Genomic DNA, 144,179 nt, shown 5'->3' with positions numbered 1-144,179 from the left:
TCCCACGCATGTTTGAATTCCGTTACCGTTTGTGACTCTGGGCAAGTCACTTAACCCTCCATTGCCCCATGTAAGCCACATTGAGCCTGCCATGAGTGGGAAAGCGCGGGGTACAAATGTAACAAAAAAAAAAAAAATTCCAAGCATCTACACATTGTTTTCATTAATGTTCTTATTATATTGATGTACATTTTGTCATTTTTTACTTTATGGATTGTTTTGCTTAGACCCCTGATGCAGGCGGTTTCACCAAAACATGGACTGTGTCGGGTCTGTGTTTGATAAAGCACTGATTTGACGCCCCCAGTCTTAAAGGCTCCTTCCGCTTCTTTGACCCCTTGTCCTGTTTGGGTTTCAGATTCCCTCTCTTGCATTCACTAGATGGAAACAGTACAACAGTAATGATAACAGTGCATGAATATCATTAAAAATGGTATCAAGAAGAATCCTCAACAACAATGTGAAGGACAGTCAGAAAATACTAATAGTTTTTTTTTTATAAAATTGATAGGGTTATGCCTTTTAAATTAAAAAAATCCATGTATTTTGGGAGTCCGGTTGGTGCTTCAAGAGCTCCGCAATTAGTATTACCATTGATTTTTTAAGTCTTTCCACTTAAATTTGTAAATTATGGGGGGGGGGGGGGGGGGGGGGAGGGGTTCATCTGTTTGACACCAATTCTACCGTCACTGGGAATTGCCACATCTATAAGCCATGGATTTCTTTTTTCTAATATTATTATTAATGCTATTATGGCCAATATTCAAAGACGTTATCCCCCTGATTCCGTAAAGGTTGCCAAATATTGCATGCACAAATTTAGGTGCATTCCTGATTTGCGTGTGCAATTTAATTGATAACAAGCCAATTAGGGCCAATAATTGACTTTTTAACAAGCAATTATTGACATTAATTAGAATTAATTAGGACCAACATACATAAACTTAGGTGTGGGATTTGCAAATAAAATTTACATGTGTTCAAAAAAAGGGGTACGGAAATGAGAGGGTCATGGGCGTTTTGGAGCAGAATGAGGTATGGCTTTGTGTTAAATACAGGCTTATTTTCGAAAGAGAAGGGCGGCCATATTCCGACCCAAATTGGGAGATGGCCACCCTTCTCCCGTGGGCACCCAAATCGGTATAATCGAAAGCCAATTTTGGGCGCCCCCAACTGCAGTCCATCGCGGAGACGAACAAAGTTCCCAGGGGCGTGTCGGAAGGGTAGCGAAGGCGGGACAGGGGTGTGCCGGGGCGTGCTTAAGAGATGGCCGCCCTCAGCCGATAATCGAAAAAAGAAGAGCGGCCATAGCGAAAATTTGGTCCGATTTTTTTGGAGCCTTTTTTTTCACAACCAAGTCCCAAAAAAGTGCCCGAACTGCCCAGATGACCACCGGAGGGAATCGGGGATGACCTCCCCTGACTCCCCCAGTGGTCACCAACCCCCTCCCATCAGAAAACAAACAACTTTAAAAACTTTTTTTGCCAGCCTGTATGCCAGCCTCAAATGTCATACCCAGCTCCATCACAGCAGTATGCAGGTCCCTGGAGCAGTTTTTAGTGGGTGCAGAGCACTTCAAACAGGTGGACCCAGGCCCAACCCCCCCTACCTGTTACACTTGTGGTGGTAAATGGGAGCCCTCCAACCCCCCCCCCCTCAAAACCCACTGTACCCACATCTAGCTGCCCCCCTTCACCCATATGTGCTATGGTAATGGTGTAGAGTTGTGGGGAGTGGGTTTTGGGGAGGATTTGGGGGGCTCAGCACCCAAGGTAAGGGAGCTATGCACCTGGGAGGTATTTTAATGTTTTGTTTTTATTTTTAAAAGTGCCCCCTAGGGTGCCCGGTTGGTATGTCCTGGCATGTGAGGGGGACTAGTGCACTACAAATCCTGGCCCCTCCCACAACCAAATGCCTTGGATGTATTCGTTTTTGAGATGGCCGCCTTCGGTTTCCATTATTGCTGAAAACCGAGGCCAACCATCTCAAATCTGCCCAAATCCTAGGCATTTGGCCAGCCCCAACCATATTATCGAAAGAAAACATGGCCGCCCATCTTTTTCGATAATATGGTTGGGACTGCCCCTTCTCGTAGCCGTTCCCTGAGATGGGCGCCCTTAGAGATGGGCGGCCCCTTTCAATTATGCCCCTCATAGTAACATAGTAGATGATGGCAGAGAAAGACCTGTATGGTCCATCCAGTCTGCCCAACAAGATAAACTCATATGTGCTACTTTATCTGTATACCTGAACTTGATTTGTATCTGCCATTTTCAGGGCACAGACCGTAGAAGTCTGCCCAGCACTAGCCCCACCTTCCAACCACTAGCCCTGCCTCCTAACCACCAGTGCTGCCACCCAATCTCCACTAAGCTTCTGAGGATCCATTCTTTCTGAACAGGATTCCTTTAGCCGAGATTGGGTGGCAGAGCTGGTGGTGGGAGGCGGGACTGGTGGTTTGGAGGCGGGGATAGTGCTGGGCAGACTTATACGATCTGTGCCCTGAAGAGCACAGGTACAAATCAAAGTAGGGTATACACAAAAAGTAGCACACATGAGTTATCTTGTTGGGCAGACTGGATGGACCGTGCAGGTCGTTTTCTGCCGTCATCTACTATGTTACTATGTTTATCCCATGCATTACGCATGTAATTACAGAATAATGGTGCTCCATGCATAAATTTAGCAATGAACATTTGTACCACGTTTTTGTTGGTGCAAATGGCCACACCTAAATTTACATGTGACTCTCCAACTTAAGCGTGTATTCTGTAAACTGCGCCAAACGTTACGCACAGCTCATAGGATACCAGTCCAGCGTATTTTTTCAGTGCTGATTTTTTAGGTAATAAGTGACAGCAAGTGCAATATTTGCTGGTACTGACCACAGGGAGCCACTGAATATTTCCTCTGACCACCTTGGCACTCTCTGGACAGCGCTGCAACGGTCTGAGGATAGAACTGGGGCAGATCCGTAGGCTATCTGGTTCATGGTGATATTCAAACCGCTGACATTAGAATAGCAAAAGAGCTGCCTAGTTAGCGGTCAGAACCAGATGGCACTGCCGGTCAGTGCTGATTCCCAGTTCTTTAGCACAGGGTGGTGACTGGCCAGAATTTCAAAAAACATTTGTCTGCCATGGGAATACGGAAAGAATCAATGTCATCTCTAACAACTGTTAAATGTAAGCCACATTGAAACGAAACTCGTGTGTGGGCTAATGATTTTATTTATTTATTTATCTGTTTATTTATTTATTCATACTTTTATCTCCCAAATAAAATCATTAGCCCACACACACACAAACCCTAACACCACATCATCATCAACATTCACACACATTTCCTTACTTAAGTACATAAGTAATGCCACACTGGGAAAAGACCAAGGGTCCATCGAGCCCAGCATCCTGTCTACGACAGCGGCCAATCCAGGCCAAGGGCACCTGGCAAGCTTCCCAAACGTACAAACATTCTATACATGTTATTCCTGGAATTTTGGAGTTTTCCAAGTCCGTTTAGTAGCGGTTTATGGACTTGTCCTTTAGGAAACCGTCCAACCCCTTTTTAAACTCTGCTAAGCTAACCGCCTTCACCACTTTCTCCGGCAACGAATTCCAGAGTTTAATTACACGTTGGGTGAAGAAAAATTTTCTCCGATTTGTTTTAAATTTACTACACTGCAGTTTCATCGCATGCCCCCTAGTCCTAGTATTTTTGGAAAGCGTGAACAGACGCTTCACATCCACCTGTTCCACTCCACTCATTATTTTATATACCTCTATCATGTCTCCCCTCAGCCGTCTCTTCTCCAAGCTGTATAGCCCTAGCCTCCTTAGTCTTTCTTCATAGGGAAGTTGTCTCATCCCCGCTATCATTTTAGTCGCCCTTCGCTGCACCTTTTCCAATTCTACTATATCTTTCTTGAGATGCGGCGACCAGAATTGAACACAATACTCAAGGTGCGGTCGCACCATGGAGCGATACAACGGCATTATAACATCCTCACACCTGTTTTCCATACCTTTCCTAATAATACCCAACATTCTATTCGCTTTCCTAGCCGCAGCAGCACACTGAGCAGAAGGTTTCAGTGTGTTATCGACGACGACGACACACACACACACACACACACCTTTTTATCAACATACACACACACTCATTCACCAACACACACACCAAATTCATCAATATTCATACATTTCCTTACATCATATCCTTACACACATCCTCATTCGACATCGTCGTCAACATTTGCACACACACATTTCGTTACATCAAACACACTTAGACGGACAATTTCATGAACATACACATGTACATACGCACACAAGCTCACGCTATATCTTCATCAACATTAACACAAATTTCTTCCCATCATATCCTAACACACACACTTCTATTTACATATATAACTATATACATAGCCCCTCTCACATCATATCTCCATCAACATTCACACACACACACACACACGCACACACCACATCTTCATCAACACACACATTTCCTGACATCATATTCTTACACATATATGCACACAGACACACACATAGACAAACACACCCCTCCTCATACCACATTTTACCAACATTCACATTTCCATTCATCATATCCTTATACACATTCAGACACACACAACCTCACACATCATCAACATTCATTTGCAGGTCCCTGGCAGGGGGAGGTATGTGTGTGTCAGCGGAGGCATAACGAAGGCGTGGACATCCTTCTTTCAAACATTTTGGACGTCCTCAACTGCCCCCCCTCCCCCCCACAGGGATGGCCAAATTTCAAGGGAGTGGAGTAGAGTAGAGGAGTGGCCTAGTGGTTAGAGCACTGGTCTTGCAATCTAGAGGTGGCTGGTTCAAATCCCACTGCTGCTACCTGTGATCCAAAATCCAAATAAATAAATAAAAGGGTGTCAGAGGCATAGTAAAAGGCATGGATGTCCTTCTCACAGAAACATCCACATTTTGGACATCCTCAACTGCCGTTGCTTCCCCTCCTTAGGAAGGAAATCATGTGCAAATGAGCTAACAGCGTTTGCGTGCAATTTCCTTCATGCACTACAAATGCTGGCTCCTCCCATGACCAAATGGCTTCTGAGATGGGCGTCTTCGCTTTCCATTATCGCCGAAAACCGGGGATGACCATCTGTAAGGTAGACCTGAATTTCAGGATTTGGGCGTCCCCGACCGTATTATCGAAACAAAAGATGGACGTCCATCTTGTTTCGATAATACGGATTGCCCCGCACATTTACAGGGCTGTCCTTAGAGATGGGTGCCCTTAGAGATTACTACTACTACTACTACTATTTAGCATTTCTATAGCGCTACAAGGCATACGCAGCGCTGCACAAACATAGAAGAAAGACAGTCCCTGCTCAAAGAGCTTACAATCTAATAGACAAAAAATAAAGTAAGCAAATCAAATCAATTAATGTGTACTGGAAGGAAGAGAGGAGGGTAGGTGGAGGCGAGTAGTTACAAGTGGTTACGAGTCAAAAGCAATGTTAAAGAGGTGGGCTTTCAGTCTAGATTTAAAGGTGGCCCCCGTTCGATTATGCCCCTCCATGTGACATAAATGCATAAGATGTGAGTCTCTTTTAATTGAAAGGAAGTTCTGGAATGAGGGGGCATAGGATGAAGGTGAAAGGGCGATAGACTCAAGAAGTAACCTGAGGAAATACTTCTTCACGGAAAAGGTGGTGAATTCATGTTACAGCCTCCTGGTGGAAGTGGTGGAGAGCTTGGAACAAGTACATAGGATCTCTAAGGGAGTGCAGGGAGAGTAGATGGCATGGATGGGCTGACTGGATAGGCCATATGGTCTTTATCTTCCTAGATTTTTCTCTGTTTCTATAGTGCTGTTGTCACTGATGATGTGAATCTCTGGCCCAGGTTACTGAAGATGAGAATCATTGCTGAAACTAATCATTGGGGTTCTTCACTTATCACGAGAGTGTCTTGCTAATGACAATCTCTTTTTGGTGTTCACAACTGATTAGAGTGCCTCACTGCTGACTGTCACTAATGAACTATCTCACTGGTGTTACTATTGATAAAAGATTCTCATCGATGTTAAAGCTGATCATGGTGTCTTACTGGTGCCGCTGTTGTAGAGACTGTCTTGCTGTTAATGAAAAAGAGAGTCTCTTAACTCCTACATCGTGTTCTAGCATTGAGAGTGTCTTGATGATGATACTAATAATGAGAAGTTCCCCTTGGTGTAACTAACCATGAGAGTATTTTGAAGATCTTAATGAAGGTAATACTATCTCACTGGTATCATTAATGATGTCTCACTAGTGTAACTGATGGAGAGCATGTCTTAATCCTTGTGACTCTGGGCAAGTCTCTTAACCCTCCATTGCCCCTGGTACAAAATAAGTACCTGAATATATGTAAACCGCTTTGAATATAGTTGCAAAAACCTCAGAAAGGTGGTATATCAAGTCCCATAACAAGATTCCATGCACAATCTCAAAGAGTAGCAACATTCCATGTAGAACCCCAAAGAACAGCAAGATTCCAGAATCCCTTGTTGATTCTAGATGGAATGTTGCTACTATTGAGATTCTGTTGCTACTATTTGAGATTCTACATGGAATGTTGCTACTATTGGAGGTTCTACATGGAATGCTGCTACTATTTGAGATTCTGTTGCTACTATTTGAGATTCTACATGGAGTGTTGCTACTATTGAGATTCTGTTGCTACTATTTGAGATTCTAGATGGAATGTTGCTATTCCACTAGCAACATTCCATGTAGAAGCCTGCACCAGCAGATCAGCAATGCGGCCGTGCAGGCTTCCGTTTCTGTGAATCTGACGTCCTGCTACTATTTGAGATTCTGTTGCTACTATTTGAGATTCTACATGGAATGTTACTACTATTGAGATTCTGTTGCTACTATTTGAGATTCTAGATGGAATGTTGCTACTATTGGAGGTTCTAGATGGAATGTTGCTACTATTGAGATTCTAGATGGAATGTTCTATTCGACTAGCAACATTCCATGTAGAAGCCTGCCCTAGCAGATCAGCAACGTGGCCGCGTAGGCTTCTGTTTCTGTGAGTCTGATGTCCTGCACGTACGTGCAGGATGTCAGACTCACAGAAACAGAAGCCTGCGCGGCCGCATTGGTGATCTACAAGGGCAGGCTTCTACATGGAATGTTGCTAGTGGAGGAGTAGCCTAGTGGTTAGTGCAGTGGACTTTGATCCTGGGGAACTGTATTGGGCAATCAAGCCATTGTGACATCACTGATGAGGTTGGCTCTTATTGGTGGAATGAGTGTAGCAGCCTAGTGGTTAGTGCAGTGGACTTTGATCCTGGGGAACTGAGTTGGATTCCCACTGCAGCTCCTTGTGACTCTGGGCAAGTCACTTAACCCTCCATTGCCCCTGGTACAAAATAAGTACCTGAATATATGTAAACCGCTTTGAATGTAGTTGCAAAAACCTCAGAAAGGCAATATATCAAGCCCCATTTCCCCTTCCCTTAATGGTGTAATTGATGGTGAGTGTATCTTACTGGCCTTATTGATGATCGAAATGTCTCACTGGTGTAGATGGAGGTAAGAATAACTTATTGGTATTACAGTTGATTAAAATTTTGTTGCTATCAGTGATGATGGGACTGTCTCACTGGTGTAAATTTATTTATTTATTTATGCATTCTTGTATCCCACTAGTATCCAAAACCAAGTTTTGGTTTAAAGTGACTTACAATTTACTTTTTGGTGGAGTTACAGTAATGTTGTATAATGTTGAGAGAGTATCTATAGTTTGTGTGCTTATTCATAGAGTTTTTGAAGAGATAGATTTAGAGAGGAGAAGGTAGTGGTAGCTTTTGTGTTCGGTTTTAGAGTTTTGGTGATGTTTATTCATACAATTATTGAAGTAGATTTGAAAGGAAGGTAATGATATCTTTGTGATTAGCTGTAGGATTTTTTGAAGAGGTAGGTTTTCATTTCTTTTCTGAATTGGAGGAGATTTGTGATGCTTCTTATGGTTTTTGGAACCCTGGTAGCTAAATCCTGCTGTGTAGATGTTTTTTTTTTTTTGTAATTGGGTAGATGGAGGAGTAGGTAGTTTCTGGAATTTCTTGAGGATAGTTCAATCATGTTAAGCATATATTCAGGTGCCATTCCAAGTAGTATCTTGAAGATTAGGGAGCTTGCTTTGAAAATATTCTTGCCTTGACTGGTAGCCAATGTAGTGTTTCAAGCAGTGGGGTTGCTCTTATTTTGATTTCTTGAAAATCAGTCTTGCTGCTGTGTTTTGGACTGTTTGCAGTGATTTTAGTGTGTTCTCCTTGCACCCTACGTATGCTGCATTGCAGTAGTCTAGTTGCGATAGTATCGTTGTTTGGACCAGTATCTGGAAAGATTGTGTAGGGAAATTGTCTCTTATTCTTCTCAGTTTCCATAATGTTGTGAAACATTTTGATGTTACTGCTGATATTTGATTGTCCAGTGTTAGATGTTTGTCGAGAATGATTCCTAGTATTTAAAGTTGTGTTTCAATGTGGTATGTTCGTTGGTTGATTGTGAATTTTTGGTAGGATGTGGGGTTGTGTGGGCTGTATAATGCTAGGAATTTTATTTTGTCTCTGTTCAGTTTGAGTTTGAAAATTGTTGCCCATTCTTCCATGAGGTCGAATCCTTTTTTTATTTTGTCCTGTATGTTTGTGATATTGTTTTGGAAAGGTATGAATATGGTGACATCATCCACATATATAAAATGGGTTGAAACCCATTAATTCCATTTTTTTTCTGAGTGGCGCCATCATTACATTGAACAGTATTGGTGATATTAGTGATCCCTGTGGTACCCCGTACTCAGAGATCCATGAGGCTGATGTTTGGTTGCACATCTTTACAATGTAGGATCTGGTCTTTAGGAAGCCATTGAACCATGTTGCCACTGCACTACTGATTCCTATGTTGCTTAGCAGTGTCAATAGTGTGGTGTGGTCTACTAGGTCAAACGCAGTGACATGTTGAATTGTAGTAGTAATACGTTTTGTCCTTGGCATAGATTCCTAAAGGACAAGTCCATAGACCGCTATTAAATGGACTTGGAAAAATTCCGCATTTTTAGGTATAACTTGTCTGGAATGTTTTTACGTTTGGGGAGCGTGCCAGGTGCCCTTGACCTGGATTAGCCACTGTCGGTGACAGGATGCTGGGCTAGATGGACCTTTGGTCTTTCCCAGTATGGCACTACTTATGTACTTATGTACTTATGCTTCTGAATTTCATTATCAGGGTGGTTATGACCATCTCAGTACTGTGTTGTGATCTGAAACCTGATTGGGATTTGTGAAGAATTGAGAATTTTGTCAAGCATTCCGTTGGTTGCTGTGTTACTAGACCTTCCATCGTTTTGGTCAGTAGTGGTATTGAGGCTACTGGTCTATAATTTGTAACATCACTGATCTTGCTGGTAGTGTTTGTGGGAATAGGTCTGAGTTCTATGTCACCTTTGTCTGTTGGAAATTGACCTCTTTCAAACATATATGTGAGGTACTCGATGAACCAGTCTGGTGGGTTTTTCATCATGTAGTTGGAGCATTTGTCAAGTAGGCAGTATGCATGTGCGTATTTTGTCAATAATGTCTTTACTGTGACTAGTTGGGGTGGTTTGAACATGATCCATATTCTGTCTGTTGTGGTGTGGTTGTTGTGTGTTTTGCAGTCTTGCAGGTAGTCTGTGATGTTTATTTGTGGTTTTGCAAGGTTTGATCTTGTGTTTGTTATTTTGTTTTTGAAGTATTGTGCAAGCTCATCTGCAGTTGGTGGTGTTTCAGTTGTTGCCAATATGTTCTGGGTTTTAAGTAATTTGTTTATGAGTTTGAATATTTTTTTCGTATTGGTCTAGTTGAGTTTGTATATGCACTGAAGTGTTCTGCTTTCACTTTCTTTATGCTGTTTGTGTATGTTCTTATGGCTTTTCTCCATACGGTTTTGCTTGCGTCTGTTTTGTTTTTGGTCTATGCTCTTCGAGTTTCCTACAGAGTTTCTTCATGTGTAGTAGTTTGTCGTTAAACCATGGACGTGGTTGTTTTGTGTTTTTTTGTTTTTGTTTTGAGTGGTGCTAGTTTGTTTAGTATATTTTCACTTGTTTTGTCCCAGTTTCTCATGAAGTGTTTATCCTCGAGTGGTACGTTGTTCAGTTCCTTTATTGCGGTTGTCCACTTTTGCTTTGGTTGTGAATGTGTGTTGGGTTCTTGGCTCTCTTTTCTTGCCACTTTCTTTCCATTGTAGTGTGAAAGTGAGGTTGCTGTGGTCTGACCATGGTACCTCTTCCCATGTGTGGTTGTTACTTACTGAGAATCTGTGAGCTAGTATGTCTAATTGGTGCTGAGACTCCTTGTGCTGTTGTGAAGTTCCATTGGTTTATGAAGTTCATTAGTGTTCTGGTGTTTGTGTCATTTTGTTTTTCTAGGTGCAGGTTTATGTCACCTATTAATAGGAGATTTGGGTGATTGGTGCAGATGTTTGATACGAAGTTCGTGAAATCATCTTGGGCGTTTGTCCAGCTTCCTGGGGGGTGGTAGAATAATGTGATGCATAATTGGTCAGTGTTTATCGGTGATTTTGCGTGCTAGGATTTTGATTGTTGAGGATGTGTGTTTAGCGACAGGTTCTACTGTGAAGGAGAATGTGTATATTATTGCAAAGCCTTCTTCCCTTCTTTTGGTTCTGTTGATATGCATTTTTTTTTGTATCCTGGTGGACATAGGTCTAGTAGTGCAGGGTCATCTTTGAGGTGCAGCCATGTTTCAGTTATGAGCAGTAGGTCTGAGTTGTTCCATTTCTATCTAGTCTCTTAATAGCAATGTCTTATTTACTGTCAATCTCGCGTTTATGTAATCTGTTTGTATCGGGACATACATGTTGTGTTTAATGTTGTTGTTTTTTTTAACAGTTTGTAGTTGTCTGTGTGGTCTGCCTGTTTTGCTCTTGTTGTTTTGTTGAATGTTGTTCATGTTTGGTTTCATGTTGCTTGTTGTTTGTTTGGCCTCTGTGTTGCTCTTTAGGTGGTGATTGGGCTCTTCCAGTTTTTGGATTGGTCGTCTTTTTCCTGTGATGGTATTTTGTTCCATTCGGTTGGAGTTGCTGCTGGTATCCCTATTATCCATATTGTTACTGTACAGTAGAAGATCCATGCCCTTAGGTTGGCCATTTTTGTGGGTTACTTCTGGCTTGGAGGTGTTTGCGTGTGTTTGGACTCTGAGGTGTTTGTGTTTGTGTGTTGCGTGGGGCTGGTTGGTTTTTTTTTTTCTCTCTTGGCTGCAGGTTTGCCTGCATCAGTGAATGATCAGATAGAAAAAGGTAGCTAGTATAGAAAAACAATACCCGCAGCAGTGAAAAATGTCCTTCAGTAACGGTCACGTCGAAAGGATAAATGAGCAGTGGAAGTTTGATGTGTTATACAGTAGTTGCTAATCAATATAGTGCTTGTGGCAATAGAATTACCCTGAGAGAGAACAATCAAGGCTGAAAAATTAATTGTAGTGGTGTTGCCACAATAGGTGGGAGGCAAAAGTGTTCAGCTATGAGTGTCTGCGGCAGTGAGTAATTAGGCAGATGGGAAGATCACGTCAAGAGTGCCTTAGTAGCTGCACAGCATGTGAGCTGTGTGATCACAGGAGTAGATTTTAAGTCGGGCCGTTTGGCACTCCGAGCGTCTTGGGGAAGAACACCTTTTTTTTTTTCAGTAGTTTGGTGCTCCGATCAGCAAACTACTTGCTTGGAGAGTGGAGCGTGCTGCTGTTAATCATGGCAGCTGAGAGGAGTGGTGTAGAGGGCACATACTTGCCACATCAACCCCAGGTGAGAGGTCTTGGTTCTGGGTCATGCTTCTCCGAATAGGGTGCCTACAGTGCGGGTGGTGGGCTGTCCAGAACTGGGCTCTCGCAGGGTGCAGACCCCAACTCCAGTAGCAGCTCACCTTTTGCACTTCATCTGCATCCAGTATTCCCACAACCTCAGTGCACACTGAAGATGTCTCTTTAGTATTACAGTTGATTAAAGTATCTCATTAGTTACTGTCAGTGATGATGAATGTGCCTCACTGGTGTAATTGATGGTGAGCTTGTGTTACTGGTGTTGCTGCTGGTGGAAGTGTCTTGCTGGTGTAAATGAACATAAGACTGTCTCATTAGTATCGCTGTTGATTAAAATATCTGGTTTGTGACTGTCAGTGATGATATGACTGTCTTTCTGATATATAACTGATGCTCAGAGTATCTCGAATGATACTCTTGATGGAAGTGTCTGATTGTTACTGATAATAAAAGTGATCCATTGATGTGTTTAATAAAGTTTTGTTGATGTCAGTGATGATGAGAGGATCTCAATGTGCTGTCGGTGTTAATGATAATGAGAGTGTCTCACTGGTATTACAGATGATAAGAGACTCTTGTCTCTTTCATGTTACCAATGATCAGAGTGCCTTACATTGTGTTACCTTGTTGGTGTCACTGATTATGAGAGTGTTTCACTAGCGTTACTGATGATGAAATTGTGCTGTCAGGGTTACTGATAATCAGAGTGTCCAGCTTGTATTACAGATGATAGGATTCTCTTGATGACATGAAAGAATATTACAGTGTGTCTCTGGTCTTTGTGTTGCTGATTATGAGATACACTCAGTGTTTATTGATGATGAGGATTTCACTGGTTAATACTGATCTTAAGAGTGTCTTATTGGTGTTGTAGATAATGAGATTATCTCACGGTGACACACAAACCCAAAAAAGAAGCCAATCAGGCTCATTTTCGAAAGAGAAGGATGCCCATCTTTCGACACAAATCGGAAGATGGATGTCCTTCTCACAGGATCGCCCAAATTGGTATAATCGAAAGCCGATTTTGGGCATACCCAACTGCTTTGCGTCGCAGGGACGACCAAAGTTCACGGGGGCGTGTCAGAGGTGTAGCGAAGGCAGGACTTGGGCGTGCCTAACACATGGACGTCCTCGACCTATAATGGAAAAAAAGGGCGTCCCTGACGAGCACTTGGACGACTTTACCTGGTCCTGTTTTTCTTACAACCAAGGCACAAAAAGGTCCCCGAACTGACCAGATGACCACCTGAGAGAATCAGGGATCACCTCCCCTTATTCCCCCAGTGGTCACTAACCCCCTCCCACCCTCAAGAAACATCTTTAAAAATCTTTTGTGCCAGCCTCTATGCCAGCCTCAAATGTCATACTCAGGTCCATCACAGCAGTATGCAGGTCCCTGGAGCTGTTTTAGTGGGAGCAGTGCACTTCAAGCAGGCATACCCAGGCCCATCTCTCCCCTTACCTGTTACACTTGTGGTAGTAAATGTGAGCCCTCTAAAACCCACCACAACCCCCTGTACCCACATCTAGATGCCCCCTTCACCTGTAAGGGCTATGGTAGTGGTGTACAGTTCTGGGTAGTGGATTTTGGGGGGCTCAGCACACAAGGTAAGGGAGCTATGTTTCTGGGAGCAATTTCTGAAGTCCACTGCAGTACCCCCTAGGATGCCCAGTTGTTGTCCTGGCATGTCAGGGGGACCAGTTAACTACGAATGCTGGCTCCTCCCATGACCAAAGGGCTTGCATTTGGTCGTTTCTGAGATGGGCGTCCTTGGTTTCTATTATCGCCGAAAATCAGAAACGGCCAAGTCTAGGGACGACCATCTCTAAGGACGACCTAAATGTCAAGATTTGGGCATCATCGACCGTATTATCAAAATGAAAGATGGACATCCATCTTGTTTCGATAATACGGGTTTCCCCGTCCCTCTACCGGGATGTTTTGCGAGGACATCCTCAGCAAAACTTGGGCGTCCCTTTCGATTATGCCCCTCAGTGTGAGGCAGACCAAGGTTTACTGAGCCCAGCATCCTGTCTCCAAACGTTTGCCAGTCCAGGTCACAAGTAACTTGAAGATTCCAAAAAGCCAACTATTTTTATTTATTTATTTATTTATTGAGATTTATTAACCGCCTTTATGAAGAGATTCATCCAAGGTGGTGTACAGTAGGTACAGTTGAACATCAAAGTTACAATTTTGTTAACAGCATAACAATAGTAAAATAACCAAGAATAAACATAAATACAACAAATGAGGGAAACTTGAAAACATTAAATTGAAACCTAATAATAGAACTACTGTGAAACAGTATCAAAAATATACACATTTAACAGCAGTGGGATTCAAATACCAGAGATATAATACAATGTTAGCATAATACTAAAGAAACACCTAATGAGCATTAGAACATCCAATTAACATAGATATGATGCTAAAGATTTTCTATAATACGGCTTACCATATAGCTGACCAAGAGCAGAAATATGATGGGAACAAGATGCATCATACAGAGTCAGTCGGGATAATTTGATGGTTGGCTAAACTTAAGGCAAGTGCTTTGTATAGTTAGTTGCTCATTTCCAAGAATGATCAACAGCTCTCCCAAGTCTACCTAATACCTTTTTATGACATTTCCTTTAGGAACTTGTCCAAATCTCTTTTGAATCCTGCTATTTTAATCACCTTGACCACATCCTCTGCCAACAGATTTCAGCTTAATAATGCTCAACATGAAATATATCTTTCTACGATCTGTTTTCAATCTTTTGGTCATCAGTTGTGTGGCGTGCACTCGGGGGGGGGGGGGGGGTCATTTTGACAGGGGGGGGGGGGCGCTGCACCCGGGGGGGGGGGCACATCGGCGATCTGCCCTGGGTGTCATGCCGGCTAGGATCGCCACTGAAGCAAGGTTCCTCATTAGGAGCCAGCAGTGGCTAAAAGAGCACATTGAATGTCAGAAATGTTTATGTGGGAATGGAAAACAAAAATGAGGATGATGTGAAGGGGCATAATCGAACGGAAACGTCTATCTCCATGGGCGTTTATCTCCGAGAACGGGTCAGTGAAGGGGCGGACCGAACCGTAGTTTCGAAAAACATGGACGTTTATCTTTTTTTGAGCTGGGCGTTTTTGTTTTTCAGCGATAATGGAAACCAAAAGCGCCCAGCTCAAAAACGAATAACTCCAAGACATTTATTCGTGGGAGGGGCCAGGATTCGTAGTGCACTGGTCCCCCTCACATGCCAGGACACCAACCGGGCACCCTAGGGGGCACTTTTACAAAAAAAAAAAAAGGTAAAACAGCTCCCAGGTGCATAGCACCCTTCCCTTGGGTGTTGAGCCCCCCAAATCCCCCTCAAAACCCACTGCCCACAAGTCTACACCATTACTATAGCCCTAAGGGGTGAAGGGGGGCACCTACATGTGGGTACAGTGGGTTTGGGGGGCGGTTTGGAGGGCTCCCATTTACCAGCACAAGTATAACAGGTGGGGGGGAGATGGGCCTGGGTCCACCTGCCTGAAGTCCACTGCACTCTCTAATAACTGCTCCAGTGACCTGCATACTGCTGCCAGGGAGGTGGGTATGACATTTGAGGGTGAAAATAAAAAGTTATGAAACAGCATATTTTGTGTTGGGAGGGTGTTTGTGACCACTGGGAGAGTAAGGGGAGGTCATCCCCGATTCCCTCCAGTGGTCATCTGGTCATTTAGGGCACTTTTTGGGGCCTTATTCGTGGAAAAACAGGGTCCAGGAAAAGTGCCCTAAATTCTCGCTAAAAACGCATATTTTTTTTCCCATTATCGGTGAAAGGCGCCCATCTCTGATCGGCCGATAACCACGCCCCAGTTCCGCCTTCACCACGCCTTCGACACGCCCCCATCAACTTTGTCCACATCCGCGACGGAGTGCAGTTGAAAACGTCCAAATTCGGCTTTCGATTATACCGCTTTATTCATTTTTGTGAGATAAACGTCTATCTCCCGATTTGGGTCACAATATAGGCGTTTTTCTATTTCGATTATAAGCAGGATAATGTACCTTGAATAATGTGTGCAATTGTGGTCACTGCATCTCAAAAAAAGATATAGTGGAATTAGAGAAGGGCGACGAAAATGATACGGGGATGGGTCGACTTCCCTATGAGGAAAGGCTAAAGTGGTTAGGGCTCTTCAGCTTGGAGAAAAGGCGGCTGAGGGGAGATATGATAGAGGTCTATAAAATAATGAGTGGAGTGGAACGAGTAGACTTCAATCGCAATGAAGTTATTAAGTACTAAATTTAGAATAAACTGGATAAAATATTTCTTCACTCAGTGTGTGTAATTAAACTCTGAAATTCATTGCAAGACAATGTGGTAAAAGCAGTTAGCTTAACTTAGTTTAAAAAACATTTGGATACCTTCCTAAAAGAAAAGTCCGTAAGCCATTAATAAGATGGGCCTAGGAGAATCCACTGCTTATTTCTAGGATAAGCAGCATAAACTCTGTTTTACTGTTCTGGGATCTTGCCAGGTACTTGTGACCTGGATTGGCCAGTGCCAGAAACAGAATATTGGGCTCGATGAATCTTCGGTCTGTCCCAGTATGGCAACGCTTATGTTCTTATCCCTAACATTCTATTTGAGATTTTTGCAGGTGCAACACGCTAGACTGAAAATGTCAACATATTATCCACAATGACTCCAAGACCTTTTTCTTGGGTGGTGACTCCTAAGTGAAAATCCTGCATTTTGCACCTATAATTGGGATTAATGTTTGCTGTGTGCATCACTTTGTATCTGTCCATGTAAAATTTCATCTGCTACTTAGATGCCCAATCTTGTAGTTTCACAAGATCCTTCTGCCAATCCTTGCAATCCTCTGCCATTTGAATGACTCTGAATAATGTGGATCATCTGCTCATTTGTTCACCTCATCACTTCTATGTCCAGTTCGTTCCTGAATATATTTAACAGGACACAATACTGGGCTTCTCCTCTAGAGACTCTTTTCCATTTAGTCCAAATCTCAGATTACAGTCTTTTAGTTAGTAATCCACAATCTGACTTAATAGACTTACCACCAGAAACGCTAAAAGATCATCCCGAACTTTCCTTAACCTCCACTTCCCAAATTGCAAAGGCATAAAATACAAAGTGCTACACGCATCAACCTTCTCTTATACGAGCACGCAATTCTGGAATAAACTGCCACGCAACCTGAAGACGACTTATGAGCTGACCGACTTCTGCAAATCGTTGAAGACTTATCTCTTCGAAGAAATCTATTGAAAGGATTAAAACACATGAAGCCCACGCATACTGTTAATAATGCATCAATACACACTCATTTATATTCTTATCCCCCGAAATTCTAACACACTCAAACCTTAATCTACAGGTAATAATGTTATAACCAAACGTTCTCTAGCTATTGTTCTGTAATCCTATCAGTATCCGTTGTTCTTCCACTATTCCATTGTTCTGTTCCATTGTTCTATTCCCCTTGCGATACGTAGTCTTTGTTTTCACTTTATTCCTCACAATGTAACCATAATCAAGTTGTAACAAATTGTACTTCCATCAATACAATGTATTGTAAACCACACTGAACCCGCAAATAGGTGGGAAAATGTGGGATACAAATGCAATAAATAAATAAATAAAAAGGGCATTGCGTCCTTTCCCATGACTTTTTAAGTTCCTGAGGAATCTCTCAGGAGAGACTTTGTTCAAACACCTTTTGAAAATCCACATATACTATGATAACTGGCTCAGCATTATCCATTTGTTTATTTAAACCTTCCAAAAAAAACTGCAATATTGCCATTGCTAAATCCATTCTAATTCATTTCCATTAAGCCATGTCTATCTATATAGTCAGAAATTTAATTTTTTTTAAAGAATAGTTTCAACCATTTGTCTCTGCACCAATGTCAGCCTCACCAGTCTATAGTTTTCCAGATCACTGATGGCGTCCTTCTTAAAAAGGGGCCTTACGTCAGCCTCCCTCCAGTTGTCAGGTTTTGTGCCTTTATCACTGATAGGTTAAAGATTACTAATAACAGGCTAGCTGTTTCCTGTTTGAGCTCTTTCAGGATTCTGGTGTGCCTATCATCTGGTTCAGGTGATTTCTTGCTCTTTAGATTGTCAGTTTGATCTATTACATCTTCTGGATTTGTCACGATTTGCTTTACTTGCTCCGAGTCATAACTACTACTACTACTACTACTACTATTTAACATTTCTAGAGCGCTACAAAGTGTTTCTAGTGTGGGTATGTCCCCAACATTCTCCTCAGTAAAGCTAGAGGACAATAAATCATTTAGTTTGTCTGCTATTAAATTATCCTCTGTGAGAACTCCTTTTACCCTTGGTCGTCCAGTGATCCAGCTAACTACCTCATGGGCTTTTTGCTTCGAATGTACTTGAAAAAGTTTCTCATATTAGTTCTCAGCTCTTCAGCAAACTTCTTTTCAAAGGCTCCTTTGGCCCACTTTATTAGGAATTTATATTTAACTCACTAATATATGTGCATATCTCTGTTTTCTTCTTTAGGGTCTGCTTTCCATTTTATGAAAGATGTGCTTTTGCTGTGCTTATATTCTCACCATTAAACTATGCTTGCGATCTTTTGCAACCTTCTGCCAACTTTTTTTTAGTGTGTGGAATATACTTGATCTGGGCTTCATCTTTTTAAATTACGTCATAATTATGGATTATGAGAGTGTCTGGTTGATGTAATGAGGAGGGGAATGTTCTGATATCGAGATTATCTCAGTGTCACTGATGATGAGGGTATTTCATATGATGGCAGTGTTTTGTTGACTGTCACTGATGATGAGAATTTCTAATTGGTGTCAGAAAATAAGAGTTTCTAATTAGTGGCCATCACCAACAAAAACAGTGTCTTGCTGGTGTTACTAAACATGAGTCTCCTTCACTAGTGATACCTGCAGTAAGAGACTCTCATTGTGTTATTGTTGAATATAGTATTTTGTTGACAGCTGTCATGAAGCGTCTTCCTCTTGCTGCTGCTAATGAGAGTCTCATGTTACTTAAAAAAGTGACTTACTGATGTCACTGATAATGAGGTTGTCTTACTGCTGCACAGGTGAAGAGGGGATCTTATTAGGTCAGATAGCGAGGTTGTCTTACTGCTGCACAGGTGAAGGGGGGGGGGTCTTATTAGGTCAGATAACAAGGTTGTCTTACTGCTGTATAGGTGAAGGGGGGTCTTATTAGGTCAGATAACGAGGTTGTCTTACTGCTGCATAGGTGAAGGGGGGGTCTTATTAGGTCAGATAGCGAGGTTGTCTTACTATCTTCCGAAGACTACTGAAAACTGATTTGTTCAAGAAGGCATACCAATAACATTCATCCTCAATACTAAATAACAATGACTGCAAATAAATTAGAAAAACCGAACTTCGATCAATTGACTGATCAACCTCTTTACTATCAATGATCAAGCTCTAATACTTTAATTATTATGTCGAAGATAAGTTATCTATAGTCGATAAATGTCACAATCCAATCTTTCACTTAAGAACCAATATGCATTACCATAACGTATTCTTCTCTTACATGTATGTATGTACTTTAATGCAACAACTTTTGTATCCCTGCTACCCGGAAATGGCAATCGCCATGACGGCAAATGTAAGCCACATTGAGCCTGCGAATTGGTGGGAAAATGTGGGATACAAATGCTACAAATAAATAAATAAAAAAAAATCAGATAACTAGGTTGTCGTACTGCTGCACAGGTGAAGACAGGGTCTTATTAGGTGAGATAACGAGGTTGTCTTACTGCTGCACAGGTGAAGAGGGGGGGGTCTTATTAGATCAGATAACGAGGCTGTCTTACTGCTGCACAGGTGAAGGGGGGTCTTATTAGGTCATTGTCAATGATGATAGAAGTTCCTCACTGATGTCATTGCTGATGAGAATTTCTCACTGGTGTAATTTGATGGTTGTGTAATTAATATAAAAGATAATGAAAATGTGTTATTGATGATTATGACCGATGATGAGAATGTAACACTGATATTGTTGATGAAGAGAGTGTTTTGGACGAGGGTATCTCATTGTCACTGATGGTAGGAATGTTTCATTGATATTATTGATAATAAATACATCAGTTATATTGAAGGATATCAATGATGATGAGAGAGACTCACTTATTTTTACTGATAATGTGAGGGTTCTGTTGCTTTTACTGATGTCCTTGGTGGCCTTCACAAATGATGAATGTAGCCAAGATGGCAGATAAAGACCTGTGCTGTCCATCTAGTCTACTCGAGTAGATAAACTATTTACTTAAAGGTATGAAGTGATATATGTATCCCTGATCTTGATTTGTCATGCTGTTTTCAGGACATAGACTGTAGAGGTCTGCTTGGCACTGTCCTTGTTCGAAAACTTCTGAAGATATCATCGAAGCCCTTAAAAAGCTCCAGTCCAGCCCATCCATATCTATCTAGGCCACCATCAGGACACAGACTGTAGAAGTCCGCCTAGCACTGGCTTTACTTCCCAATTACCAGTTTTATCACCTAGTTTCTGCTAAACTTCTTTGGATCGACGATTGATTCTAAACAGGATTCTTGTGTGTTTATTTCACGCGTTTTTGAATTCCGTTACGGTTTTCATCTCTACCACCTGCCATGGGAAAGCATTCCAAGTATCTACCACCCTCTTGGTGAAAAAATACTGTCTGACATTATTCCTGAGTGACATTATTCCTGAGTTGTCCCTCCTTCAGCCTCAATTTATGTCCTGTAGTTCTACCACCTTCCTGTTTCTGGAAGAGGTTTGACTGCAGATTAATACCTTTAAAATATTTGAATGACTGTATCATATCATCTCTCGTTCTCCTTTCCTCCATGGTATACATGTTCAGGACATCAAGTCTCTCCTAGTATATCTTGCTACGCAAACTGCATACCATTTTTGTTGTTTTTCTTTGAACCGCTTCCAGCCTTTTTACATCTTTAGCAAGACATGGCCTCCAAAACTGAACACAATACTCCAAGTAAGGCCTCACCAATGACTTGTACAGGGGCATCAACACCTCCTTTCTTCTGCTGGTTATACCTCCTCTCTATGCAGCCTAGCATCCTTCTGGCCGTGGCCAGTGCCTTGTTGCATTGTTTTGCCACTTTGAGGTCCTCAGACACTATCACTCCAAGGTCCCTTTACTGAGTCGAGCATATCAATCTCTTCCCTCCTATTTGGTACATCACTTTTGGATTTTTGCACCCCAAGTGCTTCACTCTGCAATTCTTAGCATTAAATTTTAACTGACAGATGCTTGACCATTCTTCCAACGTTTGGAGATCCCTTCTCATGGTTTCTACACCCTCCAGGGTATCCATTCTATTGGCTATCTTCGTGCCATCCACAAAAAAGGCAAACTTTTCCGTCTAACCCACCAGCAATGTCTCTCATAAATATATTAAACAGAATTGGCCCCAGCACTGACCCCTGAGGCACTCCACTGCTCACTTTCCTTACTTCTGGGCAGATTCCACTTACCACCACTTTCTGTCTCCTGTTGGACAACCAATTTCCAATCCATTTCACCACTTTAGATCCTAAGTTCAGCCCTCTAAGTTTATTCATGAGTCTTTTGTGAGGGACCGTATCAAAGGCTTTGCTGAAATTCAAGTAAGTACATAAGTATTGCCATACTGGGAAAGACCAAAGGTCCATCGAGCCCAGCATGCTGTTTCCAACAGTGGCCAATCCAGGTCACAAATACCCGGCAAGATCCCAAAAATGTACAAAATACTACTTATCCCAGAAGTAGATTATATCTAGCGCATGTCCTTTATCCAGTTCTTTGTTCACTCAGTCAAAGAAGTCAATCAGATTCGTTTGTCAGGATATTTATTTGGTAAAGCCATGCTGCCTCAGATCCTGCGATCCATTGGCTTCTAGAAAGTTAAGTATCCATTCCTTCAGCAGCAACTCCATTATTTTTCCTATCACTGAAGTGAGGCTTACTGGACTGTAATGTCCCCAATTTTGTGAAGACGGAGCACATCAGCTTGTCTCCAAACTCATGGAACCTCTCCAGTCTCTAAAGATCTATTAAATAAATCCTTAAGGGGTCCCGCCAGGACTTCTATGAACTCCCTCAGTATCCTGGGATGTATCCCATCCGGTCCCATAGGTTTGTCCACTGCCAGCTTTTCAAGCTGCTTATAAGTGCTTTCTTCTGTGAATGGTGCAATATCCACTCCATTCTCAGATATACCTTCGGCAGCCAACCACAGTCCTTCTCCAGGATTCTCTTCTGTGGACATAGAAGTATTTGTTCAGCATGTTTGTTTTATCCTCATCACTCTCTACAAAACCATTCTCAGCATCTTTCAGTCTTGCAATTCCATTCCTATCTTTTCTCCTTTCCCCAATATATCTGAAAAAAGATCTTGTCACTTCTCTTTACGTCTTTAGACATTTTTTTTCTTCTGCCTGTGCTTTCGCTAACTGTATTTTCCTCTTGGCTTCTTTGAGTTCAAGCTGATATTTAAATGTGTAGTTCCATTCCTACTTTTATTTAATGACTGTAAACTGCTTAGATGGTTTTAATTGATGGGTGGTATATCAAATATTGAATAAACTTGGTGATACATAAAATAAGTCTCTTGACTATATTACAGATATTGAGAGTATCTCATTGGTGACTGTCACTGATGATGAAAATCTCTCATTGGTATTTCTGATGGTAAAAGTGCTTCACCTCTTGACGCCACTGAAAAGACTCTCTCAGTTGTATTCCCATGGTGAATGTCTCTCATGGGTATTACTGGTGATGATATGTTTTCATATCAACGATGACGAAAGTGTCTTGCAGGTGTCGCTGATAAGAACACAATCTAATTAAGATTATTGACAATAAGAATGTCTCATAGGTGACTGCCATTAATTTATTTCATTACTTTATATTCTGTCTAAACAGTAAGCGGATTACGGTACAACATATATAAAATGAATACGCACACTTCAAAAAATTTTATAAATAAATAAGGAGTGCTGAAAAGTTTCACATCAATGTGCCTGGACTTCATTTCACCACAGGATATCCGAAAAGAAAAAGATGATGACAGGGTCTCAGTGATGTTAGCTTTGATGAACATTTCTCATCGGTGTCAATGAGAGAGTCTTTGCTGCTATTACTGATGATAACAGTATTTAATTTCTATCACTGATAACAATTGTTGCTTGTTGGGGTTAATGTTGATTAGTGTTTCATTTGTGACTGTTACTGATAATGATTGTTGCTTATTGGTATTACCATTGATTAAAGTGTTTCGTCAGTGACTGTCACTGATGAAGGTAGCATCTCACAAGCTCTTATTGATGATTTGGGTATCTCACTGGAAGGTTTTTGTAATCACTGATACTCAGGGGCGTAGCCAGACACACAATTTTGGGTGGGCCTGGGTCCAAGATGGGTGGGCAGAACTCCGCCTTGTCCCACAAGTGATTTGGTCTCTCCCTCTCTCACTTGCATGCCATATGGTCTCTCAAACATTCCCCCCCCCCCAGCATACCTTTTAAATAGCAGATTTTCACCAGCAGCAAGCAGTAACCTATACACACTGCTTATGTTGGCCCCACAGCCTTCCCTCTGATGCAACTTCCTGCTTCTGCATAGGCGGGAATACATCCAAGGGAAGGCTGTAGGGCCAGTGCGAGCAGTAAGTATCAGTTGCTACTCACTGCAGGCGAAGATCTGCTATTTACAAGGTAAGCAGGAGGGACAGTTGGGAATTTTCGGCTGGTGGGGCTTGGGGATCCCTGCCAGCCACATCATAGGTGTGCTGCTACTGGGTGGGCCTGTGCCCACCCAGGCCCACCCTTGGCTACGCCACTGCTGATACTGACTGGATTTCATTTCTAACTGTATCTGGATACTGGTGATGATGATGAGAGTGGTTTCTTGTGATAGGAAAATATAGGGGAAATAGATCAGTGGGAAAAATGAAAGGAGATATTGTAAGGGTAAAGCAACTCTCTGATAGGAAACTAAATAATGAGAAGACGAAAAAGAGGCCACTATGGCTTTCTAAAGTATTAGAAAATATAAGGAAAAAAAGTAGGGATGAATGGAAAAATGCAATGAACTAGTCATTTTCAGTTTGGTTCTGCCTTTGATGAACCAAATGAAGGAAACCATCATTTTTAACAATTTTTTACTTGTTAGATTCATTTTGGCAAAGGTAGAGCCATGACCACACACACTGGAGCCACTCTGGGAAGACCAGAATGAGAAAGAGACAAGCCAGAAGCATAAGACACTTCAGCCAATGAAGCTGAAACTCTTTGACAAGCAGCCAAACAAGCTTATCCTTGTTTGTCTTATCAAAATCCCATGGGTAATGATGTCAGCAGCTTGACAGGAAGAGAGATTATGGGCTTCACATAGGCAGAGGATTGAGGTGGGTCACTGAGGCTATAGCCCAACCAATATTTTGTCTAACTTAGCATTGGTGAATGGGAGAACTTGGGGGTGAGGCCAAAGATTGTTTGTTTGGCCTTTACAAACAAAAATGTGTTTCACTGCCCTGGTGCTTCTGCAATAAAATTCTTTTGTTGAAGTAGAGAAGGTTTCAAAAATAAAAAGAAAAATTATCTGAAGAACACACAGGTCTTTGTCTGTGTTAGAAACAGAGAAAAGTGTGTTTTTAAATATTTCCAGGGGTTTATTTTTTGCCTGGTGGCTATAAGGCAACAGTGGTCTTAGACATCAATGCCAGTAATTGGGAAGTAAGGCCTATGCTGGGCAGACCTTCTATGGTTTGTGATGCAAATATGGCAAGGCAGAGCTTGATGGATGGGAGTGGGCTTTGACAGCAACTCCAGTAGTAGCTGGAGCCAGTGCCAGGCAGACATAAGGCAGATCATGATCAAGTATGTGTAGTTAATAGGGTTGGGCTGTCATTAGAAATCACATGAGAAATGTCAATGACGTAACCCATGTTTCATGTCATTAAAACCCCAAATAGCTGGAAGAAATCTGAAAATTCATACCATGCCATCTTCTGAAAGTAGTATACCATTTTGAGCCTGAGGAATATTAAGAACATAAATGTTGCGCTTATGTACTCCCTGAATATATATGGATGGGCTTGAGTGTAAATTTTAAGGGGCTTCAACGTTAGCTTCAGAACTTTTAGTACAAGAAGAATGCTGGGCAGACTTCTACGGTCTGTGCCCTGAGAAAGGCAAGGACAAATCAAACTCAGGTATAAAGAATCACATACCATGTAAATGAGTTTATCTTGTTGGGCAAACTGGATGGACCATACAGGTGTTTATCTGCCGTCATTAACTATGTTACTATATTACTGGGACAGACTGAAGGTCCATCATGCCCAGTATCCTGTTTCCAACAGTGGCCAATCCAAGTCACAAGTACCTGGCAAGATTCCAGAGTAAAATAGATTTAATTGTAAGCGAGTTCTGAATATACAGAAATGTTAGATATATATATAAAAATGAAAAAAATATATATATAAAAACCCCAAAGAGCATAAAACTAGGAGTTTTTAGATTTATGAATGAAATTGGAATCAAACAGGGCGGCATTTACAGTTAGCCACTATACCAGGGGTTCTCAATCCAGTTTTAAATCAAAACAGAGAAACCATGGATGCAATTCAACAATAGTCCACAAAATCCACTAATGCCAAAATCAATAGTAAGACATGAAAAACACCTAAAAATATGTATAGCAAACTTAAACAACCATTTCATTGAGCCTGGAATGAAGAAACATACACATCATACCATTCAAACAACATTATCTGAATAAGTGTTGTAAACTTAATTGGCAAATGAAAAAAAGAGAGAGAGGAAAATCCTCAGGACTCAACCCAGAACCCACTTGTCCTCACAGGTCCAAACAAGTCACCTCATAGGCATAAAAACCTCCAACACTACCGACTTGACTCTCTAAGGGAGTGGTAGGGAGAGTAGATGGCATGGATGGTTAGACTGGATAGGCCATGTAGAGTTACTGTTTCATTGTGGATATCCTGAGGCCTGGGTTGAGAAGCTCTGCATTATACTATGATGTCAGTAGTTCCCAAACCTGGTCCTGGAGACCCCCAGCCAGTTAGGTTGTCAGGATACCCACAATGAATATTCATGAGAGAGATTTACATGTACTGCCTCCACTACATACAAATCTCTCTCATGAATATTCATTGTGGGTATCCTGACAACCTGACTGGCTGGGGGGCCTCCAGGACCAGGTTTGGGAACCACTGGATTATGTGGCTATAGAAGTTTGTTGCCATCGACTTCTGAAGTCTTTTCTCCCTGTTAACAAGTTAAGAACAGCTTTTTTTTTTGGTTGTTGTTTGACATATTTTTTGAAGAAGGCCATTTATCCTCTGTTTTTTTTGGGAGGGGGCACTATTATTATTATTATTACATTACATTTGTACCCCGCGCTTTCCCACACATAGCAGGTTCAATGCGGCTTACATAGTAAATAGAATTACAGAGTCTTATAAGGAGAATTTTACAACTATAATAAACATATTCATAGAAAAGCCTTAAGAATATGTGATTGAGCATGGAAAGGAGTAACAAAGATAGGATAAGCTGAAGGAAAAAAGATAGGGAGGGGTATGATGTAGGGAAGATGGGGAAGAAAGATTAGGGGAGAAGCATGAAGGAGATTGGGAGACATGGTTTAAGATATAATCTTCGTAGGCGCAGGAGACGTGGGTGGGCTTATAAGGTTAAGTTGGGTCGTTATAAGCTTGCTTGAAGAAATGGGTTTTCAACATTTTTCAGAAGGGTAGTCATTAATTGTTCGAATGGATCTTGGTACAGCATTCCAAAGCTGGCTGCCTAAGGAGAAGCTGGATGCATAGAAGGTTTTGTATTTAATTCCTTTGCAGTTGGGAAGGTGTAAATTGAGGTAAGTACTTGATGACATATATCTGTTTCTGATAGGGAGGTCGATCGTGTTATTCATGTAACTAGGGGATTCTCCGTGTATAATCCTATGAATCAGTGTATGGACTTTGAAGTTTATTCTTTCTCTGATGGGGAGCCAATGCAGCTTCTCTCGGAGAGGTGTTGCGCTTTCAAATTTTGACTTGCCAAAGATAAGTTTGGCTGCTGTGTTTTGGGCAGTCTGAAGTTTTTTCAGGATTTGGGTCTTACATCCTATGAAAACACTGTTACAGTAGTCTGCGTGGGTAAGCACTGTGGATTGTACCAGGTTCCGGAAAGTGTTCAAAGGAAGATATGATTTCACTCGTTTCAATATCCACATCGTGTTAAACATTTTCTTCGTTACGGATTTAGCGTGGTTTTCGAATGATAAATGGTTGTCTATCGTTAGTCCAAGAATTTTTAGGTTGTCAGATATGGAGAGTTTAACGTCTGGGGTGCTAAGAGTAGTCTGGAGGAATGGAGAGTATTGTGATGAAAGGACTAGGCACTGTGTTTTCTCTTTGTTTAATTTCATCTTAAAAGCGTTAGACCAAGAGGTTAGGGTGGTCATGCCAGTAATTATTATGTGATAATAATTATTCACTATGTGATAAGACCACACATTCTGGGCAAATTCTATTTATGGCGCTGAAAATTTGGCATTAAAAAAAGAGTGCTAAGCATTATTCTATAAATGGTGCTCCCTACCGAACTTTTAGGTGTGAAGAATTATACTTACTGAAACCTGGTATAATTCTTTGCGCCTAAATGAGGAACGGATCTATCGTATTCTGTAACACTGCATGCAAATTCTTGGAATGCCCCTGACCCATTCATGCCCCTCCCATGGCCACAATCCCTTTTCAGATCTTACCCACGTATCTTTATAGAATAGCGGCTGTCTCAATTGTAATTATTGCCAATTAGCACCAATAATCGATTGTCAGCATCCAATTATTGGCACTAATTGGCTCGCTACTAATTAAATTGGCCACCATATATAGAATCCGAGGGTCTGTGAGTCGTGCACACTTCTGTCAGTGTCACTACCTGAACTGTAGGAATATGTAATGTCACATACCTCAAGGCTTATACTATGAGTTTATCATGTTGGGCAGACTGAATGGACCGGACAGGTTTTTATTTGCCGTCATCTTTACTATGTTATGTAGTAGAATCATCGCTAGGGCACTTTCCTTCCTTTCACCTTCACTGTTTGCATAATTGACAATTTGACACCTGTAGGATTATTCCCAAGACACCTTGCTACCTCTGTATGTTGATTGGTCCCTTGCACCTGAGTGTTTGTTTAAGTTAATATGACTCTTTTTCTGTTACATTGTCTCAAGAACTGGGGGGGGGGGGGGGGGGGGGAGAGAGAGAGAGAACATTATGTTTTTGACCATCCTGTTTTGTGTAAGGGGTTAATTATTTAATTATTTTGTAAGGGAATGAGGTTGGCCATGCATTGTTTGCTGATCCTGCAAATCCTGTTCTCTGAGGTTTTTGTTTCTAAGGGTAGTTTAGCATCGCAATGCATGGTTCAATCCAAAATCAACCTGCCTATCAGTGTGTATGCTTTTTTTTTGTTTTTGTAAGCTGACATTCAAAGCAGGGACCTCAGGAGGCTCTTGTTGCTGGGGGAATTAACCTATTTTTATTTACTTTCCTTGCCCTTAAAATAGCTCCTTTCAGTTTTGCCCACTACTTCTTCCAGATGTTCCTACCCAACTAACAACTGCTTGAAGTAATCCTCCCTTCTCAACAAAGTTAGTTTTCTTGACGTCTAGAATCTTAATTTTTGAATGACCCTCTCCACACCTGTCTTTATATTGGTCCAAACAATCCAGATGCCAGATGATTTTTATTTGAAGCATTTGTATCCCACATTTTCCCACCAATTTGCAGGCTCAATGTGGCTTACATTTGCCGTAATGGCGGTTGCCATTTCCGGGTAACAGAATACAAGTGGTGGTGCGTTAAGGTGCATACATACATGGTAACGTACATGGAACATCATATATATGGAACAGATCATGTGCATACATACATTGTAGAGAAGAATACATTATGGTATTGCAAGAAGGTTCTTGATCATTAATAGTAAAGAGGTTAAGCAGTCATTATAACATCAGAAACACGCTCCCCTTTCCTACACACTGTCCACTATAACCCCATCCCACATGGGTTCCATTTCCAACTGCTGGAGCAGTTCTTCCTGTAGAGAATCCAGGATCTCACTAATTCTTGAAGGGCTCACAAAATGGATGCCCCAATCAACATCTGGCATATTACAATCATATTTCTTCTGTCTGTGAAGGAGGCCTGTATATCACACCAATGTAAACAACTTTGCCATTTCTTCTTTCCAGATTGATCCACAGCATCTCTTCCTTACCCAGTAGGTCCTGAAAATGTGTGGCTTTAATATTATCTTTAACATATAAGAACATAAGAACAGCCATACTGTGTCAGATCAATGGTCCATCTAGTCCAGTATCCTGCTTCTAACAGTGTTTCCCAGCGAATCTAACACCATTTCCTCTCGTACCATGCCCTGCACTTGTTGAGTGAAGAAATATTTTCTCCAATTCATTTTAAATTTACTACTTAGTAGCTTCTTTTCGTGTCCCCTAGTCCTAATATTTTTGGAAAGAGTAAACAAGCTATTCACACCTCAGTGTTCCACTCCACTCAGTATTTTATAAACCTCTATCATATCTCCCCTCGGCCGTTTCTTCTCCGAGCTGAAGAGCCCTAGCCGCTTTAGCCGTTCCTCATAGGGAAGATGTCCCATCCCCTCTATCATTTTCATCACCCTTCTCTGTACCTTTTCTAATTCCACTATTTTATTTTATTTAAAGGTTCCAAATAGGAGGTCCTATTCACTTCCCAGGTAGAGAAGAAAGTAACATAAGCTAGTCCTTAGATGTGTATGCAATACTGTCTCTCAGCAAGGGAAAACTTTGGTCTGGGTTCCCAGAGTTACCAGTACAATCTTTAGCAAATAACATAGGCTGACCGGCATCTGGCCTGGGTCAAAGATGCAAGTCTGCAAGATCCCAAGTTGAACTTGGCCTACCTAACTGTTGCAGTGGCAGTTCACATATATGTGGTTGAGGCATATGCATTGGGTCATTGCTGTTTCCCTCTGGGCCTCCTTAACCCAGAACAGGACTGTGAGCTGCAATATGGTTCTGCTACTGTGAGGGAGTGTCATTAAGGGGAAGTAGTAGCATTCTACAGACTCCCCGTAGGCTCAGATGCTTTTGTCATGGTTTGAAGTATCTGGCTATAATGCCTGGAAAAGGATGACCAGTCCATTCCACTAACAATATCTTCAGTATTCTGGAAAGATCTACTGCCAGAAAAAGTAAGGTGCTGAGTAACTTCACCAGCTCAGTTATGGCATACCCATGAGTTGTGATTGGATCACGATCACTCTAAAATCTGTCAGATGTGGAAGAAATTGCCCTTGATCACAAATGATTCATGTGTTCCACATCTGTCTTCAGTAGTTATAGCTGTTGTTTCCTTGGCCTGTGGGTCCTCCTGATGATGGCTTGAGCCAGGGCTGCCCAAATCTGTCCACTCCTTCACTGCTTCTCAACCAGGACAGCTTTCAGAATTCCTAAAATGAATATGTATGAGATGAATTTGCTTACATAAGAGACCAACTGTATGCAAATTGCTCATGCATATTCATTGTGGTAATCCTGGTTAGGCATGCCTCCAGAAGAGGGTTGAGAAACACAGTTCTACTTCATTGCCCTGGTCCCTGTTGTCTATAATTTTTCTCTGTCTCTTCTTCTAACCCTCAGCTGGCAGGAATTGGCACAAACCTTCACCAATGCCAAGCATAAAAAATGAGCTAAAGGCCCAGCATTAGCCACCTATGTGCTAAAATGTGTGAAACTCTTCTGTGCTCATGTTCCCCTAGAACAATGTGTGGTGAACCCATGCCAAGTTGTTCACTAAGGCTCCTGCAATTTATTACATTAATCTCTGTGTCTTTTAGTCTCTCTGGGTATTTGCCTGCTTGTCTCTCTCCTTGTATATAAACGTGTTGACTTATTTCTCCCCCTCTCTCACTGTATGTACAATATGTCTAACACATGGACCAACAGTGCATGTTCCGTTTTTGGCTGAAAATGAAAACACAGCTTTTTAGCAAAATGAAAATTAAATGTGTCTGAGTGTTTTCAGCCAAAAAGCAAATGAGCTTAGAAAACTGTCCCCCCCTCCCCCCAAGTCATAGGTCCTTTTGCAAAAACTCTCCTGTCCCATCCAGGTCCCCCTCACTTTTTACTAAAATTCTGTGGTTCCCTCAACCTCTTTTATGAAACTTCTGTGCTCCCTCTGTACCCCCCCTATCCCTGGCCTATTTTACTGAAAAGCAGAGTTGAATATCTAACGGGGTTCTCCATCAGCAGGCACGGGGCATGCAGGGACACAAGACAGGGTGTCCTTAGATGCTGGGCTTGTTTGGGTTAAACATAAACAGTTGAGAACTCTTCCATATATCTGTGGCTCCTTGCTGGCAATACTGGAGTGTACAGTGAAAATCAAGGGAGCGTAGAACTGTGACTAGTGTGAGGCTTTGGGAAAATGGTTGGCAGGACTATAGACTGCTCAAGATGAAACCCTGAAACTACCTTTGGTAGGAATTCAAGATGGCTGCAAAAGCTTATCCTGGTATGAAAGAATTGCATGTAGGGAGAATAATGCACTAGGTCCTGCAGCTCACTGACTCTTTATACTGAGCTAATAGCAACCAAAACTTTGGGAGGCTTCCCCCAGGGGTTCAAAGGGGGACCCTAGAAACTGTGCCAGAATGACATTAAAGTCCCATCACTGTGATGAATCTTTCAATGGTGGCTTCATGTTTTTGAGCCACTTCATCAATTGGGACAGTATTGGATTCTGTATCACTGGTTTGCCTTCTGTCTTGTCATGGTAGGTTTCTAGCATTGAGACTGAGTTTCACTGAGGTAGTCTTGAGACCTGACTTAGAAAGATGCAGGAGGCAACTCAGCACATTTGTAACTGGACAGCTGAAAGGATCAAGTTGATTTTCCAAACTCCACTGAGATAATCTTTTCTACTTAAGATGATATGATTCTTGGCAGATTCCTCCCTACAACTAAGATGATGTCTTGCACTTCCTTGGAGACCAGGATGTGGATGATTACTTGACTCAATATCCAAGCTCTCAGGGCCAAGGACTGAAAGGCCAAGGTGTAGTAAAGTGAGTCAAAAGAGAACTTTTTCAGGTACAACAGAAGCAGAAAGCTTGCAAGGGAATCCATGGGATTGTTAGATCACGAAGGAGCAAAAAGGGTGCTCAGGGGGGAGGACAAGGCCATATCGGAGAAACTGAATTAATTCTTTGCTTCAGTCTTTATGGAAGAAGATGTAAAAGATCTACCTGTACCAGAAATGGTTTTCAATGGTGATGATGCGGAGGAAGTGAATGAAATCTCGGTGAACCTAGCAGATGTACTGAGCCACATTGACAAATTAAACCTGGACTGGATGGCATACATCCAAGGGTACTCAAAGAACTCAAGCATGAAACTGCTGATCTGCTGTTAGTAATACGTACCCTCGTTAAAATTGTCCATATTACCTGAAGATTGGAGGGTGACCAATGTCACACAGATGTTTAAAAAGGGTTCCAGGGGGTGATTTGGGAAATTACAGACCGGTAAGCCTGATATCAGTGCCAGGTAAAATAGTGGAAACTATTATAAAGAATAAAATTACAGAACACATAAATAAACATGGTTAATGGGACAGAGTCAGCAAGGGTTCAGCCAAGGGAAGTCTTGCCTCACCAAGTTGCTTAATTTCTTTGAAGGCGAGAATAAACATGTGGATAAAGGTGAGCTAGTTGATGTAGTGTATCTAGATTTGTAGACAGCTTTTGACAAAGTTCCTCATGAAAGACTCCTGAGAAGAATCATGGGATAGAAGGCAATGTTCTGTTACATTAGGAATTGGTTATTGGACAGAAAACAGGGGGTAGAGTTAAATGGTAATTTCTCTCAATGAAGGAAGTTGAACAGTGGAGTGCTGCAGGGCGCAGTACTGGGGCTGGTGCTATTTAACATATTTATAAATGACATGGAAATCAGATGAGTGAGGTGATTAAATTTGCAGATGACACAAAACTATTCAAGGTTGTCAAAACGCATGCAGACTGTGAAAAATTGCAGGAAGATCTTAGGAAATTGGAAGGCCGGGCATCCAAATGGCAGATCAAACTTTACACGGACAAATGCAAAGTGATGCAGATTGGGAAGAATAATCCGAATCATAGTTACCTGATGCTAGGGTCCACCTTGGGGCTCAGCACCCAAGAAAAAGATGTAGGTGGCGTTGTAGATAATATGCTGAAGTCTGCTCAGTGTGCATCAGAGGCCAAAAAAGCAAATAGGATGCTAGAATTATTAGGAAAAGAATGATAAATAAAACTGAAAATACTATAATGTCTCTGTATCGCTCCATGGTTTGACCGAACCTTGAGTATTGCATCCAGTTCTGGTTGCCCTATCTCAAAAAAGATATAGTGGAATTAGAAAAGGTTCACAGATGATCGACCAAAATGATAAAGGGGATGGAACTCCTCTTGTATGAGGAAAGGCTAAAGAGGTTAGGGCTCTTCAGCTTGGAAAAGAGACGGATGAGGGGAGATATGATTGAGGTCTACAAAATCCTGAGTGGTGTAGAATGAGTAGAAGTAAATCGATGTTTTACTCTTTCCAAAAGTACAAAGACTAGGGGACACTCAAGGAAGTTACATGGAAATACTTTTAAAACAAATGGGAGGAAATATTTTTTTCACCTGGGGCCTTTTTACAAAGGCCCACAACTCCTGGATGATTTATTTCCTCCCACGCATGGCGTTTCCAGTGGTAATCAGCACTTGGCAGATGTCGACTGGTCACCGCGTGTGTAGCATGTGAGCCCTTACCGCTAGATCAATGGGTGGCGTTCAGGGCTCATGCCGGTTTTAGGTGCACACTAGTTTCAGTTTTACCGCATGCCCTTTTCCCGTCCCATTACAAAAAGCCCTTTTTTGCAGATGCGGTAAAAACTGGCCTGGCATGTGCCCAAAACACGTGCCTACACTACCGCAGGCCACATTTGACCATGGTTTAGTAAAAGAACCCCCCAAAGAATGGTTAAGCTCTGGAACTTGCTGCCAGAGGATGTGGTAATGGTGGTTAGCGTATCTTAGTTTATAAAAAGATTTGGACAAGTTCCTGGAGGAAAAGTCCATAATCTGTTATTGAGATGGACATAGGGGAGGCCACTGCTTGCCCTGGGATTGGTAGCATGGAATGTTGCTACTAATTGGGTTTATGACAGGTACTTGTGACCTGGATTGGCCACCGCTGGGCAGATACTGGGCTGGATGGACCATTGGTCTAACCCAGTATGGCTATTCTTATGCTCTTAATGCTAGAGGTTGGTCTGCTGCAAGGAAGAGTAGGAGAAAAATACAGAATTGGAGCTACAAGAATTACTTCTGCCTTGGTCCTGAATATTTCCTGCAATGCATGAGACAAGAGGATATAGTGCAAAAGTGGCTCCATGACAAACAGAATGCATCATGCCTGAGCATGCGTTTCACCGGTATCATTGAGCATAAGATGGGGCACTTTTGCTTTCTGCTATGCTAGGAGATCTATTATTGATATTACCCAGCTGTCTAAAAGAGCCTAAGCTATTGAATGGTCCAGAAACCAGAACCACAGAGAAGGGGGGGGGGGGGGGGAGCTTCCCTAGGCCTGGCCTCCAAGGGAGGGCCCAGCGATGCTGCTGCCATGTTGGCAAGACTTCGGGTGCTGAAGAGGCCACAACTTAGTAGAGGGCTTTGGGATCCCCTCCAAACTTTCTGCCCTGGGCCCCACCCATGTCTAACACCATCTCTGGCAGATATGCATTCCAAAATTTGACATATTCTAATTACAAAATAGAAAATAAAATTATTTTTTTCTACCTTTTGTCTGGTCCTTTTAGTTTTCTAATCATGTTGGTCTGTCTCTGGTTTCTGTTTTCCTCTGTCTTAGGTCTCGTGCAAGGGTCTCTTGTCCATTTCACATTTCTTCTTTTTCTTTGTTCACTAATATCTCCCCTCTCTGTCCAGCATCTCCACTGTTCGTATCCCGCATCACCCCTGTGTCCCTATGCCCCCACCCATGTCCAGCATCTCCCTTCTGTGTCTCTATATTGCTCCCATGTCCAGTATTATTTTTCTTTGCCCATATTCACCCCACCAATGTCCAGTATTACTTCTCTGTGTCCATATGCCTCCACCCACTTCCAGCATTGCTGCTCCGTATCACTATACCATTCTCACCCAGGAAAATGCAGAAATGCAGGACCAGTGGGAGAAGAGAGAGATGGGTACCAGACTTCAAGTCGCTGGGATGTGACACGTGGAGGGGCATAATCGAACGCGAATGCCCATCTCCATGGGCGTCTATGTCTGAGAACGGGTACGTAAAGGGGCAGGACAGACCATATTTTTAAAAAAATGGGCGCCCATCTTTTTTTTTCGATAATACGGTTTGTGCCGGGCAAATGCATTGGATATGTGTGGATTTGAGCTGGGCGGTTTCGTTTTTCAGCAATAATGGAAAACAAAGGCGCCCAGCTCAAAAACGAACAAATCCAAGGCATTGGGTCGTGGGAGGGGCCAGGATTCGTAGTGCACTGGTCCCGGTCACATGCCAGGACACCAACCGGGCACCCTAGGGGGCACTTGTAACAATTAAAAAAAAAAGTAAAATACCTCCCAAGTCCATAGCTCCCTTCCTTTGGGTGCTGAGCCCCTAAAATCCCCCCCAAAACCCACTGCCCACAACTCTACACCATTACCATAACCCTTATGGCTGAAGGGGGGTACCTAGATGTGGGTACAGTGGGTTTTGGAGGGCTCCCATTTACCACCACAAGTGTAACAGGTAGGGGGGGGTGGGCCTAGGTTCACCTGGCTGATATCCATTGCACCCACTAACAACTGCTCCAGGGACCTGCATACTGCTGTGATGCAGCTGGGTATGGCATTTGACGGTGGCATACAGGCTGGAAAAAAAGTTGTTAAAGTTGGTTTTTTTTTGGTGGGAGGGGGTTTGTGACCACTGGGGGAGTCAGGGGTGGTCATCCCCGATTCCCTCTGGTGGACTTGTTCGTGAAAAAAAAGGGTCAAAAAAATGACCTAAATTCAAACTAAAAACGCCTTTGTTTTTTCGATTATCGGCCGAAGGCGCCCATCTCTCCTTGGCTGATAAACACACCCCAGTCCCGCCTTCACTACACCTCCGACATGCCCCCGTCAACTTTGTTCGTTCCCGTGACGGAGTGCAGTTGAAGACGCCCAAAATCGGCTTTCGATTATACCGATTTGGGCGCCTTTGCGAGATGGGTCGAAATCTGGGCGCCCATCACTTTCGAAAATAAGGCTGAAAGGCATCAGTGGCATGCAGCTTTCCAGCACTAATCGGCTTGGTGCCAAGATTGCCACTGTTCCAGGTAAAGCCAGGATGGCTGCTGGTGCCATGTCATCGGGAGGACTGCCCGACCTCAGGACCCAGCCTGAGGGCAATTGAATTCTGTAACTGGGCACTAGCTTTTGCGGACACCTTGTGTGCATTAGGCACTGAGACAATTGACACTTATATACATGACTGTGCAGTATTGTAGACGTGCCTTATTACATAACTGCAATGGGGTGTCCAGATGAGCAGAACATGGGAGGGGTATGGACATGTCCCCAAGTTCTGTGTGGTTCATTGCTTGCCATTTATCTGGCATAAATAGTTGCACTTAAATGTAGGTGCATTGATGCTGATTTATGCTGCACAGATGTTGTTATAGAATTGGCTTTCAGGGCAGCACTGGCGCACCCAGCTTGAGGTGCCAAGCTGTCGATCACAGCCCCGGCATAAGCTGGGCAATACGAGCAGGCAGCACTGCTCAGTTGCTGGATTCTCCATGACCCGCAGAGTCAGACCTGCAGCATGTGGACCCTGAAGCTTGGAGGTACACCTCTCCCCCTAACTGCATCCCACTCCTTGCTTCTGTGCTGGGTTCCCAATGAAGCCTCACTGCCCAATTTTTATTTTTTTGAAACAACTTTATTTCCCTAGAAATCTAGAGGGATACAGCAAGCCCAAACAAATATAAACCAAATCATTTTTTCCTGTATTGGCCCTGAAAATAGGGGGACCCCCTCCCCCCCATTGGCAGTGGCCCTGCAGGAACCAGTGCCAGTCCACCTGGTGGGCTATAACCCTTGAGCTGAAGCTCAGGGCAAGGGGACTTGCAGAATTCCTGTCTCAACTGGGGCAAGGATCTTGGTCTGAGTCCCATGACCTTCAGGCCTACATATCCAAAGTCCTGCTGCACCAGCCCAACCTATCGGCTGGAGGTAGAAAAATACTGGAGGATTCTAGCCTGCACCAGCTCTTGTATCTGTGATGTCCCTGGAAAAGTTCAGAAACTCTACCTCCATCTGCTGGTTGGGAAGGGACACAACCTGAAGTTGTAGACTGATCTATGTCGTAAGATAAGCACTGCAATTGAAACAAACCGCAGCAGCAAGGCTGGTTACTGGTGTACCTAGGGTGAGTAATATCACCCCCATTTTGAAACAAGTGCATTGGTTACCAGTCTATTTTCATATACAGGACTGGTGAGGAGAGGGGTTCTCCTGGTCAGGCCCAATAACCTAAGGCTGGTTAAAAAGGAGGTTTTTACCAACTTAAGCATTAACTATGGAGTGTGAGGAATGCTCTGGGTGGGAAGGGTTAACCCAGCCCGGGAGCAGAACAGGAAAGAGCTTGTTCAGTACCAGAGGCAGCAGCTAAAAAAAGTGTACTTTTGGAGGGAGATCTGATCTTGAGTGGGGACAGCTTGTTGCAAAAGAGCTGCAAACAAAGCTTTGGATTATTCAGTCCGAAAGGATGGGTACTGAACTGGTGGAGCTGTAAATATGTAAATACCTTAGGGAAAGGGAATTGGGACTTGATATACTGCCTTTCTGAGGTTTTTGCAACTACATTCAAAGCGGTTTACATATATTCAGGTACTTATTTTGTACCAGGGGCAATGGAGGGTTAAGTGACTTGCCCAGAGTCACAAGGAACTGCAGTGGGAATAGAACTCAGTCCCCCAGGATCAAAGTCCACTGCATTAATCACTAGGCCATTCCTCCACTCCTTAGGATTTATAACTGGACTCTTAAATTACACCAAAAGTCTTGAACTGGCACTTAACCTTCTTTAGAGCAAGTTACCTGATTTGGATATAAATTGAGCTGTTTGTTTCCAGAGAATATGAAGTTTGGTTAAACTGCCTGTTGCAGTATTCAAATAAAGTTCATGTTTGTTTCATAAAACCTGGACTATTTCTTTAAGTGAGAGTGAAGTTTACTTACTCCCAGACTAATAAAGAAAATGTAAAGATAAAAGTATGGCTACTGGAGTAAATCCAGCCCTGGCCTGCGGCCAACTCAGAAAGAACGAAAACTTTTGCTGTGATCCCAGTTTGGGTGCTGATCCAAAGAGCTAGCTGGCGCCCAGAACTGTGTGATGAGATGGGGATTGGGGTTACAGTTACTACAGCAATCTTTTTCTTATCAGGCAGCATCGATTTGGAATTCTCTCCCTGAGACTACTAGATATAACAAATCTAATTTTGTGTTTAGAAGTTTAAAAAAACTTTAAGGAAATATGCTGTGATATATAATTAAATAACAAAAGTAAAAACTAAACTTTTTTCCTTTCTTTCCTTTTTAATTTTGATTAAATTCTCTAATTCTTTATTTTTCTAAGTGAAGAATGTGGTATATAAGAATGAGAAATGGAATAGAATAATTCACACTCAAAAAAGAAAAATGCAGAGGGGGATATCCTGCAGATACACCCTAAGGATTAAGGGGGCACGGGGGGTTAATCTGCACAGAATGGCAGTCACAACCCTGGCCAGCTTTCTGGGCTTAGACCCTGCTGGTGTTTATCTGCTGTTCTTTTAGGTGCGACCGCACCTGGAGTATTGTGTTCAGTTCTGGTCGCCTCATCTCAAAAAAGATATAAAGGAATTGGAGAAGGTGCAGAGAAGGGCAACGAAAATGATAAAAGGGATGGGACGACTACCTTATGAGGAGAGGTTAAGAAGGCTAGGACTCTTTAGCCTGGAGAAAAGGCGGCTGAGGGGTGATATGATAGAGGTGTACAAAATAATGAGTGGGGTAGAGCGGACAGATGTGAAGCGATTGTTTACGCTTTCTAACAATAATAGAACTAGGGGACACAAGATGAATTTAGAATGTAGTAGGTTTAAAACAAATTGGAGAAAGTTTTTCTTTACTCAGCGCGTGGTTAGACTCTGGAACTCATTGCTGGAAAAGGTAGTGACGGCAGCTGGCGTTGCTGAGTTTAAAGGGGGTCTGAATAGATTCCTGAAGGAAAAGTCCATTGATCGTTATTAAATTTGGGGATTTTGCCAGGTTCTTGGGGCCTGGATTGGCCGCTGTCGGAGACGGAGTGCTGGGCTTGATGGACCTTTGGTCTTTTCCCAGCGTGGCAGTGCTTATGTACTAAACATAACCCATTAAGCTAGTATTCCATATAGGAAAAACAGATGCATTCGTTCTTTTGGGATTATACCCCAATCAGGCACCCTTTTGGTGCCTATATTTAGGTGTGCTGTTACAGAATTACTCCTTAAAGGAGCCGATATAGTTGGAGCTTCTGGGGGATCTGGCTTTTACTCATCTTAAGGCAGCTCCTTTAACATGGAACGCATCAGATCCAGCTTTAAAACCACTAGTACTGTGCAAATGTCTTTACTAACAAGTCGATTCTCAAAACCTACTGCCGGATGTGAGGCCAATTAGCACGGGAATAGCATGCACATAAATCTGCATGGAATGCTCAGAGAGCTTTAGCACAGGAAACATATGCAGCAGAGTTGGCTGCAAATTGTATTTAAATGTATGTTAATGATGTTTGCTATGCCTTCCCAATGCTCAGAGAACCGCACACACACACAAACCCTGCTCTTACTGCTGGAAAAATAATGCCAGATTAGAGCTGGTGGTGGATGGTTTGAAGAGAGGATTTTGTTTTGATTTCCAGTTTAAAATCTGCTGGAAGAAAGCCGTGGAAGCCTATAAGCGCCAGTACTAAGAAACAAATGTGCACAGGTCCGAGTATATCTGAAAGTGAAAGTGCACGTTGGTACCTGTGTTCTATGCTTAAATAGAAGCTTTCCAAATAAGAAAAAAAATTGAAACGCTTATATTTAAAGGCACAGAAGAGCAATGCCAATGTGTGCTTCACGGTTGGGTTTGCCTGGAGCATGCGCACAAGAGCTATGCTTACCATGAAATTTTTCTGCACATGCACCAAGTATGTTCCTCCCTCTTGCTTTCGCTTTTATAGTGCGCATATAATTTGAATATCATTTTCTCTAAGCAACAGAGAGCTATTTTTATGTGCTGTTCCGGCAGTACGAGCCGTGCGCTGTTGGCTCTATTGTGAGACTTCTGAGAATTGGCCTATAAGGTAGGTAAAAGCTAGATCTGCAGGTCTGACAACTCCTTTAACAAAGAATGCATTGGATCTGGAAGTTGCAGACAGTTCTGGCAGCTCTTTTATAGCTAAAAGAGCTGCCAGAAAAAGCTACCATTTTTCCTTCAAAAAGGCGGTGAAAAATTCCTAATAAAATGCACCAGATCTGACTTTCACCAATCTCTACCAAATATAAAATGAAAATATGGAGCTCTGGTGCTCCAGTCACATGCTGTGTACAGGAAAACCCTTTCCTGCACTACTATTGGAACTCTTGCAGAGATATTTAACTTATTAAACCAGAAAAAAAACCCAGAGAGGGTGGTAACATATCACACAGTGACTGATTTATTGAGTGCAGAACTTCCGAGGACACAAGTGCACTTGGTGGGAAGCATAAGTGGAGGGGAAGGAGATATGCAATGTGGAATACCTGAAGTGAGATATCTGAGTACACAATTGCCAAAAATAAAATCCAAAACGTCCTACACAACTCTGTGTAATCATGGTGGAAAGAAAAGAAAGAAGCAGCTATAGCAGCAAAATATGTTGTACCCAGTCATCAGGCAAGGAATGACTGGTCACAGAACAATATAGTAACATAGTAACATAGTAGATGACGGCAGAAAAAGACCTGCACGGTCCATCCAGTCTGCCCAACAAGATAAACTGAGAAAGTAGGATTTTATCCTGTGCAGAAGGAATTCATCCTCAGAAGCTTAGCTGAAATTGGGTGGCGGAGCAGGTGGGGGGAAGAGGGGGTGGTGGTTGGGAGGCGAGGATAGGGGAGGGCAGACTTATACGGTCTGTACCAGAGCCAGTGATGGGAGGCGGGACTGGTGGTTGGGAGGCGGGAAATACTGCTGGGCAGACTTATATGGTCTGTGCCCTGAAAAAGACAGGTACAAATTCAAGGTAAGGTATACACATATGAGTTTGTCTTGAGCAGACTGGATGGACCATGCAGGTCTTTTTCTGCCGTCATCTACTATGTTACTATGTTATTTATATAGCCTATTAAACTAAATGGTTTACAGTGAAACATATATCTGCTTAAACTCCTAAATCAACACAGACGACCAAGATGCCACCAACTCAACAATTTCATTCAGATGAGTAACTATTACTCTTGACCTGGCGATTTCACCTCTTCCACCACTTTTCCTTTTTAATTTTACCAGTAAATGTACCACTTTGATCAAATCCGTCAAAGCGTCATATCAATAAATGCACAGCAGGATTGACGTTCGCCTCCGCGCTGTGATCCCGATAAAGGATTCCTCCCTCCTCAACAACAACAACAACAACAGCAGCAGCGCCATAACTACCACCGCTCCTCTCCTTCCGCTTCCGGCGCTGTCAGGCGGAAGTGACGCCACCGCGACGACCGCGTAAGTCCTCCGTCCTTCGACTGCGCCGCTCTCAGCCCGCCCCCCCACTACTACTACTCTATGGCGCCTCCTTTGTGACGTAGGGACGGCCAGATTTTCAAGGCAGCCAATTGAGTCGCGTGGCGCTTTTCCGTCTGACGGTTGAAGAGGGCGCGAGCTTTGCAGCTGCTGCTACAGATGACGGTAAGAGGCGCCGCGGGCTCGTGGGGGTGGGGGTGGGGATTCGGGGAAGCAGATGATGGACGACCTGGGCTGCGGGAACTGGGGGAAGGGGAGCGAGCGGGAAGAAGGCAGGAAACGTAGGCTGCTGCTGTCGTTGAGCGGGGGGAGGGGGGTGAAAACGGAGCAAATGCAGGTTGCTTAATGTGGCCTGGGGGGTGGGGGGGTGGAAGAAGGTGGTCAGCGTCGGCTGTTGGGGTGGGGGGGGTGGGGGCGGTGTAAAAGCCAGATCTGCGGGATCTAAGTAGGACCTTAAGACCTGGAGCGTGTCTTTGTTTTCACGGCCGCTGCTGATGTTTCCAGCCATAACCCAGCGCTGCGATTCTCTAGTCCCCCCTTTCCCTGGCGAATCTTCAAGGAGGTTTAATAGACAGGAGTGGAAGTGACCTATCCAGTACACTGTAAGCATGGAAGCCAATGTGGTTAATCTCTGTTTCTACTACCCCTAAGCAGCCGTCATCCAGTACACCCAAAACAAAGCATGCAAACCTATGAGCTGCTGCAAAGAGGTTTAATAGACAGGAGTGGAAGTGACCTATCTAGTCCACTGTAAGCATGGAAGCCAATGTGGTTAATCTCTGTTTCTACTACCCCTAAGCAGCCGTCATCCAGTACACCCAAAACAAAGCATGCAAACCTATGAGCTGCTGCAAAGAGGTTTAATAGACAGGAGTGGAAGTGACCTATCTAGTCCACTGTAAGCATGGAAGCCAATGTGGTTAATCTCTGTTTCTACTACCCCTAAGCAGCCGTCATCCAGTACACCCAAAACAAAGCATGCAAACCTATGAGCTGCTGCAAAGAGGTTTAATAGGAGTGGAAGTGACCTATCTAGTCCACTGTAAGCAGGGAAGCCAATGTGCTTAATCTCTGTTTCCACTCCTCCGCACAACCGTCATCCAGTACACCCAAAACAAAGCATGCAAACCTATGAGCTGCTGCAAAGAGGTTTAATAGACAGGAGTGGAAGTGACCTATCTAGTCCACTGTAAGCATGGAAGCCAATGTGGTTAATCTCTGTTTCTACTACCCCTAAGCAGCCGTCATCCAGTACACCCAAAACAAAGCATGCAAACCTATGAGCTGCTGCAAAGAGGTTTAATAGACAGGAGTGGAAGTGACCTATCTAGTCCACTGTAAGCATGGAAGCCAATGTGGTTAATCTCTGTTTCTACTACCCCTAAGCAGCCGTCATCCAGTACACCCAAAACAAAGCATGCAAACCTATGAGCTGCTGCAAAGAGGTTTAATAGGAGTGGAAGTGACCTATCTAGTCCACTGTAAGCAGGGAAGCCAATGTGCTTAATCTCTGTTTCCACTCCTCCGCACAACCGTCATCCAGTACACCCAAAACAAAGCATGCAAACCTATGAGCTGCTGCAAAGAGGTTTAATAGACAGGAGTGGAAGTGACCTATCTAGTCCACTGTAAGCATGGAAGCCAATGTGGTTAATCTCTGTTTCTACTACCCCTAAGCAGCCGTCATCCAGTACACCCAAAACAAAGCATGCAAACCTATGAGCTGCTGCAAAGAGGTTTAATAGGAGTGGAAGTGACCTATCTAGTCCACTGTAAGCAGGGAAGCCAATGTGCTTAATCTCTGTTTCCACTCCTCCGCACAACCGTCATCCAGTACACCCAAAACAAAGCATGCAAACCTATGAGCTGCTGCAAAGAGGTTTAATAGACAGGAGTGGAAGTGACCTATCTAGTCCACTGTAAGCATGGAAGCCAATGTGGTTAATCTCTGTTTCTACTACCCCTAAGCAGCCGTCATCCAGTACACCCAAAACAAAGCATGCAAACCTATGAGCTGCTGCAAAGAGGTTTAATAGGAGTGGAAGTGACCTATCTAGTCCACTGTAAGCAGGGAAGCCAATGTGCTTAATCTCTGTTTCCACTCCTCCGCACAACCGTCATCCAGTACACCCAAAACAAAGCATGCAAACCTATGAGCTGCTGCAAAGAGGTTTAATAGACAGGAGTGGAAGTGACCTATCTAGTCCACTGTAAGCATGGAAGCCAATGTGGTTAATCTCTGTTTCTACTACCCCTAAGCAGCCGTCATCCAGTACACCCAAAACAAAGCATGCAAACCTATGAGCTGCTGCAAAGAGGTTTAATAGGAGTGGAAGTGACCTATCTAGTCCACTGTAAGCAGGGAAGCCAATGTGCTTAATCTCTGTTTCCACTCCTCCGCACAACCGTCATCCAGTACACCCAAAACAAAGCATGCAAACCTATGAGCTGCTGCAAAGAGGTTTAATAGACAGGAGTGGAAGTGACCTATCTAGTCCACTGTAAGCAGGGAAGCCAATGTGCTTAATCTCTGTTTCTACTACCCCTAAGCAGCCGTCATCCAGTACACTCAAAACAAAGCAAGCAAACCTATGAGCTGCTCCAAGGAGGTTTAATAGACAGGAGTGGAAGTGAGCCTATCTAGTCCACTGTACGCAAGGAAGCCAATTTGGTTAATCTCTGTTTCCACTCCTCCGCACAGCCGTCATCCAATACACTCAAAACAAAGCAAGCAACCTATGAGCTGCTCCAAGGAGGTTAAATAGACAGGAGTGGAAGTGACCTATCTAGTCCACTGTAAGCAGGGAAGCCAATGTGCTTAATCTCTGTTTCCACTCCTCCGCACAACCGTCATCCAGTACACCCAAAACAAAGCATGCAAACCTATGAGCTGCTGCAAAGAGGTTTAATAGACAGGAGTGGAAGTGACCTATCTAGTCCACTGTAAGCATGGAAGCCAATGTGGTTAATCTCTGTTTCTACTACCCCTAAGCAGCCGTCATTTAGTACACCCAAAACAAAGCATGCAAACCTATGAGCTGCTGCAAAGAGGTTTAATAGACAGGAGTGGAAGTGACCTATCTAGTCCACTGTAAGCAGGGAAGCCAATGTGCTTAATCTCTGTTTCCACTCCTCCGCACAACCGTCATCCAGTACACCCAAAACAAAGCATGCAAACCTATGAGCTGCTGCAAAGAGGTTTAATAGACAGGAGTGGAAGTGACCTATCTAGTCCACTGTAAGCAGGGAAGCCAATGTGCTTAATCTCTGTTTCTACTACCCCTAAGCAGCCGTCATTTAGTACACCCAAAACAAAGCATGCAAACCTATGAGCTGCTGCAAAGAGGTTTAATAGACAGGAGTGGAAGTGACCTATCTAGTCCACTGTAAGCAGGGAAGCCAATGTGCTTAATCTCTGTTTCCACTCCTCCGCACAACCGTCATCCAGTACACCCAAAACAAAGCATGCAAACCTATGAGCTGCTGCAAAGAGGTTTAATAGACAGGAGTGGAAGTGACCTATCTAGTCCACTGTAAGCAGGGAAGCCAATGTGCTTAATCTCTGTTTCTACTACCCCTAAGCAGCCGTCATCCAGTACACTCAAAACAAAGCAAGCAAACCTATGAGCTGCTCCAAGGAGGTTTAATAGACAGGAGTGGAAGTGAGCCTATCTAGTCCACTGTACGCAAGGAAGCCAATTTGGTTAATCTCTGTTTCCACTCCTCCGCACAGCCGTCATCCAATACACTCAAAACAAAGCAAGCAACCTATGAGCTGCTCCAAGGAGGTTTAATAGACGAGTGGAAGTGAGCCTAGTCCACTGTAAGCATGGAAGCCAATGTGGTTAATCTCTGTTTCTACTACCCCTAAGCAGCCGTCATCCAGTACACTCAAAACAATGCATGCAAACCTATGAGCTGCTCCAAGGAGGTTTAATAGACAGGAGTGGAAGTGAGCCTATCTAGTCCACTGTAACAAAGGAAGCCAATGTGCTTAATCTCTGTTTCCACTCCTCCGCGTTGTCGTCATCCAGTTCACTCAAATCATCCAAACCTATGAGCTGCTTCAAGGAAGTTAGTAGACAGGAGTGGAAGTGAGCCTATCTAGTCCACTGTAAGCATGGAAGCCAATGTGCTTAATCTCTGTTTCCACTCCTCCGCACAGCCGTCATCCAATACACTCAAAACAAAGCAAGCAACCTATGAGCTGCTGCAAGGAGGTTTAATAGACAAGAGTGGAAGTGAGCCAAAGTTGCAATGCCTCTGTTCCATTATCACATCCCTTAACGACACCTCAATTGTTTCGCTTAACCCTGCATAATATAATCCCTAACTATCTGTAATAAATTGTATTTCCAACATTCAACTCATATTGTAAGCCACACTGAACCCGCAAAAAGGTGGGAAAATGTGGGATACAAATGCAATAAATAAAATAAATAAATAAAATCTAGTCAACTGTAAGCACGGAATCCAATGTGCTTAATCTCGGTTTCCACTCCTCCGCGCAGCCGTCATTACCGTTCACTCAAAACAAAGCAAGCAACCTATGAGCTGTTGCAAGGAGGTTTAATAGACAGGAGTGGAAGTGAGCCTATCTAGTCCACTGTAAGCATGGAAGCCAATGTGGTTAATCTCTGTTTCCACTCCCCCACACCGTCGTTATTGCAATACACTCAAACAAAACAAGCAAACCTATGGAGCTGCTGCAAGGAGGTTTAATAGACAAGAGTGGAAGTGATCCAGTCTAGTCCAATGTAAGCTAGGAAGCCAATTGGCTAATCTCTGTTTTCACTCCTCCGTGCAACCATCATCCAGTACACCCAAAACAAAGCAAGCAAACCTATGAGCTGCTACAAGGAGGTTTAATAGACAGGACAGGAGTGGAAGTGAGCCTATCCAGTACACTGTAAGCACGGAAGCCAATGTGGTTAATCTCTGTTTCCACTCCCCCATGCCGTCGTTATTGCAATACACTCAAAGCAAGCAAACCTATGAGCTGCTCCAAGGAGGTTAAATAGACCGGAGTGGAAGTGAGCCTATCTAGTCCACTGTAAGAAAGGAAGCCAATGTGCTTAATCTCCGTTTCCACTCCCCTGCACAGCCATCATTACCGTTCACTCAAAACAAAGCAAGCAACCTATGAGCTGCTGCAAGGAGGACGCCAATTTCGTTAATCTCTGTTTTTACTCCTCCATGCAGCCGTCATCCAGTACACTCAAAACAATGAATGCAAACCTATGAGCTGCTGCAAGGAGGTTTAATAGACAGGAGTGAAAGTGAGCCAATCTAGTCCACTGTAAGCACGGAATCCAATGTGGTTAATCTCTGTTTTCACTCCTCCACGCCGTCGTTATTGCAATACACTCAAACAAAGCAAGCAAACCTATGAGCTGCTCCAAGGAGGTTAAATAGACAGGAGTGGAAGTGAGCCTATCTAGTCCACTATAAGTAAAGAAGCCAATGTGGTTAATCTCAGTTTCCACTCCCCCACACCGCCGTCATTGCAATACACTCAAACAAAGCAAGCAAACCTATGAGCTGCTCCAAGGAGGTTTAATAGACGAGTGGAAGTGAGCCTAGTCCACTGTAAGCATGGAAGCCAATGTGGTTAATCTCTGTTTCTACTACCCCTAAGCAGCCGTCATCCAGTACACTCAAAACAAAGCAAGCAAACCTATGAGCTGCTCCAAGGAGGTTAAATAGACAGGAGTGGAAGTGAGCCTTTCTAGTCCACTGTAAGTAAGGAAGACGTTTGATTAATCTCTGTTTCCACTCCTCCACGCCGACATTGCAGTACACTCAAAACAAAGCTAGCAAACCTATGAGCTGTTGCAAGGAGGTTAAATAGACAGGAGTGGAAGTGAGCCTATCTTGTCCACTGTAAGCAAGGAAGCCAATTTGGTTAATCTTTGTTTCCACTCCCCCTGTGCAGCCGTCATCTCTAGTACACTCAAAACAAACAAGCAAGGCCATGAGTTGCTGCATCCACGTTGTCATTCTTTCTTTCTTTAGATTTTACTCACACCTTTTTCAGTAGTAGCTCAAGGTGAGTTACATTCAGGTACACTTGATATTTCTCTGTCCCAGGAGGGCTCACAATCTAAGTTTGTACCTGAGGCAATGGAGGGTTAAGTGACTTGCCCAAGATCACAAGGAGCAGCAGCGGAATTTGAACCCGCCACCTCTGGATGTCAAGACCAGTGCTCTAACCACTAGGCCACTCCTCTCTTATTGTCGGTCCATCTGTAACAAATACTGTCTAACACTGTTTTTGTTGGATAGGCAGTGCCTTACAAGGTGGAGAAGAAAAGAAATAATTGAATATCACTAAAACAACTTCAAAAATTATACACTTGGATTCAGCTCTGTTTCTCATCAGAAGGGCCGCATACACCAGGATCCTGGTGTATTTTCATTCAGAAGGGATGAATGCGGCCCTTCTGATCCCAATTACACCAGGATCCTGCCCATCAGACAATGAATACAGCTGGATCTAGGTGTAAGCAGCCCTTCCAGAAAGAGTTGGACATATGCAAAGAGAGTTTCTGCTGTGTCTAGCAGGTACAATAATTTTTAATGTTTGTTTTGCTGATAGGCATTAAAACTTTTGCAAATATTTTTTATAGAGGACTATCTTTAGTGTCATCATGAAGAAAAAAGCAGGCATCTAGCGCTCCATTGAAAACCACAATACAGCACTGGAAATAACAAAGCAGCTTCTGCAGTACTGACAAATATATTTAGAAACTAATCCTCCCCCGCTTCACATACCCTTGAAAATTCCACCAGCCCAGCCCCCACAACTCTCTTGGATCTTCTCCCTCCCCCCATCCCCTAACAAGAGAGAATGCAAATCTACTTTGTTATTGTGGAGATGGCTGCTGTAGGGGGACCGACTTCAACTTTATAGTCATACTGTCTGCTGTGGACCAGATAAGTTTATCCCATGTCCCCTCATTTAACCTCAAGGAGATAAGAGTTTTCAGTTTTGGCACAGTATAAGTAAGACATCACAGGAACAAAATATAAGAAAACCACTCGACTGCATTAGGGGCTATTAGCCCTTTTAGTTATGTTTAAACAAAAGAGATCTGCATGAAACAAAATATTTATTTTTATTTGGACTTACAAAACCACTTGCCCAGTTCGTGCGCTTAATAGTGCAACTGGCAGAGGCTTTGGGCTCGGTCCCCTGGGACCTTGCCTGAGGGGGGGTTCCCATACCTCAACACCCCCCAACTCCGCCTTGTCCAGCACCCCTATGGGGTGGACTTCCCTCAGGCTCCTCTGCAACCCCAGGTTCCTTTTTTATTTGTGGAGCCTGTCAGCTCTTCCCTGTAGAAGGCTTTCTTGAGAGACCCATCCATCCTTCTTTCGGCCTGGCTCTTGAGATGTCGAAATTCAAGAAAAAGGTTATTCTGAAGATATTATTATAATGTTACTTCAGGCCAAAAATGGCTTTACTTCAGCTTCCTATGCTCGAGTTTGTCGAGTTTTTGAATCATGGTGCTCCGAAGGAGCTTTGTGTCCCTTTCACGCCTCTCTTCCTCAAATTTCAAACTTTCTGCAAGATGGCCTTCAATTCTCTGAGTGCAGATGGCAGCTCTAGCCTGTTATCAAGGCTGAATTCTGAATTGTTTTTTGCATCTCATCTGGATGTGGTTGGCTTCTTGAGAGAAGTGAATCAGCTACAGCCTTCTATTCAACAACTTGCCATTAGTGGATTCTTAATGTGGTACTACGATTGCTGCAGAAGGCGTCTTTTGAGCCTTTGAAAAAGACTACTCTAAAAGACCTTACCCTTAAATCAGTTTTCCTTGTTGCAGTCTCCTATGTGGGCAGGATTTCTGATCTTCAGGCCTTATCATGCTACCCCACTGATCATTGAATTGCATTGGCTGCCTGTAAAGGCTAGGATACATTGCCACGAAAATGGCAAGGATAAATCAAGACAGTAAAACAACCACACAGGATGGAGGAACACCAATCCCCGTGACAGTAGTACAGCAAACCAAGGAGTAGGGTGAAGAATTGGCACTCCCAAAAACCTCAAGGGAAACGTGTCAGTCCAATTTAATGGTGTTTATTGAAAGCACATCAAAAGACTTGAGACAGCAGCTGTGTTTTGGTGCTCAAGGTGTCTGCCTCAGGAGTCTGAAAAGTAGATGTGTAAGAATATGATATTACATGCATAGGTACTTGAAATAAGAACATAAGTAATGCCACACTGGGAAAAGACCAAGGGTCCATCGAGCCCAGCATCCTGTCCACGACAGCAGCCAATCAAGGCCAAGGACACCTGGCAAGCTTCCCAAACGTACAAACATTCTCTACATGTTATTCCCGGAATTGTGGATTTTTCCCAAGTCCATTTAGTAGCGGTTTATGGACTTGTCCTTTAGGAAACCGTCTAACCCCCTTTTAAACTCTGCCAAGCTAACCGCCTTCACCATGTTTTCCGGTAACGAATTCCAGAGTTTAATTACGCGTTGGGCGAAGAAACATTTTCTCCGATTTGTTTTAAATTTACTACACTGTAGTCTCATCGCATGCCCCCTAGTCCTAGTATTTTTGGAAAGCGTGAACAGAAGCTTCACATCCACCTGTTCCACTCCACTCATTATTTTATATACCTCTATCATGTCTCCCCTCAGCCGTCTCTTCTCCAAGCTGAAAAGCTCTAGCCTCCTTAGTCTTTCTTCATAGGGAAGTCGTCCCATCCCCTCCATCATTTTAGTCGCCCTTCGCTGCACCTTTTCCAATTCCACTATATCTTTCTTGAGATGCGGCGACCAGAACTGAACACAATACTCAAGGTGCGGTCGCACCATGGAGCGATATAACGGCATTCTAACATCCTCACACCTGTTTTCCATACCTTTCCTAATAATACCCAACATTCTATTCGCTCTCCGAGCCGCAGCAGCACACTGAGCAGAAGGTTTCAGTGTATTTTGGTTAGAGAACCTTCTCAATTCACATGCAGTCTCGAAAAAGCATCTGGCAAAGCCAAAATGTCAAGATCAAGTTATACGTATATCACATCATACCTTATATAGTATATGAGTTCATTTTGTTGGGCAGACTGTATGGACCATACAGATCTATCTGCTGTCATCCATATGTTAGTTTCACTATCAAATCTGAATGTTACAATTCAGAAAATACTTTCCACATGTCTACCACTGTATACACTTTCCGACTGCCCCAAGCTGTCTTTAGTGCAGATTAGCATGCTGCATATCTCGTTACCTCTCATTTCCCTGTGCTTTTGCAAGGTTGCTTTTGCTTTCGCTAAATCCTGAAAAATCCCAAACAACCTCTGCAAGAGCTCTGACTTTTCTCCAAATTTCTTCCTTCATATTAAAATCAAGGAAGCAGGCTATATGATGTGGCATCTAGTCCTGACTGGGGCTCAAGCTCCGATGCACCTGATTTAGCTCTAGTGACTGCTGTCTCCCAACTCCGGGGCTGTATTGCCCAGTAGTTGTTGCAAATACTTGGTTTGACTTGAACACGTTTGTAAAATTTTTCCATCTCTGGGATCCCTTTAAACTGCAGGTCCTCTAGCACTGCATGAATCTCTTGCCTCACTTTGTATGCTTGTTTGCACTTGCCTCCTAGAATGGGCATGGTCTGCTCTGCATTATCCAGCCTCTCCTCTTATGAAGCTCTGACCTGAGATCTGCCACTTCTAAGTAAATGTCCTTACAGACCGCCGAGATCTCCTCTTTTGAGTGCCTGCAACCAGCATGCCATGTCATTTTTCATAACTTCTCCATTGCTGCCCGCAAGCACCTCATGTTCATCTGACTAATATCGCCGGTTCCATTTTACTTTGCTCTGTGCTATCATTGAGTGTTGTGGTGCATTGGCAGTTGCCACCAACTAATGCATATTTGAACTTTTCAAGTTTCTTGCAAGAGGACATCGATCTAAGATGGACTTGGGAAAAATCCACAATTCCAGGAATAACACGTATAGAATGTTTGTACATTTGGGAAGCTCACCAGGTGCCCTTGGCCTGGATTACTGCATTATCCATGTAAATATATGATTTCTTTAAACAATGTGAAATATGTATTTTTCAAGCTATTCCAATTACAGTTTTTACCTGGGTTCCATCATTATACGGCTCCTTTAGTTATAGTGCTTGGATCACATCTGCTCTTTTGTTCTTTTTTTATTAGGTATCTATCTTCTTTTAGATTTTCTTTTTCTGGACTCCCCTATATGTGGACTTTGATTATAGAATATTTAATGGAAAGGTTAGGTTTTCCTTTTTCTTGGTAATGATGTGATATTCTGTATTTATCCTTTTCAAAGTTTTTCTTGTGTAATATATTGGAAATGGAATAAAAAACAAAAAAATGCCTGCATCTTCATCATATCCAACAGAGCCTGGAAATTCTTTAGAATTGCCCAAATGGTATCTAAGCTAGAATATATATACTAGTAAAAAGGCCTGTTTCTGTCTGAAATGAAACGGGCGCTAGCAAGATTATCCCCCCCCCCTCGCTGTCTTCCTCTGTCCCCTCCGAGTCCCACGGCCCCCTTTCCTCTCTTCTGATTTACAGGCTGTCCTCCCTCCCCTCTCCCACTCCCCTGTAACTCACCGCTTTGTGCACAGGTTTCCAGGTGTTCTCCACGGCCCTGTGGTCGGCCACCGCCTGCTTGTGCCCCACCGCCTTCAGGTCGTGTTGTGGGTTGTTGTCATTAGTGAAGTGTTTTTGTGTGTGTGATAGATATTGTGTTTTTGTTTTCAGAATGTTGTTTGAGGTTTGGAAAAGGGAAGGGTGGGTGGGGTTGGCTAGTTGGGAGGGTGTGATGGTGTGTGTGAGTGAGAATATTAGGGGGAGTGGGGGTGGGGATGGTGAACTGTGAGGGAGTGGCGGGAAGGCTTAGAAGGAGGAGGTCTGCGTTCCTGTGGTGATGGGTTGAAAGTGAGTAGGTGCTTGGAAGGGGGGGGGGGGGGTCTGCGTTCCTGTGGTGATGGGTTGAATGTGGGGGATCCTTCAGGTCGTGTTTGTGCTGGCTGTCAGTGTAGGTTTTTGGTGTGGTAGAGATTGTTTGTGTGTGTGTATGTGTGAATGTTTGAGGGGGGCGGGGTTTCTGATGTGTGAGGGAGTGGCGGGGTGCTTGGAGGGGGGTGTGCGTAGATGGGTTGATGATGTGAAAGTGAGGAATCGTTCATGCCATATTTGTGTTGGCTGTCGTGGTTTTTTTTGTTGTTGTGCTAGAGAGTGTGTGTGTGTGTGTGTGAATGGTTGGGGTGGCGGGTCGGATGGTGAACTGTGAGGGAGTGGCGGGGGTTTTTGGAAGTGGGGGTCTGCGTTCCTGTGGTGATGGGTTGAAAGTGAGGGATCCTTCAGGTCGTGTTTTTGGTGGCTGTCAGTTTTGGGTTTTTTGTGTGTGTGTGTGTGTGTGTGTGTGTGTGTGTGTGTGAATGTTTGGGGGGTGGGCGGATGGCGAACTGTGAGGGAATGGCTGTTGGCTTGGAGGGTGGTGAGGGGCTTGGAGGGGTCCAAATGAAACAGCTTTAGAGTTGTTACAGATGGGCCAATAATAAAGAATGACAACCTGGATGCAGCAGCTCTTAAGTTTGCTTGATGTATTTTGAGTGTATAGCAATGACAGCTGCGTGGGAGAGTGGAAACAGAGATCAACTAAATTGGCTTCCTTGCTTACATGGAACTAAATAGGCTCACCTTTTTTTTCTGGTTGGAGGTGCTCTTTTCTTTGTGTAGTAATTGGGAGGACTGGGAGGGGAGGGGGCGGGGTGGGAGGTGTGTTGCAGCGGCGGTGGGGGTTGGAGGAGATTCAGGGGCTTTGAGGGGGGGGTGAGCGTTGCTTTGGGGGGGGGGGGGGTTGGCGGCGCCTCTCAACTCCGTGAAGGCACCTGGCATTTGCTGTTGTCTCTGCAACCGCTCCTCTCCCCTCAGATGTCACTGTGCTCCTCTGGGGTTTCCTCCAGGGGCAGTGACGTGCAGGGGAGAGGAGGAGTGGCTGCAGAGATGACAGCCAATGGCAGATGTCTTTCTGGAGCCCTGTTTCAGTTTTGTTCTGTTTTTTTGTTTGTGTACCGGCTGCTGCGTCTGCGTGTGGAGAGGGGGTTGATGTGGCCGAAGGGGGGGGGGGGGGTTGGAGTTTGGGTGCTGGGGGGGGGGGGTTGGTGCTGCGCCGTGGGGTGTGGGGGTAGGTGCTTGTGTGATGCGCCGTTGCGGAGGGACTTGGGTGTTGCGCCGGGAGGGGGGGCTATGTGGGTTGTTTCTTAGGCAGGGGGAGGAGTAGAGAAACACGCTCCGCGTGTTTCCCTACTCCTCCCCCTGCCTGGGTCGCGGTTTGTTGCTGTGCGTCGGCCTGCTGACGCAATCCGAGTCGCAGCCAATCAGTGGGATGATCTACTCCATTTTTCCACGGTTCCAGGCACCCTCACAACCATGGCGGTGAGAATTATTATATAGGATATATATATATATAGTAATTTAAAGAATGAAAGACCATATTTTATCTGCATGTAAAATAGTCTCCGTACACATGGACCTCAACTAATGAAAACTGACACTAAAAGCCACAGTTCTTTTACAATGGCTGCTTTTGCACCACATTTGGAGTGACAGCTGATATCATTCTCCACAGAGAAGCTAATTCCTAAGGAGCTTATCCCGAATTTAAAGACTTAGGCCCCCTTTTACTAAGGCACGCTAAACATTAGAGACACCCATAGGAATGCATTGGCGTCTCTAATATTTAGCGAGCCCACAATTTTAGCACACGCTAAAAACATGAGCTTGCCTTAGTAAAAGGGGGTCTTACATTCCTGCTGAACTTTTGTATCAAAAGCATCTATTTGGAGCACTCTGTTTACTATATAAACTGTTATGCAAGATCATATCTGCATTACTTTCAGTTGCATTACACACACAAAAAAAATACAAAGAATTACACCCCCAGACTATTTTACAATCCCTAGTCACCCTTGCCCATGTCAGCCCTACTCTCAAAATGGTGGTTGTGACTCTTGCGGCAATCTCATGAGATGGCAGCCATTTTGAGAGCAGAGCAACTTGGGAGCCACCTACAAGTGGGCCGAGGGTAGATGCAATTCCTGTTCTGAGGGGAGGGGGGGGGGAAGCAAACAAACAGGACAAAGCACAAACTTTTGCTTCCACTGAAACTGGGAAGAAAAATAATTTTGGGCCTGTTTCGGTACCGTAACTGAAACCGATATTCGGTTATCCTCTAAACAGTATGAACCAGTATGGAACTTAAGGTCCCCTCAGCAGTTGCAGTGCTATGGCTCAGCGGGTTTTTATGATTGAGTCCCCATTTTTTGAATGATGCTTGATGTTTGGGGGGGGAGGGGGGAGTGAAAGTATAGGGTGATGGGAGACTAATAATTTGAATGGGGGAAAGGAGTCATTTGGGAGAGGTAGGGAGGAGTTGTATTACAGGGTTGGTGGTAGTTTGGAGTATATGTGGCTGGTGGGATTCTTGGTTGGTTTTATTGTCGTGCTGTTTTGGATTTTGGCACATGATGGGTGTGATGATTTGTGGGAATTGGATGATAGAAATAAATGTATGCACAGTTAGATTACCTCAAATGTTTTGTGTTGAGATATATTTTAGAGCAGCTTTATATAGGTTGTAAAGGGAATTTCTCTATAATGCAATGATGACAAGACTGCCATGTCAGATGCATGCCTGCAAATACTTGCTGCTTACAATACACTTGACCAAATGCTAGCTGGTTATTATCTCTGTTCTTTCTACCTAGATGACTGGGTCCAATGAATTTAAGTTAATGCAGCCTCCAGACGATGGAATCTCAGCAGTCAAGTTCAGCCCCAATACTTCTCAGTTTCTGCTAGTTTCTTCTTGGGACACATCTGTGCGCCTCTATGATGTACCCACTAACTCCATGCGACTCAAGTACCAGCATGCAGGGCCTGTGCTGGACTGTGCTTTTTATGTAAGTGTACTCAAATAAGATTCCTGGCTTAATCTCTTTTTTTTGTTGTTGTTTTATTTTTAATTTATAAAGACCTTAACTGTGTTTGATGTGCAAATTGGTGCACAAAATTCATTTGCCCTTGGTCTCTGACTTGGTAGATAGTTGGAATGAGGCAATTTTTATTTATTTACTCAAATACAATGGAGAGAGTTCAAAGTACATAGCAAAGCAATCCAAAAAAGAAGCACAAAGGGCTCTCAAGAAATGGTACAAATGTGCTTTATTTATGATATGACATGGACCGAGCTTCAACGTAAAACGATACCTGCCTCAGGGATCAGTTCATCAGGACAGCACAAATTAATGAAAAAGTGAAGCTCGGTGTATTGTCAGTCCACTCTGGGAACGGAGAAACAGAGTTGATGCTGTAGAAACCGCCATGGTAGTTTGTACCTCATCAAGTCTGTGTTTCTCTGTTCCCACAGCGGATTGACAATACACTGAGGCTCACATTTTCATTAACAGCTCATGTTGTTATGTGCTGTCCTGTTGAATTGACCCCTGAGGCAGGTGTTGTTTTATACTGAAACACGGTCTGTGTCGGGTAATAAATAAAGCCCTTTGTGCTTCTTTTTTGGATTATTTATTTACTCACGTTTATGTACCATTTTCCTAATCAAAATAGGTCTTTCAAAATGGTTCACAGGTATATCATGTGTATTATCACCAGTAGGATTATAGACCAATCACAAATTTCTTTTTCCTTAAAAAAAAATCTTGGACTAAGTTGTTTAACTTCAAGGTTTTTGGAATGTCACAATTTCTTAAATATGTATTAATACAGATTTTGAAAGAATCATTCCACTGAAATATTAATTGTGTCCATGTCGGATACATTGCAGTATACTTTGGATAGCACAAAATGCCCTTCTTTGATAGTTTGTTACTGGCTTTTGATACTTAAAATTGGCATTGGCTAGCCAATTGTTAATTAGTTTATTTCATATCTTAGTGATCACTCCCAGGAAGTAAAGGAATAAGTCATTTAAATGCTGTTGTCAGTTAAGGATTTGCCTTAGTGCTAAATAGATGTTGTTAACACTGCTGTCATCAGGACTCGTGGGTAGCCTGTCGGGGCTATGCCAGTGATACAGTTCCTATTAAGATCATTGCCAGTTGTGCCCTTGATGCTTCAGATGGTTGGTTATAAATTGCCTTAGTTGAATTTGAGGCTTTTGTTTGCAAGGTTGACTTCTGACCTAGTACCCGAGGGCCTGATATTCAGTGTTTGGCAGTCCATAGTTTTTCAAACCGTTGACAGCTGTAGTCTGAATTCAATGCTGGGCTATATCCAGGTAAGTGCAGTCACCAAGAAATTAACTGGGTACCAGCCATTATTCAGACCAGTGCCTGGTTAGCTCAGTACAATCAAAACTGGCAAAAAAAAATCCACCAAAAACCATTAAGAAAAAAAAAATTGGTTGGGGTGGGGGGAGGAGGGCAGTGGTGTTTCCTCAGGGTTATTCATAGAATCAAACAAAATCCACCCAAAGCGATTTGAGTTGGCAAAAGAGGCGTCAGCCTGTTTAAATCGCTTCTGGCCGTCCAACTGCCAAAATTCAATGGCACTTTACCGGCCAGTGCTGCTGAATATCAGCTCTGACCGCTCGTTTAAAAAAACAAAACAAGGGGGGGCGGGGCGGCCTTGAGGAGGAGCCAGCAGTTATGCGGATGCTGGCACTCGCGTAGCTAAGCAGGTGAATTTAGGACCACTGAAAAGCTGCCGTAATTCAGTCTGTCTGCTTAGCTGTTCAAGTGCTGGCACTGAGTATGAGCTGGCAGCCATATAACCTTTTTGTTTGTTTCGTTCTACCTCTGCGATTTCCCGCTGGCCGCATCCCGTGACAATCGTAACCCCCTCCCCCCCCCGGGTCTAGATTGGCCCCACCTTTGCTGTCCTACTTCATATCCATGATGGTGCAGGAGTGAAGCCCACTCCATCTTGCCCCTTGTGACTGCCTGAAGAAAATTACTGCTGCGACCTCTTGTGGCAGCTCACAGTAGTTGTGTATTTATTTTTTATTTTTGTTACATTTGTACCCCGCGTTTTCCCACTCATGGCAGGCTCAATGCGTCAGGCAATGGAGGGTTAAGTGACTTGCCCAGGGTCACAAGGAGCTGCCTGTGCCGGGAATCAAACTCAGTTCCCCAGGACCAAAGTCCACCACCCTAACCACTAGGTCACTCCTCCTAGTACTACAAGCTGCCATGAGATTTTATTCAGGCAGCCACAAGGGGCAAGAGTGAGTGGGCTTCACTCCTGTCCCCAGTAGACCATCATGGATATGAGGTAGGACCAGGTGGGGGTTGACACTGTGATGGGCTGGGGGGAGGGGGATTCCAGGGGTAAAACAACAACAAATATAAAGTTCTCTGAGAACAAGCAGGCCAGACAATTCTCGCATGTGGGTGACGTTTGGGGGTTATCACTCTTTCTCTACCTCTCTGCTCCCTCTTCCTTTTGTAACCCTTATCCTTTTTGGCCTTACTTGTTTACTTCTTTTATGCTACTCTTATACAGAATGATTGTTCTCTGTGCTCATATGGAATGAATGTTGAGTATCTCTCCTATTTTACAATGGCGTTCCTTTCCGTCCTTTTGGTTTTATGCCATTATTGTACACCGCTCATATCTGTCAGTTAGTATGAGCGGTATATTAAATTTTAATTAAAATAACCATCATCCACGTCGCCTGGTGTGGAACACTTTTATACTGAAATATATCTTGACGAGCACACGACAGCATCCCCGCCTTGCAAGCATAAGTGCCTTCCCGCCTGCTGCAAGAGCCTGGGACCATCAGTCTCTCTTCATCTGCAGTGAGGAGAGAACAAGCTGCTTCACAGTGTCTGGTGCGTGACTTCTTTTTGTGCCTTTCCTGTGGGTTTTGTGGGTTTCCCATTTTGAGATTCTTTTCTCCTTACCCTTTAAAGGTTAGTCAGTTTCCCCCACTTTTAAGCCCTCTTAGTTAGGCCTAAGCTTCAGTCGAGATTTTTCCCTTCTTTCCTTAACGTCCCTCCGGACCAGCCCAGGATTGGGCTGATGGGTTATGTACTCCTTCCAGCAGGTGGAGACTGAAAACCTCTTACTCTAGAGAGCCAATAAGAGCCCTGGCCATGTGACCCTAGATTCAGTATTCTCAGTCTCCAGCAGTTGGAAGAAGGTGAGTCCTTTAGTCTCCTCTCTTTATTTCTGTCTTTCCTCTTTGTAGATTTAAAAAAAAAAGTGTTTCTTTAGCTTTCCTTTCTCTTTCTGTGCACCAGGGAGAGCTGTGTGTTGGGGGCTGAGGTCCGCGGTGATCTTCTTGAGCCTCAGGGGTGCTACACTCGAGGAGGGGGGGTTCCAGGTCTCTCTTCCTCTTTTTCTCCTGTTACCTCCTGCTAGCTGTTGCTGCTTGTGCCTGCAGGGAAGAGCTCAACCCCTTCGGCAGAAGGGTGTTAAAGCTTTGGGAGAGCCAGCCACAATAAACAAAAAAGTTATTCCCTTGGCGCGAATGAGCAGGGCAGCTTCATCTTCGCCTCTGTTAGCGGCACTTTGGTCTCCCCACGTCTTTGCTGTGGTACTGCGGTTAAAAAAAAATGTTGAAACCCTCTGCTCAGTGTGCGGCGGCAGCTAAGAAAGCAAATAGAATGTTAGGTATTATTAGGAAAGGAATGGAAAACAAAAATGAGGATGTTGTAATGCCTTTGTATTGCTCCATGGTGCGACCACAGCTTGAATATTATGTTCAATTCTGGTCACCGCATCTCAAAAAAAGATATAGTGGAATTAGAAAAGGTTCAGAGAAGAGCTACAAAAATGATAAAGGGAAGGGAATAGGAAGACTTCCCTATGAGGAAAGGCTAAAGCAGCTAGGACTCTTCAGCTTAGTGGAAAGACGACTGAGGGGAGATATGATAGATGTCTATAAAATAATGAGTGGAGTGGAATGGGTAGATGTGAATCACTTGTTTACTCTTTCCAAAAATACTAGGACTAGGGGGCACACAATGAAGCTACAAAATTTAAAACGAATCGGAGAAAATATTTCTTCACTCAACGTGTAATTAAACTCTGGAATTCGTTGCCAGAGAATATAGTAAAAGTGGTTAGCTTAGCGGGGTTTAAAAAAAGGTTTGGCTGGCTGCCTAAAGGAAAAGACCATAGACCATTATTAAAATGCACTTGGGGAGAATCTACTGCTTATTTCTAGAATAAGCAGCATAAAATATATTGTACTGTTTTGGGATCTTGCCAGGTACTTGTGACCTTGATTGGCTACTGTTGGAAACAGGATGCTGGGCTTGATGGACTTTCGGTGTATCCCAGTATGGCAATACTTACGTAATTATGCCATTCTTCCGGTGGGCCGAAAGAGTCTTGGACAGAGCCTCGAATGATTTGTCTTCTATAGATGCTGAAGTGGTTAAGATTGAGATGGGTTTTGCCTTTTTGGTGGATGTCTTGTACGATTTGTCGAGAGCCTCTTCTTAGTCCATGGCCTTGGGTGTTGCAGCCCGCCATTCTCTTTGGTTGGGAGGTTGGTCTGCAGATGCGGCTTCCAAGTCTAAGCTGAGTAAGTTTCCTTTTAAAGGATCTTCTTGTTTGGGGACAAATTGGATAAGTTAGTCCGTAGTCTGGGGGATATGAAGGTCCCTCGACTTCCGGAAGATAGGCCTAGGACGTCTGGCTGAGGCTCTCTGCTTGGCCGAGGACGGGGTGTGATTTTCGCCATTTGCGGTTTGAAACAGGAGCTCAGACCAGAGATCTAGGTTTTTCCAAAGGAATCAGTCCTTTTGACGTTCCCGCCATGGTGGTAGGAAGCCTCTTTCCAGTCCCCAACCCATCCAGCCCAATGAAGGTGTGCGAGTCCCTGATCCCTTTGAGAGAGAGAGGCTATCACAGTTTCATTGGAGATGGGCCTAGATTACCACCAATCAATGGGTGTTAAAGGTTATTTGAGACAGGTACACCTTAGAGTTTGCTCGGACTCTTTCAGACGCCGTTCTGGAGTCTCCCTGCCTACCTCTCCTCAAGGCGGGCATGGTTTGGGACACTATTGAGGCTTTTGGATCTTCAGGCTATTTGTCCAGTACCTCTCTCAGAAGTCAGACAAGACCATTATTCCATTTAATTTGTAGTTCCAAAGAAAGAGGGTTCCTTTCGTCTGATGTTAGATCTCAAGGCGGTCAGTGTGGTCCTCAAAGCCACCAGTTTTCGGATGGAGACCCTTCGTTCTGTGTTAGTCGCCTTCAGGTCGGGAGAATTTCTAACAGCATTAGATCTGATAGAGGCTTACCTGCACATTCCAATCCTGCCCATACACCAGAGGTTCCTTCACTTTGCGATTCTGGGTCAGCACTTTACGTTTTGGGTCTGTGTTGGGACCGCTGCTTTTTAACATATTTATAAATGATCTAGATATGGGAATAACTAGTGAGGTAATTATATTTGCCGATGACACAAATTTGTTAAATTGCAAGAAGATTGTGAAAAATTACAAGAGGACCTTATGAGACTGGAAGACTGGGCATATAAATGCCTGATGATGTGTAATGCGATTAAGCTCAAAGTGATGCATGTACATAAGCCATACTGGGAAAAGACCAAGGGTCCATCAAGCCCAGCATCCTGTCTCTGACAGCGGCCAATCCAGGCTTCAAGAACCCGGCAACCCCCCCCCCTCCCCTCCAAAAAAAAAAAGAAAAAAAAAATTTAATAATGTTCAGTGGACTTTTCCCTCAGGAATCTGTCCAAACGCCCTTTAAATTCCGTAAGTCCAGCTGCTGTCACTACATTCTCCGGCAACGAGTTCCAGAGTCTAACTACACGCTGATTAAAGAAAAACTTTCTCCTATTTGTTTTAAATCTACCATATTCTAGCTTCATCTTGTGTCCCCTGGTTTTGTTGTTGCTTGAAAGTGTTAACAAACGCTTCACATCTATCCGCACTAATCCGCTCATTATCTTGTAGACTTCTATCATATCACCCCTCAGCCGCCTTTTCTCCAGGCTAAAGAGTCCTAGCCTTCTTAACCTCTCCTCAAGGTAGTCGTCCCATCCCTTTTATCATTTTCGTTGCCCTTCTCTGCACCTTCTCCAATTCCTTTATATCTTTTTTGAGATGAGGCGACCAGAACTGAACACAGTAATCCAGGTGCGGTGGCACCTAAAAGAACAGCAGATAAACACCAGCAGGGTCTAAGCCCAGAAAGCTGGCCAGGGTTGTGACTGCCATTCTGTGCAGATTAACCCCCCCCCCCCCCCCCCGTGCCCCCTTAATCCTTAGGGTGTAACTGCAGGATATCCCCCTCTGCATTTTTCTTTTTTGAGTGTGAAAGTAACATACTTTGCTTTGAGTGGAATTATTCTATTCCTCCAAGCTGAAGAGCCCTAACCTTCTCAGCCTTTCCTCATTGGGAATTCGTTCCATTCCCTGTATCATTTTTGTCGCCCTTCTCTGCACCTTTTTAATTCCTTTATATCTTTTTTGAGATGCGGCGACCAGAATTGGACACAGTACTCGAGGTGCGGTCGCACCATGGAGCGATACAACGGCATTATAACATCCTCGTGTTTGTTTTCCATCCCTTTCCTAATAATACTCAACATTCTGTGCACTCTCTTAGCTGCCGCAGCACACTGAGCAGAAGTTTTTAACGTCTTATCAACGGTGACTCCCAGATCCCTTTCTAGGTCCGTGACTCCTAACGCGGAACCTTGCATGACATAGCTGTAATTCGGGTTCCTCTTACCCACATGCATCACTTTGCACTTGTCAACATTGAACTTCATCTGCCACTTGGACGCCCAGTCCCCCAGTCTCGCGAGGTCCTCCTGTAATCTTTCACACTCCTCCTGCGACTTGACGACCCTGAATAACTTTGTGTCATCTGCGAATTTAATTACCTCACTAGTTACTCCCATCACTAGGTCATTTATAAATATGTTAAAAAGCAGCGGTCCCAGCACAGACCCCTGCGGGACCTCACTAACTAGCCTTCTCCACTGAGAATACTGACCATTTAACCCTACTCTTTGCTTCCTATCTTTCAACCAGTTCTTAATCCACAGTAATACCCTACCTCCGATCCCATGACTCTCCAGTTTCCTCAGGAGTCTTTCATGAGGCACTTTGTCAAACGCCTTTTGAAAATCCAGATACACAATATCCACCAGGGGAAAGAGGAACCTTAATTATAGTTATGTAATGCAAGGTTCGACATTAGGAGTCACCGACCAGGATAGGCATCTAGATGTCATCGTTGATACGTTGAAACCCTCTGCTTAGTGTGCGGCGGTGGCTAAGAAAGCAAATAGAATGTGGATGTTATAATGCCTTTGCATCGGTCCATGGTGCAACCGCACCTCGAATGTTGTGTTCAATTCTGTTCACTGCATCTTAAAAAAGGTATAGTGGAATTAGAAAAGGTACAGAGAAGGGTGACGAAAATGATAAAGAGGATGGGACGATTTCCCTATGAGGAAAGACTAAAGTGGCTTGGGCTCTTGAGCTTGGAGAAAAGTTGGCCGAGGGGAGATATGATAGAGCTCTATAAAATGAGTGGAGTGGAATGGGTAGACTTGAATCGCTTCGTTACTCCTTTCAAAAATACTAAGACTAGGGGGCATGCGATGAAGCTAAAAAGTAGTAAATTTAAAGCTAATCTGAGAAAATATTTCTTCACTTCATGTGTAATTAAACTCTGGAATTTGTTAGTACATAAGTACGTAAGTAATGCCACACTGGGAAAAGACCAAGGATCCATCGAGCCCAGCATCCTGTCCACGACAGCGGCCAATCCAGGCCAAGGGTATCTGACAGTACAAACATTCTATACATGTTATTCCTGGAATTGTGGGTTTTTCCCAAGTCCATTTAGTAGTGGTTTATGAACTTGTCCTTTAGGAAACTGTCTAACCCCTTTTTAAACTCTGCCAAGCTAACCGCCTTCACCACGTTCTCCGGCAACGAATTCCAGAGTTTAATTATGCGTTGGATGAAAAATATTTTCTCCGATTTGTTTTAAATATACTACACTGTAGCTTCATTGCATGACCCCTAGTCCTAGTATTTTTGGAAAGCGTGAACAGACGCTTCATATCCACCTGTTCCACTCCACTCGTTATTTTATATACCTACATAGTAACATAGTAGATGACGGCAGAAAAAGACCTGAACAGTCCATCCAGTCTGCCTAATAGGATAAACTCATATGTGCTACTTTTTGTGTATACCTTACCTTGATTTGTACCTGTTCTTTTCAGGGCGCAGACCGTATAAGTCTGCCCAGCACTATCCCCGCCTCCCACCACCGGCTCTGGCACAGACCGTATAAGTCTGCCCAGCACTATCCCCGCCTCCCAACCACCATCCCCGCCTCCCACCACCGGTTCTGGCACAGACCGTATAAGTTTGCCCAGCACTATCCCCACCTCCCAACCACCAGTCCCGCCTCCCACCACTGGCTCTGGCACAAACCGTATAAGTCTGCCCAGCACCATCCCCGCCTCCCGCCACTGGCTTTGCCACCCAATCTCCTTAGGATCCATTTCTTCTGAACAGGATTCCTTTATGTTTATCACACGCATGTTTGAATTCAGTTACCGTTTTCATTTCCACCACCTCCCGCGGGAGGGCATTCCAAGCATCCACTACTCTCTCTGTGAAAACCTCTATCATGTCTCCCCTCAGCCATCTCTTATCCAAGCTGAAAAGCCCTAGCCTCCTTAGTCTTTCTTCATAGGGAAGTCTTCCCAACCCCGCTATCTTTTTAGTTGCCCTTCGCTGCACCTTTTCCAGAGAATGTAGTAAACGCAGTTAGCATAACAGGGTTTAAAAAAGGTTTGGCTGGCTTCCTAAAGGAAAAGTTTATAGACCATTATTAAAATGGACTTGGGGAAAAATCCACTACTTATTTCTAGGATAAACAGCATAAAATGTATTGTACTGTTCTGGGATCTTGCCAGATACATGTGACCTGGATTGGCCACTGTTGGAAGCAGGATTCTGGGCTCGATGTACCTACGGTCTGTCCCAGTATGGCAGTACTTATGTAAAACAGAACAAGTGGAACAGATATTTATTAATTTATTGCATTTGTATCCCACAATTTCCCCACCTATTTGCAGGCTCAATGTGGCTTACAAAGACCTGTAATTGTATCACCATTTCAGGGTACAAAGATACAATTGGTGTTACAGAAATATAAAGAGTAACAAGGCTAACAAGTCAGTCTAATCAGCAATTATAGAAAAAAAAAAAGATTGTCATAGTAAAGAAGGAGTGATGCTGTGTTGTAGTTAGTTATGGATTCTCGTGGTAGGCTTTGGTGAAGAGAGAGGTTTTCAACGATTTGCCAAAGTTGGTTAGTTCGTGAATTGATCTCAAGTGATTGCGTGCTCATGTAGCAAAAGCTGGATGCATGTGTTAGTTTGTATTTTATGCCTTTGCAGCTGGGGAAGTGTAGATTAAGAAAGGTGTGGGCAGATCTATTGGCATTTCTGGGTGGGAGGTCAATGAGGTCAAGCATGAACAATCGTGCAAATTTTGAATATAGTCCGTTCTTTAAGTGGGAGCCAGTGTAATTTCTCTCTTAGGGGTTTTGCGCTTTCATATTTCATATTTAGAACACCTTACCTCAACTGCACGCAAAACACAGACACTCACCAAATACAGAATGGAATCACAAATTAGTAATAGAGATATAAAGACAAAAATTGAACTAGGAACTCCAAGAAGTCAAACTAGGCATGTACCACAAGAAATAAAAACAGCAATACATTTCCTCTTGTACTGAACATACACGATGTACATTTCCTAAACTGACATAGTTAATAAATAAAACACTTTTTTTTTTTTTTTGTTACATTTGTACCCCGCGCTTTCCCACTCATGGCAGGCTCAATGCGGCAGGCAATGGAGGGTTAAGTGACTTGCCCAGAGTCACAAGGAGCTGCCTGTGCCGGGAATCAAACTCAGTTCCTCAGTTCCCCAGGACCAAAGTCCACCACCCTAACCACTAGGCCACTCCTCCACTTCTACCTTTGTTATCTGGTCATTTTTCACATCATATTGATCCTAATTCTTTTTTTCTACTTTTTTGTTTGGCTTCTTCTCTTTTTTTTCAGTGGCTGCTTTCCATTTCTAATTTCTCTCCTCTCCTGTCTTGTTCCATTCCCTTATTACATAAGAACATAAGAGTAGCCATAATGGGTCAGACCAATGGTCCGTCTAGCCCAGTATCCTGTTTTCCAATCAGTGGCCAAGCCAGGTCACAAGTACCTGGCAGAAACCCAAATCTTGGCAACACTCCATACTATACATCCCAGGGTAAGCAGTTGCTTCCCGTGTCTGAATAGCAGACTCTGGACTTTTCCTCCAGGAATTTGTCCAAACTCTTTTTTTTAAACCCAGATACAATAACTGCTGTTACCACATCCTCTGGCAAATAGTTCCAGAGCTTAACTATTTGTTGAGTGAAAAAATATTTTCTCCTGTTTGTTTTAAAAGTATTTCCATGTAACTTCCTCGAGTGTCCCCTAGTCTTTGTACTTCTGCAACGAGTAAAGAATCAATTTACTTCTTCTCGTTCTACACCACTAAGGATTTTGTAGACCTCAATCATATCTCCCCTCATCCATCTCTTTTCCAAGCTGAAGAGCCCTAACCTCTTTAGCCTTTCCTCATACGAGAGGAATTCCATCCCCTGTATCATTTTGGTTGCTCTTCTTTCAACCTTTTCTAATTCCGCTATATCTTTTTTGAGATACGGCGACCAGAACCGAATTCAGTACTGAAGGTGCAGATGCACCATAGAGCGATAACAAAGGCACTAAAATATTTTCGGTTTTATTCACCATCCTTTTCCTAATAATTCCTAGCATCCTGTTTTCTTTTTTGGTCGCCGCCACACACTGAGCAGAAGATTTCAGCGTATTATCTATACCGAAATCCAGATCTTTTTCTTTATTGCTGACCCCCATGGTGGGACCCTAGCATCAGCTAACTATGATTTGGATTATTCTTTCTAATGTGCATCACCTTTCATTTGTCCACATTAAATTTCATCTGCTATTTGGTTGCCCAGTCTTCCTGCAATATTTCACAGTCCACACGCGTTTTAAAACCTTGAATAGCTTTGTATAATCTGCAGATTTAATCACCTCACTCGTCGTTCCGATTCCCATATCATTTATAAATGGTAAATAGCACCGGTCCCAGTACAGATCCCTGCAGCTCTTCACTGTTCACCCTACATCAACTGGCTCACCTTTATCCACTTGTTTATTTACACCTTCAAAGAAATGAAGCAAATTGGTGAGGCAAGACTTCCCTCGGATGAACCCGTGCTGACTCTATTCCATTAAGCCATGTTTGTCTACGTTTTCTGTAATTTTATTCTATATAATAGTTTCCACTATTTTGCCCTTCACCGGTGTCAGGCTTACCAGTCTATAATTTCCTGGATCACCCTTAGAACTCTTTTTAAAAATTGGCGAACATTGGCCACCCTCTAATCTTTAGGTACTACGGACAATTTTAACGACAGGTTACATATTACTGATATATTTTATCTTTCTCTTTTAATTCTTTCCTCCCTTTCTTTTTTTGCCTCTCTATCAACTCAGATTTCAACTGCTTTTTCACTCTGCAGTCCTTCCATCTACTTCCTTTTACTTTTCAACTATCTATCAACTGTCCCATCTCCTTCTCTCACCCCCTAGCTCTCCCAGTTCCCATCTCATTCCCCTGCCTCCTAATCCCTCCTATCTTTTCCCTCCCCCTGTGGTCCAGTATCTCTCCCTCTCTTTTCCCTCCCTACCCCTGTGGTCCAGTATCTCGCCCTCTCTTTTCCCTCCCTGCCCCTGTGGTCCAGTATCTCTCCCTCCATGCCCCTCTTGTCCATTATCTTTTCCCTCCCTCCCTCCTTCCCTCCCTGCCCCTGTGGTCCAATATCTCTTCTTCCCCTCCCTCCCTGGCCTTGTGGTCCAATTTCTCTTCCTCCCTCCCTCTCCCTGTGGTCCAGTATCTCTCCCTCTCTTTTCCCTCCCTACCCCTGTGGTCCAGTATCTCACCCTCTCTTTTCCCTCCCTGCCCCTGTGGTCCAGTATCTCTCCCTCCATGCCCCTCTTGTCCATTATCTTTTCCCTCCCTCCTTCCCTCCCTGCCCCTGTGGTCCAATATCTCTTCTTCCCCTCCCTCCCTGGCCTTGTGGTCCAATATCTCTCTTCTCTCCCTGCCCCTGTGGTCCAGAATCTTGCCCTCTCTTCCCTCCATGCCCCTCTTGTCCATTATCTTTTCCCTTTCTCCCTGGTCCTGTGGTCCAGTATCTCTCCCTCTTCCCTCCCTGCCCCTGTGGTCCAATATCTCTTCCTGGCTCTTCCCTCCCTCTGACCCTGTGGTCCAAAAATCTGTTCCTGGCTCTTCCCTCCCTCTGACCCTGTAGTTCAATATCTCTTCCTCTCTCTTCCCTCCACTTTCAGGTCCATCATTTCTCTCTTTCTGATCCTTCAACCCTTTGAATCCATCATTTCTTCCCTCCTTCCCCTCATGTCCATCACTTTTCGCCCCTCCAGTCCATGGCTTCTCCCCCTCTGCATCTTCAGTTCATGGCTTCTCCCTCCCCCCCCCCCCCCAACTCCCCTTCACTCTCGAGGTCCAGTATTTTTCTCTTTCTTCCCTACCCCTCTCACATGTCCAGCATTTTTCTTTTTCCCTCCACCTCCTCACAGCTCCAGGATTTTTCTCTTTCTTCCCATCTGCCGCGACCTGCCTCCTCCTGACACAACTTCCTGTTTAAGCAGGGTGGATCGGGGCAGAAGAGACTCCAAGCAGGCTGCAAGCAGCGGCAGTGAATTATCCAAGGACAAGCAAGCTTACCATTCTCAGAAGTGGGTTGTCGACCCATGTCGCCAGGGAATCGGAAGATATCCAGCAAAGTAAAAAAAATTTCCAGAGCCTTCTGAGGCGCGTGAAGCGTCTTCCCACCCGCAGCGTCTCTGCGTCTCATCGGTTTATTTCTTTATGCGTGAGGAAGTGGCTGCGTTTTACATCACTGCTCACAGCCCGGGAAGAGCCTTACCGCGTTTTTGGAACTTTTTTCTTTTTTTTTTTTCTCTCTCATTTTTTCTCATTATTAAAAAAAAAAAAAGCTTCCTTATTTTCTTAAGTTTAGCCCACATTTAAGTTTTCTTTTTTTTTTTTCTTCGCGGGCCCCCATTTAGACCTGCTCTGTCGGGGTTATCCTCTTTTTGTGCCTTTCCAACTTTTTTAGGCACAATTGTGACTTTTGATTTTGCCAGAACCATTTTCCCTTCCGTGTTATCGAAGACTCCCAGTGGCTTCAAGTGTTGCTCCCAGTGCAACCGGACCATCTTGGGTACTGATGCACATTCTTGGTGTATTCAGTGCCTCGGGCCTGACCATAGCCCGGCAAGTTGTGTACTTTGCCTTTGTATGAAGGGGACAAATTTCCCGAGAGGCTCAACGAGAGAAACTTTTTGGAGCTCAGTCCGGTTCTTCAACGTCGACATTGAGGTCAGCAGTGTCTGGAGTTGAGGTAGGGATGGCCGCTGCAAGACATAAGTACATAAGTAGTGCCATACTGGGAAAGACCAAAGGTCCATCTAGCCCAGCATCCTGTCACCGACAGTGGCCAATCCAGGTCAAGGGCACCTGGCACGCTCCCCAAACGTAAAAACATTCCAGACAAGTTATACCTAAAAATGAGGAATTTTTCCAGTCCATTTAATAGCGGTCTATGGACTTGTCCTTTAGGAATCTATCTAACCCCTTTTTAAACTCCGTCAAGCTAACCGCCCGTACCACGTTCTCCGGCAATGAATTCCAGAGTCTAATTACACGTTGGGTGAAGAAAAATTTTCTCCGATTCGTTTTAAATTTACCACACTGTAGCTTCAACTCATGCCCTCTAGTCCTAGTATTTTTGGATAGCGTGAACAGTCGCTTCACATCCACCCGATCCATTCCACTCATTATTTTATACACTTCTATCATATCTCCCCTCAGCCGTCTCTTCTCCAAGCTGAAAAGCCCTAGCCTTCTCAGCCTCTCTTCATAGGAAAGTCGTCCCATCCCCACTATCATTTTCGTCGCCCTTCGCTGTACCTTTTCCAATTCTACTATATCTTTTTTGAGATACGGAGACCAGTACTGAACACAATACTCCAGGTGCGGTCGCACCATGGAGCGATACAACGGCATTATAACATCCGCACACCTGGACTCCATACCCTTCTTAATAACACCCAACATTCTATTCGCTTTCCTAGCCGCAGCAGCACACTGAGCAGAAGGTTTCAGCGTATCATCGACGACGACACCCAGATCCCTTTCTTGATCCGTAACTCCTAACGCGGAACCTTGCAAGACGTAGCTATAATTCGGGTTCCTCTTACCCACATGCATCACTTTGCACTTGTCAACATTGAACTTCATCTGCCACTTGCACGCCCATTCTCCCAGTCTCGCAAGGTCCTCCTGTAATCGTTCACATTCCTCCTGCGACTTGACGACCCTGAATAATTTTGTGTCATCGGCGAATTTAATTACCTCACTAGTTATTCCCATCTCTAGGTCATTTATAAATACATTAAAAAGCAACGGACCCAGCACAGACCCCTGCGGGACCCCACTAACTACCCTCCTCCACTGAGAATACTGGCCACGCAATCCTACTCTCTGCTTCCTATCTTTCAACCAGTTCTTAATCCATAATAATACCCTACCTCCGATTCCATGACTCTGCAATTTCTTCAGGAGTCTTTCGTGCGGCACTTTGTCAAACGCCTTCTGAAAATCCAGATATACAATATCAACCGGCTCCCCATTGTCCACATGTTTGCTTACCCCCTCAAAAAAATGCATTAGATTGGTGAGGCAAGACTTCCCTTCACTAAATCCGTGCTGACTTTGTCTCATCAGTCCATGTTTTTGTATATGCTCTGCAATTTTATTCTTAATAATAAGACCCCAAGACACTGGGAGCAGTGAGGTGTCGAGTGGGTCTCCACCTGTCTTGAGGCTTCCTGCTATCAGGCCCCCCGGAACCGACCATCGTCGGACCCGACACCGAGGCGACGGGAAGATTTGACGTCGTCCTCATTGGCACCGAGGAGTTTGGATGAGGTGCATCGGGTGACGGCCAAGAAGCATAGACATTGATCTTCTTTCCACTGTGCCGGGAGCTCTGGGGGGCCGAGGGAATTGGCACCCGAAAAGCGTTGACGCCGGGAGGTCCGCTCTCCCTCCATCCAGGAGGTTCCGAGGCGTATTTCTCCCAGTAGCCAAGAACCTGCTCCCGCACCACAGGTGATTTGACATCCTGACCCTGCACCGGTCCCTCAGCCTTTACTGACAGTGGCTCTTGATGAGTGTATCTGGGCCTTGCTCCTAGAGCTCTTGGAGGGATTGATGCAGCGATGTGCATCAGCATGAGGTGTGCCTGCATCTGCCATGCCTCTCGCTGCGGCCCCGCCTATCCCTCAGCCCACGGTGCAGTCTCTGGCGCCGCTTTTGACTCCAGTCCATTGCCACCCAGGCCTGTCCTTCGACGTCGATGGAGGAAGCTTCACCGGAGCCGAGGCAGGAGCTATCTCCTCAACACCGTTCTAGAGGACATAGGTCCTCCACATCGAGGCGGGCTCAGTCTCTGACATCCCTGAGGGAAGTGCTGCCCAATACTGAAGAGGATCCCAGGTACTTCTCCTTCGATTAGTCCTATGGGATCCCTTCTGAGCCTTCTCCTCCACTGTGGCCACCTGAGAGTCTCTCCGTTACTTCCATTCCCTGTAGAAGTGGAAGACGAGCCCAGGGCCAAGATGCTCGAGGTCCTGGACTACACCTCTCCACCTAAGGAGGCAGTGACGGCTCCTCTCCACGAGGTACCCAAGGCAGTCCTCGTACGGAACTGGGTGTCCCCCTCTCTCTGTCCCTGTGATCCCCAAGAAGATTGATACCCAGTATTGGATCCACGGGGAATCTGGGTTACATAAGTACATAAGTAATGCCATACTGGGAAAAGACCAAGGGTCCATCGAGCCCAGCATCTTGTCCACGACAGCGGCCAATCCAGGCCAAGGGCACCTGGCAAACTTCCCAAACGTACAAACATTCTATACATGTTATTCCTGGGATTTTGGATTTTTCCATGTCCATTTAGTAGCGGTTTATGGACTTGTCCTTTAGGAAACCGTCCAACCCCTTTTTAAACTCTGCTAAGCTAACCGCCTTCACCACATTTTCCGGCAATGATTTCCAGAGTTTAATTACACGTTGGGTGAAGAAAAATTTTCTCCGATTTGTTTTAAATTTACTACACTGTAGTTTAATCGCATGCCCCCTAGTCCTAGTATTTTTGGAAAGCGTGAACAGACGCTTCACATCCACCTGTTCCACTCCACTCATTATTTTATATACCTCTATCATGTCTCCCCTGAGCCGTCTCTTCTCCAAGCTGAATAGCCCTAGCCTCCTTAGTCTTTCTTCATAGGGAAGTCGTCCCATCCCTGCTATCATTTTAGTTGCCCTTCGCTGCACCTTTTCCAATTCTACTATATCTTTCTTGAGATGCGGCGACCAGAATTGATCACAATACTCAAGGTGCGGTCGCACCATGGAGCGATACAACGGCATTATAACATCCTCACACCTGTTTTCCATAGCTTTCCTAATAATACCCAACATTCTATTCGCTTTCCTAGCCGCAGCAGCACACTGAGCAGAAGGTTTCAGCGTGTTATCGACGACGACACCCAGATCCCTTTCTTGGTCCGTAACTCCTAACGTGGAACCTTGCATGACGTAGCTATAATTCGGGTTCTTTTTTCCCACATGCATCACCTTGCACTTGCTCACATTAAACGTCATCTGCCATTTAGCCGCCCAGTCTCCCAGTCTCGTAAGGTCGTCTTGTAATTTTTCGCAATCCTGTCGCGAGTTAACGACTTTGAATAACTTTGTGTCATCAGCAAATTTAATTACCTCGCTAGTTACTCCCATCTCTAAATCATTTATAAATATATTAAAAAGCAGCGGTCCTAGCACAGATTCCTGAGGAACCCCACTAACTACCCTTCTCCATTGTGAATACTGTCCATTTAACCCCACTCTCTGTTTCCTATCCTTCAACCAGTTTTTAATCCACAATAGGACATTTCCTCCTATCCCATGACCCTCCAATTTCCTCTGTAGCTTTTCATGAGGTACCTTGTCAAACGCCTTTTGAAAATCCAGATACACAATATCAACCGGCTCCCCTTTGTCCACATGTTTGTTTACTCCTTCAAAGAATTGAAGTAAATTGGTCAGGCAAGATTTCCCCACACAAAAGCCGTGCTGACTCGGTCTCAGTAATCCATGTCCTCGGATGTGCTCTGTAATTTTGTTTTTAATAATAGCCTCTACGATTTTCCCCGGCACCGACGTCAGACTCACCGGTCTATAATTTCCTGCATCTCCCCTGGAGCCTTTTTTAAAAATGGGCGTTACATTGGCCACCCTCCAATCTTCCGGTACCACGCTCGATTTTAAGGATAAGGTGCATATCACTAGCAGTAGCTCTGCAAGCTCATTTTTCAGTTCTATCAGTACTTTAGGATGAATACCATCCGGTCCAGGAGATTTGCTACTCTTCAGTTTGCCGAACTGCCCCATTATGTCCTCCAGGTTTACCGTGAAGTCAGTAAGTTTCTCCGACTCGTCCGCTTGAAATACCATTTCCGACACCGGTATCCCACCCAAATCTTCCTCGGTGAAGACCGAAGCAAAGAATTCATTCAGTCTCTCTGCTATGTCTTTGTCTTCCTTGATCGCCCCTTTTACCCCTCGGTCATCTAGCGGCCCAACCGATTCTTTTGCCGGCTTCCTGCTTTTAATATACCGAAAAATTTTTTTACTATGTTTTTTTGCCTCTAATGCTATCTTTTTTTCGTAATCCCTCTTGGCTTTCTTTATCTGTGCCTTGCATTTGCTTTGACACTCCTTATGCTGTTTCTTGTTATTTTCAGACGGTTCCTTCTTCCATTTTCTGAAGGCGTTTCTTTTAGCCCTAATAGCTTCCTTCACCTCACTTTTCAACCAGGCCGGCTGTCTTTTGGAGTTCCGTCTTTCTTTTCTAATTCGCGGAATATGTATGGCTTGGGCCTCCAGGATGGTATTTTTGAACAGCGTCCACGCCTGTTGTACAGTTTTTACTCTCTCAGTTGCCCCCCTAAGTTTTTTTTTTTACCGTTCTTCTCGTTTTATCATAGTCTCCTTTTTTAAAGTTAAACGCTAACGTATTTGACTTTCTGTGTACAGTTACTTCAAGGTCGATATCAAAACTGATCACTGTTATCAAGCGGCCCCAGTACCATAACATCCCTCACCAGATCATGCGCTCCACTAAGGACCAAGTCTAGAATTTTTCCTTCTCTCGTCGGCTCCTGCACCAGTTGCTCCATAAAGCTGTCCTTGATTTCATCAAGGAATTGTATCTCTGTAGCGTGTCCCATTGTATCTCTGTAGCGGGTTGATGAGGTTTCAGTTATCCCACAACTCCATGGTGGTGGATGCTGCTCTCAAAAAAGCCAGGAGTACTAGGGACTATGCCTCGGCTTCCAAGGCGTGTCGCAAGTTCTTGACTAGGAGCACTTGCAACACTTTTGACGTGGCATCCAGAATCTCTGCCCAAGGTATAGCAATTCGCAGACTCTCGTGGCTGCGTGTTTCTGACCTGGACCATTCGGTCCAGCAGAGAATGGCGGATGCCCCTTGCCGGGGGGATAATCTTTTTGGAGAGGAGGTCACTGACAAAATCAAAAAGCATACAGAGGCTTTGTCTTCTGCAACCACCTCATCCAGGAGGTATTTTGGTGGATTTCAGAGTGCTTCCTATTCCTACTCTAGGCGTAGGTAATGCTCCTGCGGCTTGCCAGCCTGCTCAGACTCAGCCCGAGCGCGCTTGTTCTCGTCAACAGCGTGCTCCCAAGGCCCCTGCTGCTCCCCAGCAAAAGCAAGGGACGGTTGGTTAAACTTTTTTCACCAAAGGTGGCCTCTTATAACCTCCGATCGGTTGGTTCTTTAAATAGTCTGGTTAGGATACACCCTCAATTTGTTATCGAAATGTCCAAATTGCCCACCGAGAATTCATTCAGTTCTCATCACAAGCAGGTACTTGCAGAGGAACTCTCTGCCCTTCTAAAGGCCCATGCGGTCGAACCAGTTCCACCAGGGGAAGAAGGGCTGGGATTCTATTCTAGCTACTTCCTTGTGCAGAAAAAGACGGGGGATGCATCCCATCCTAGACCTAAGGGCCCTAAACAAATTCCTAGTTCGAGAAAAGTTCAGGATGGTTTCCCTGGGCACCCTTCTTCCCATGATTCAGGAAAACGATTGGCTATGCTCTCTGAACTTGAAGGATGCATATACACACATCCCGATAATTCCAGCTCACACACAGGAAGTATCTTCAGATGGGAACACATCACTTTCAGTACCGCATGTTGCCCTTTGGCCTTGCTTCAGCTCCTAGGGTTTTTACGAAATGCCTAGTGGTAGTCGCAGTGTCGCTATGCAGGCTGGGAGTGCATGTGTTCCCTTATCTCAACGATTGGCTGGTGAAGAGCACCTCGAAGGAAGGTGCTCGGGAGTCAATGCGGATGACTATTCGGGTGCTGGAAGTACTAGGGTTCGTTACAAGATCTTCCGAAGTCCCATCTCCATCCACAGGAGTTTTCCATATTTTCCGACAACGGGTCGGTCCCGTTTACATCTGATAATGGAACCTGTACTGTACAAACATAAACGTAATCTATTAAATATTATCCAGTTAATGGTCTGTGTGAATAGCCACGTCTTTATTTGTTTTCAGAAAGTACAGATATTGGGTAAAGATGAGGTTTGAGAATGACGTACAAAAATTATGTACACGTGTATGGAAGTGCTTATAATTTGCTGGCCTACTTCTAGGAGCTTTGTACTAGTATACTTTACTGTTATCCTGTAGAATTCACTGCTGTTCATTAGTGAGATCCCTGCCTTTGCCCTCACTTCTGTCCTCCTGCTGCATCCTTTGTTAACCACTGAAACTCACAAGCTGTTCTGTTTTTTCTTTCCTTTGCTGCTTCACATAGTCATGAATGTATGTTGGTCTTGTGTTGCAGGACCCAACCCATGCATGGAGTGGAGGATTAGATCTCCAACTGAAGATGCATGATCTGAATACAGATGCAGGTAATTTTAGTAGAACAGACTGCTTTTGTACATACACACCTCTTGTTTCTTGCTACTGGGAATGAATGAAGGATGTAGTTCAGGGATCTGTTCTTTCCAACACTTTTGTAAGTGACAAATATTTCTTACTAACTACAGACAAATATTTTAAGCGACCTTCAGAAAGAACTCACTCCATTATTTTATTTTGTAAAGTGAAGCTAATCTCCTACGTTTCAGTAAATAGTCCTATAATCATTTTTTTAAAATTATTTCTCATATATCAAAATAAATAAATTAAACCACTTGTGACAGAAAAGTGGAAAGAAACAAGTTGCAAAATTAGAAATCAACTTAATTATACAAGAAAAAAGTACATTCCTTCTTAGACCACCATAACTAGGGGGAGTGAAAGGAAAACAAGGAGATCAAATAAAAGCAAAATATAAGTAAGGCTATAAACATGAGAAACTCCAGTGATAAAAACTATGTTACTTGCTAAGTCTGTCCATTGGTGATCTTCTCAATGACCAGGACGGCCTTCAACTGGTCTGGTTGGACAAAAGTATACTTCATTCTCCGAGGACAAGCAGGCTGCTTGTTCTCACTGATGGGTGACGTCCACGGCAGCCCCTCCAATCGGAAACTTCACTAGCAAAGTCCTTTGCTAGCCCTCGCGCGCCCGCGCGCACCGCGCATGCGCGGCCGTCTTCCCGCCCGAAACCGGCTCGAGCCGGCCAGTCTTCTTTTGTCCGCACTCGGTACGGTCGTGTTTTCGCCGTGTCGAGCCCCGAAAAGTCGACCTCGCGCGTCCAATTTGTTTTGAACGTGTTTTTTTCCTTCGGGAAAGCTTTGTCCTAGTCGGGAAGTGCTCCGGAAACCCCTCGCCGGGTTTCGTGTAAATCCTCCCCGTACTTCTAGCTTTTTTGCCCCGGTAAGTTTTCTTTCGTCGTCGGGGTAGGCCTCTTTTCGGCCTCGGTCGAGATTTTTTTCTCCCTCTAAATTTTGGTGCTCCAAATTTCGCCATTTCGGCTTTTGATTTCGCCGGCGTGATTTTTCCGCCCATGACATCGAAGCCTTCCAGCGGCTTCAAGAAGTGCACCCAGTGCGCCCGGGTTATCTCGCTCACTGATCGACACTCGTCGTGTCTTCAGTGTCTGGGGGCCGAGCACCGCCCTCAGAACTGTAGTCTGTGTTCCCTGCTTCAAAGGCGGACTCAGGTAGCGAGACTAGCCCAGTGGAACGTGTTGTTCTCGGGCTCTTCGTCGGCATCGGCACCGGGATCTTCGAGTGCATCGACGTCGTCAGCGTCCAGACCATCTTCCTCGGCCGCCCCTGCATCGAGTGCATCGAGGCATCGGGCCTCTGCATCGGCGCCGAGACATCGGATAGCTGCATCGACGTCGGTGGTACCAGGACCTCGTCTGCTGATGTCGTCGGACGGTGGTGCATCGGGTGGAGTGCAGGTGAGGGCTGTCCATTCCCCTGCTGGTGGCGGTGAGCCCTCGGGTGGGTCTCCTCCTACCCTGAGGGCTCCTGCGGTACAGCCCCCCCGAGATCGACCTTCTTCAGTCTCGGCCCCGAGGAAGCGACGGGTGGATTCGACGTCCTCCTCGTCGGTGCCGGGGAGCTCCGGTGACATGCTTCGGAAGAAATCGAAGAAGCATCGACACCGGTCTCCTCCCCGTGTCGGCACCGAGAGCTCTGGGTCGCCGAGGGATTCGGCACCCAGCAGGCATCGGCACCGAGAGGACCGCTCACCCTCTGTTCAGGAGGTGTCGATGCGCTCCGCTCTGGACAGCCCGGAACAGCCTCCACGCCCGGAACAGGTTCTGACGTCGACGCCTGCATCGACCTCTCAGCCTTTCTCCGCAGCCACTCTAAACGAGAGCCTCCGGGCCGTTCTCCCAGAGATTCTGGGAGAGCTGTTGCGCCCTACCCCTCCGGTACCGGCGGTGCTTGCGCCTCCGGTACCGTCGAGCGTGGCGCCGGCTGGCCCATCGCCCAGGTTGAGGTCCCCGACGTCGGTACCCCGCGTGCGGTGCCGACCGCGGCCACCTCCCAGGAAGGCTCCCCGACTACGTCGGCGGAGGGAGCTTCGCCGATGCGGGCCAGGGAGTCTACCTCTCGACGCCCCCATCGTGGACGTGGCTCCACAGAGTCGAGCAGGGCGAGGTTGCAGACACAGGTCCGTGAACTTGTGTCTGACACCGAGGGTGAGGCCTCATGGGAGGAAGAGGAAGATCCCAGATATTTCTCTGACGAGGAGTCTGAGGGTCTTCCGTCTGATCCCACTCCCTCTCCTGAGAGACAGCTTTCTCCTCCCGAGAGTCTGTCTTTTGCCTCCTTTGTCCGGGAGATGTCTACGGCCATCCCCTTCCCGGTGGTTGTGGAGGACGAGCCCAGGGCTGAAATGTTTGAGCTCCTGGACTATCCTTCTCCACCTAAGGAAGCGTCCACTGTTCCCTTGCACCATGTCCTGAAAAAGACATTGCTTGCGAACTGGACCAAGCCATTAAGTAATCCCCACATCCCCAAGAAGATCGAGTCCCAGTACCGGATCCATGGGGACCCAGAGCTGATGCGCACGCAGTTGCCTCATGATTCTGGAGTTGTGGATCTGGCCCTAAAGAAGGCTAAGAGTTCTAGGGAACATGCTTCGGCGCCCCCGGGCAAAGACGCTAGAACCTTAGACTCCTTTGGGAGGAAGGCCTACCATTCCTCTATGCTCGTGTCCAAGATCCAGTCTTACCAGCTCTACACGAGCATCCACATGCGGAACAATGTGCGGCAGTTGGCGGGCTTGGTTGATGCTCTTCCCCCCGAGCAAGCCAAGCCTTTTCAGGAGGTGGTCAGGCAGCTGAAGGCGTGCAGAAAATTCCTGGCCAGAGGAGTTTATGACACTTTTGATGTTGCGTCCAGGGCCGCTGCTCAAGGTGTGGTGATGCGCAGGCTCTCATGGCTGCGTGCCGCCGACATGGAGAATAGACTCCAGCAGCGGATTGCGGACTCGCCTTGCCGTGCGGACAACATTTTTGGCGAAAAAGTCGAACAGGTGGTAGAGTCTCTCCACCAGCGGGACACCGCATTCGACAAGTTCGCCCGCCGGCAGCCTTCAGCTTCTACCTCTACAGGTAGACGATTTTTCGGGGGAAGGAAGACTGTTCCCTATACTTCTGGCAAGCGTAGGTACAATCCTCCTTCCCGACAGCCTGTGGCCCAGGCTAAGCCCCAGCGCGCTCGCTCTCGTCAGCAGCGTGCGCCTCAGCAAGGCCCCGCGGCTCCCCAGCAAAAGCAAGGGGCGAGCTTTTGACTGGCTCCAGCAGAGCATAGCCGACATCCAAGTGTCCGTGCCGGGCGACCTGCCAGTCGGGGGGAGGTTGAAAGCTTTTCACCAAAGGTGGCCTCTCATAACCTCCGATCAGTGGGTTCTGCAAATAGTCCGGCAGGGATACACCCTCAATTTGGCCTTAAAACCTCCAAATTGTCCACCGGGAGCTCAGTCTTACAGCTTCCAGCACAAGAAGGTACTTGCAGAGGAACTCTCCGCCCTTCTCAGCGCCAATGCGGTCGAGCCCGTGCCATCCGGGCAAGAAGGGCTGGGATTCTATTCCAGGTACTTCCTTGTGGAAAAGAAAACAGGGGGGATGCGTCCCATCCTAGACCTAAGGGCCCTGAACAAATATCTCGTAAAAGAAAAGTTCAGGATGCTTTCCCTGGGCACCCTTCTCCCCATGATTCAGCAAAACGATTGGCTATGCTCTCTGGACTTGAAGGATGCCTACACACACATCCCGATACTGCCAGCTCACAGACAGTATCTGCGATTTCAGCTGGGCACACGCCACTTCCAGTACTGTGTGCTACCCTTTGGGCTCGCCTCTGCGCCCAGGGTGTTCACAAAGTGCCTAGCTGTGGTAGCAGCGGCGCTTCGCAGGCTGGGGGTGCACGTGTTCCCATATCTCGACGATTGGCTGGTGAAGAACACATCCGAGGCAGGAGCCCTGCAGTCCATGCAGATGACTATTCGCCTCCTGGAGCTACTGGGGTTTGTGATAAATTACCCAAAGTCCCATCTTCTCCCAGTGCAGAAACTCGAATTCATCGGAGCCCTGCTGGATTCTCGGACGGCTCGCGCCTATCTCCCAGAGGCGAGAGCCAACAACTTGTTGTCCCTCGTCTCGCGGGTGCGAGCGTCCCAGCAGATCACAGCTCGGCAGATGTTGAGATTGCTGGGCCACATGGCCTCCACAGTTCATGTGACTCCCATGGCCCGCCTTCACATGAGATCTGCTCAATGGACCCTAGCCTCCCAGTGGTATCAGGCCGCTGGGGGTCTAGAGGACGTGATCCACCTGTCCACGAGTTTCCTCGAATCCCTGTATTGGTGGACGATTTGCTCCAATTTGACTCTGGGACGCCCCTTCCAAATTCCTCAGCCACAAAAAGTGCTGACCACGGATGCGTCTCTCCTGGGATGGGGAGCTCATGTCGATGGGCTTCACACCCAAGGAAGGTGGTCCCTCCAAGAAAGCGATCTACAGATCAATCTTCTGGAGTTGCGAGCGATCTGGAACGCTCTGAAGGCTTTCAGAGATCGGCTGTCCCACCAAATTATCCAAATTCAGACAGACAATCAGGTTGCCATGTACTATGTCAACAAGCAGGGGGGCACCGGATCTCGCCCCCTGTGTCAGGAAGCCGTCAGCATGTGGCTCTGGGCTCGCCGTCAAGGCATGGTGCTCCAAGCCACATATCTGGCAGGCGTAAACAACAGTCTGGCCGACAGGTTGAGCAGGATTATGCAACCTCACGAGTGGTCGCTCAATTCCCGTGTGGTGCGACAGATCTTCCAGGCGTGGGGCACCCCCCTGGTGGATCTCTTCGCATCTCAAGTGAACCACAAGGTCCCTCAGTTCTGTTCCAGGCTTCAGGCCCACGGCAGACTGGCGTCGGATGCCTTCCTCCTGGATTGGGGGGAAGGTCTGCTGTATGCTTATCCTCCCATACCTCTGGTGGGGAAGACTTTGTTGAAACTCAAGCAAGACCGAGGCACCATGATTCTGATTGCTCCCTTTTGGCCGCGTCAGATCTGGTTCCCTCTTCTTCTGGAATTATCCTCCGAAGAACCGTGGAGATTGGAGTGTTTTCCGACCCTCATCACGCAGGACGAAGGGGCTCTTCTGCATCCCAACCTCCAGTCCCTGGCTCTCACGGCCTGGATGTTGAGGGCGTAGACTTTGCCTCTTTGGGTCTGCCAGAGGGTGTCTCCCGCATCTTGCTTGCTTCCAGGAAAGACTCCACTAAGAGAAGTTACTTCTTTCATTGGAGGAGGTTTGCCGTCTGGTGTGACAGCAAGGCCCTAGATCCTCGCTCTTGTCCTACACAGACCCTGCTTGAATACCTTCTGCACTTGTCTGAGTCTGGTCTGAAGACCAACTCCGTAAGGGTTCACCTTAGTGCAATCAGTGCATACCATTACCAAGTGGAAGGTAAGCCGATCTCAGGACAGCCTTTAGTTGTTCGCTTCATGAGAGGTTTGCTTTTGTCAAAGCCCCCTGTCAAGCCTCCTACAGTGTCATGGGATCTCAATGTCGTTCTCACCCAGCTGATGAAACCTCCTTTCGAGCCACTGAATTCCTGCCATCCGAAGTACTTGACCTGGAAGGTCATTTTCTTGGTGGCAGTTACTTCGGCTCGTAGAGTCAGTGAGCTGCAGGCCCTGGTAGCCCAGGCCCCTTACACTAAATTTCATCACAACAGAGTAGTCCTCCGCACTCACCCTAAGTTCCTGCCAAAGGTGGTGTCGGAGTTCCATCTGAACCAGTCAATTGTCTTGCCAACATTCTTTCCCCGTCCTCATTCCTGCCCTGCTGAACGTCAGCTGCACACATTGGACTGCAAGAGAGCATTGGCCTTCTACCTGGAGCGGACACAGCCCCACAGACAGTCCGCCCAATTGTTTGTTTCTTTTGACCCCAATAGGAGGGGAGTGGCTGTAGGGAAACGCACCATATCCAATTGGCTAGCAGATTGCATTTCCTTCACTTACGCCCAGGCGGGGCTGGCTCTTGAGGGTCATGTCACGGCTCATAATGTTAGAGCCATGGCTGCGTCGGTAGCCCACTTGAAGTCAGCCTCCATTGAAGAAATTTGCAAAGCTGCGACGTGGGCTTCTGTCCACACATTCACATCCCATTACTGCCTGCAGCAGGATACCCGACGCGACAGTCGGTTCGGGCAGTCAGTTCTTCAGAACCTGTTTGGGCTTTAGGATCCAACTCCACCCCCCGAGGGCCCTGTTTGTTCTGTTCCAGGCTACACTCCCAGTTAGTTGGTAAATTTTTTAGGTCAATCTCTGTTATGTCCTCGCCGTTGCGAGGCCCAATTGACCATGGTTGTTGTTTTGAGTGAGCCTGGGGGCTAGGGATACCCCATCAGTGAGAACAAGCAGCCTGCTTGTCCTCGGAGAAAGCGAATGCTACATACCTGTAGAAGGTATTCTCCGAGGACAGCAGGCTGATTGTTCTCACCAACCCGCCCGCCTCCCCTTTGGAGTTGTGTCTTCCCTTGAAGTGTATTGTCTTGCTACATACTGGACTGGCCGGCTCGAGCCGGTTTCGGGCGGGAAGACGGCCGCGCATGCGCGGTGCGCGCGGGCGCGCGAGGGCTAGCAAAGGACTTTGCTAGTGAAGTTTCCGATTGGAGGGGCTGCCGTGGACGTCACCCATCAGTGAGAACAATCAGCCTGCTGTCCTCGGAGAATACCTTCTACAGGTATGTAGCATTCGCTTTCCCAGATAAATTACTAAACACAGGGGTAAGCCAACAAAAAAGATGCCCCTAAAGATAATACATCTTGATGCAAAGCCAAAAAAGTTTTTTGATGATCTTGAGTCTGTTTTGTAACATCTGGGTAAAACCAGATTTTCTTTCCACAAAAAAGGTGTCTGAGAATTTCTAGTATATATCCTCATTTCAGCATTTAGATCTTGCTCAAATACAAATAAGGCAACCCAAGTCATATGTTCATAGGTTTCACTCAAATGATGTGCTGACCCATCTAAATTTTCCCATCGCCCCTCACATACCACGGCCTCATTTGATTTACCCACAGATTTAGAAGGTATATAATATGTTGCTATGTTATGTTACGTTATTCAATGGAGCTATAGTTTCAGAGGTAAATTTTAGTATTTCAAGCAAATATCTTTTGAAGCAATTAGCAGGTGAAACCCCAGGAACCTTAGGAAAGTTCAAAAAAGCCAAGGTTCAGTCTTCTGTTGTAGTTTTCAATTTGCTCAAGTTTCCTATGGATTGACTGTATACTTAAACTAGAGGAGACATCCTGCAATACTTTTACTTCAGACTTAATAGAATCAATCTGCTCTATAAATTCATTTTTCATATTTACCAAAGTCTCAGATTATTAACTTTACTCACAAGAACAGTTAACTTCTTTGTGGATTTATCAACGGACACATCCAATTTCTGAAGAACTCTTCAAATGTTCTCCAGCTAAGGCGCCGCGGGGGTTCCAACCAGCTCCTGAACTGGCATCCGGTCCTGACCTGATATAACCAGCAGCACAGATGCCCTCAACGCGAAACTGCCTGCTTGCAATGTCTGTAGGGGAGTCCTACAACGATGTTGCAAGGTCTGGATGATCTGGAGGCGAGAGTATCACATTCATAAGAACAAGTTCCTGAAGGAAAATTCCATAGTCTGTTATCGAGATGGACATGGAAGGAGACACTGCTTACCCCGGGATTGGTAGCATGGAATGTTGCTACTAATTAGGTTTCTGCCAGGTACTTGTGACCTGGATTGGTCACTGTTGGAAGAAGGATATTGAGCTAGATGGACCCTTGGTCTGACCCAGTATGGATATTCTTATGTTACATAAGTACATAAGTATTGCCATACTTGGAAAGACCAAAGGCCCATCGAGCCCGGCATCCTGTTTCCAACAGTGGCCAATCCAGGTCACAAATACCTGGCAAGATCCCAAAAATGTACAAAACATTTTATACTGCTTATCCCAGAAATAGTGGATTTTCCCCAAGTTCATTTAATAACAGTCTATGGAGTTTTCCTTTTGGAAGCCGTCCAAACCTTTTTGTAAACTCTGCTAAGCTAACCGCCTTTACCACATTCTCTGGCAACGAATTCCAGCGTTTAATTACACGTTGAGTGAAGTTAAACTCTGCAATTGGTCGCTCTTCTTTGAACCTTTTCTAATTCTGCTATATCTTTTTTTGTGATATGGGTACCAGAATTGAACACAGTACTCAAAAGTGAGGTCACTCCATGGAGCGATACAGAAGCAGTATAATATTCTTGGTCTTATTTTGCATCCCTTCCCTAATAATTCTTAGCATTCTGTTTGGTTTTTTGGCCGCCGCCGCACACAACCCAAGAGCAGAGGGCTGTCCTTCACCTTCCGCTTCAGTCCTATAACAATTTTGATTAATTTTTTTTTAATGCAAGTAAAAACATTTGCCTATTAAAAACAAATGTGTAAAATTGACAATTGCTTATTAGTAAGGTGCTTATCTGACTTGTACTGAAAAATTGCTGATTAATTGCAAACAGTTATATCTGAGTCGGCATCAGGCTTCAAATATTCTACCTAACGGACCAGTGTGAACAAATTGCCAACTTAAGGAAAAATTCCAGCTGATCTGGTTTTTATGGTTTAACAATTTTTATTGATCAAATAAAGACAGTACAGTGGTAATATCAAACATCGTGTCTTTTGTTTTGTGTTACATATTGAATCGACCCATCCCCTGTTTCTTCCTTCATTGTGGTGTACAGGGAGGGAGATAAGCATAGCTAAGAACAATTATTGTATAATATCACCATGATAGTAGTCATTAAGTCAAAATGAGAGGAAATTTGCCAACCCCCCCTATTCTTATGTGCTCTCCCCCCCCCCCCCCCGCCCCCCTTTCCCAATAGAGAAAATTCAAACAATAAAACTCCCAGGATATGCCTATGTGGGCCTGGGTTGTTATGACCCCTTCAGGCGTTCACCTGTCCCACAATTAACAACAACGCCCCCCCCCCCCCCCCATACCATGAATATAGGGCTGCAATACAGTGGAATTATCAAGGCCATTAACCTATAGATTATTAAGGAGTAGTCTTCGACCTCGAGGATGGAGAATATTTAAGGAAGGATTCCAAGTCGACATGAAACGTTGTTTGCGTTTAAAAGATCCCTTTGCCTCTTTAGCTTCCCATGTTGCCAGCATATGCAGCTGATTCTTCCAATGCCAGTAAGCAGGAGGCTCTGCAGTGGTCCAGTGTTGTAAAATGCATTTGCGTGCCAGCAAAGTCAGCTTACGAAATAGCGTAACATATTACCCTTCTTTAGTTCTCTAGTAGCCCCGGGAATGTCCAGTAAGAAGTGTTCCACTGTGCCAGATATCCCCACTCTCAGTAAAAATGCCATGAATCTTCGAAAGTGGCCCCAAAAAGACTGTACTTTGGGACATGACCAAAAAGAGTGCTAAAAGGAGTATGGTGATAGCCACACTTGGGACACCGAGAGTCCTGCACCTCCCCCCCCCCCCCTCCCCATGTGAAATAGTTGTGACGAGCCCAAGTAGGCCCTGTGTATGACTCAGTAATGACATTCCCTTAAGCGTGCATCATATGTGAGAGCTGGAAGTTTCCTCAAAGTGCACATGATGTCCCAAGCAGGCAACGGTGTACCCAGGTCTTGTTCCCATTAAGTTCAGTGTAATCTCTTGGGGGTTCCAATTTAGTAAGGGCCCTGTAGAGGCCTGAGACTGAGACCCCTTCAGAAGAGAGCTCCTGAAAAAACTCCCTAATGCGGTCTCCCACATGTTGGACCAGGGTATGAATGTCTAAGGAAGTTATGTAGTGCTTAATCTGACAATAAGCAAACCTGTTACCCCAAGTAGGACCCACCTGACCATGGAGCTCCTCAAAAGTAAGGAGTGTACCCTCATCACTCAGCAGTGGAGGAGTGGCCTAGTGGTTAGGGTGGTGGACTTTGGTCCTGGGGAACTGAGGAACTGAGTTCGATTCCCGGCACAGGCAGCTCCTTGTGACTCTGGGCAAGTCACTTAACCCTCCATTGCCTGCCGCATTGAGCCTGCCATGAGTGGGAAAGTGCGGGGTACAAATGTAACAAAACAAACAAAACAAAACAGATGCTTCAAGAAAAATATACCTTTACGTTTCCATAAGGCAAAAGCGGTGTTTTCCAAGCCCCGGGCAAAGGCCAAATTACCTTGTATCAAGATCAGATCCGTAGTCTGAGGATCCCCCAGTCCCTTCACGAGCACACTCCACAGCGGGGAAAGTAAAATGCTATGGCTAAGGGCCGAAGGCAGCTGGGACTGTTTGAGATACAGTAAGGAGTGAAAGTTATGGGGAACATAACTGCTGCTGCTTTTTAGCTCCCATTACTTCCCTCACCCATAACTGTCTTGTCTGTATTGCTGTATTGTTTAGATTGTAAGCTCTTTTGAGCAGGGACTGTCTCTTTGTATCAGGTGTTCAGCGCTGCATGCGTCTGGTAGCGCTATACAAATGCTAATAATCCTATATAATAAAACCCACCTCCAACGTTCTGAAGCTGACTGCGTGGACATAAGCCTTGAGACATTTGTGCTTCTGTTGATGCCTCCCACTTCCGGGTGCGTCAGCAGTAAAAGTGCCCAATCAAAACACAGCAGCGTTCAGAACGTTGGAGGCGCAGTTTCAGCCTTTCGCCATGCCCCCCCTCCACCCAACCCCCGATGTCGCTGCAGCCACTGCTCCACTCTCCACCCCCCCAGGTCGCCGCCGCTCTCCCCCTCCATCAAACTTCAGCTCAGCTGCCATTTCCGGCCACTGCTGCTTCTGTTGAGCAGCAGCGGCCAATACAAAAACAAAAAAAACCCAACTTAAACCTGCAAGAATGCTTTCAAAAAGGAAGCAGGGCACCACAGGCAGCCATTGGCTGTCAGCTCTGCATCAGCTCCTCCTCTTACGTCGCTGCGCTCCTCCGGGGTTCTCCTCCAGGGCCAGTGACGTGAGAGGAGGAGCGGATGCAGAGCTGATAGCCGATGGCTGCCTGCGGTGCCCTGCTTCCTTTTTAAAAGCATTTTTGCAGGTTCAATTTGGTTTTTTTTTTGTTTTTGTACCGGCCACTGCTGCTCGACAAGAGAAGCAGCAGTGGCCGGAAATGGCAGCTGAGCTGACGTCGGACGGAGGGGGGGAGCGGCGGCAACCTTGGGGGGGGGGGGGGGGGAGGAGCGGTGGCACCCTGGGGGGGAGGGTGAAGGGGTGAGCGGCTGCGACCTCGTGGGGGGGGGGGGTGGCGAGGGCGGCAGGGGTGGGGCCTGAGACAACGGAGGGGGAAGGGGTCCTGAGGCCAGAGGGGAGGGGGGTCCAGAGACCTGGGAGGGGGGAGGGGTCCTGAGACCAGATATGGAGGGGGGGGCCTGAGACCTGAAAGCAGGGGGGGAGGGAGACCAGATAGGGATGGGGAGGGGGTCCTTCTACCACACAGAGGGAGGGGGGAGGTATCTCTGGCACACACAGTGTCTCTCTCACTCTGTATTGAGACAGACATAGGAAGCAATTGCTTGCCCTTGGATTTGTAGTATGGAGTGTTGCCACAATTTGGGTTTCTGCCAGGTACTTGTGACCTGGCTTGGCCACTGTTTGGAAAACAGAATACTGGGTTAGATGGACCATTGGTCTGACCCAATATAGCTACTCTTATGTTCTTATGTCAGGTATGTATCTTTTTGGGATCATAGTCTGTCGTGTTGAACTGCCAATCCTGGCTTTGGGCAGGTGGCACTGCCATCCCGTCTTTGGATTCACATCCCATTTTTCTGTTGGACACCCTGGCACTCTTGCCTGTGGTCTCTCATTGGGCCATCCTGTTGCCTTTTTACTAGCTTGTCCTTTGTCCTTTTCTAGGATTCTTGGTTATCTTGGACAGTGCCAGCCTTTGGTTCCTTTACTGGATTGTGATCAAGTTTCTTTCCATGTTTGCCAACTTCTCGTTGCCAATGCTGCAGGCTTCTCTAGTGTTCTGATAGGCAACCAGCTGTCCATGGGGTCCCGGTGCTGTTGTCACACGGCTATTTTGTGGGGTTGTTGCCTGCCTCCCTAGGTAGTTTTACCTTGTCTTTGAAGCCCGGTCTTGGGTGGCACTGCCTTCCAGTTGTTTCCATGGCTGGTGTCCTGTTTCTTCCAGGACTACCTTCAGTACATTTTGTGGTATATGCTGCCTCTGTCAGTCGGTCCATAGCTGGATGCCAGACTTTCTTCTGACTCCGGAACTCAAGCTTGGTTCCATCTCTGGAGTTCGAGCCTTACTTCTTCTTGGGCGATAGGTCTTTCTCGTTGGTCGTTGACTCTGGCACCTCTTTTTCTGGTTACAGAGTCTTCTTAGCTGGTTGTTGGGTATTGTTTTCTTATGGATCTGGATAGATCCATTTTCTCCATCTCAGGAGGGTGTCTCTTGCACCGTCTCAGGGTGGCTGGTTCTCTCGTGATCTCGGTCCCTGTCCTGCCTTTGCATCTGGGGTCTGGCTACAGGTCGAAGTTTGTCATGTCTTTGTGGTCCGTTCTGTGGGACTTCTGTGACCCCACCCTACTTGGGGCCATCTCTGAAAACAAATTGCGCTATCCAACTTCAGGGATGTGGATTTAGGTCTATTTCCAGTGATTAAATGCCCAGGTGCTGCAATGGAAGTTGCTTTTATTGCTGGAGAGTTTGCGTTACTTGAAGCACATAGTCCTCCATTAAGGTTCTTTTTTAAAATTGTTAGAATTTTCATAATTACACATAAATCAGGTAACAAAGAAATAGACTAATGCCAATTTCACTAATCATAAGGAAACAAATTATAAATCCTAGTCCATGTCTAGGGGGAGAGAACTTGGGGGCCTTCTCTACTATAAATATATTTGATTCTCCAACAGCAATCTTCCCCCCACCCCACCCCCCAAAAAAAGAAAGAAATTACAAGTCCCCAGAACCAAATCAATTAGCTGTGCCTCTTTTGAAGAAAGATTCCAATTGAAGTGATTCCACAAAAAACAAATTTAGTACCATAAATAGTGATCAAGTACTTGCTTAGAATTTTAAGGGAAGTGGTCATCCCCACATCTAATGCCTTAAGGCAAAACTGCAGTAATGCTCTTTTGTTGGGTTGCATAATGATGTCTGTGGGGCGGTGGTGGGGGTGGGACTTGCTCACCACAAAAGCCCTTTTTCTATAAATACCCTTTCATAACATTTTATTGCAGTTTTTATAAAGAAAACACGAAGCATAGCTCTATTTTTAGTACTATCAATGGTTCTTGAGAAGGAGAAGCTTGGAAGAAGGGGGATATTCTGATCAGGTGATAGCAACTGTTGCAGTCTAGGAAGAAATCCACCCCTCTGCTTATGTTCAGGTATGGAGGATATTTGAGGCATGGAGTCACAATTGAGATGTTTACCCTTTTAGGACTCCCTGACAAATATTTTGGCCATTTTGCAGGAACTCCTTAATATTACGTATTATAGGGGACGTGTTCTGGATCATTGATTGTTTCTCTTCCAGACATTAAATATTTTTTGAGAGGTGTGAAACACTTGTGGCCCCCATGGCATCCACTTTTGCCTCCTTTGATATTTATTCTGGTCCTCTTGGCTTTGAGGGTATCTTTTGAACCAATTGGAGAGGCTTAAGGACCTGATACTGAAAGCAGTTCTTCTGGTGGCAATATGTTCTGCCACGAGAATCTTGGAGTTGCAGGCCCTCTTTTTTTTGGGGGGGGGGGGGGGGGGGGGTCAGGAACCTTTCCTGGTGATGTCAGAGGACAGAGTGGTGAATGACAATATTAACAAATCTATGTAAGCCACATTGAGCCTGCAAATAGGTGGGGGAATGTGGGGTACAAATGCAATAAATAAATGCTTAAAAAATATATATTAAAAAAAAAGTGTAGAGCCATATCTGGGTTGCAGAAACCCAAGGAAATGGTACAGTTTAGGGGCTGAAGACTTTTGTATGTGAAAGAGGCACGGGACTTGGGTGTGATTGTATATAATGATCTTAAGGTAGCCAAACAGGTAGAAACGTTGACCATGAAATCTAGAAGGATGCTTGGGTGCGTAATAAGAGGAGTGGCCAGTAGGAAAAAGGATGTGATAATGCCCCTGTATAAGGCTCCGAGACCTCCTTTAGAATATTGTGTACAATTCTGGAGACTGCACCTTCAAAAAGATATAAATAGGATGGAATCAGTCTAGAGGGCGGCTACTAAAATGGTCCATTGTCGTCGTCATAAAGTGTATGGGGATGGACTTAAAGATCTCAATATGTATACTTTGGAAGAAAGGTGGGAGAGGGGAGATACAATACAGACATTTAAATACCTACTTGGCATAAATGCACAGGAAGTGTTCCTTTCAAATGGAAGGAAGCTGTGGAATGAGGGGGCACAGGGTGAAGTGAAAGGGGTCATAAGTAACTTGAGGAAATACTTCTTCATGGAAAGGGTGGTGAATTCATGGAATGGCCTCCCTGTGGAGATGAAAACTGTATCTGAATTCAAGAAGGATTGGATAAGTATATAGGATTTCTAAGGGAGAGGAGTGGATTGTAGATGACATGTATGGGCAGACTGGATAGGCCATATGGTTTTTACCTGCGTTCATTTTTCTTTGTTGTCTGGTTCCCTCCTTTTTGCCCAAGGTCATATTTTCCTTTGTTACTTCAGTCAGGAAGGATAGTTGAAAGAGACTGCATAGGTGAAGATTTTAAGCATGCCCAAGTGTGTCTACTAGTCTGATCTTTATTTTTGTTGGAAGGATCCAGAAAGGTTGAAACTACCTCAAAAGTGATGTGGTGCCCCTACATCTTTGGACCCATACCACCAGGTCTCAGGTGGGTTCCTGGGCAGAACATATTGTGGGTTCTCTACTGGAAACTTGTGGTTGTCTTTGAAATCCTTTGTGTATCGTTATAGATTATTTGTTAGAGCAAGACAGTACATGGTCTATGGAGCAGACTTGAACTCCCTCCTTATTGCTTACTTTGGTACTTCCCACACATGGCTGGACTGGAGGGAGAAAGTTTGCTTGCTAATTTTCTTTCCTAGAGTCCATCCAGTCCAGAACCCACTCTTAGCAATTTGGGCAACTGGCAGTTAATGGGTGTTTTGATGGAGGTTTTCGGGTGGAGAATTTAGCAGGCTGATGGTTCTTTGCTTCTTGTTGTATTGACACATTAACTGTAGGGTTGAGTCTCATTCTGACTTGGTTAGCAGTTATTGCAGTGCCTTCTTTATTTGTATTCTGGGGTTTAGTTTTAGGTTTGTTTTAACAGAAATACTGGTTAGCTGTGGACTGCCCAGGACCCTGTATAGGATTTTTATTTATTTATTTATAGCATTTATACCCCACTCGATAGCAGGTTCAGTGCGACTTACAAGGTATGGTACAAAGTCATCGGTCTCCATCTATTGGCAGGAAAGCAGATGCACCACAAGGAGGGGTGGCCTAGTGGTTGCCTCACTGGTCTTGACATCCAGAGGTGCCCAGTTCAATTCCCACTGTTGCTGCTTGTAATCTTGGGCAAGACACTTAACCCTCCATTGCCTCAGGTACAAACTTAGATTGTGAGCCCTCCAGGGACAGGGAAATACCCAATGTACCTGAATGTAACTCACCTTGAGCTACTACTGAAAAAGGTGTAACAAAATCCAAATAAATATATAAAACATGTCTTGACTGGAGGAACTCGAGGAAAGAAGATTAGCAGGTAAGTCCTGATTGCTCCCAATGTATTTTTCTTTCCCTGGGAAGTTGATGTACAAAATGCTTTTAGTAAAACCGGGTGCTGGATATGAAACACATGTTGGTGTTCCTTCTTATATGCTCTTGTGTGCACAATACTGTTTTCCTCATGCTGTAACAGTAGACACATAGGCTGTTTTAAAATGCTACCCAGTAGAAATGATGTATGTGAGCTGCAGGGAATCCTGACCTGAGCTGCTTTTTGCAGAATCTGTTGTTGGAAGTCATGAGGCTCCCATCAGGTGTGTGGAATTCTGCCCGGAGGTGAACGTGATGGTAACTGGAAGCTGGGACCAGATGGTTAAGTTATGGGATCCCCGAAGCCCATGCAACGCAGGGACCTTCTCTCAACCAGATAAGGTGTGTGCTCTTCTGCCGGATATCAAACCTCACGGTTAGTCTAGCTGTAGGAGCATTTGACCTGTGCTTGAAGACAGATATTAATTGCCTGGAAGATTTGGCAAGCACTAGCTTCATCACTTCAAAGCTCCCTGAACAGATTACATGTTCCTGGTTTTGAGGGACATTCAGGAGATAACGGCTTGTGATGCAGTAGCTCATCCTTCTATGGTGTGCCATTGGAAGGTGTTTGTGATTAAAATTTAAACTATGAGGTGAATTGCTTTGCAACCAGTGCATGGAATCTGTGTAAATGTAAAATCTAAGTGTAAGGAATGAATCACTTACACTCCAGTTATTCAGCACAATGCAGCCTATTAGTTATTTTATATGTTTATTTCTAGGTGTCATCTTGTTTATATCAGTAGATAGAATCTGCGTCTGTCTTTTTAGTGTATTTCCTTTATTATAAATATCCAGTCCAGTGTGGTAGCATAGTCATGCCTTGTACTGCGGCTAACTAGCCATCATTTTCCTCCATCACAGCTGAATCTACTTCTGGCAAGCCCTTTGTGCAGAATGAAAGAATTGCATTCTTTGGGGCAGTGATTTATGGCTGTGTGCTGCTGTTTAGGGCAATGATAAATGGCTGACAGAGCAGCAGCCACTGGCCAGCCGTTGGGATACAAGCAGCTGATTGGTTGAGCAGTTCTTCTTCTGGCCTAATTTTTAATGCTCTGTCTGATAAATGAGTGCATGACATGCTGTTGCAGGTGACTGATGATGCATGTGGGAGAAGGAATACTTAAAATACAGGTGTGACACCAGTTTGGAAATGATTTAAGGTGGTTTTCTAGCGTTAGATATTTTTGCGGTACACATGGTCTGTGTATACAACATGCATCATTAGTGTCACCTTCTGTACAATGACATTTGATTCTTCTTGTATCTTCACCCCTGACACCTGGCACCATTAATCGTGAGAATTGGAGCTCTTCTGTGTGGTATTTCGCATGAGTTTTTTGCTTGCTTTTTTTCAGGTTTTTGTCTGCTTTAAGCAGAACACATGAAATGGATTAGGCTTTTACCTTTGGACTGTACATGACCACTGTGCAATCTGTCATCTCCTGGTCCTCATACTTAGTGTGGAGTTGGAAGCTTTGGATAATGCTGATAGGTGCAAAATATGAGAGTGGGACATTAAGTTGTGATATAGAAATATGTGCATTGAAAAGAATACATGTAAACTAAATAGCATACATTTAGAATTATTTTATCTCTGCTTGGTTTGCAGATTTACAATCTGGTCATTTTCTACAACAGGCAAAGAATGTCGAAGCTTATGTTTGATGGGTCTGTGTGATCTGATTATGAATATTGGTCTGCTTGTCTGTCATTTCCTTGGCATCTGCAGCAGATGAATCCAGAGACTTGTGGGTTATGACCATCTACCAGCAGGTGGAGATACAGAGCATTGAGCTGAGCTCTGTTTTATAGGACAATATGCCCTTTGGTCAGTCAGTATAGCTTTATATCCGGCAGTCAGTGGATGGCCTCTCACGAGCTCCTGGTCTCATCTTTACCACAGCTTCTGTTCTGGGTTTCCTGTCCAGTTGAGCTTGGGATGGTGTGGCTGAGCGGTGCCAGCTTAAGGGCTACACTTGGTGATGCCAGGTCCTTCTCCCACCCGTGTGCCCCTATTCAGCCTGGTACTAAGTGCAGGTTTCCTGCTCAGTGGCATTTTGGAAAAGGTGTTGATAAGCTGGCTGTTGGCATTTGCTCTCAGAGAGGAGTGACAACATTGCTACAAAGGGGTGAATGTTGCTTTAAATTTTTGTTGAGTATCTGGGCTAACTCGTGGCTTTTTCTTTCTCTTTGCTCTGATGGCAGCAGAAGCGGTTAAATGCTCTCGCTGTGGGAAGCAAAGAGCAGCGTTGGGGCTGTGTCTGGTGGGGTGTTCTGCTTCAGTTTCGTCCAAGCTGGCATCTATCCCTGCTGAACCGTTGCTTTCCAGCACAGGTAGATCTCGGCTTCGTTTCCCTCAAGTTGTTGGTTCTGACATTAGTTCCTGCGCATGATTCTGCTTCCAGTTCTGTAGCATTGTCGATGTCGGCTCAGGCTCCCAGTTTTTCCTTACCACTTCAGTTGCTGCCAATTCGGGGGAACCTTTTTCTCTAGAATTTGTATTTTTATTACACCAAGCTTACTTGCTTAAACAATCTCATCAGACTTCTGATTCTTCTGATCTGTAGCAGCACTCAGCTCACTGTACAACTGACTGCAGGTGGATCCTTCAGGAAAAAGGAAATGTGTGGAAGGGGTTTCTGAGGTGTATTCAGTGACCACACCATCCCATCCTCACTCTGAATGAGGCTTTTCAGCAGCGTCTCTTATCTTGTCATGTTACTGAGCTTCTGGAAGAAGTTGGGATTGTTAATGAGGAGGCAGATGATCCCACTGCTGCTAGTGCTCTGGAAGTTATAAACATTTCTAGCCCTGAAGCTCCTGCTCCATCTGTTTCTAATTCTAAATTGGTTAGTAAATAAAAATAAAATCATAAGCCATAATACCACAAAGTGTTCTGGTATACGAGGCTGTGAGGGAACTCGTATCTGCATAATGGTCCACTCCAGATGCCAGCCTTAGAGTGGTCAGAGCCATGGCTTACCTCCATCCTGTTTCCGAGGAAGAATTAGAGAAGTTCACGGTGCCCAAAGTGGACTCTTCAGTGGTGGCAGTTACCAAGAAACCACCTTACCTGCGAAAGATGACATTGCCTTGAAAGATGTGCAGGATAGGAAGCTGAGGTCTTGAAACTGTCCTTGGTTTCCACCTGCAGGCGGCTATATGCAGTCCTTATGCTGCTCGGGCTTGGTTCAGCAGGTAGCAGATGCAGTGGTGGGCTCAGAGTCTCCTATTCCCTGTGAGTTTCCTAACATGGAGACTCGCTTATTTAGAGGATTATCTGTATGATCTTATTCAAGCTTTGGCCAAGCAGATGGCGCTGGCACTCACCTCCCTCTGCTTATTGTGGCTGTGTCACTGGTCCACGGATGCTGCCTTCAGCTAGTGCCTTACAAAATTACCTTTCAGAGGTAAGCGGCTTTTTTGGGGAGGACTTGGCGCTTGCCAGAGGACAAACCAAATTCCTCCTTCAGGTCTGCTCAGTTTTGCCATTGGATGAAAGACAAAGAGGAAAGTGGGAATAAAAACCAGGATTTCCAAAGACAGGACCACAGTAGTACTGAAGTGAAGCAGTATTTATTGAAAATAAAAATAACTCAACACAACGCTGTGTTTCGTTCACTAGACTGCTTATCTCATGATTCAGCTGTAATTCTACACCAACGGTCTTTCTAAAGACCACCATTACCTATCGCCGCTATTCCTGGATTCTCATTTGTTGAAACAAGTATTCAGATTCCTGATGCAGGCCTTCTGGCCAAAACACAGCGTTGTGTTGAGTTATTTTTATTTTCAATAAATACTGCTTCACTTCAGTACTACTTGTTGTCCTGTCTTTGGAAATCCTGGTTTTTATTTCTACTTTCCTTTCTCCGTGGGATCTCTTGAGTTCTCCACGCATGTGGATTCTCTATAGTATGAAAGACACCAAGCGCTATTTCCCGGGCCGCTCCTCTTCCTTTCAGAAATTTCTCTGTCGGCATAAATAGTTCTTTTCCACTAACAAACAATCTTCCTGTCTGAATTCAGGATCTTCTTACGCCACTAGACCCTCACAATGATGGGGTCTCGGTCCACTCTTCAGCTGAAGCAGTAAGGGGACAGCTGTCTCACTTATGGAGAGTGAACCAATATTACTAGGGACCAAAGGGTCCTCAAAAGTAGCAGGGAAGGATACAGGTTATAATTCTCCTCTCCCATGCAGGGCTTTTTTAAAACGGGTGGTGGTCCTTTCCACTCTATGCTCCTTGAGAGTTAGGAGCTGTGTTACCGGTTCTGGTTCCCGAGAGGAGTCAAGGACGCTATTCCATTTATTTCGTAGTGCTGAAAAAAGGGCGACTCCACTGCCCTGTTCCAGACAAGTTTCTGAAAGTCAAACATTTTTGGTCCCTGGCCCAGTGATGTAATGATTATTGCTTCTTTTCCTGGTCTACAAACTCCTAGCATTGCTTGGATGTAGGGACCAGTGATGTGATTGTTTCTTTTTAACTATAGCTAGGTATTGTTTCTTTATTAGGCATAAAGCTTAATCATTGTATATCTCAGACAATAATGACTTATACACTCTCCACTTTGAGGTGAATCCATCTCTAACAATCTCATTTACCCAATACGAATCCAAAAGAATCTGCAGTTATTCTCTGAGCAGTCTGTAGTGATAAAGTAAGCAGGCTGTACTTTTAGAGCAATACAGGCAAGTCTCAGCATGTTGTGGTGGCTTCAAATGTCCAGTCTCCTTTGGGCAGTGTCCTTGGCATTATCCCTTCGGATAGTGGTGGTGACAGATGCCAGCCTGGAGGTTTGGGGGAGCCATTGCCTTCATCTCAATGCCCAGGGTTTATGGGACAGCACAGAATCGCAGAGGAAAATCAGTCACCTGGAGCTGAGAGCAGTTTGCCTCGCTCTTGGCATTTCAGTCAATTCTGGAGGGCAAACTCATGTGTTTTCTTCCAGACAACATGACAGCGGTGGCTTATGTGAACAGATAAGGCGGTACTGAGCACATTCAAAAGCATGGATTAATGAGATAAATCCAACATAGATTTAGTGAAGGGTAAATTTGCCTCACCAATCTATTACATTTCTTTGAAGGGGTGAACAAACATGCGGATAAAGGTGAGCCAGTTGATATTGTGTATGTGGATTTTCAAAAGGCGTTTGACAAAGTACCTCATGAAAGACTCCAGAGGAAATTGGAGAGTCATGGGATAGGAGGTAGTGTTCTATTGTGGATTAAAAACTGATTAAAAGATAGACAACAGAGAGTAGGGTTAAATGGTCAGTATTCTCAATGGAGAAGGGTAGTTAGTGGGGTTCCCCAGGGGTCTGTGCTGGGCCCGCTGCTTTTAAACATATTTATAAATGATCTAAAGATTGGAGTAACTAGTGAGGTAATTAAATTTGCTGACGACACAAGTTATTCAGAGTTGTTAAATTGCAAGAGGATTGTGAGAAATTATAAGAGGATGTTACGAGACTGGGATAATGGGCATCTAAATGACAAATGATGTTTAATGATCAAGTGCAAAGTGATGCATGTGGGAAAGAGGAACCCGAATTATAGTTATGTAATGCAAGGTTCCACAGTAGGATTCACCGACCAGGAAAGGGATCTCAGCGTCATTGTTGATACGTTGAAACCCTGTGCTCAGTGTGCTGCTGCGGCTAAGAAAGCAAATAGAATGTTAGGTATTATTAGGAAAGGAATGGAAAACAAAAATGAGGATGTTGTAATGCCTTTGTATCACTCCATGGTGCGACCACACCTTGAATATTGTGTTCATTTCTTGTCACCGCGGCTCAAAAATATAGTGGAATTAGAAAAGGTGCAGAGAAGGGCAATGAAAATGATTGGGGTTGGAACGACTTCCCTATGAGGAAAGGCTAAAGCAGCTAGGGCTCTTCAGCTTGGAGAAAAGACGGCTGAGGGGAGAAATGATAGAGGTATATAAAATAATGAATGGAGTGGAATGGGTAGACGTGAATTGCTTGTTTGCTCTTTCCAGAAATGCTAGGACTAGGCACACAGTGAAGCTACAAATTAGTAAATTTAAAACGAATCGGAGAAAATATTTCTGCACTCAACTTGTAATTAAACTCTGGAATTCCTTGCCAGAGAATGTAGTTAAAGCAGTTAACTTAGTGGGGCTTAAAAAAGGTTTTGTGACTTCCTAAAGGAAAAGTCCATAGACCGTTATTAAAATGGACTTTGGGAAAATCCACTTCTTATTTCTAGAATAGGCAACATAAAAAGTACTGTACTGTTTTGGGATCTTGCCAGGTACTTGTGACCTGGATTGGCCACTGTTGGAAGTGATTTGTTGGACTTGATGGAACTTCGGTCTGTCCCAGTATGGCAGTACTTATGTAGAGGAGTCTCCTCTTTCTTTGGGCAGAGTGTCATTTACAGCAGATTTCAGCCAGGCACATAGCAGGTATTCTTGATGTTCAAGCCAGCTATCTTAGTAGGATCTCCATGGACCTGGCGGAGTGGAAACTGCCATCAGATGTCTTCCAGATGGTAACTCAGAAATGGGGCACTCCGTTCCTGGGTTTCATGGCAACTCAACACAATGCCAGAGTATCCAGGTTTTTCAGGTGAAGAAGAGTCTGGTTCAGAAGGGCTGAATGCTCTTTTGTAGCTGTGGCCAGAATTGGCTCATCTTTGTCTTTCTCTGTGGTGGCTGGTAGGCTGAGTTCTTCACATGATCATTCATCATTGAGGTTGGTCATTCTGATTGCTTCGGACTGGTCCAGGAGGCTGTGGTATGTGGATATGATTCAGCTTCTGGCAAACAAGCCATTCAATCTTCCTTCGATTCGAGGGTTTCTCAGTCAGGGGTCCATTCAGGTGGAAGATCCCTCCTGCTTTGGTCTTATGGCCTTGAGAGGCCGAAATTGAGAAAGAAAGGTTATTCTGAGGCGGTCATTGCTACATTGCTTCAGGCACGAAAGTGCTCAACATCTGCCACTTATGCTAGAGCCTGGCAGACATTTGAAGCCTGGTGCTCGGAGAGAGCGTTGTCTCTGTTCAAGGTTTCACTGCCTCATCTTGCGGCTTTCTTGCAAAATGTCCTTGGTCTCGCCTATAATTCATGTATAGCTCTTGCCTATTATTGAGGTTGAATTTCAAATTCTTCCCTGGCTTCTCATCCAGACGTAGTGTGTTTCTTGAAGGGGGTTACTCAGGCCTCCCCTTTGCAGTCTTTTCCCTGAGTGGAACCTTAATCTGGTGCTCAGGGCTCTGCAGCATGAGCCTTTGAGGAAAAACACCTTTAAGGATCTTACTCTCAAGTCTTCCTTTCTTGTGATCTCGTTGGCGCGTAGGGTTTCTGAGCTACAGGTTTTGTCTTGCAGAGATCCATTCCTCAGTTTTTCAGAATTGGGTGACTGTTCATACAGTTCCTTCCTTTCTTCTTAAGTGGTGTCTGCATTTAAATTAAACCACCCTCTTTTACTTTCTTCTTTTAAGGAGGAGGATTACAAAACAAGTTATTCTCTGCATTACCTTTACATTTGTCTTCTTCAATATTTATAGGCTACCAGTAAGTTCCAACGCTTGGATCATCTTTGTTCTCTTCAGGTCCGAATCGTGGTACTGCAGCTTCGGAATCAATCATTTCTCATTGGATTATAGAGGCTATTGCCTCCTGGTGGGTCACAGCTTCCCAGCTCATTGAGTGCACGCTGAACTCAGGACATGGCGACATCTGGGTGGAATCTCAGATTTTCTGTCTAGAGGAAATACGTAGGACAACGACTTGGTCCTCTTTGCATATCTTTTCTAGGCTTTATCACTCGGATGTCGCAGTTCATACGGAGTCTTCCTTTGATGCATTGGTTCTTTCTGCGGCTGTGTTGGCACCCCATCCTACTTTGTGGGATGATCAATCCCTAATCTCTGGATTCATCTGCTGCAGATGCCAAGGAAAAATTGTCTTACCTGATCATTTTCATTCCTTTAATAGCAGCGGATTAATCCAGTGTCCCACCCTTTTTCAGTCCTATTTGTTCATGTACAGTTTTCCATTTAGGATTTTTGCTGTTATACCAATTATCAAGAGTTCTATTGGTGTGTTTACCCCTGTGAGGAAGGGGAAGTGTGCCTAATTGTTCTTTCTGCTTTGTTAGGAGAAATACTAACTGACCAAGGAGCATACTGTCCTATAAGACTAAGTTCAGTTCAGTGCTCTCCATCTACATGTGCTGGTAGATGGCCATAACTCACAAGTCTCTGGATTCATCTGCTGTGATTAAAGGAAAGACAATTATTGGGTAAGACATATGTTTTCCATATTAATATGCCTGGTCTGTTTTGTTTTCTGGAAAGGTTTACACACTGTCTGTGTCTGGAGATCGGCTGATTGTGGGAACAGCTGGCCGCAGAGTCTTAGTGTGGGACTTGCGGAACATGGGTTATGTACAGCAAAGAAGAGAATCCAGCCTAAAATACCAGACCCGCTGTATTCGGGCATTTCCAAATAAGCAGGTAAATATTTCACTGCGAGTCCACACAAGCTAGTCTCCGCTGTTGCTGCACTTTAATTTTTAAACACATGCGGGGCTTTTCTTTATTTGTTTCCTAATTAAAATTTGCTATCCATCTTTAAGAAAGAAATGCACCCAAGTCTGTGTACAGCATATTAGGATATCTTTAAGGTACTAATAAACGAGTTTAAGGATGAGCTGGTCAACTGTAGTGTATCTGGATTTTCAGAAGCCTCTAGCGAGTCTCCTCAGGAAATTTAAAGAGTCCCAGGATAGGAGGCAGTTCCCTATTGTTGATTAGTTCTATTCTGTTCCTATCTTATTTACCAAAGTGGTCAGTGTTCCAAGTGGATAAAGTTATCCGAGGCATGTCCCAAGAAGCTTTACTGTGATCAGTGCTTTTTGACATTTAGAAATTATCTGAAAACTGGAGATGTGACTGAATAATTTTGTATACAACAAAACAAAACTCTCTCATGTAATGGCAAAAAATAGTAATTTCAACAATAGACTAAAGATTCTGTGGAGTGCATCTGTTTTAAAAGAAATTAAGGGAAAATCCTCTGAATTTAACCCAACCTCCAACCCAAGTAGTCATTTAGTAATAACAAGGGTTGAGAAAGCGTCTGCTGGGAATTATATCATCATAGGCAAAAACCCTTTTAGTTCCAAAATGAATGAAAAGATGCTAAAAGCTCAACAGAAGTACATAAGTACATAAGTAGTGCCATACTGGGAAAGACCAAAGGTCCATCTAGCCCAGCATCCTGTCACCGACAGTGGCCAATCCAGGTCAAGGGCACCTGGCACGCTCCCCAAACGTAAAAACATTCCAGACAAGTTATACCTAAAAATGAGGAATTTTTCCAGTCCATTTAATAGCGGTCTATGGACTTGTCCTTTAGGAATCTATCTAACCCCTTTTTAAACTCCGTCAAGCTAACCGCCCGTACCACGTTCTCCGGCAATGAATTCCAGAGTCTAATTACACGTTGGGTGAAGAAAAATTTTCTCCGATTCGTTTTAAATTTACCACACTGTAGCTTCAACTCATGCCCTCTAGTCCTAGTATTTTTGGATAGCGTGAACAGTCGCTTCACATCCAATCAGCTCGGGATCCATATAGCATGTGAAAGTCAAAAGAGTAACTTAGCTTTCAAGTGCAGATACAAAGCAACAAGTGGGTCATCGGTCAAACACACCGACTTCGGCCAAGGTTTCGCTAGTAACGCTGTGTCAAGGCGTGAGTAACCTTCAAAGACAAAAAACCGTGTGATAAAAAATATATATATAAAAGTGAAACAAACTGTGAAAGTAACATAAAAACAAAAAACGTGTAAACAGGATCCATAAACTTAAACATTAAAGCTTAAAATGTTCATAGTTCAAATATGAATACTTGCCATAAAGGTTCACAATATGAGCATGCTTCCTGGTTGCTTCCTGCTTGCTCGTCCCTAATAAAATGTACAGGTCGGCATACTCTCCCACATACTCCTCGTGAGTAATACTTTGCAGAGTCCAGAAGAGGTGCTGTGAGGACTTCCAGGGCATTACTCCAGTGCTAGAAAGAAGGACTGTCAATTTGTGTCCAATACTGCAAGAGGCACTTTTTCACTACCATTCCTGCTTTACATAATAATGATCTCTTTCCCTTTCCCAAATAAAAGCCCCAAGTTGATTTCCACAACAAATTTGCAAAATACCCTGAATGTCCGTCCCAAAATTTGAACCTTAAGGCAAGACCATAAAGGATCCCTCAGCAAGGCCACATTTAAGGCTAAGTGAAGATGGAGCACATCCCGCTTTGTGGGCCTGAAACTGAGAGAAATATGTTCTCTGAGAGTCTGAATCATTCTATAATGGCATTCTCTCAAGGAAGCACTACAGATCAATGTGGGGGTATATGATAAAGTTCAATATCTCAAGTGGTGACTCTAATGTTCAGATCCCGTAACCACAACTCTGCTACAGTATGAAACTCCTGTAGTGGCATAAGCTTATTTAAAGTTTGATGGAAATGAGCCTTCGAGATAACATTGGATGAGTCTGTAGCAAAAAACATACAACCTACTAGATGTCCCTAATAAAAGACCTGCCCACTCTAGTGTCTACATGTAATGGCAGAATTGACAGTAAGCAAATCTATCCTTGGGCAGATACTAATAACGCTGTTGCAAGAGTTAAAAAGACAAAATAGTCCCAGCATCCCGTAGCATCTTACTAAGATAGCGAAAGTCATTATCTGCCCATCTACAGAAAATCCACTCTCAGTTCTGGAAACAAAATCCAAGTTCCCTAAGATAGAGAGTGGGCCCCTTTCTACAGAGATAACAGTGCCTTCCAAGCCAATTGCAACGGGCGCAACAGAACATTATGTTTACAAAAGTATGACAAGACACTAGGCTATGCTTGGAGCACAAAATGAGGATGAAATGGGGCAAACAGCTCTCTTTCCATATGCAATGGGGTATAATCATCACAATCCATTATTCCTTCATATGGCACAGGAGACAAGCATGATTGTAAAGATGGAGATTCCGAGAGACCGCCTCTAGCCCAAATCCCGTTTGACTCAGTTTAGGCTTCTTTCCTCCCGAGATAAACTTGATAATAATTCTTTGTAAGCAGATGAGATATTTCCTTAAGATCCAGAGAGGGGAGGACAATTTGGGAAAAATTGTCATTTTGTGTAGATTAATTCTTCCAACCAAAGACAACGGCAGAGTATGTCATGCTTCCAACTTCTGCTTAGTAAACTTTAACAACTTAGGGATGTTGTCTTTATCTGCCGTCATTTACTATGTTACTATGTTAACATATACAGTTGACTTAAGTCACTCGATAACTGTATTCTTAAATATCTAAAACTACCTCTAGCCCATTTAAGTGGGAAGGTGTCCCCCCAGCCCTACCTAACAGAAGGCATAGTTGCCAGGGCCTCTGACTTGGAGGTATTTAATTTAAACCCAGAAGTGCCTCCATATTCTGCAATACTCTCCGTGTCAACGTGGGCAGTAAGGAATGTGGGTTGGTCACATGGACAAATCATCTGCAAATGCTGACCAATTACAGCATGATTTCCCATATCAAAGGATGTAAAATCAAGACAAACAAAAGTAGTGGCAAAGGACAGCCTTGCCTGGTGCCCCTTTGAATAGAGAAGTGCTCCTCTCTAATCTCATTCACCCATACAGAAGCCACTGGATGTTTATATACCATATGGCTAAACCTCGGTAGAGAAAAATCCCAGTCCTCCCAATTGAATGCCTTATCTACATCAAAGCTAATAGAGAAGGTGTCCGTTGCATTCTGGTGGCCTCCAGCGCGGCCAAAATCATGTGCATGTTGTGCACCACATACTGATTTTTAGCAAAACCTACTTGCGGCTCTGCTATTAATTGAGGTAATAGTTTCGCAAGTCCGTTTGCAGAGATCTTGGCCATTAACTTTTTCTTAATGCAACAGTGACACAGGCCTGAATGTCTCTGGGATGCTGAGATCTATACCGGGCTTCGGAACTACTATTATATTAGCCATTGATAATACTCCAGGTAAGGATTGTGTTGCAATAACTTTGTTAAACATGACTGCTGTGTGTGTAGACACCTAATCCTTTAATAACTTTATAAAACTCGGTTCTGAGGCCATTGGAGCCAGGTGCTTCCCCCAACACGCATTGTTGTATAACCCAGGCCACTTCATCCACCCAGTCGGGCTATTAAGTACCGTCCTATCTGCATCACTAATAGAGGAAAGATCTAAGTTAGACAATTACTACTTTCCAGGAAGTTAGTAGTGTCCTTCAAATGCAAATTGGCAAAAAGATCTCACAAGATTTTCCCAGTATCTTTATCCAAGGTTGCCATTTGACCATAACAATCCTTTTAAGTATAACTCTTTTCTGGAATCCCGTAATTGTCGCACTAATTTTTCCTTTAACTTTCCATTTTTGTTCCATACTTGTATAATTGAAAGTGATAATACTGGGCCGATTTAATCACCCTTTGATGTAAAAGCTCATTAAGAGCTGTTTGGGTAGGAAGATGATTGAATTCAAGCAGCATCAATAGGGGAACACCTGCACCTCCTCCTTTCCTGTTTCTTTACATCAGTACTTCATGATTTCTAACTTCCTTAACATGGCTTGAGTAGGCAGTGAGGTCCCCCTTAACACCACTTTAGCGGCTTCCCAATATAAAATTTGAAGTGCGCAGAGTTCAAAATGGCCGCCGAGTGAAGTAGATGTGTGTTTGAGCTCTCGCAAATTTTCCTGGAATCTATAGCTATGCCTAAGAGAAGGGGAAAAGCCGCTGCCCCAGCCTCCCAGCGGCCAAATCCCCCTACTCTTATTGGCCCGATTGATACCTTCTTGCAGAGGACTTCCAATCCTAGAGAGTCAGTGAGCGGCCCGCTGATGGTCTCCACGGCAGTTAAAGGCCTGCAGGAGAGTGCTGGGCTGGAAGTTTCTCTGAGCCCTGACAATAGAGCACCTCCTCTTCCTCCTCAGCCATGTGGAGCTAGCTCTCCAAAGATGGTGTCTCCGAACCTGAGTTCCGAAGTGGTCATTGGAATCGGAAGGCAAGAGGCGAGACAAGAACGAGTGGAAGCAGTATTAGCCATGGTGGTTGAAGCAACGACGGAGGAAGAAAATGCCTCAATTTTGGCAGGCATCGATCCACAATAAACAGAGGTAGAAACTATTTCATTTCCATTGTTACAAACAGTTAAACCCTCTGAAGTTACATTAGATAATCTTTGGACATTGATTCTTGATCTAGGGAAGGCGTTAGTCCCCCAGATGCATAAGATAAAACAAGATCTTGAACAAACTCAGGAGAAAGTGAAATTATTAACTTTGCAAGTCCAAAAACAAGAGACTGAGATTCAACAAGTCCGAGAGATACAAAATACTATGCTTAAAGATTTAACTAATTTAAGACGAAAGACAGAGAATCTGGAGAACTATTCTAGAAGTAATAATCTTAAACTTTCCTTACTCATCTTTAGTGTCTCCACGAGAGATGCTAAAATCTTACTTCAAAGATATTATCCAGATTGGGGAGGAAAGCATCCCCCACTTTGCTCAAATTTATTACTTACCATCTAGGAATCTACAAATGCAAGAGAACCAACCTTTGGACATTACGACATTACTAGAAATATCAGATACTGATTTGATAACACCAGCTACTTTGGTAGCGACAGTAGCATTATCGCCGGATAAGATGTGGGTATTAAAAATGTATTATAAAAATCGAGACAAACTATTTAAAGGATTAAAGATCTGTGTTCACCCTGATATCTCTAGGGAGACACAAATACGCCGTAAAAGATTTCTTCAAAAGAAACAAGAAACGATTCATATGGGAGCAAATTTCCCTGTAAATGTTTAGTTAGCTACCATTCTGAGAAATATGTATTTTTTGATCCCTCCCAACTTGAGACATTTATTACGACAAGAAGGGCTGCTGGAGTGGAATCTCCAGCAGTAATTAGCTCTTGAATTAATATTAATAGGAGTGGAGGAGTGGCCTAGTGATTAGGGTGGTGGACTTTGGTCCTGGGGAACTGAGGAACTGAGTTGGATTCCCACTTCAGGCACAGGCAGTTCCTTGTGACTCTGGGCAAGTCACTTAACCCTCCATTGGCCCATGTAAGCCGCATTGAGCCTGCCATGAGTGGGAAAGCGCGGGGTACAAATGTAACAAAAATAAAAAAATAAAATTTTATTTAGGATCAAGCACATGTCTGTTAACTCTCCTTAAATATATATTGTTTATTCTTCAACATATGACATTTTTGAACTCCACTTGTGGACTTATGTTTGGTTAATAGAGCATAGATATGTGTATTATAATATTTTTTCTTGAAATAATGTAATTTTGGTTAACCAACTTTCTGATCAAGTTTATGCTTGTAAAAATTTTAAAACTTAATAAATAAAATAAAAATTAAAAAAGTGCGCAGAATCCTGTAACCCAGGCCTCCGTCTGCTCACATGGGGACTTTGAGAACCACTCCAAATCAAGAGGCGACAACAGTTAGACACAATTGACGCCCCCCCCCCCCCCTCATATATATATATATATATATACACACACACACATATATGTGTGTGTATAGCTATATAAAGGTGGTCTTTTAGATCCAGCAGGAGACGAATGACGAGAACCTCCCTGCATGCAGAACACTCCAGTGTCCCTGAAACATGCACCAAAGTATGGCAGTATACTTAGCTGAAAGAAACCATCCAGTTCCCTGAGTCATCCCGGGTTTACCAGGTATCAAGACATGGGGATGACGCTCCGTCTCTGTTCCATATGTACTAATGTCTGAATAAGCAATTTGTAACCCACACATGTAAACGCTGCACAGTCCTCAGGAACAACAGTTCCCTCAGCCACTAGACGCCCCAAAATCTACTGTGACACGTCCTAAAACCTTGCTTTCGCAAAAACACCCGGGCATCAGAAACCAAAGAGTAGTATCTTGATTCTCCTTTATGCATATTTTCTGCTTTGCTGGGTACATTGGCACAAATCTAATATTAGCCTTCACCAGCTGAATGCATACTGGGGCAAACATAGCATAACATTCGATGTTGTATCTCGCTAACACCTTGCAGTTCATAGTGGGTAACAGAGCAAAAGAGCCTGAACAATCATCTGTGAAAAATCAGTTTACATTTTAAAAAACTATCTGCGCTGCGCAGAGATGTGAATAGTCCCAGAAACGTAGAATTCTCTGATCTTGATTAATTGGTTCTCTCAGAGCGCTCAGAGAATTTCTTCCTTATGTGCATAATTCAAGAGCCAAAAGATGATAACTCTGGGCTTTTAGTTGGCTTCACATTTAGGCCCAAGCCAATGAGCCCGCTCGATATTCAGTGGCCCCGCAGAACTTTGACTCTGTAGGCTCTTAACCAACCACGACAGCAAAAAAAAACAAAACAAAAAAACACGACTGCATAAGTCCCCTTCTGGTATTGATTCTGGGAGGCCCACCAGTCTTAAAATTGTTTCTCTGGGCCCTGTTTTCCAAGTCATTGAATTTATTATTGAGAGTTTTTGTAACCAGGTTTTTAAGCTGAGTATTTTCCTACGTCATACAGTCTACATATGTCTCCAACACATTAATCCGATTCAACACTGAATGTAAGTCCTGGCTCACACCTTCCATCCTCTTGTCTATACCAGTTAATTTGTCTAATATTTGCTCGAGTTGACCCTGCAAGGAAGCTTCTGTCACCGTCGAGACTTGATATTCCTTGATACACTGTCCTCACTTGGATTTCAGGGCTCTGTTCTTTCCTGATTTTCTTCTTATTTCTCCCAGCGTACCTTTAGTGTATACTCTAGTGGATCCTCCTCTACTTCTATCCCACTATCAGTTGGTGTACCTCAGGGATCTGTCCTGGGACCTCTTCTTTTCTCCATCTATACTTCTTCCCTTGGTACTCTGATCTCATCCCATGGTTTTCAGTATCATCTTTACGCTGATGACTCCCAGATCTACCTCTCCACACCAGAAATCTCAGCCGAAATCCAGGCCAAAGTATCAGCCTGCCTGTCTGACATTGCTGCCTGGATGTCTCACCGCCATCTGAAACTAAACATGACCAAGACTGAGCTCTCATCTTTCCCCCTAAACCAACCTCTCCTCCTCCCTCATTCTCTATTTCTGTGGATAACACTCTCATCCTTCCTGTCACATCAGCTTATAACCTTGGGGTCATCTTCGACTCCTCCCTCTGCTTCTCTGCACATATTCAACAGACTGCTAAAGCCTGTCGTTTCTTTCTCTATAATATCAGCAAAATTCGCTCTTTCTGAGCACACTACCAGAACCCTCATCCACACTTTTATCACCTCTCGCTTAGACTGTTGCAGCTTTCTTCTCACAGGTCTCCTACTTAGCCATCTCTCTCCTCTTCAATCTGTTCAAAATTCTGCTGCACGACTAATATTCCGCCAGTGTCGTTATGCTCATATTAGCCTGTCGTTATGCTCATATTAGCCCTCTCCTCAAGTCACTTCACTGGTTTCCTATCTGTTTCCGCATACAGTTCAAACTCCTCTTATTGACTTATAAGTGCATTCACTCTGCAGCTCCTCAGTATCTCTCCACTCTCATCTCTCCCTACATTCCTCCCCAGGAACTCCGTTCACTGGGTAAATCTCTCTTATCTGCACCCTTCTCCTCCACCGCTAACTCCAGACTCCGTTCCTTTTATCTTGCTGCACCATATGCCTGGAATAGACTTCCTGAGCCGGTACGTCAAGCTCCATTTCTGGCCGTCTTCAAATCTAAGCTAAAAGCCCACCTTTTTGATGCTGCTTTTAACTCCTAACCCTTATTCACTTGTTCAGAACCCTTATTTTATCATCCTCACTTTAATATTCCCTTCTCTTGTTTGTCCTGTTTGTCTGTCCTAATTAGATTGTAAGCCCTGTCGAGCAGGGACTGTCTTTTCATGTTCAAGTGTACAGCGCTGCATACGTCTAGTAGCGCTTTAGAAATGATAAGTAGTAGTAGACTTCTGCAGTCCAAGCAGCCCAAGCTGTAGGAGAAGATGAACCTGCCGTATCTGCCATCATGGTGTCACCATCTTGTGCTCACCCTTTGTCTTTTCACTGTGGTTTGGTCAACATTTCACACCTGTAACCAATTCAACCAACTGGAAAAAAAAACCCCGAGGGTGACTTCCCACACTAGCTCAGAGAGTGATCAAGGAAAAGAGAATCTGTAAAGGTGGATAAGAGAGCGGGCGCGGGAGCTAAGAGCCTACCTGATCTCTCAGCCCCGCTGCATCAGATGACCCCTGTTCATTTTATTTAAAACTAGTAAAACAGGCCCGTTTCTGGAGCAAATGAGACGGGCGCTAGCAAGGTTTTCCTCCCCAACACCCCCCCTTTCTCCCTCCCTCTCTCCCTACCTACCGACCCCTTCGTCGTTCTGACACCATTGCTCCGCACCTCCTGAACGCACCGTACGCCATTGCTCCGCCCTCAGTGTGTGACGCCATTGCTCCGCCCTCGACGTCATCACGTTTGACGTGAGGGCGGGGCCCCGAGATTTGGCGATTTCGGTGGCTTCACCACCACGAACCCTTCGAACCCATCTTGAAGGAAGTGACGGAAGTGACGTCAGTGTCTTCAGAACGTTGAGGGTGAGTTTTATTATATAAGAAAGATATGGAGGTCCTTTTACTAAGGTGCGCTAACGGATAGTGCATGCTAACTGATAAGACATCAATAGAAATATAATAGGCGTCTTATTTAGCATTCGCTAATAGCATGCCTTCGTAAAAGGACCCCTTATAGTCCATCAGTACAAATTGACTTCTTCTTGGCATTAAATAAGCAAGTCCCCTTTCCTTGGAGCAGGGCCCAACATCCAGTTGGGAACTATATATATTTTTGAATATGTATGAAAATTTACATAAACTGGTGACCTATTTTATAATCATTGTAGAGATCCTGACACCCTGGTTAGCAGTGGAAGTTACCAGAATATCTTTAGGAAAGCCCAAATAGCAGTGTGTTTATAAAGTTGTGTATTGAAAGTTATATTGATAGATGATGCTGTTTATATGTGTGTTTGTAGGGTTATGTGTTGAGCTCCATAGAGGGTCGTGTTGCTGTGGAATACTTGGACCCAAGTCTTGAGATTCAAAAGAAGAAGTATGCTTTCAAATGCCACCGTCTTAAGGAGAATAACATTGAGCAGATATATCCAGTCAATGCCGTGTCCTTCCACAACCTTCACAACACATTTGCCACAGGTTGGTATTCGTCTCTGCCATTTCTGACCATATTCCAGTAAGGATTAGAAGTATTAAGTCATGATTGGAGGATCCAGTCCCTGCTTCTGATAAAACTATCACCAGCTCTACTTACTGTACCAGGCTTCTTAAAATGTTCCCTGCTTTAGAGATGACTGATGGAATACTGTTTGTGTTCTTTGATAGTCATGAATAGACTGAAAAGCAAGCTACTGCTGTTGGGTTAATAATGGTTTTTTCCTAGAAGTGAAGCTGTATTTTCAAAATTGAAAATCTGGACTGTTCGGGGGGGTTAGGGGGAAGGTGAACCTAGTCAGTTATACATTTGTGAAAAAATTGTTGTCCAAGGACAAGCAGGTCGTTGTATTCTCACATTGGTTCCACGTCCACGTTGGCCCAGGAATCGGACAGCAATTTTGCAAGCAAAATATAAAAAAAATCTTTCCAGAGTCTTCCCGCCCGTCGCGTGAGAGTTCCCGCTCAGTTATTTTTTTCTCCGCGGTGAGGTGCGGTCGCGTTTTTTCCCGCTCCTCGCAGGCCCAGGAAAGAGTTTTCTGACCTACTTTTTTCTTTTTCTATCTTATTTGTAGTAGAATTTATAGTTAAAAAAAAAAACTCCCATAATTTTCTTTACTTTTTTGCCCCTTTTTAAGTTTCCTTTGTTTTTCGACGTGACCGGGTTGCTCCCTTCTTTTCGTGCCCTTTTTCCTTTTAACAGGCATGATCGCATCTTTTGATTTTGCCGAAGCTGTTTTTTCTTCCATGTCATCGAAGACACCCAGCGGCTTCAAACGTTGTACTCGTTGCAACCGGACTATCTCAGGTACCGATACCCACGCTTGGTGTATCCAGTGCCATGGGCCCGAACACAGCCCAGCCGCTTGTAGTCTGTGTCTTCACATGAAGAAACAGACGCAAGCATCTCGAGAAGCCCAACGAGAGAAGCTTTTTGGGGCTCACTCTGGTCCATCGACATCGGTACTGAGGTCGGTGGCGTCAACATCAAGGGACACATCGACGTCGGGAGCTAAGGTAATGGCTGCGGAACGACCAACTCATGCTGGGAGCAGTGAGGCATTGAGTGGGTCTTCACTTGTCTCGAGGCCTCCTGTTATGCAGGCCCCCTAGGATTGATCTTTATTGGACCCGGCCCCGAGGAGAAGTGAGGATTCCACGTCTTCCTCGTCGGTACCGAGGAGTCTTGATGATGGGCGTCGAGCAAAGGTGGAGAAGCACCGTCATTTTTCTCCTTCAGCACACGGTGCCAGGAGCTCCGGGACGTCGAGGGATTCAGCACCCGAGAAGCGTCGGTGCAGAGAGGATCGCTCTCCCTCTTTTCAGGAGGTGCCAATGCATCGGTCTAGCAGCCCCGTACCTGCTCCCGAGCCTCTACAGATTCTGCCACCAGCTCCTGTACCGACCCCGCAGCTTTGTACGATGGCGGCTCTCGACGAGCGCATCAGGGCCCTGCTTCCAGAGCTTCTGGGAGGGTTACTGCGCCAGTCTGCTTCGGTGTCGGGGGTGCTTGCGCCTTCCATACTGTGTGCTGCAGCAGTATCTGGCCCTTCGCCTGTGGTGAGGTCCCTGACCTCTGTGCCATCTGTGGCATCTGTTTCGGCTGCCACCCAGGTCGACTGTCCCTCGACGTCGGTGGAGGAAGCTTCACTGGAGTCCAGGTGGGCGTCGACTTCTCGGCACCGCCATCAAGGACGTCGTTCCTCGGCGTCGAGGCGGGCTCAGTTTTGGACTACTCTGAGAGATGTCTTGTCCGATACTGAAGATGAGCGTTCGTGGGAGGAAGAGGAGGATCCCAGGTACTTTTCTTCTGACGAGTCCTATGGGATTCCTTCTGAACATTCCTCTCCACCAGAAAGGAGACTGTCTCCGTCTATCCTTTACCTCCTTTGTCTGGGAAATGGCTGTGGCTATTCCCTTCCCTATGGAGGTTGAGGATGAGCCCAGGGCTGAGATGCTCGAGTTCCTGGATTATCCTTCTTCACCTAGAGAGGCTGCGATGGCTCCTTTGCATAATGTACTCAAAGAAGTCCTTATGTGAAACTGGTCGTTCCCTCTTTCTAACCCCGTGATCCCGAAGAGAACTGAATCCCAATATCTGATCCACGGGGAACCTGGATTGATGAAGTCTCAGCTACCTCACAATTCCATGGTGGTGGACTCCGCTCTCAAAAGAGCTAAGAGTACTAGGGACTATGCCTCGGCTCCCCCAGGCAGAGAATCTAGAACCTTGGACTCTTTTGGGAGGAAGGCGTATCAGGCCGCTATGCTCGCTGCCAAAATCCAGACATACCAGCTGTTCACGAGCATCCACTTGCGGAACTCGGTGAGGCAACTGTCTAGCTTGGTTGATGCGCTCCCTCCGGAGCAGGCCGAGCCTTTCGCCAGGTGGTCAGGCAGCAGAAGGCGTGTCGAATATTCCTGGCCAGGGGGTACGTTCAACACTTTTGATGTAGCATCCAGAATCGCTGCCCAAGGTATAGTGATCCGCAGACTCTCATGGCTACGTGTCTCTGACCTGGATCATTCGGTCCAGCAGCGGATGGCGGATGTTCCTTGCCGGGAGGATAACCTTTTTGGTGAGAAAGTAGAGGATCAGGTTGACCAGCTCAAAAAGCACAATGATGCTATGGATTCTCTCTCCAGCCAGGCGTCTTCTGCTACTACCTCCTCTTCTAGGAGGTTTTTTTGGAGGGAAGAGGAGTGCTCCCTATTCCTATGCTAGGTGTAGGTATGCTCCTGCTTCTCGGAAGCCTGTCCAGGCTCAGCCCCAGCGCGCTCGTTCTCATCAACAGTGTGCGCCTAAGGCCTCTGCGGCTCCCCAGCAAAAGCAAGGGACGGGCTTTTGACTGGCTCCAGTTCAGCATAGCCTCAGAAAAAATGTCCGGGCCAGATGACTTGCCGGTTGTGGGGAGGTTGATATTTTTTTCACCAAAGGTGGCCTCTCATAACCTCCGACCAGTGGGTTCTTCAAATAGTCCGTTCAGGATACACCCTCAGTCTGGAATCCAAACCTAAAAATTGTTCACCGGGAGCTCATTCTTATAGTTCCCAGTACAAACAGGTACTTGCAGAGGAACTCTCCGCCCTTCTACAGGCCCAAGCGGTCGAACCTGTTCCACCAGAAGAAAACAGGGGGAATGCGTCCCATCCTAGACCTAAGGGCCCTGAACAGATTTCTAGTTGAAAAAAGTTCAGGATGGTTTCCCTGGGCACCCTTTTTCCCATGATTCAGGAAAACGATTGGCTATGCTCTCTGGGCTTACACCCACATCTCGATACTTCCAGCTCACAGGAAGTATCTTCGATTTCGGCTGGGAACACAGCACTTTCAGTACCGTGTACTGCCTTTTCGCCTGGCACCTGCGCCCAGAGTGTTTACCAAATGCCTAGCTGTAGTCTCAGCGTCGCTACACAGACTGGGAGTGCATGTGTTTCCTTATCTTGATGATTGGCTCAAGGGAGGGTGCTCTGGAGTCCATGCGAATGACTATTAGGGTGCTAGAGCTACTGGGGTTTGTCATAAATTATCCCAAGTCCCATCTCACCCCAGTCCAAAAATTGGAATTCATTGGAGCCCTGTTGAACACTTAGACAGCTCGAGCTTATCTTCCCGAGGCAAGGGCGGACAACCTTCTGTCCCTGGTGTCTATGGTTCGAGCATCTCATCAGGTCACGGCTCGGCAGATGTTGAGTCCTCTGGGGCACATGACCTCCACAGTTCATGTAACGCCCATGGCACATCTACATATGAGATCAGCTCAGTGGACCCTAGCTTCCCAGTGGTTTCAAGCTGTGGGGGATCTAGAGGATGTAGTCCAACTGTCCATCAGCTTTTGGAATTCTCTTCAGTGGTGGACGATTCGATCCAATTTGACCATGGGGGCGACCATTCCAAGTTCCTCAGCCACATAAAGTGCTGATGACGGATGCATCTCTCCTGCGGTGGGGAGCTCATGTAGATGGGAGCCTGGTCCTTTCAGGGAAAAGGTCTGTAGATAACCTCCTGGAATTAAGAGTGATCTGGAACGCTCTAAAGGCTTTCAGAGATCGGCTGTCCAACCAAGTAATCTTAATTCAGACCGACAATCAGGTTGCCATGTACTACACCAACAAACGGGGGGGGGGGGGGGGGGGCACTAGATCTCGCCCTCTGCATCAGGAAGCCATCCAGGGGGCGTGTCAAGATGGCGCCGGGATCGGGTGCAGTATAAGACGCTCTTGGCCGGCTTTTTGAAGGAATATAGAAAACAGAGGTTTCCACTATCGCAATGGCACATTCAAAACGTAAAGGGGCGTTGAGGCTAGTACCCCAGCCTACCTCAACTTCTTCCTCCCCAATACAAGCAAGCCTTGAGCGCTTCTTCCCCGTGACTTCCCAGGAACAACGGAGAATAGGATCCGCTGCAGCAGTATTCGGGGAAGCGGAACAGCTGCTGGAGATTGAAACATCCCTTTCTCCTCCGCCAACATCGATAATACCTCCGTGTCCAGCGACCCTGGCGAATCGGGAAGCAACCCAAACGACTGCCGGAAGTGCGTTCGGAGGGAAGCCTAGTGGGGAACTGACTCTGCCACTGGAGCCGCTGAGGCCCAGAGATCTGAAGATTCTACAAGCTCTGGAGGGAAGCACGGAGATGAAACTAGATAAGATCTGGCTTAAACTGGTAGAAATGGATTCAACCTTACAGATTTCGTCTGGTGAGGTAAAAACTTTAAACCTTAAGATTGAAGAAGACTCGATAGAATTGGTTAAACAGGATTTAACAGCAAAAGTTACAACGTTACAGAGTGAAGCACTACAAATGCAAGAGTTCAAGTCAGTAGTGGTTAAAGATAATTCTGATCTACGAAGGAAGATAGAACAAATAGAAAACTATAATAGAAGACTGAATTTGCGAGTACTTAATTTTCCTAAGCTCCTTGGATTTAATCCTCTTGATTTGTTTAAGAGATTTCTTCTAGAAAATTTAAAAATTCCACAAGAAGCAATTCCACCAATTAATGAAATTTATTATATTCCGAATAAACCCAAAGGAGCAGAAGGAGAAAGAAAAGATACAGGAAAAGAAGAAATTGATGTGATTAATATCTCAGCAATTTTGGAACAATCCTTAGAAAAAGTGTCTGAAAGACCTACTTTGATAGTCTCTTTTATCTTTGAGCAGGACTTGAACTCAATCATGAGATTATACTTCAAAACCACAAACTCTCAGTTTGGAGGGGAAAAAATCTGGTTATACCCTGACCGTTACCAAAGCGACACAACAAAGGAGGAAAGAATTTTTGAATTTGAGATCTAAAGATATTGACTTAGGAGGCTCCTTTTTGCTAGCTTATCCCTGTAAATGTATAATATGGTTGGCCCAGATAAAATATATTTTCTATGTACCAGAACAGCTAAGATCTTTTCTAGACTCAAAATTATCAAAGTAGTTTATAGACCGGGAAGTAAGGTGCTCTATTATTGTGATGTTAATTCCTAAATAATCTTCTCTGATTCCTGCCCCCCCCCCCCCTTTTTCTTTACTTTATTGTGGTCTAAAGAAGCTAAAAATGTTCTCTTGAATGATGTTGATTTATTAATTTTACATTTTTGCTTATGGCTGTATTTCACTTTGACAGATGATCTCTGTTTAAGTATAAAAATCTAATAAATATTTTTAAAAAAAGGAAGCCGTCCAGATGTGGCTTTGGGCATGCCGTCACGGCATGTTTCTCCAAGCCACTTATCTGGCAGGCCTAAACAACAGTCTGGCCGACATGTTGAGCAGGATAATGCAACCTCACGAGTGGTCACTGAACATGGGCGTAGTCCGCAAGATCTTCCGAGTGTGGGGCACCCCCTCAGTGGATCTTTTTGTCACTCATATCAATCACAAGGTCCCTCAGTTCTGTTCCAGGCTTCAGGCCCACGACAGACTAGCGTCAGGTGCCTTTCTCTTACATTGGGGGACAGGCCTTCTGTGTGCGTACCCTCCCATACCTCTAGTAGTGAAGACTTTGCTGAAACTCAAGCGAGACTATGGAACCGTGATCCTGATTGCACCCTTCTGGCTGCGTCAGATTTGGTTCTCTCTTCTTCTGGAGTTGTCCTCTGAAGAACCGTGGAGAATGGACTTTCCAACACTCATCACTCAGAACGAGGGGTCGCTTCTACATCCCAACCTCCAGTCTGGTTCTAATGGCCTGGATGTTGAGGGCTTAGAATTTGCCTCCTTGGGTCTTTCAGAGGTTGTCTCCCGACTCTTGCTTGCTTCTAGGAAAGATTCCACGAAGAGGTGTTATTCTTTCAAATGGAGGAGGTTTGCCGTCTGGTGTGACAGCAAGGCCCTAGATCCTTTTTCTTGTCCTACACAGACCCCGCTTGTCAGAGTCTGGTCTGAAGACCAACTCCATAAGAGTTCACCTTAGTGCGATTAGTGCTTATCGCTGTGTAGAGGGTAAGCCTGTCTCTGGACAGCCTTTAGTTGTTCGCTTCATGAGAGGTTTGCTTTTGTCAAAGCCCCCTGTCAAACCTCCACCAGTGTCATGGAATCTCAACGTCGTTCTCACCCAGCTGATGAAAGCTCCTTTTGAGCCACTGAATTCATGCCATCTGAAGTACTTGACCTGGAAGGCCATTTTCTTGGTGGCTGTTACTTCAGCTTGTAGAGTCAGTGAGCTTCTGGCCTTGATAGTGCATGCACTTTATATCAAGTTTCATCACAACAGAGTAATCCTCCGCACACACCCTAAGTTCCTGCCAAAGATGGTATCGGAGTTCCATCTGAACCAGTCAATTGTCTTGCCACAACATTCTTTCCCCGTCCTCATACCCGCCCTGGCGAAAGCAGTTTGCACACCTTGGATTGCAAGAGAGCATTGGCCTTTTACGTGGAGCGGACAAACCCCTTTAGACAGTCCGCCCAGTTGTTTGTTTCTTTTGATCCCAACAGGAGGGGAGTTGCCATCAGAAAACGCACAATCACCAATTGGCTAGCAGATTGCATATCCTTCACTTACGCCCAAGCTGGGCTGACTCTGGAGGGCCATGTCATGGCTCACAATTTTAGAGCCATGGCTGCGTCGGTGGCTCACTTAAAGTCAGCCTCCATTGAGGAGATTTGCAAGGCTGCAATGTGGTCATCAGTCCACACATTCACATCTCACTACTGCCTTCAGCAGGATACCCGACGCAGCAGTCGGTTTGGGCAGTCGGTGCTGCAGAATCTGTTCAGGGTTTAGAATCCAACTCCACCCCCCTATACCCATTTTGTTTTCTTTTCTAGGCTGCACTCTCAGTTAGACGTTTATGGTTTCAGGTCAATCTATGTTATGTCCTCGCCATTGCGAGGCCCAATTAACCAATGTTCATTGTTTTGAGTCAGCCTGGTTGCTAGGAATACCTCACATGTGAGAACAAGCAGCCTGCTTGTCCTCGAAGAAAGCGAAGATACATACCTGTAGCAGGTATTCTCCGAGGACAGCAGGCTGATTGTTCTCACAAACCCGCCCACCTCCCCTTTGGAGAAGTTGTTTGTTTATTATTTGTTTTTTGATTAAACTGAGTGGGAATGCTCACGTGACAAGTTGTGCGCGCAGTGCGTGCGCCAGAAGGTTCTGGCAAACTTTTTAACTTTTTTTGCTTGCAAAATTGCTGATTCCCGGGCCAACGCAGACGTCGACCCACATGTGAGAATAATCAGCATGCTGTCCTCGGAGAATACCTGCTATAGGTATGTATCTTCGCTGTACTGGGGGAAGCCCAAGAAGCACAAGCATAGGTTCTCTTTGACATACTGTGCAAGGAGCACTGGGGCATCAGCTTTGCCGGTACTTGAAAAGCGCTGGCACCGGGAGGAGTGCTCCCCCTCTTTGGAAGAGGTGCCAGTGTGTGAGCCTCTATCAGCCATGTCCCCGTTACCGGTTCAACAGAGGCACCTTCTCAGACTGTCACTCTGTTGCCTCCCCCACTTTTGCTGAAGCCTTCCTTCGATGTGCAGATCCGAGCCATGCTCAGGGAGAAGCTGGTGCAGATGCTATAACAACAAGATCACTCAGGCATCAAGGGCACTTGCACGAGCAGCAGATCCACGCCAGCTTCTCTGTGAGGCTCCTTCTATGTCTTTGCAGACGTCCACAGCACTGGCGCCTTGACAGGTGTCAACATTGATCCATATGGTATCGCTCTCGACAATGGGGGAGGAAGCTCCCCCAGAGTCAGAAAGTAGGGGACTGTACCCTGGCGCCCTTTGGGGCAAGGACATGGTTCTTCTAAGCTGAGGCAGACGCACTCTCCCAGCCTGCTCTGAGTATGAGGAAGAGTCTCAGTGCTCATGGGACCGCACAAGTGGTTTCTCAACATGGGCGTTAGCCCACAAGATCTTCTGAGAGTGGGGCACACTTCTCGGTAGATCTTTTTGCCATTCATCCCAACAACAAAGTCCCCCAGTTCTGCTCCATGCTTAGATCAAGTGTCAGATGCCTTTCTCCTGTATTGGGGGGGGGGGAGGGTCTCCTGTATGTGTATCCTCCAGTGCCTCTTATGGAAAAGACATTGCTTGAAACTCAAGCAGGATCAGAGAACTATGATCCTAATCAATCCCTAATGGCCAAGATAGATATGTTTCCCTCTTCTTCTGGAATTATCCTTTAAAGATCCATGGAGAGAGAATTATTTTCTGACCCTCACCACCCAGAACAAGGGGTCTCTTCATAGCGTTGACCTCACCCAGCTAATGAAGGCTTCTTTATAGCTGCTTGATTCCTGTCATCTGAAGTATTTGGCCGAGAGTAATTCTGCACACACACACTAAGTTCTTTCCTAAGGTAGTATTGGAGTTCCATCTTAATCAGTTATTCGTCCTGCTAACATTTTTTTCCAAAACCACATACCTATTCTGGCAAGAGTGTACTGCATACTTTGGATTGTAAGTGATCTTTAAGCTTCTATCTGGAGTGGACTAAAGCCATAGACAGTCCTCCCAGCTTTTTGTTTCTTTTCACCCAAACAGGATGGGGGTAGTAGCCATGAAACACCCAATTTCAAGTTGACTAGTCAGTTGCATCTCCTTTACTTATGCCCTGGGGTTGGTAGCATGGAGTGTTGCCGTGATTTGGGTTTCTGCCAGGTACTTGTGACCTTGCTTGGCCACTGTTGGAAGCAGATACTGGGCTAGATGGACCATTGGTCTGACCCAGTATGGCTACTGTTATGTTCTGCTTCCTCAGCATCGTCAGCTGAAGCTCAAACGGCAAATTCTCAGGCTTTTCTCTCTTCCCTGCCCGTGAAAGTGGGATTATGTTCAGGTTCTCGGTTCTATGGCGGCGTCTTTGAATTTTCTGCCTTGGGTGAAATTCCATCTTGGCCCCCTACCTTGTTGAACCAGTGGTCTCCAGTCTCTTAGAACTACGACCAGTTGGTGCCATGGATGCCTCAAGCCAGACAGAGTCTGACATGGTGGCTGCTTCTGCGCGCACTCCCAGTTGGTGTGTTCTCACCTGTGATGCTAGCCTCTTTAGATGTGGAGCCCATTATCTCCACCACTCCGTTCAGTTCTGCTGGTTGAGAGTGGAGGCTTCCTGGTCCATCAGTTGGAACTGCAGCCTGTCCGGAAAGCTCTATTGGCCTTTGTGCCTCTTCTTCGAAGGAGACCTGTGTGAGTATTCTCCACATCAACAGACAAGGGGGAACGAAGAGTGTGCCCCTTGCCTAGGAAGCATGTCTTCTTTTTTAGTGGACTGAACATTCTGATAATTTCAGTGTCCCACTTTTCGGGTTCACTGAACTTGCAAGCTAATTTCCTCAGCAGGGTGTCTATGGACTCGGGAGAATAGCAACTATGAAAGACTGCATTTCACCTCATTTCTGCACAGTGGGGCCTTCCAATTCTGGATCTTATGGCATCGACTAAATACGCAGGTCCACAGTTTCTACTGCTGCTTCAGGGAGAAGGACTCTCTGAGAATGCTTGCACTAGTACAGCCTTGGCTGTCAGATGGCCTCCTTTATGTGTTTCCTTCATGGCCTCTCGTGGGAAGGACGTTGCACAGGATTGCTCATTATTCTGGGACGGTCATTCTTGTAGCTCATCAATTGGCTGTTCCTCCACAGATGGGCTTGTTGCACCAAGGTCCAATACTTATAGAGGATCCCACCCGCATTGGTCTTACAGCCTGGCTCTTGAGAGGGCATTGAGGAAAAAGGGTTACGTGGATGATATTACTACATTGCTGCAAGCATGAAAGCGATCCACTTCTTATGCTAGACTGTGGAGGACTTTTGAGAGCTAGTCTACATGGTGTTTTTTCTCTCATTTCGTGCTTCCTTGTCTCATGTTTTCTCCTTCAGGAGGGATTCAAAAAGGCTTGGCTTTCAATTTGCTCAAGGTTCAGGTGGCAACGTTGGCATGCTATAGAGACAAAGTACAGAATGTCTCGTTGGCTGCTCACCTTGATATTGTGCGGTTCCATAAAGGAGTTGCTCATCTGCATCCCCTTCTCCGCAATATTAGTCTTCAGTGGAGTCTTCAAGTGGTTCTTAAGGCTCTTCAGTCAGCCCCCTTTGAGCTCCTTCGTCGTTCGGCAGTTATCAAAGATCTCGCTTTAAAGGCAGTTGCTGTTTCATTAGCACAGAGAGTTTGAGATTCAAGCGCTCTCTTGCAAGGATCCCTTTCTCCGCTTTTCTTACTTGGGGGTTTCAATATGCACAGTTTTGTCCTTTTTACCAAAGATTGTATCTCCTTTTCATGTCAGATTGTGTTTCTTCCTTCTTTTTCCAGGGAGGTCTATTCTGCAGAATGCACTTCCCTGAGGCTGTTGGATGTGAAGCATGTCTTTATGCTCTGTCTTGCTGCTACCAACGATATGAGTTCTGATCATCTTTTTGTCTTCTTTGTGGAACCTCTGAAGGGTTTGCTGGCCTCCAAAGCGACCGTAGTTCTATAGCTAGCTTAAGGAGGCTTTTTTTTCTGCTCCCATACATGTTAAGGCTCATTCTACCAGGTCTTTGGCAACTTCGTTGGCAGAGGTCAGTGATGTGGTCGTCTTCTCATTTGTTAAGCATTACCGTCTGGATGTGTCTGTTCGAGTGAATGCTTTTTTGGGGGCCCACGGTTCTTGCGGCAGGGATATCATTGTCCCTCCCCTCTTAAGGATTGCTTTTGTTCATCCCATTTGTCTGGATTGATCCTTTGGACGTAATGGAAGGAAAATTAGTTAATTACCTAATAATTTTCTTTCCTTTAGTCCCAAAGAATCAGTCCAGAGCCCACCCTTCTGTGATGGTTTTGATTTTTTTATGTTCTATGAAATTTTGTTTGTTTTGTTTTGTTCTGGTTCAATTATTTCTAAGGCATGAGTTTTGCCTTTTGTTTCATGGTTATTTATCTAGCGGCTTGAATATTTTTCACTGTAAGTCACTCTTTCACTGCTTTGTTATTGAGTACTGGCTTGGTCGTTATGCGCAGGACCTTATAAGCCACAGCTCAATAGTGTTCTCTATCTCCACTTGCTGGCGGATGGTCACATCCCATTTATCTGGACTGATCCTTCTTTGGGACTAAAGGAAAGGAAATTATCAGGTAATTAACTAATTTTTCCGTATGTGACCTGCAAGCTTGAGGGCTATTGAAGTGGTGGACCTTTAGGTACAGTAGGTTTTCTCTGTTCCTGGAGGGCTCACTTTACAATATGAAGGAGTTTAGGTGGGATTTATACCTGGGTCCCTTTATGTGAAGTCCACTGCACTGACCACTAGGTTGTCCCTTTGCACTGCTGGGGTTTCTTTGTGGCCAGTTCACTAATAATGCTGAACTTCCCTCACTCTGCTCACCACCCCACCTTTTACCCCACACCCCTTCATTCTTTTCATCCTGCCCCAGCTCTAATCCCCCTCTCTTCCCCCAACCCTTTCCCTCTGTGCCTCCTTTTGCCTCCATTCCTTCTGTTACCATTTCAAGACACAAAGCCACCACACACTAACTTTTTTTCTCTCCACTGTCCCCACTTCTCTCTTTCCAGTCTTGCTCCCTAAATTTCCCTTTCTCTCCCTTAAACCTGACTAGACCAGAAAAAAAGGTATCGGATTTAGTAGATCCATTCTCCTCCTACCTCCATGACTGTGATAACCCTTTTTTCTCTTTACTTCCCTTTCTTTAGTGACCATGGGAGATGTTTTGGCTGTGGAAGCCTGGAGGTTGCACTCTTCAGTTCCCCAGCACACACATGCTTCCCCTTACAGTACTAAAGTCAAACAAGTTCTGCATCCAAAGATCCCCCTGGCCCTCCTCCAATTATGGATGTAGAGCAGAGCTAAACAATTTCTGATTCTAGTGTAATCTCCCTAACATCAACATAAACTCTGTCAGTACAAGGCATAATGAGAGGTTATACAACCATATAGAAAAGTCACTTAGTGCTAGCATGGTAGATTTGCTGTAGGTCCTAACTTCCAAAACAAAGACCCTGCCTACAAAAGGTCAGTGCCCTAAATCAGTGGTTCTAAACCTTTTTTTTTTTTTTTTTTTTTTTAATTTCAGGGCACTCTTTCAAGCTCACCTGATCCTCATGGTACACCAAACTAAATTTCAAAGTTGTCATATTTGCTAATCATTGTCCACTGGCCACATAACTGAAGTGCCAGAAAGCGTACTTTAAACTAAAATGTAAATTCTCTGAGTACAAGCAGGCCCAGTTGTACTCTTATATGGGTTATGTCATCTGGTGCGGACGCTGACTAATGTGTAGATGTTATTGAGGACCCCCCCCCCCCCCCCCCCCCCCCGTCTAACCTCCAACTGTGAGGAGAGCGCCTTTTGAGCTGCTTGATTCCTGTCATCTGATGTATTTGACCTGAAAAGTTGTGTTTCTGGTGGTGATCAGTGAGCTTCAGGTCCTAGTAGCTGACCACCTTACACTAAGTTTCAACACAGTAGAGTAGTTCTCCACATGCACCCTAAGTTCTTTCCTAAGGTACTTTCGGAGTTCCATCTTAATCAGTCAGTTGTTCTGCCAGCATTTAGTGTACTACATACCTTGGATTGCAAGCAAGCCTTAGCCTTCTATTTGGAGCAGACTAAAGTGCATAGACAGTTCACCCAGCCTTTTCTTTCTTTTCACCCAAACAGGATGGGGGTAACCATCGGCGAACGCACAATTTCCAGTTGGCTAGCAGATTGCATCTCCTTTACTTATGCTAAGTCATGTCAAGGCTCATAATGTCAGAGCCATGGCTACATTGGTAGCCCTCTTGAGGTCAGCCTCCATTGAGGAGATTTGCAAAGCTGCAATGTGGTCACGTTCACATCTCATTACTGCCTTGAGCAGGATACCCGACGAGACAGCTGGTTTGGCAAGCAGTCCTGCAGAATTTGTTTGGTGTCTAGAATCCAATTCCACCTCCCTAGGCCCTGTTTTCTTCTGTTCCAAGCTGCACCTCCATAACTAGTACACAAATTATTTCAGGTGAATTTAATAATAGGCCTTGATGTTTACAGTCCCTATTGTCCTAGCATCATTGTTTTTTGGTGAGCCTGGTAGTTAGAGATTTCCAGCTGTGAGAATACGACGGCCCGCTTGTCCTAGGAGAAAGCAAAGTTACTCACCTGTAGTAGGTGTTCTCTGAGGACAGCAGTCCAGGTATTCTCACATAACCCCTCCCCCCCACACACACACACCCTTGGGGTTGTCTTTTTTAACTAATAAGGACTGAAGGACCCATGCCCACATGTCGAGTGGGAAGGCACCACGGTGGAATTATACTAGATAGTTCTTGATCTTTCTAGTCAGTGTCCATGCCGAGCTCTGACATCACTCAGGTATGAGAATATTTGGTCTGCTGACCTTGGAGAACATCTGCTACTGGTGGGAGTACTTTTGCTTTTTCTACTTTTGTTGTCATTTGTGTGTGGTTTTTTGTTTTATTTATTTATTTTTCATTGTATTGGTTCAGTCTCTGGAGTCTACTTTCCTAACTTTCTTGCCAGGGTCTTCTGTCCATTTGACATTTCTTCTCTCTTCATCTATCCTCTGTCCCTATCCTCCTCTATGTTCAGTATCTCCCTTTTATGTCTCTATTCTGCCCCCTTCAACATCTCCCCTCTGTGTCCCTGCTACCCCTTGTTCAGCAATGTCCAGCATAACCCTTCTGTTTCCCTATCCCCCCCCCACACTGTATCCAACATTGCCTCTGTCTCCCTGTCCCTATGCTCCCCCATGTCCAGCATTTCACTTGTGTGTTTCTAACCAAATTCCCCCAAGTTAAGCATTGCTACCCTCTTCCTGACCAACATCTCTCCATCCGGCATCTCTCTTCATTCCCTTGTCCCAACGCAGTTCAGCATGTGTCCTCTACCTCTGTGCTTCCAGCATCCCTCCCCCTCTCTTTCCTCCATCTCCCAGTCCCACAGCATCTCTGTTGCTTTCCCCCCTGTAATTCATCTTCCCCCTCCCCCCACTAGTCCAGCATTACTCCTATCCCCCTCCGCCCACTACCACCCGAGTCCTGCAGCTCTCCCTCCCTTGGGTCCAGCACCTTTTCTGCCCCTCCTCCTCCCCCCTTCGCTAGTCCAAGCACCTCTCCCACCTCCCTGCAGTCCTTCCAAACTACTTGTTCGCTGGTGACAGCAGCAATATGCAAATAACAAATGCTGTCAGTAGCCAGCCCTGAAACCTTTCCTCTGTTGCATCCCGCCTCCATCTGATGCAACTTGGTTTGCACAGGGGCAGGATGTGACAGGAAAGGTTCCAGGGTGGTTGCTGCCAGTGTGTGTGTATAGCTGCTGCTACTAGGGGAAAAAGCAGGTTTGAAAGAGCATGGGTATTGATGGAAGAGATGCTTGGACCAACAACAGAGGAGGAAGGGGATCAGGAGCAATGCTGGACTTGCGGTGTGTGTGGGTGGGGGGGGGGGGGTAGTTGCAGCAGAGGTCCTGCACCTGTGAGGAGAAGAAAGAGATGCGAGGCAGCAGCATTACAGGGCTTGGGGATTCACTGATTTCCTTGAAGCTCCAGACCGCATGCCACCCCTTCCTATAGGGGGCTAAGAATGTGCAGATAAGCTGAGAAGGACGTTTCTTCTAGTAATTAGGGCACAGTCATATTATAAAAATGTATGAGTTTAGGAGTGTCTTGTTACTGAGAAGTTCTATACTTTTAGCTTGATCTTCCTAAACCTATTTGCAATGATCCCTGCAGGTGGCTCAGATGGATTTGTGAACATTTGGGATCCTTTTAACAAGAAGCGTCTATGCCAGTTCCACCGGTACCCCACCAGCATTGCATCACTGGCCTTCAGCAATGATGGCAGCACCCTTGCCATCGCTGCCTCCTATATGTTTGAGATGGATGACATTGAGCACCCAGATGATGCCATCTACATTCGCCAGGTTACAGATGCAGAGACCAAGCCCAAATGAGCTTCACCCACTGCTGCTCCGCTGCCTGTGAAGGACATGCAAGCTCAACTGGTTGTTCTCTTTTCTGAAGCTTTCAATATCCGTTGAATGGATAAAATTGTACCTGGTAGTGTTCTGGAGAAGAATCTCTGATCACCAGCAGCTCTTGCTTGGCCTAATTTTATTATTTGTATTTCTTCCTGTGTCTGCTTATTCTGCCTTCATTTTTACTTCCTGATTATTTTCTTTTGAATATTGTTGTTTCTTTTCTTCCTATGGTAGTTTTCTGTGCCTATGTTTTTTTTCTCTTGCCCTGAATTACTCCAGCTGAGGTGCTTTTTCTTTCTTGCTAAGTTCTGCCTTGTCATGGAACAGAAAATCTGACTTCATGAGTGTGGCAAGGGAAGTATGCTGGGGGGGTGGGGGAGATACTGCCTTTTATAAGATGCATGTGTGACTGGACTAGGTGCAGCAGAACCACCTCTGTAAGTTAACAGTCTGAAATGTATGCGAGGGGGTCTCCCCACCTAGTGATTTTGTGTAAGAGGTCTGTTGCTTGAGGCTTTATTTGTTCTTTCTTAAGGTTACTACTGCCTTTGGCAGAAGATGGTATATTGGGGTACAAGGTTTTGAAAATTGCCTTACCTCAGGTCAGCTTATTTTGGTGGCTGGTGGACTCTAGAGCTTGATGCACACTATTTCCTTGCTATATACTCTGGAAGTTTGATCTCAAGGTCATTGTGAAAACGGAGAATAAGGAACTTTGTTTCTCTCTCTTCTCCAACTCCCCCATCATTCTTTGCAGCACATTGTTCTGCCTCATCTTACCCTATCAGGTGCCATTGATGGTACAAGACCCCCTTTCCTAATGTCCCATGGTCCCCAGCTGTGGCTATGGACAGCATGTGCATGGGACACGAGTCCTTTTGAGGAGGTCTGACATGAATATGCCAGGCATGAAGTAAAGGTCCAATCAGGCAAAAAGCACGACAGCTTGCTCAGGCTACCTAGGAAATGCACTGGGTCTTTTATGAGGTTCTACGTGAGAAATGTCAATGATTAAATTTTTCTTTCTCCTCCTCCATACCGCAAAAGAGGGTAATAATTGGGGCCTCCCTCCTACTACTTGTGTATAGCCCTGCAGAATAGGTTGTGCGATAACTTATATGGTGGGTTAATGAGATATCGTACAACCATAGACCAGTGCAGGGATAGGGTGGGGGGAGGAAAATGGACCTCTTCCTTTGTATCTTCCTCCTGGGCCTGTTTAGGTTTTGGGGCTAGTATTGTACACATAAGAACTGCATTTTTTCCCTTGACAGTGGCTCTTGGAGAAATTTTCAAAACCCTTCCGGGGTGGTGTATCAATGCAAGGTTTCAGCCCCTAAGGAAAGGGTAGTGTAGGTGGAATACAGGCTTGAGACCTGTCCAGGTAGTGTTCTTGTTCCCATTGTGTAGGAAGAATGCATCTGTGTTACTGAGATCATAATCACAATTACCCATTTTTCTATTGCTCATTTCCTGGGCTGGGACATAGGCAGGGTAAGCGGGGCCTGTGGGAATTGATGTAGCTTCTGCAGTCTATTTAGGTAGCAGAAGGAAACCTAATCAGCAAGGCAGCTAACATGATTTTATCCCTCTAAAGAATTCTTTATTATTGAAGAACTGCCGCTAGCAGGGCAGCCTGAGAAAAGACAGAGGCGGATCTGTGCTAAGTTGCAGGTAATAGCAGCACATTTACCCAGGCATCTCTTTAGACCTGTTTTCATCCTTAAACAAATTTCTGCAAACCATTAATGAGGTTTGCTGCCTAGCAGACCACTTCTTCCTTTCTCTGGTGCCATAAACTTTTGTTTAGCCAAGAGCATTCAAAGCTGTCTGATTTAGTATCTATCTTTGTTGCTGCCAAGGAGCATGGAGTCGCTGCATTGAAAGAGGGGGCAGCTATGAGCTTTGGTGTAGATCTGTATCCTGAGGATGGGGGATGAAGGGAGGATTGGTTTCAATATATGTTTTTTTTTTCCTCTCAGTGCTGCCTGTATCACTTTAGCAGGATTTCTGTTTCTTGAATATGTTTTCAGTTGAAAGAAAATACTCAAGAAGTCTGTAGGAGGAATACATCTTGATTAGCACAGATCAGTAAATGAATGAAAAGCTTTTTGTAGGGTGGGGAGGTGACAGCCTGGCTCCCAATTTAATAGAGTGCAATGTCTTAACAGGAAATGGAACCAGTCAGCTCAACTTTGATAGTTATTTAATGTCCCCATTGTTTTCATTACAAATGAGGTTTAATATCTGGGGGAATGACTTGGAATACAGCTCTATCACTTGACTCCAGTCCCTCTGTTCCAAGTAGTCTGCAGGGAAGGGGGTGAGCCGGGAACAGCCATTCTGGTTTCTTAATCCAGATGCTGTATTTGGTACAGTGAGCGATGACACCTGTTTCTGAGCCTGCCTTTTTGTGCAATTCATGCCCTCCCTTTGGCCCCTCCCGCTCACTTTTTAGTTTTACTTCCTTTTTTTGACTTTGAAACCTTAGTTGGGTCAGTATCTGTATCAGAAGCTTTCTGGTACCCTAAGGAACAGACTTACATCATCGCCTTAGTGCCAACAGAACAGCATAGAAAAGTAGCAGTCCAGGTAAATATATGCCAAGGAAACATCTAGCAGTTGTGTGGTATGAAGAGCTGTATATGTCAGATAAGACACTGGCACATGCCTCCTTCCTTTTGCCCTCTTGGAACCAGCAAATCCGCAGAGGTCCTGGTGTGAGTTCTGCATGGTGTGGACTGCTGATCTTATGCTTTGCTTAGTGCTCGTGGGATCTGTTCGTGTGGACGTGACTGCAGCTGTAGGTGCCAGATAGCCATGAGACCTGTGCTAGACTGCTGTAGGAAGCTGAGAAAGAAGCACTAAATGAAGCGGCAGAGTACATCTCCCAGTGCACTCAGATTTGAGAATTGATGATCTTTATACTAACCACTTTTTACCCACTGTTCTGAGATGTAAACAGTTTGTGCTTAGAAAATTCAGGTTTTTGTTTTAATAAAGCTAAATTGTTTCTTAGTGGTTTCCTCCAGGCTTTACTTTTCCTCATTGCACTAATTGAAAATGAATAACTTTTTTCCATTCCCTGAGTTTCTGCATGCCTTGGAATTTTTTGTGGCTGGGACCTGGGTTTAAAAGGGATGGGATTTGATATACAATCAAAGCAGTATACATGTTATATACAGGTACTTATTTTGTAGTTGGGGTAATGGAGGGTTAGGTGAGAATCAAACCCAGTTCCCCTGCTTCTCAGGCCACTGGGCTCCTCTGGTAATGGCAGAGACTTCTGTCCTGAAATCTTTGTCTTCAGACATTTTAACCGCTTAAAAGTACCATCATTTCTGCCAAACTGGTGGATTTCTTTTAACCTATAATAATTTTTTGCAAGTTAACTTCTGAAGCTTAGTTGTATTAATGATGAAAATCCTTTTGGAAAACAGACTGCACCTCCCAGTGGCAGGGGAATCTTGCAAGTGGTCCTTTTCTGCTCTCATTTCCTGTGTTTCTTCCTAAGCAAACAGATGTAATTGGTTGCTGTTCAGGAAAGAGCTAGGTTGATAGCCAGCCTTAGGTTGCACTATACTGATAAGATTTTTAAAGTAGTCCATTCACCAAGCAGTATTGTGTAAAGATGATTTCTGAATGCTAGGTTGAACTGTACATAGGAAAGACAAATCTTGATTCCCCCTAGGAATCTGGGCAGTTTCCAATAAATTAAAATACTAAAACAATTTTACAGTGATAGGAAAGAGAATCTAATGTAACAGAACCAGCCCTGATTGCCCATCCATCCCACTAGGGCCAAACACAGCCTGAAACAAAAAAGGTTTTAATTTTTTTAAATGCATCTAAAGAATGTTCCAACCTAAGATCTAAAGGGAGAGCATTGCAAAGCGTTGGAAAAGAGAGGGGAGGTATAGAGAAAGGGGAGGATGGGAGCAGAGTGAATGAAATTTGGCACAAGAAGGGGAATGCAACACAAGGGATATGTATGAGGTAGGAAGAAAGAGATTTGGGCAAAATCACCTTGGGTGAACTTCTTCTAAAAGGCAGTCCTAATTCATTAATAAAATCTTTTTACAGAAGAAGGGTAAGAGAAGGAAGTAGGGAAGAGGAGGTACAGGAAGATGAGGGTAAAGGAGAGTGGAATGTGAAATAGAATAGCTCAAGGGGTGAGAGAGACAACAGGAAGATGTTAAGCACAACATCCAGAGAGAAGTGGACTAGGAAGGAATATCAATGTTGTTTCTCTGGGAGCAGGGGGGTGATATATTGGGGCCACTTAGTTCCCCTTGCTGTTTTTCTGGGTTATGAGCAGAAAATGAGTACATTAAAATGCACTTCCACATTTAAGATTACACATTGCACTAATATTTAGCACATTTATTGGAGTACTACTGTAAATGTCGCTATTTACCACTGGCGCTGGCATTATCCAGACTGTGCTGCTGAAAATCAAAGGATAGTGCCAACAAGGTCAGTTTTCTGCATAATAATTTCCTCTGAGCGGCTGGGGACAGGAAAACGCCTGTTTTTCCTGAACACAGTTCACCTTCTGCTGCTAATGAAAAGGTTTGAGCTAAATATATTTTTGTGTTTAGTGTATTGTAGAACATTTTGATTGACCTACAATGAGATGTACGTAAATGTGGGGGATAATATTCAGCTCGCAGTGGTTTCTCTGAGGACAACCAGACATAATATTCTCACATGTGGGAGATGTCATCCACGGAGTCTGGTGTGAACACTGCCAAATGCACTGTCACTTTAAAATCTTTGAGGCAGTGCCCCCACTGCCCATGCACAGGACCAGCAGTTTATCGTTTTCCATAGAGCAGCGAGGTTGACGTTTTAATCTCTCCTGTGCCTTACTTTTTCAGGACATTTTTTTCTTCATAATCTTTTTTTCAGTATTAAGTTGTTCAAATTATACATTTTTTTCCAATTTTCATTTTTCAACTTCCAGCCTTTTTCTGCCTCCATGTCCTTCTTTTGCCTGGGTAGTATCAACTATTTTTGGGTACGTGACTACTTGAGCTCCCCCAGCCATAGAGCCTTTTGACCTCGCATTGGCCATTTTTCCTTCCATGTCAACGAGGGTGCAGAGTGGCTTTAAAAAGTATGCAATACAATAAGACTATTTCAGGCACAGACCCCCATAACTGGTGTGTTTAGTGCTTTGGTCCTGAGCACTGGCACATAGACTGTTGCATTTGCAAGCGAGGATCCTTAAATCCCACGAAGTCTAGCATGAAAAATGTTTTAGTTCTACATAGACATCCACATAGATATGGCAGGGGATTCAGTACTTGCTGTGGAACCTGAATTGGCATGAACATAGGGTACACTGATGCAGGATTGAGAAGGCCTGACATTGGATTTGGTACCGCGTACCTGTAAGGACTCCACATCCTCATCATTGGTGCGTGCATCAGGGGACCAGCAGCGTAATAAAACTAAGCATTGCCATTGTCCTCCCTCCATGCACTTGGCCCATACATCCCCTGCAGCGACATCCTTGATGCACGGGAAGCGTCCATGCTGCAGTGACTGCTGTCTAGCTCATTTCTCACCAAGAGCCTTTGAGATCTCCTATGCCTGCACAGGCTATAAGGCTGCATCCACACTGCTTTCTCTGTCAGTACCAATGCCTACTCTTCTTCAGGAGATCCGGGCTATGTTTAAGGAGGAGCTTTCAGGGCTACTGCATTTGCAGTCAATAATGGCTTACAGGGTGCTTAGGCCAGTCCCAGTGATACTTTGGAGAGACCGCCATGGGAGAGGTCCATATGCTGGCTTGGTGTCAACATGTCTGGTGTGGCACGAATGCGTTGACATTGCTAGAGAAACTTTCTCCAACTTTTGAGACTCACCTGCCTTGACACACCTCATTGCAGAGTAGACAGTTGCACGGGGATAGAAATTCCACCTGTATCCCACCTGTCCCTGCAGGAAGCTAACCCGTCCCCACTGGAATCTCCTCCATCCCCACAAGAGCATAAGAGTAGCCATACTGGGTCAGACCAATGGTCCATCTAGCCCAGTATCCTGTTTCCAAACAGTGGCCAAGCCAGGTCACAAGTACCTGGCAGAAACCCAATTAGCAGCAACTTTCCGTGCTACCAATCCCGGGGCAAGCAGTTGCTTCCTCATGTCTGTCTCAATAGCAGACTATGGACTTTTCTTCCAGGAATTTGTCCAAAACTTTTTAAACCCAGATACGTTAACTGCTGTAACAACATCCTCCAGCAATGAGTTCCAGAGCTTATCTTTTCGTTGTGAAAAAATATTTCCATGCAACTTCCTCGAGTGTCCCCTAGTCTTTGTACTTTTGTAATGAGTAAAAAATTGATCTACTTTACTCGTTCTACACCACTCAGGATTTTGTAGACTTCAATTATATCTCCCCTCATCCTTCTCCTTTCCAAGCTGAAGAGCCCCTACCTCTTTAGCCTTTCCTCATACAAGAGGAGTTCCATCCCTTTTATCATTTTGGTCACTCTTCTTTGAGCCTTTTTTAATTCCGCTGTATCTTTTTTGACATACAGCGACCAGAACTGAATGCAATACTCAAAGTGTGATAGCACCATAGAATGATACAAATGCTTTGTAGTATTTTCGGTCTTATTCACCATCCCTTTCCTAATAATTCCTAGCATCCTGTTTGCTTTTTTGGCCGCCACCAGCACTGCATACTGAGCAGAAGATTTCAGCATATTATCTACAATGACACCTAGATCTTGAGTGCTGACCACCAAGGTTGACCCTAGCATCAGGTAACTATGATTCGGATTATTCTTTCCAATGCGCATCACTTTGCATTTGTCCACATGAAATTTCATCTGCCATTTGGGAAAACCACTCTTCCAATTTCTTAATCTCTTCTTGCAATCACCCCTGGAACCCTTTTATGGTTTAATTTTTTTATTGATGTCACAATCCACAACATTGGCCACCCTCCAATCTTCAGATACTACAGATGATTTTAATGACAGGTTACATATTACTAACAGCAGATCAGCAAATGCTTGAGTTCTTTCAGTACCCTTGGATGTGTGCTATCCGGTCCAGGTGATTTACTACTCTTTAATTTGTCAATTTGGCTCGGTACATCTTCCAGGTTCACTGAGATTTCTTTCAGTTATTCCACATCATCGCCTTTAAAAATCATTTCCAGTACATGCAGATCTCTTACATCTTCTTCCATAAAGACCGAAGCAAAAAATGCATTCAGTTTCTCCGCTATGGCTTGTCCTCCCTCAGTGCCCCTTTTGCTCCTCCTTGATCTCATGGTTCCATGGATTCCCTCACAGGCATTCTGTTTCTGATGTACCTGGAAAAGTTGTTACTGTGAGTTATAGTCTCTGCGGCAAGTTTCTCTTCATATTCTCTTTTAGCTTTCTTTATTAATGCTTTGCATTTGACATGCCAGTGCTTATGTTGCTTCTTATTTTCTTCATTTTGATCCTTTTTCCATTCTTTGAAGGACAATCTTTTGGATGTAATAGCCTCTTTTACTTCACTTTTTAACCATGCTGGCTGTCGTTTTCTTTCCACCTTTGCAAATATGTGGAATGCATCTGGACTGGGCTTCCAAGATAGTTTCTTTGTTATTCAAAAATACCATCAAACACATCACTCCAATATAGTGTCACACTGGGGATTCAGATCTGAAGGATAAAATATATTAAATTTTAAAATATAGCCTCAGTGTAACAGGGAGCCTGACTTTTATGCTCCACTGTAAATATTACCATCACAGGCTTCCACCACCTTCTGAGAAAAAAAAAAACACAGAGAAAAACTCCCAGAATATTTCAAAAATTGTAAAGAAGTGGGAGAAAAGTCTGTGTTTAAAAAAACAGAAGGGAGGGTAACACAATTTAACACAATACAGATCCAAATACCCACAACACTAAATCTCACTATGAATATAAATCACCCAAATAGACACTAATTAACAATCCCTCACTAGACTAAAATCCTCATTCAAACAGAGAAGCCTTCCTGCAAGTAAAGAAAACTCAAAATAGAGCAAAAACTCTTATAACATTACCAGAATTACTTAAACTTCCATCCTTACTAATGAATGGATTCTAATTCTGACAAAAAGTAAACTTTACTTAGCTCAGAACATCCAAATTGTCCTGACAGAAGTGCAGCCTCATAGGATTTTCACAGTCAATTTGGATGTTCTGCAACTACATTCAAAGTGTTTTTCATAGTATATACAGGTACATATTTGTACCTGGGGCAATGGAGGGTTAAGTGACGCCCAGAATCACAAGGAGGTGCTGTGGGAATCGAACCCAGTTCCCTAGGATCAAAGTCAGCTGTACTAACTACCAGGCTGGCCTGGCACTACACTTCCACGGGAACCCTGCAGAATCTGCATCCATCCCTGTGGACCTAGAGGGGAACCCCCGCGGGAGTCTCATGGGAACTGCAGTATTTCCATTAACTCCATTCCACAGCAGACACTTCCACATACCTCCCATGAACAGTACTTTGAAGAGTTGGACTCGAACCTCTCCTGGGAGATGGATCCAAGACACACAGGACCTCTCAGCTGAAGAGTCCTATGGCATTCCATCTGATCCTTCACCACCATCTGAGAGGCGTAGTTTTCCTCCAGAGGGTATATCTTTTCCTGGGTTTGCCCATGAGATGGCTCAAGTGGTATCTTTTAAATTGGGTACAGTGGAAGAAACTTGTTCAGAACATTTTGAGTTTCTAGATTGACTCTTCCTAGAGAAGTAATCACTGTTCCACTTAATTCAATTATGAAAAATACTCTGCTCAAACACTGAGCGACTCTACTGACAGTTTAGGTAGCCGCAAAGAAAATTGAAACAATGTATAGGATAAAGAAATCCACTGGATTTGAGAAAACAGATACCCCATCATTCCCTACTTGTGGACTCTACTACTACTATTTAGCATTTCTATAGCGCTACAAGGCATACGCAGCGCTGCACAAACATAGAAGAAAGACAGTCCCTGCTCAAAGAGCTTACAATCTAATAGACAAAAAATAAATAAAGTAAGCAAATCAAATCAATTAATGTGAACGGGAAGGAAGAGAGGAGGGTAGGTGGAGGCGAGTGGTTACAAGTGGTTACAAGTCAAAAGCAATGTTAAAGAGGTGGGCTTTCAGTCAAGATTTAAAGGTGGCCAAGGATGAGGCAAGACGTAGGGGCTCAGGAAGTTTATTCCAGGCGTAGGGTGCAGCGAGACAGAAGGCGCGAAGTCTGGAGTTGGCAGTAGTGGAGAAGGGAACAGATAAGAAGGATTTATCCATGGAGCGGAGTGCACGGGAAGGGGTGTAGGGAAGGACGAGTGTGGAGAGATACTGGGGAGCAGCAGAGTGAATACATTTATAGGTTAGTAGAAGAAGTTTGAACAGGATGCGAAAACGGATAGGGAGCCAGTGAAGGGTCTTGAGGAGAGGGGTAGTATGAGTAAAGCGACCCTGGCGGAAGATGAGACGGGCAGCAGAGTTTTAAACCGACTGGAGAGGGGAGAGGTGACTAAGTGGGAGGCCAGCAAGAAGCAGATTGCAGTAGTCTAAACGAGAGGTGACAAGGGTGTGGATGAGGGTTTTGGTAGAGTGCTCGGAAAGAAAGGGGCGGATTTTACGAATGTTGTAAAGAAAGAAACGACAGGTCTTGGCGGTCTGCTGGATATGAGCAGAGAAGGAGAGAGAAGAGTCAAAGATGACCCCAAGGTTTCGAGCTGAGGAGACAGGGAGAATGAGAGAGCCATCAACAGAAATAGAAAACGGGGGGAGCGGGGAGGTGGGTTTGGGGGGGAAAATGAGAAGCTCAGTTTTGGTCATATTTAATTTCAGGTGGCGTTGAGACATCCAGGCAGCAATGTCAGACAAGCACGCTGAAACTTTGGTTTGGATGCAAGGTGAGATATCAGGGGTAGAAAGGTAGATTTGGGAGTCATCAGCATAGAGATGGTAGGAAAAGCCATGGGATGAGATTAATGAACCAAGGGAAGAAGTGTAGATAGAAAAGAGGAGGGGACCAAGAACAGAACCCTGAGATACGCCGACAGGCAGAGGGATAGAAGTAGAAGAGGATCCACCAGAGTGAACACTAAAGGTGCGGAGGGAGAGGTAGGAAGAGAACCAGGAAAGGACAGAGCCCTGGAATCCAAGTGAGGACAGGGTATCGAGAAGTATGCTGTGATCGACAGTGTCAAAAGCAGCGGAAAGATCAAGAAGAATGAGGATGGAATATTGACCTCTGGATTTAGCCAGTAATAGGTCATTGGAGACTTTAGTAAGCGCAGTTTCGGTTGAGTGGAGAGGGCGAAAACCAGATTGTAATGGGTCAAGAATATCATGTGAGGAGAGAAAATCAAGGCAGCGGCGGTGAACAGCACGCTCAAGTAATTTGGAGAGAAAAGGAAGGAGGGAGTACACACACAGTGCAAGATCTCATGCTTCTGGTCTTCCAGGAAAAGAAGTAGAGCATTAGACTCTTTGGCAGGAAAACTTTTCAACACAGTGCCCACCAATTGCATATTGGATTATCAACTTTACTTAAAATCTCTAATACAGAGTACTCTTATTTGTGGAATTCTTTTCCCCTGAGAAAGCTGAGAAATTCCATAATCTTCACAGAAAGCTTCTTGACTCATACATATCTGGCAAGGCAGGCCTTTGATGTCTCGTCACATATCTCCACCTTAGCAATGGCAATGCAAGAATTCTTTTGGCTCAGGGTCTGTGACCTCAAATTTGCTGTGCAGGAGTGTCTAGCAGATGTTCTTTGTGGAGAAAACTTGTTTGGTGACAAAGTTGAGGAAGTGGCTAAGTGGCTGATCTGATTAAACAATATACAGATACTGTAAGACGTTACCAGGCTACAAAGTTCTGCTGCTGCTTCTGGAAGATTGGCAAGAGGATATTGACTCACAGATTACTATATGTCTAAGCATCCTTACACTCCTCTATCTCAAAGGACTATGTCCCAATGCTTACTTCCAAGGCAGCAGAGGGGTCAAAAATCCCAGACACACTCTCTGTCTACACAACAGCCTCATTTTTTTATTCCTTCCCAAAGAGCATTGCTTGTGTACAGTTGTCTTTGCCAAACGACCTACCGGTCAGAGAGACACTCATTCTCTTACAACATGGGTGGCTTCTCATAACCTCCAACCATTGGGTATTGCATACCATTCAGCACGGCTATGCTCTGCATTGGAAAAAAGACCTCCCAACCATCTACCAAGAGTCTCATTCAATTTCCTCCAAATTAATCTACTTCAAAAAGAACTCTCGACCCTCCTCCAGCAGGATACAATAAAACCATTTCCTCTGCCAGACAGAGGTTGAGGATTTTATTCCAGATATTTTCTCATACCAAAAAAGATGGGGGAGGGGGGAGAGTTCATCGAAATCTCAATCTGCGAGACATGAACAAGTTTATACTGAACAGGTTTCAACATCCAACTTCAACCAAGACCAGGAAGACAGGGTGGAGGGGTAGCAGTCTTGATTTGAGACACAATCAAACTGCACAGAATATCCATCCCCCAGCTACATGGATCAGAATCTCTTTTAATTCAACTGGAAGAGGAGAAACCAATCTGGCTACAGAGCACCTTATAACAACACATTATCTGTGCAAGAACTAGACCTGATTACTCAAGTGACCCTGAATTACCCTAGGCTGGTGATCATGGGAGACTTCAATCTACGCATCAAAACCCCAGATACCACCACAGCTGCCTTTCTGGACACAATGACAGCACTAGGATTTACACAGGTGATCAATTCTCCAACCCACGAAAAGGGTCACATACTAGACCTGGTATTTTATAAAGGGGTGGATATCCCAGAATTCTGGGATAACAGTATTAAAATAACACCCCTATCATGGTCAGACCATTTTCTAATTAAATTCTCCCTAAGTGACCACCTGAAACAAATGGCACCTCCCAGAGTTTGGAAGGAGATCAGAGGCAAAAAAAAAAAAGCTGACCGCTGAGAATTTCCTAGAGGCCTTGGACTATCCACATGTAGATGAAAAGACAACAGTGGCAGAACAAGTTGACATCTGGAATACACACTTAGCCAAGACCTTAGAGAAAACAGCACAACTAAAAAAGGTCTTATGCCTCACTCACAAATGCTCACCTTGGTTTTCTCCAGAACTTCGAATCCTTAAATGCGAAGGATGAAAACTGGAAAGGAGATGGCGCAAATCTCACCTGGATGAAGACAGGCTAAACTGCAGGAAGCACATGGCAAAGTACTGCCAAGCCTTAACAGCAACCAAAAAACAGTATTTTTCTCAATGCATTTTATAGGCTGCCAATTCAACCAAGCAGCTGCCCCCCACAACAGAAGCAGCCTGCCCAGTCTAAACTGAACTGCAATGATGTTCATGCATACTTTGCCAACAAAATTAAAAGTCTCCATTAGGATTTACAGGCAATCCCACCCAGTCCCCAACCAGTCCACCAGGGGTGCACAAACTCACCCCCTCCTAACAGAGACAGATGGAACACTTTTAACCTAATGACAGAGGAGAGCCTTGACAAAATCTTAAGAGACCTTCGACCATCTACCTGCTCCCTCGATCCCTGCCCATCAAAGATAGTGCAGCAGGCAAGTATGGGACTTATAGAAGGTGCCACAAAAGTTGTGAACACCTCTTTTTCTAATGGGCAACTACCAACAGCATTAAAAAGGGCAGTGGTTCGCCCTCTACTGAAGAAAATCAACCTTGACCAGGACAAACTTGAAAGTTGCAGGCCAGTATCCAACATCCCGTTTCTAGGGAAACTCTTAGAACAAACAGTCTGTGTTCAACTTAACGAATGGCTAGAAAAGAGTAACTGCTAGATCCATATCAATCTGGATTCAGACCCGGTTATGGAAGTCCTCGTATTCCTGCTAGATGATCTTCACAGAAACCGAGACAAGGGGTTCACCTCTGTTAGTACTGCTAGATTTCTCAGCAGCTTTTGACACTGTGGATCATGATATCTTGCTAGCATGACTGACAGAAACAGGTATCAGTGGAACAGTACTTGCCTGGTTCAGATCTTATCTATCAGACAGGCAACAGTCCATAATGTTTGGCAACAACTCATCACCACCATGGACACTGACCTGCGGGGTGCCACGAGGATCGATACTGTCACCTATTCTGTTCAATATCTACCTCAAGCCACTAGCTGAGCTGATCCAGTCAATGGACACTCAGTTCTACATCTATACGGATGATGTGCAGCTACTCATACCCACTGAACCTGACTTACCTACAGCCTTGAATAAACTGATTACCTGTCTAACATCAATTCATGAATGGGCTAAACACAACAAACTTTGCCTGAACCCAAGTAAAACCGAGCTTTCCTGGGTCCCTAACACAAGTGGATACATATACTCACTCTGCTGCTCCCCAGTATCTCTCCACACTCGTCCTTCCCTACACCCCTTCCCGTGCACTCCGCTCCATGGATAAATCCTTCTTATCTGTTCCCTTCTCCACTACTGCCAACTCCAGACTTCGCGCCTTCTGTCTCGCTGCACCCTACGCCTGGAATAAACTTCCTGAGCCCCTACGTCTTGCCCCATCCTTGGCCACCTTTAAATCTAGACTGAAAACCCACCTCTTTGACATTGCTTTTGACTCGTAACCACTTGTAACCACTCGCCTCCACCTACCCCCTCCTCTCTTCCTTCCCGTTCACATTAATTGATTTGATTTGCTTACTTTATTTATTTTTTGTCTATTAGATTGTAAGCTCTTTGAGCAGGGACTGTCTTTCTTCTATGTTTGTACAGCGCTGCGTATGCCTTGTAGCGCTATAGAAATGCTAAATAGTAGTAGTAGTAGTAGATACATACCTGACATCAAAATCCCTTTTGGGAAGTATGAACTCCCCCTCAAATCACAAGTCAGGAACCTTGGAATACAGTTAGATTCAACACGTACTCTTATTCCCCAAATCCAAGCAACCTTCAAGAGGTGCTTCTACTATTTGCAACAGCTACGCTGCCTCTCTCCTTACATCGAGTAGGTAAATCTTATCTCAATTGTGCATGCCATAGTAACATCAAGACTGGATTACTGCAATGCACTATACAATGGTCTGACTACAATGAGCCTGCACCAGCTTCAGTTGATTCAGTATGCAGCAGCAAGACTCCTAGAAGGTTGCAAGCGACGTGACCACATCACACCATTTTTGCAAAAACTTCATTAGCTACCAGTACAATACAGGGTTAAATTTAAAACTCTACGTCTGATCTTCAAGGTCCTGAAAGGAAATAGCCCTGAGTATCTGAAGAATAGGATGATCCTCCACACACCGCCAAGGACATTAAGGTCCTCCCAAGGACTTTCACTAACTACACCCTCTCCAAAAGACATTACACGATGCGATACCCGCAAGCGAGCCTTCTCCAGATTAGCCCTCACACTCTGGAATGCATTGCCTGAAAGGCTCCACTTAACACAAGACTATCTCTACTTCAGGAAGCAGATGAAAGCTTGGCTCTTCAACCAGGCCTTTAATGGAAGAACTAACTAACTTGTTAGTCTCACTCACACACACAAGGATTGACTCGGGCTGCACATACTGCAGCGGGACATGTTTATCCACTCCTACCCTAGCTCAGATAATATTTAACCATCTCTCTGACCTCATGTGCAACTTTCTTCAAATCAGTCACCTTACTTTCTAACTTTTCCTACTTTTTTACCCATCTATATGTTAAAATTTTGCCTTACCCTTCACTACCAATTATAATGTTCTATTACGTATTGTGTTGACATTGCAAGTAGTATACTATGCTATACTTTGTATTGTTAGTTGAATATTTTTACTGCTGTAATTGCCTATGTTTGATCTACTCTACACCGCCTTAAATGTATTCCTTCAAAAAGGTGGTAAATAAATCCTAATAAGTAAATCCTAATACATAAAAGTCAGTGAGCTCTAAGCCCTAGTTGCTCACTCATCATATATTAAATTTCATTACAACAGAGTAGTCCTTCACATGCACCTTTAGTTCCTAAGGTTGTGTTAGAGTTCCATCTTAATCAGTCAATTTTTCTTCCAACATTTTTCTCCAGACTTCATGCCCATTCTGGCGAAAGTGTATTACATACTTTAGACTGCGAGTGAGCCTTAGCCTTCTGTCTGGAGTGGATGAAAGTGCATAGACTGTCCACCCAGCTTTTCATTTCTTTTGACCTCAACAGGTTGGATGTGGCCATTGGCAAATACTTTCAAATTGGATAGCAGACTGCTATTTATGCCCAGGCAGGGCTGACTCTAGAGGGACATGTCACGTCTTGCAGTGTAAGATCCATGGCTACCTGAGATCAGCCTCCATAGAGGAGATTTGCAAGGCTGCAATGTGGTCTTCAGTCCACACAGTCACATCTCACTACTGTTTGGATCAGGAAAGCCGACGCAACAGTCGGTTCAGACAGGTAGTTCTGCAGAATTTGTTTGGTGTCTAGAATCCATCTCCACCCTCCTAGGCCCTGTCTTGTTCTGTTCCAGGCTGCACCTACACCTAGTATGTATATAGTTTTAGGTTGATTGAGATTTTAGTCTCGATGTTTCAAGACTCCATTATCCTAGCTTTCTTGTTTTCGGTGCGCCTTGTAGCTAGGAATTCCCACATATGGGAGTAACACGGCCTTCTTGTCCTCGGAGAAAGCAAAGATACTTACCTGTAGCTGGTGTTCTCTGAGGACAGCAGGCTGCTTATTCTTGCATTCCTTCCCACCTCCCCTAGGAGGAGTTTTTGGTTGTACTCTATAAGCTTTTCACCTAACTGGGGGACCTATGTTCAAGCGTCGGGTGGGAAGGCACCAACGCACATACTGGGACTCGGCTAGAAGTTTCAGTAGTGCTAAGTGAGGATAAGTGGCCTGCTGTCCTCGGACAACACCAGCTACAATTATTATCTTTGCGTTACCTAAACAGACAGGAGGGAAAGGGTTCTTACCAGAGCTGTTGACAAACAGTCCAGATATGGACTTGGGCAGCTTCTCAAAGCATTTCTGTAAGAGCTGTTTACCTTGCCAGCAAACAGAATGCTATAGCAGACAAACTAAGCAGGGTCCTTCAACCTCAAATATTCTAGCATTGAGGGATCTCCAGTGATAGACCTCTTCACTTCTCCTTAGAACAAGCCTCCCTGCTTTTGTTCCCAACTGTACAGCCCCAGATGCCTTCTTGCTCCACTACGTATGGACCTTCTAAACGTTTTTCCCCCACTACCTTTCTTAGTCTTATCTTATGCTACACTAAAGGCTATTATAGCTTAGGTTTAAAATGATTGTAATTTCCTGGTAATTGTCCAGCTTCTTTAAATTGTAATCTGTATAGTACTGCAAAGTGAACTATGGAATATAAGTTATGATGTTATGCTATGAGCCCAGGGGACCATGATTCTAATAGCTCCCTACTGGCCATGTGAAATCTGTTCCCTCTTCTCCTAGAGCAGTTGTTCCCAGTCAAGTTTTCAGGATACCCACAAAGAATATTCATGAGAGAGATGTGCACACAGTGGATGCAGTAACTGCAAACCTTTCATGAATATTCATTGTGGGCGTCCTGAAAACCTGACTGGCTGGGGTGCCTCCAGGACCAGGGCTGGGAACCACTGTCCTGAAGTTATCATCCAGAGAACCATTGAAGTTAGATCCTTTTCCAACCCTAATAACTCAGAATGAAGAGTCTCTCCTTATCCTTGCTCTCTAGCCCTGATGGCTTGGTTCCTGACTACATACATTTATGTTCCTTTAAACCTTCCTGACACAGTCTCTAGCCTCTAGGAAATCTTCTACATGAAAATTGTACTGTTTAAAATGGAAAAGATTTTCTCTCTGGTGTACAGCCAGAGCACTCAATCTTCACGGAGAGAGTAGTGGATGCTTGCAATGCCCTCCCGCGGGAGGTGGTGGAAATGAAAACGGTAACGGAATTCAAACGTGTGGGATAAACATAAAGGAATCCTGTTCAGAAGGAATGGATCCTCAGGAGCTTAGCCAAAATTGGATGGCAGAGCCGGTGGTGGGAGGTGGGGCTGGTGGTTGGGAGGTGGGGATAGTGCTGGGCAGACTTATACGGTCTGTGCCAGAGCCGGTGGTGGGAGGCGAGGCTGGTGGTTGGGAAGCGGGGATAGTGCTGGGCAGACTTATACGGTCTGTGCCCTGAAAAGGACAGGTACAAATCAAGGTAAGGTATACACAAAAAGTAGCACATATGAGTTTATCTTATTGGGCAGACTGGATGGACCGTGCAGGTCTTTTTCTGCCGTCATCTACTATGTTACTACCAGCTTTCTGCCTATCCTTATGGAATTCCACCTCTATGTTTTGGATTCTGGCCACGAAACTAACTCCAGAATATATAAGAACGTAAGAGCAGCCATACTGGGTCAGACCAATGGTCCATCTAGCCCTGTATCCTCTTTTCCAAACAGTGACCAAGCCAGGTCACAAGTAACTGGCAGAAACCCAAATCGTGGCAACACTCCATACTACAAATCCCAGGGCAAGCAGTTGCTTTCCATATCTGTCTCAATAGCAGACTATGGACTTTTCCTCAAGGAATTTGTCCAAACTTTATTTAAACTCAGCTAACTGCTAACATTTGAGTTCCGTCAGTGCTTTTCATTCTAAGGTTGATAATAAGCCAGTTTCAGTTCATCCCTTAAGAATTAGATTCATGAATGGTTTGTTTCATACTAAACCTCCTATACATAAGTACATAAGTATTGCCATACTCTGGCAGAATGAAGGTCCATCAAACCCTGCATCCTGTTTCCAACAGTTGCCAATCCAGGTCACAAGTACCTGGCAAGATCCCAAAACAGTACAATCCATTTTATGCTGCTTATTTTAGAAATAAGCAGTGGATGTTCCCCAAGTCCCTTTTAATAATGGTCTATGGACTTTTACTTTAGGTAGCCAGCCAAACCTTTTTTAAACCCCACTAAGCTAACTGCTTTTACTACATTCTCTGGCAACAAATTCCAGAGTTTAATTACATGTTGCGTGAAGAAATATTTTCTCCAGTTTGTTTCAAATTTACTACTTTGTAGCTTTATTGTGTGCCCCCTAGTCCTAGTATTTTTGGAGAGAGTAAATGAGTGATTCACATCTATCCGTTCCACTCCACTTATTATTTTATAGACCTCTATCATATCTCCCGTCAGCTGTCTTTTCTCCAAGCTGAAGAGCCCTAGCCACTTTAGCCTTTCCTTATAGGGAAGTCGTCCTATCCCTTTTATCATTTTCGTCGCCCTTCTCTGTACCTTTCTAATTCCACTATATATTTTTTGGGATGCAGTGACCAGAATTGAACACAATATTCAAGGTGTGGTTGCAGCATGGAGCGATACAAAGACATTATAACGTCCTCATTTTTGTTTTCCATTCCTTTCCTAATAATACCTAACATTCTATTTGCTTTCTTAGCTGCCGGCGCACACTGAGCAGAGGGTTTCAATGCATCAACAATGATGCCTAGATCCCTTTCCTGGTCAGTGACTCCTAATATATAACAATGATTTGGGTTCCTCTTTCCCACATGCAT

The 144,179-nt window shown here is 44.6% G+C and overlaps 1 protein-coding gene across 1 annotated transcript; it reads left to right on the top strand.

Moving 5' to 3' along the window:
- Positions 1 to 41,841: 41,841 nt before the first annotated feature.
- On the top strand, positions 41,842 to 128,102 carry BUB3 (BUB3 mitotic checkpoint protein). Its single transcript, XM_030202560.1, has 7 exons — positions 41,842 to 41,974; positions 55,590 to 55,784; positions 75,973 to 76,042; positions 92,059 to 92,210; positions 100,204 to 100,362; positions 109,971 to 110,148; positions 125,341 to 128,102. Exons 1-7 carry the CDS (start codon positions 41,969 to 41,971, stop codon positions 125,559 to 125,561), a joined length of 981 nt encoding a protein of 326 aa, XP_030058420.1. The 5' UTR covers positions 41,842 to 41,968; the 3' UTR covers positions 125,562 to 128,102.
- Positions 128,103 to 144,179: the final 16,077 nt, after the last annotated feature.

The sequence above is a fragment of the Microcaecilia unicolor genome, chromosome 5, assembly GCF_901765095.1.
Source record: "Microcaecilia unicolor chromosome 5, aMicUni1.1, whole genome shotgun sequence".
NCBI classification, from domain to species: Eukaryota; Metazoa; Chordata; class Amphibia; order Gymnophiona; family Siphonopidae; genus Microcaecilia; species Microcaecilia unicolor.
The sequence above is the reverse complement of the archived record's forward strand: the minus strand, read 5'-3'. Positions and strand labels throughout refer to the sequence as shown.

Bases quoted from the DNA above. Each gene is read 5' to 3' on its own strand.
- BUB3 (XM_030202560.1), top strand. The intron at 76,043-92,058 runs GTAATTTTAGTA...TGCTTTTTGCAG, and splicing joins TGATCTGAATACAGATGCAG to AATCTGTTGTTGGAAGTCAT. The intron at 92,211-100,203 runs GTGTGTGCTCTT...TTTTCTGGAAAG, and splicing joins CCTTCTCTCAACCAGATAAG to GTTTACACACTGTCTGTGTC.